The sequence below is a fragment of the Corvus cornix genome, chromosome 3, assembly GCF_000738735.6.
Source record: "Corvus cornix cornix isolate S_Up_H32 chromosome 3, ASM73873v5, whole genome shotgun sequence".
Lineage (NCBI taxonomy): Eukaryota > Metazoa > Chordata > Aves > Passeriformes > Corvidae > Corvus > Corvus cornix.
The window spans coordinates 71,068,894-71,207,633 of record NC_047056.1 but is presented as its reverse complement, the minus strand read 5'-3'; the positions used below and the strand labels follow the sequence as shown (position 1 = coordinate 71,207,633).

At 39.5% G+C, this 138,740-nt stretch overlaps 1 protein-coding gene across 1 annotated transcript; it reads right to left on the bottom strand.

Annotated features, from left to right (window-relative positions):
• Positions 1 to 24,604: 24,604 nt before the first annotated feature.
• On the bottom strand, positions 24,605 to 116,848 carry LOC104694168 (prolyl endopeptidase). The gene is made up of 15 exons (XM_039569022.1): positions 116,614 to 116,848; positions 115,244 to 115,318; positions 108,864 to 108,997; positions 104,533 to 104,663; positions 100,479 to 100,688; positions 99,128 to 99,249; positions 89,612 to 89,717; positions 73,548 to 73,739; positions 64,199 to 64,396; positions 60,514 to 60,617; positions 40,422 to 40,558; positions 34,733 to 34,827; positions 31,502 to 31,633; positions 27,033 to 27,189; positions 24,605 to 26,244 (listed from the first exon to the last, which is right to left on the bottom strand). Exons 1-15 carry the CDS (start codon positions 116,839 to 116,841, stop codon positions 25,950 to 25,952), a joined length of 2,316 nt encoding a protein of 771 aa, XP_039424956.1. The 5' UTR covers positions 116,842 to 116,848; the 3' UTR covers positions 24,605 to 25,949.
• Between the last annotated feature and the right edge of the window lie 21,892 nt (positions 116,849 to 138,740).

The following is a 138,740-nucleotide window of genomic DNA, read 5'->3' as shown; positions in this document are numbered from 1 at the left end:
CATTATATTTACTCTTCACTGGAATGATAACAAAGGGATGAGGAAATACATAATAAAAGAAGAATGCTAAATCTACTGAGATTACATTATTCCAATAAACCACTGTTCCTCCTAATCATCATAAAATAAGAAAGAAAATATTGGTGGCATATCTGTAAGATATCTCCACTTTTTGAGTTGTACTTGGTTGGAAGCAATGTCCGTCATAATCCTCCACATATATATAGAACCAAGGAACAGAACCACTACTATATTATTGATTTTAAATCCACATCAATATTATCTAGTGCTCTAAGACTGAGACTATAAATGACCTTCTCAATCTAGCCTTGGAAATAAAACCTGGATGAGAGACCCAAGGGAGGCAGTAATAAGATGGCAAAGCCACCATGTGGTACAGACTAGCTCTGCCCAGTGTGCTTTGAACCAACCACTTGAGTCATCAGATTACTCTGATATTTTTTAAACTGCTTGTTGTACTTACATAAAAAGTCCATTTCTAAAAGGTCAGATAATCTAGTAAATGTAAAGCCAAATTATAACCAATACTATTTTTTGCAACGGTATGGCAAGATATAAAGGTCATACTTAAAGGTAGATTTACAAGGGAGCCTGTGGTAAGACTCAGAAATCCAATATCGGACTCGAGAAGCTGTAGGAGACTTTGTGGCCTTGGATCAAGAGAGAGGCTCAGCTGTGGCAAATGCTCTGCACAGAGGGTGGGAAGGCAGCTGGCCAAGGGGCCTCAAGGGCCAGCTGGGAACACGTAGCAGAAAGGGCAAGATTAGTTCCAGCTGGGCTGGACAGGACCCTGAACACTTGAGCAGGCATCTTTGGGCCAGTCCCACTGCTTAGCCATGAAACTGGGCATCATGAGCTTCTGACTGCTTGTAAACAGCTCTCTTCTCACACCTGCTATTGGAGTTATGGGAGTGCCTTAGACACACCTATACCTGGACATGATTCATTCTATGAGAAGCCTGGCAGCTCTGTAAAACATGCAGAAAGCCTTGCTGTTGGCTTCTCCACTGCCCTGTCTCCAGATGCCTCTTGTATTGTTGCTGCAGCCAAGGCAGGGTTACCCAAGCAGGCATGCAAAAGTGCCCCCTTAGAGCTGGCACCAGACCTTCCCTTGGCTGTGCTGGCAATTTCCCCCAGAGGTTTATGATTTCACTGTCTAGAAAAGAGCCCCATCTCTTTCCTCAGCAGCTGCTTAGGGAGGGACTGACAGCATCAGATGGCTGCCTTCTGCATTATCTTCGAAGTTAACTAATAGTGTTCCCTGCATCGTGCTGTCCTCTAAGAGGAGAAGTTATCAATAACTGTTTAATGGGAAGATTTTTTCTATTTTCTTAGACTTTTTAAGTGTTTAATATATCTCTACTGCATTTTTCTTTCCCTGCATTGTCCTTGGCCAATAAAAATAAGTTATGAAGCAAGGGGACATGGTAGCAGGTGGCATGATGAATTACCTCTTTAAGAAGCGATGTTCTTTTCCACCATGGATGTAATGTTCTTCCCAGGTAGTTGTACGAGGGCTCTTCCGTAGGAGCTCTTAGACATTTTGGAATGGGAATCAAACTCTCTGTGTACTTTGAGAAGCTTTCAGCAGATTTATGTATAGTTGAGTTCTAATGAAGCTCCTTTGCCCTTTATTTGCAAGTAATGAAGTAAACAGAATCAGGTTTGCATTTCTGTAATGAACTAGTTTTTATTGCTATCACTTACAAGCAAGGCATCAACCAAGTTGTGTCATAACACAATGTAATACTGTAATTCAGATCATATCCAGCCTGCAGAACTGAGCAAAATTCAAACTGGAAACCTTTTTTAAAATGTCATTCAACTAACAGTGTTCCCTGCCAGGTGCAGATAAAATAGTTTTAATTTATAGTTTAAATTTAGGGAAAAGGCTTTTTTTTTTTTTTTTTTTTTTTTTTTTGCACATCAGTAAAATAAAATGCTAAATAGTACATTTAAATTTTTATCTTTCCACATGTAAAGGTTCTCAGATAATAGACTTGGAATTGAGTATCTCCATACCCTCAGCTGGAGTTAAGGTGGGAGAGCCTTAGCTGCTTCTTCACTCAGATTTCCATAAGGAAGGATGTGGGAGACAGCTCCCTGACCAAGTGGCCTCACACCTTGAAGCAGCCTGACCACAGAGATTTCTCCTTCTGGAAACTGCCTCTTCCCATCCTGAGCTCATTTCAAACACTATCATCTGGAAGAGGTGGAAGAAGTACCCAGTGTAGGATTTAGCTGTAACAAAAATACACAAATCCCAGTCAGTGGCTGCTGCTGGAGGAGATGTTTAAATTCACTTAAGTGAGTGCTTTTCTGGGTTTAGGTTTGTAAAGGGCCCTCTGTGGTTTCTGCATGTGGCCAGAGTCACTCTGCTCAGGGCACTTTCCACAGCCCTTGCTGGGCTGGACCACAGCAGAACCAGGGTCAGGCTCAGAGCCTGCTTCTCTCACCCTGAAAAAGCATAGCCCTGCAAAAATTTCATCTGTTGTCAAATGCAGGAACAAGAGAAGGCTCTAAGAATCCTATGGGGCAAAAAGAAGGGTGCAAAAACCAGGTGTGTGTTGAAAGTGCAGTGTTCAGAGTACTCAGTGTGGAAGAGGAAAGATCTGCGTTTTTTCAAGATTGTTTCCACTTTGCAGCTGATGTAGTTTAGTGCCAAGTTACAGAATCAAATCTGCAAGCCAGCACTAAAGCTGGACTGTGTGCCAAAGCCACTGCCCCATGGCATTGCTGCCTCATTCTGGTACATCCCACAGACGCTGAGTATGTCCAGGTTAGGGTTAGGGTGTTCAGAAGCTGGCAAAGAGAGCACAGTCAGTGCTGGTATGGCGAAAAAGGGATTTAGATTTGAATTGTTCTAGATCTCCAGCTGTGTGGATGGGTGCTTTAACCATGAGTCTGTTGGGGATGTGGCTGAATCATGGCTCTGGGAGACAAGCTGCTTCACTGGGCTGATGTTTGTTGGCATCGCTGCAGAGCTGTAGTTTAGTTCATCCCCCGAGTAAGGTGTCTGTTCAGGAGTGAGAATGTAAAGTTAAAAATACAGAGTGTAAACCTAAAAGCTGTTCAAAGCATTATGTAACTGTGGAAGGTATCAACTGTGGAAGTGAAAAAGTTATGTTATTGTCAGGCAAATAAAGCAGATACTTTCCATCACAAATGTCTAAAGACTTCAGGAATGGAGATTATTTCTGTTAGCAGAATCTGATACTCTCTCTTGCTGAAGTTCTGAGCTGTCATCAGCCACCTACAAGATGTTTCTGGAATAAGGAAAGAAACCTTTAATTCCCAGCCTAAGCTTGCATGTCAGATATTTCAGTAGTTACATAAAGTTTTCAATAGCTGTTAGATATACACTTCTTATTTTTAACTCTACACTCTCACTGCTCATTTTGCTTTTTCACCTTCTCCCAGCTCTCACCCTTCATCTATTCCCAGAAGCCTTCTGCCTCAGTCCTTACCAATCAAGCTACTTTCACAAGCACCGTCATTAACAATAGATAAAGATCTTTTAAATAAATTATTATCTTTACTCCAAAAGATCCAGATGACCAGATGTGCTAATGCAAGAGATCTCTTTGCCTGGGGGAGCCTGTGTTCTGGTTAAAACCAAGTTTGGACTAGCTTAGAGTCGCACCAATTTCAGCTGACACACATACAACGCCATTTACCTCTTGTTTCATCCACTGTAGCACTGTGTTATGAAGATGCATCTACAACAATGCATTAGGTTAATTGCAGGTGGAAACTCCGGGTAACATAAGTCACTGAGCCCTAGCAGTGAACAGAACCAAGGTGAGCCCTAGTGGGCAGGCTTGTCATGAAAGCTTATGAAGTTTAAGAAATGCTACTCAAATATTTATCAAAAAAGCCTCCTCTTCAAACCAAACTTTATATCTTGAAGTATTCAAAGAGAGAAAAATCATGTAGCATGCCAAGATCCATGTAGGTATAGGAGAGTGGCATGGCACGTGGAGAATCCTGTCCATATTCTGGACCCATTGAAGTATAGCTGGATTATGGAAAAATCATTGCAAACATCTGTTCTTGCATGTGGTTGCACTAGTTTAGTTCTAGACATACCTGTGTTATCAGTAATACTGAGATATGAGGCTGAATTCCACCACACATTCCATATTTCTGATCTGCATGGTTTGACTTGATAATCTTAAAGGTCTTTTCCAACCTAAATATTTCTAGGATTCTATGAATTGTGGTCATCAATACAAAGAGGACTCCAACCCTGTAAACAGGTTCCCCTGTTATTAACTATCTCCGTCATGATCACTGTTCTTACATTCTGCTTCAAACAGAAAGCTTTGCAGAGAGCCACAGACAGCAAGGATGCGATTATATTTAATTCAAAGGTATAAAAATAGGAAGTGAGCATTCACTTTATTATGTTGCTAATGAATTATAAAATGTATATCATCAAAATAAATATTCTTGAAATTACTTCCTAATGAATCAGTTACACAATGTGCCTACTCAGTTGTGTCAATGATTAATTATATTCTTGCCTCCTTCCTGGAATACAAATGCTTTTATTAAAGCAATCCAATGACAGTAAGACAACAGACTCATTCTTATGGTCATTCATTTGGCTGTGGATTGATAGAGTATTCCTTTCAGCGTCTTTAGAGTGCATCTGAACAGCTGCAAGTGGCTGTGACATAAATGAAAGTTCATGTCACCTTAAGCAGAATGAGATGAAAGACAGTCTATTCATCCAGTTTCAGCTTATCAGTGCACAGTCATTAAATACTAATATTATCTGGAGCACTGTGATAAATACAGAGCACACCGTGCCAGCTGCAGGCATCATCAGATGGGAGCCTTTTTACAACATTCTGATGCACAGAGGTGAATTATTCCAGAATATTAAACATTTCATTAGCTCTCAGCTTCAAGATACAGCTTTAGAAGCAGCCAGTCTCATGGAAAAAATTCTTATCACCAAATGCAAAACTTACAAATTGGTATTTATGAAGTTCAGTGACTGCCACCATGAAAGAGCCTCTGAAACCTTTGTGTAGGTGAGTGACATCGTTCTGCAAGGCTGAAAAGCAGTTGCTTATTTGCATAATGGCATTCACCTCATTGTTGAAAGATTAGGATTCATTTAATGAAAGTGGTCATGGGTGGAGAAAAATGCTTTTGTAACTGAATGAAAATAAGGCAATCCTGCGCTTAGGTATTCCTCTTTGGCTGCCTAGCATAAGACACATGGAAAACCTTGACTGCAAGCTATCCTTGGCACTGATGGGCTTCATGTCAGTGAAGATAATTAATAATGTTGCTTCTTATACCCAGCTGCTTAGATGTCAGTAAGCAGGTTACTTTAATCTAGTAAGTGAACATCTGCAATTACATGGAAAGAAAGAAGCACTGGAGAATTCATTTAGTACGGTCTGTGCTGCATAATGCAAAGAGACCAATTTACGATGATAGGAAATGAGGGTGGTAGTAACTAGGAGTATACCACATGCAGCTGTAGGATGCAATTCTTTCACAGTATATGGTTTAGCTAAAATTGATGAAAGTTAAAAGAAAAACCGAAATACAATTAAGCCATTATGAAGAATATCCAGACATAAAGAATCAATCTTTTATGTGCTCTCTGTATTAAAAATGTTTGATTCAAGTGAAATTTTAGTAAAAAAAATGCTCAGAGTTACCTCGTACATAGGCTGCAGCAAAACAAAATGGTAACTTACAGAAGAAGAAAGTAAAGTTTTTTAAAATGTGAGTATTTTGTAAATGTTTCGGATGACAAAGAAAAGGCGGAGTGCCTGAACCACAGCTGACTGCACTTGATAGTGCTCTTTTTCTTAAAGTGCAACAATTACATGTAGGGAAAATGACATTTAAAAAAAAACACAGCAAAGAAGAACACAGTTTCCTTTGCCTATTAAAATTCCTCTTTCTTGGTTCAATCCTGACTTTGTTTTTGCACGTGCATCTCACTGAATTTAGTCAGTAGCCCTCTGGATGACCCCTCTCCAAATCCATCTCAGAAAAGGAGACCCTTGCTGAGTTGAGGGGAGCTTAGGGGTAGCTCAGGATGAGGAAGGATTTGGGGTAGGTTCTACTGTTGAAAGTCACATGGGGTAGAACCTACATCGTGTTTGCACTGACTCTGTCCCTTTCAGCAGTGAAGTCCTGTGGCCTGGCCAGCCTGGACAAGGCAGGCTCTGACCATGGGTGGCAGGATGATGGGTGCCTCCCAGGCCTGTGCATGGTGGGAAGCAAGTCCTGCAGGATGGGTGGAAGGGAGGGAGGGAAAAGCCAAGTAAAGGCTCTGTCCTTGTAGTCTGCTGGCGTTATCCCGCCTGGGCAGAGCTGTGGCTGGTGCCTCTGTACGGCGTATGGAGCCATGCGAGGGAGGGCAGAGGTGCTGAATGCAGGGCAGCAGCCTTCTCTCCTGGTCCAGGCCCTGACTTGGCACCATCTCTCTAGTTTGCTCAGGCAGAGAAGCCCTTGCAAGAGCTACTCGGACATTCCTGGCAAAATCTGTTTTTCCCTGATACTGCCAGGAAGCGCCTGGCTAGCTGGGCTCATTAGCCTGAAGTAGCATCTGTGACCAGCTTCCTCCTGACACATGAATTTGCTTGTTCCTTCCTCATTCATTGATGTACAGATGAAAAAAGATACAAGCATTGGGGAGCTAGCCCATTGTCTGTGTGGTGTGGCATCAGGACAGCCGCCGTTTCCTCAGAAAAACTCTCCTGGGGCTTCCATGGCACCAGAGAGCATCTGGCTCCTGGACCATTCCCACAGATCCCTCCCTCCTCCTCACCTCCAGATGCTCGCCCAGACTCTGCCCATATGCAGGACCAGACCGACCATGGGAAACAGCCAGAGAAGAAGCAATTACTGGGTTAATGATCTCCTTTGTGACTACAGAAGCAGATTTCTGTGCTGTGGAAATCAGCAGGAAGGTGCAAGCACAACAGAATATGAAAATTAGTGAGTACTGGTACGTCAGGGCTCAGGGACTTCTTTTCCCCAAACAGGAATGTGCTGTTGTCACTGAGCAGCATGTATGTGAAGCACCTCTCCTGCCTGTGTATTAGCTGTACAAATATATTACTGGCACAGCCCAGTGGGGGGGAAACGGATACATTAAGGGAGGATGGAGCTCAGAATATATATACTCATAGCAGGCACACATACACAAGCTTAGATAAGAAAATGGATAACAATTGAAATTCAATTTAGGGACTTCATGGCTTATTTTTTCTGGAAAGTGTCATCCACTTCAACATATTCCTTTATCTTGTTCTCCCTTAATAAGGATATTGTCTTTCGATTGAGTTAACTCTCCTTGTTGCTTAATTACTTTAAAAGAGGATTTCAATTACTCTTTTTATAATCTGTTGTCAGACATGCTTGCCTGCACTTTTTTATAGCAACGGAGAAATTTTTTTCTTTAGTCTTTCCTGGCATTATCTTTGCAATTTGCAGTGTATGCTTTGGCTAAACACATTCAGCCAAAAGAATAACACAGACAGATCTAATTGCAGACATACAGGCTAAAACGTACCTTCAGTGGGATTGATCTCAAGAAGTATTTATGAAAGTGGCAACTGAATTGTGTTCCTGGAGGCTGGAAATTTGGGAAGGTCATTCTGCTTACTAATGTGGATTGCCTGCCACAATGCCAACAGGCTGTGTATCACTGCACACATAAAATTAATAGATGCTACTAAAAACTGCACTGCTTTTGCAGTTATTACATGCACAGAAAATTGTATCTGTATGGATGACATGCTCAAATACTATAGTGAATGGCTGCATATGGAAATCAAAGGGGAATAAATAAAAAATACCATGCTATTATTTTTTATTTCTGCTTCAGAGCTTTACTTTCTGGAGCAAACGTGTGGACAGATATGTACCAGAGATTTATCCAAGTTAATTTTCAAACCACAGCCCTCTGAGCAGGCTAATTTACTGTGCTACGGCATTTCTGTGCAACAGCTGTAAAGTAGACATACCTGGTTGAGTGCAAAGCTAACTCAGAGCTGTCTGTGCTTGCTTAGTCCTGCAGGCACATAAATGCACTAGAAATCATGTCCAGAAGTTTTCAAGAAGCAAGGTGGAACCTAGAGGCTTTAATATTTTACTTTTTTTGGTTACTATTTGCACTGGTTACTAAGCATTACACAGGAAAAAATAAGAAGTGGAAACACAATTTACTATACTACATTTTACCAAATGGTCTGTGCAGTAAAGCAACAACAAACTAAAAAACAACCTCGAGAGAGTGATATGCCTGCAAAGCTCCAAAGTATTTCCCAATGTGCTGATCAGCTCATGTTTATCATTAAACAATACTGTAGCACTAGCTAGAATACAATGAATAACACAAGATCCAACTTGAACAGTGTGAGAATCTCATCCTGCTGCAAATTGCTGGGAAGGGAAGAGAAAGGAAGGGAAGAGCAAACTAATGTGAAAAACGTGCAAAGCACAAACATTAGGCTGGATTTAGAGAGCTGCAAGTTATTTTACAAGCGTTATAAATGGGATGTTTTTTCATTTAAATTAAGATTTTGAGATCTCATCTAGCTTACACTATAACCCAAGCATCAGCATTAAAATGAATATCAATAAGGGGTTGAAAACATTTGCAGACAATCTAGTCTCAGTCTTTACCCTCATGTGCAGGCCAAGCAAGCAGTGCTGCAGCCTGGTGATTAGCAGGAAGCAATTCCTGTGTTTGGCTCCACAGCCTGATGCTCCATGCCTGGGGAGCAGCTGATTCTCCTGCTAATGCACCCTGCAAGCTCTGTGCTCCTTTTTGTCAGATGAGGCTCAAAGGAAGGAGTATCCAGAAATAACAGGATCACCTACTATGTTAGAGTTCATCCTGATCTTTTATATTGAGATAATAATTTAATCCCTCCTTCATTAGTTTTGATATCCCTTCCTACACTAGTGGAAAACAAGCAGAAGATCTTCAATTGTGGTTGCCAAACCTTCTTTGGAATCTTGCTGACTTCTAGATGTGGGTGATTTCCTCTGGAAATAAGTGCTGGATAATAAGTCATATGGAAAATCATCTGTTTCCTCAGTGATAGATTCCCTGCATTGTCATTTCACCAAGGAAATTTTCTAGTAACAGCAATCCCTTTTGTTAGAGAATAATTGTTATAGCTTTTATAGATGAACATCACCTTCTCAGACCTTCACTTCTTTAAAAATGTCAACAATAATTGAATATGAAAAAGCTGGCTGTGCTGTCTACTGTAATTTCCAAAAAGCTTTCAGCAAGGTCCTTCACCAGAAGCTTTTAAGGAAGCAAAGCAGCTGTGCGGCAACGGAAAGTTCATGTGTGGATAAATAATTTATTAAAAGAAAGAAACCAAAGGGTGAAAGAAAATGGTCATTCTTCATGTGGAAGTGAGATTTTAAGGGGAGTCCTGCACAAAATTCTTACTGACGCTTGTGCTTTTCAACACTGTCGTACAGGATATGGAAGCAGGGTGAGGAGAGGGGTTTGCTGATAATATGAGGTTAATAATTTATTCTGGATAGGAAAGATGATTATGCAGACTTGCAGAAGGAGCCTTCTAGATTGAGTGGGCAATAAAATGACAGATGAAATTTGATGTAGACAAATAAGAAGGTGGGGGAAAACCAATCCTGTTTTCATATATAAAAAGATGGGTTGATGGGTTCCCTCAACAGCAAAAGCTCTGGGGTATGACAGATAGTGCCATGAAAACTATTCATGTTGTTATCAGTATGCAAGCTTAGGAAAAGCAAGTATGAACTATTGCCAGGAAAGAAAGAAAGAGAAAACTGGACATCATCATCATGCCACTTCATATGTCCATGATTTCTCATTTCTTCTGCATGCATTTCTGGTCTTTCTTCCTCGAAAAGGTGTAGAGATGCTGAAAATGTTTCAGAAAAGGGCTATAAGGATGACCAAAATTATGAAACTGCTTTGGTATGAGGAACAACAAGACAAGGGAGCAAAACAATCTGAAAAAGAGTCAATGAAATAGCAGGGAAGGGAGCCAGCACAGAAGGTAATGAAGTCATGAAAGGCATTGAAAGAGAGGATCAACAGCACACTCCTGGTAGAGGAATGTGGCACTGGCAGATGGAAGTAATAGGAAACAGGTTCAGCTGACAGCACCGGAGGTTGTTCCACCCTCAGGGCGTCCCTGGGCTGTCAGCTCCTGCTCACAGGCATGGATGTCCAAAGTTTGTGTGTACTTAAGGGGCACGTGACAAACTCATGGAAAAGAGCTTTGCTGAGGACTGCAGGATGCTGTGAGTCACCTTCAGTCACTGCTGGACACAAGGCACCACCTTAAGAACCTTTCTGGTTTTACGTTGCAATCAGCAGCTTTAAATATTGAAAAAAAAGACGAAAAGCAGAACTTTTTTTTTTTGGCCTATGATAAGTGATTCCTGATCTGAAATTTGGAAACAGAAACCTACAGTGAAAAGACAAATGCAGTTTGACCCTTTACATTTGAGCCTGGTGTTTCACCCTTCCAACTTACTTTCCTTCCTTGTCTGTACCAGCTGGGAGCACTCATGGGGAACCCCTTGTTTGAGTAAAAGCTGTGTTTGTGGCCAGTGTGGTCCCCAAACTTGTTTCCACCACTCTACTGTAGTACAATGCAATGTTATTAAAAGCATTTGGTTTTTCAATAAAGGTGGGACTCCTTTGGCCAAAACCACATTAAACGTGACACTGAATCAGCTTTCAAAATGAGCTATCAAAATGTCCCGATCATTTTTTTCACTCCTACCAAGCTCAGCTCACAGTGCTACCTACCCTTAAGAAATTATCAAAGAAAACACAATTGTGTAAAAACTACTGAGCATGATTTCAAGCTGTGCAGGGAAACAGATAACGCTATGAACTGGAGTATAGCCACGCTTTTACTTAGAACTAAAAGCAACCTAAGGCTAACCATGAGTTGCTCAGACTAAGTGCTAGGCTGTGTTTAACATCGTGTTTCAGCTGCCATTTGTTAGCCCACTACATTTCCTTTGTGAAGGAGAAGCTTCAGTCTGATCAATTCCGTTGCTGCTAACGATGGGCGGGGGATTTTAGAAAGCATCCCCAGGGAACAGAGAGCGCTGCTGGGCTGTTTGCCTTCCTCCCAGAGTTTTCCTGCGGAAGGCTACAATATAATTCTTTGGTTTTAGCGTTAATTTACATCTGTTGCTCTCTCTCATCTGTTATTCCTACTCCCTATGCCTGAGACTGTCATACTTTGTCCTTGGCATAATGATTTTCAATGAGTGTGTATGATGTAATGAAGAGGATTATTAGTTTCTAAATTATGATAAGTGAGAGCAAATGAAGACTTAAAGTAAAGATATCAGTTCTCTGAGAAAAAGACTAGAATGAAATTAAATCAGAGAAGAAATTACAGAAATCTGGAATAGGAGACATAGGCAAAATTGTTCATAATTAGCTCATTGGGTCTTTTCTGTATAGACTACATACTCCTTGCACTATTTGTTAAATAGACTAATGACTCCTCTGTGAAACAATCTCTTTGAAAACAGTCAGAAAGCCTTCTTTGGGATCACTGTTGTATATACCATGCTGCCAAGCCCGGCATGTGGCTGGGAAGCTGCCTTCACCCATGTTACACCTGGGACGGGGCAGGTGTGTGCTCTGGTACCACGTCTCAGGTGTGTTTTCATGCAAGGGTTTGAGTGTCTGGCTTGTAAGACACAGAAGTTGAGGTATGGGCTAAACTCAAAACATGCATTTGCATGTCCAAAAGATGACACTTAAGAAATTTGTGCATTTAAATCTAGATGCTTGTATGACAGAATTGGAAATAATCCAAGTAAACATTTCCGGTCTGTCTAAGCATTGCACTTCGGGGGTCTGCAGAGACAAAGCTTGGTGCCCAAATGCCTTTTGTGGCTCTCTGGGGCACATCAGAGCAGGTGTGGAGTGAGTACATGAGACTTTTAGACAGGTGTAGGATGAGATCTCTATTTCTGATCCAGTGAAAAATATTTTCTTTATTCAACAGATGAATGCAAAAAACATGAGTTCAAAAACTCAAGCCATTTATCATTTGGAAGCCAATACACAGCACCTTCAATTTTCAGGTCTTCAATGAATTCATGGTTGGTTTGTATTGAAAAATGGGCATATGAAATAAACTCTGACAGCAGAGAAGAATAGTTGAACAAAGCTGCCAGTCTTTGAAGTAACTCCTAAACCACCACAAAGTCCATACTCACACCAGTAACCAGAAAGCTTTGCACTACAAAGCTTCAGGTGCTGAGACAAACTCATGGAAAAATGTTTGAAAAGAGTTAAGTTGGTATCCCACTATAATTCGTTGTCATCTCAGGAGAAAAACCATTTGAAAACAACAAAATGCCACCTGACAAGGACTGTATTCATATTTGTAGTTGCTGGACAGTTTCTATTTTTGAAGCCAAGTGAGTGAGTCGAGTATAAATTCTGTATTTGTGGCAGGACAGTAGTACCAAAACATATTTAAACACTTGGATTGTAAAGTTATGAGTAATCTCTTCAGAACAGGGGTATTGGTGTCAGAGATGTGACCGGGCATCCACTTTCAAGCCCTGCTCTGGCAGACAAGGTAAAAATAACTAAGTATTTTTTTGGAGGGTGGCTAATTCTTGGGTGACTCTAGGCTTTCCTTCAGAAGTGTTTCAGCCTTACTGTCCATGTTGTGGACATAGAGTGCACTTACATGAGCTTAGATAAGGCTCCCATTATGGCCCAGATGTAAGAAGGTTGTTCAGTTTGAGATGCCCAAGGGTTGTCCGTGATGTCTCTGCAGGGCTGGAACACACCTCCCAAAGCCTGGGAAACGTGCACCCTTTGGGAGAGCCCCTCGAGGCTGAGGCAGTGCTCAAGAGCATCTCAAGTGTCACCAGATGTGTGAGCAACTGAACTGCTCCCCTAGTGACACACCATTGATCAGGCACTTCTTAGCAATCACACATAAGCTTATCTGACACAAGGGCTATGAGATACTTAACAGGTTACTTTTATAAAGATCTTTTAAAAATGTGACTTTGGGGGTTTTTTTTGTTGTTTTCTCTCTTTTTTTTTTTATTTTTTTTTGTGCAACACAGATCTATAAAGCACACATACTAGCTAGCTGAATTACATTTTAACAGGACGCCCTAGCAGTCTTCATGCACTCTCCATTCTCTGATTTGTTTATCCATAATCCCACCTTTTACTATTCCCATTTCCCCTGCTCTGTTTATGAAAGAGACTGTGCTGAAAGCAGTCTGGAGAAGTGTAAATCATTGTAGCTTGCTTGAATGTAATGGAGTTAGAAGAATTTATATTAGGGAAGGATTTTGCTGTTTCATTTTCAGTTGTCATGGGTTTCTCCAGCTATCTTTGCTGTAAAACCCGAGGGGTGCAAACCTCAATGATGAAACAGATTTGTGTCATTTATTCAGATGGTTATGATTTATCTGTTCATTATAAATGACAGATTTCTGTTCAGAATTCATTAGGTTTAAAGATTTTGAGAAACAAAATTTTCTTTGTGATATTTTGATTAATTCTGATGTGATATGAAAGTCATCATGTGTCTTCCACAGAACACTCCTGTATTAGACAAAACAAAGACTTGGAGGGCAGTAATGGATGTCTGGTCTAAGAGTAAATGTACTGATGTGGAAAAATATTCTTTGTGTAACAGAGGCATCACAGCCTTTAAGACATCATTTTTTTGGGTACATAAAACAGAAGAAAAATTTCTCCTTTCAGCATAATGGAACCTTGTCAGGAATTATGAAGCACAATTTTTCAGGTTTTAACACATTGCTAAAGAAATGGAATTTTTTGCTTTTGACAGAGACAATAGCTAATAATTCACTGTGCATGAAAATAATACCAAGATTGGACAAATCTGCAAAAGACATTGTTAACAGAGGTGACAACAGCCGTTAATATTAACATTTTTTTTTTGCAGCTGGCAAACTAAAAGGTATTTTCCATTTCCCTCTGAAGATGTGTCTATGAGATTCATTGTAGCACTATGGTAAGAGGGCAAGAATGAACTAAAAAATGGGATGTGTAATCGGAATTGTCTGAAGAAGAAAGAGAAACCTTCCAGTAGGCTCCTCATAACTTTGTCTTGAGCATCTTTAAACTGAGCTCAGTGCACACGTGCCTCCCAGTAAAGTTACTGGGAAACACAGCATGGGGGTAACAGCATCCCATTGCCCATTTTACTACTGGAATTGCTCCTGCCTTTCCTTGCATGTTCACAGCACCTGCAGCATCACCAGTGCTCCTGACAGGAAAGGCAGCCCTTGCTTGATGAGGTAGGGTGGCTACTATTGGCAAGTGAAAGTGAGGTACCCAGGCCCTGGAGGATGCCTGGGCACTGCAGGGCTCAGCAGCTGTGGGGAGACCACAGAGCCCTGGTGGCTCCTGCGCCGCTGCTGCTGTGTCACTGCGAGTCAGGCTTTGTTCCCTGAAAGATGGAAATGATGAAGGAGGCTGAAACCCACAATTTCTCCCTACTGTTTCAGACTTGTCCTCGAGGATCAGAGTCTTCCCTGCTGCCTCTGCCTGAGACTGTAAGAGAATGGGAAACCAAAGCACGCAGAAAGAGGTAAAGAAAAAAGCCCATCCACTGGGCAGAAGCTTTTGAAGACGACACTGACAACAGGGCAAAATCTCACAGCCAAATATGAATTTAGGAATACTAAAATGTTACTGCTACAAATCCAATGGAGGACACATGGGGAAGTCTCTCAATCCAGCAGAACTGCCACTGCAGTTAAAATAATAAGCAAGAGGTCACTGATTATGAACGGAGGCTGAGAAATAATCCCCCAAGTGCTGTTTTGAACTGGCAAGAATTTGGCAGGAGGCACTGATTAATGCTATTGTGCTCTAGCTCCTGTTGAGAGCTTACAAGTTTTTAGCAGCAATCTGGCAGAAAAAAACAGAGGAGCAGCAGCAGACCTGCTGTTCTTTGAAGAAACCTTATAAAGGTAAAGGTGGAACCACACCAAAAATCTCTCACAGGCTTAGAAGAAGCATGGGAGTCTTACGATTATGTAGGAGCATGAAGGACAGTGAACAACAGTATGCTCAAACAGGACTCCATATTTTAGGACCACACAGTGATGAGTTCATGACACAGTGAATTCTTGGAAAAGAGTCTCACAAAATATTGGCAAAATCAAGTAATTTTATTTTCAAATTGCCTCCATTTTGTGATGGATGTACTTTTTTTTTTGTTGTTCCTGGACAAATGACAAATTTTCTGCAATTAAATATGAATTTTAGGACATGTGTTTCAGTGAGGAAAAAAAAACCAAGCACCAGACATTGAACCCATTATATATAAATTTGACCAGAAAACTGAAAACCACATTTTGCACCAATAGCAGAGGTGGAAAATGGAAGTGGAAAGGCAGAGACCATTGGCATCAATGTCAGCATCTACAGGGCAGTCAGTTAAGTTAGAAGAGAGAAAAAAAAAAAAAGAAAGGAAATCAGGTTAATTATCAGTTGTTGAGCCAGCTTATAATTGTGTGAGTAGAGCAAAGGATGTGTAGGTATTTAAAGGCATTTCTAGTAACGAGCTGGCACCAGCAGCTTAGGTTTGTTTTGATCAGAAAGCAAAGAGCTCGGGAAACTCCTTGATAACCCTTGCATGAATGGAAGTAGTAAGGGAGCAGTAATGCACAGGTACATACGTGGTCCTTTGCATAAAACCATCTCTGAGCATTTCACCCATTTCTCTCTTACAAAACACTGTGCTGCTCAACCTTCCCTCAGGCCAGCCAAGTCACCTCAGATCATCACAGGCGATGAAGACACACAAGGAATGAACACAGAAGTGCATTCCCTTGGTTGAAAAATCCCAGCAGTGGTCGGGTGTCACATTCAGAGAACATGTGATCTTAGTCTTTATAACTTTATTCCTTTTTATATCTTAAATGGCTTCAGACTGACAGAGCTGGAAAGTGTTTAAGAATGAAGGAAAATGTTTTCTTTTTACAACCACTTCGTCACTTTTCTCCCACCATCTCTCTAGCGTGAACAATCTTCAGGATGTGTCATGGAGACTTGAGAACCATCATGTTTGTTTTTTTTTTTTCCTTCTATTTACAATTTACAACAGTAAATTGTACAAAAAAGTGATTTGCTCCAGCTCAGAGGGGATTGTCCACACTTTTGTGGTAAGGTTCAGACTTCCCAGGACTTGAAGTGGGCAGGTGCAGGAGGGTCTCAGGCTGCCACTTCTCTGATGCCAAGCCTCCCCCGGGGGCAGGGCTGAGAGGGAGATGTTAGGAAAGCCTGCAGTGCTCCCTGGGGTGAGCTGCTGGCATGGAGGCAGGTGGGTAGCTTCCTGGGGATAGGGCACAGCTCCCTGGCCTCTTCCCTTTGCTGGCCATTCCCTGTGTTCTCATCTGCCCCATCACTGAGGGTGGCTGTGATAATTAATGACCTGCAGTTCCCAAATTGTTCAAGGACTCAGTTAAATATAGGCACAAAATTAGCAGTGACAGAACTACCCTAGTGAGGTACACTGAAATATCTCGACAGGTATTTGAGGGCTCTTTTGTACCATCTATGCTGCAACTTCACAGTTACACTAGTGTGAAAATCTCCCTGCTGTTTTTGGGTCTGATCTGAAAGTCCATTGCCAAAACGGGAAGATTCACACGGATTGTTGTGCTTTGGATGAGGACTGCCTTCTGATGCCAGTGATTTTTCAGCTTCCAGTACTGAAAACCTTGTGTTGGGAGGATGGTGTTTCACTTTGAGGAATCCCCAAACTCCTCCGTTCTGTTGGATTTAGTTTGATTTAGACCTTGCTGGCTGTGTTTTCCTGAAATGAGAATAGGGAAGTGCAGTGCCAGACATGGTATTTGTGTATCTGCAGGAGATGCTGTAATGAAAACAGCATGGAGTGTGCAGGAGGAGAAGCCCACATTGCCTTGGGGGGCCTGTGTCTCTGAGACAATTACAGGGACAAGTGGCTGCTGTAGAGGCAGAATCACCATCAGGGCTGAAAGCTCTGCGAGCTGCCCATCTTCCAGCGTGGAAAGCACAGCCAGGCAATGTCTTTTCATTACCAATTTCAAGGAATGAGACGGAAGAGATGCACAAGAGGTGTCAGCAGTCTGTGGGGACAGCTTGCCCTGGTGAAATAATGAGGGAAAGGAAGAAACAACAGAAGCTAAACCACAGCTAGTTCCAGCTAGAGGAGCTAATTAAACAGACCAGGAGGAAGTTCAGAGCAGCAGTATGTCTTGGGCATTACTTGTTTGTTAACTGAGGACATCCAATTCTCACAGAAGCAACTGGAGAGAAGGTTTTTCAGAGCCATGAACGTTCCGGAAGTGTTTCTTTAAAAGCCAACAGCTGGAGTTTGCAACAGATGGTGAAAGCACAGTGAAAGCAGGGACTACAACCAGAGGGCAAAATGGGAATTGTAATGCTAGTACTGAACATTCCTGACGCGTGAGATCTAGTCATCTATGGATAATAAGCATGCTGTCACAGTCCCTCTTGCATCCCAGAACTAAGATTTGAGTGAAACAGTCCTTAGGAGGGCCACGTATGTGGGAACCATATGTCACCCAAGGAGAACAGCTAGTCTTCAGAAACTGGCTCAAGGGATTTCTGAATTTCTAGTAAGTGATCTGCAAGAAAGCAGAGAGAAAATGAAGCAAAACCCCAAGGAAAGGTCTCTCTCTGCATGTGTGTGTGTGTGTGTGTTAGCCTGCAGTTTGCTTGTTTTGCCATCAGCTTTGTAGTCATTCCCATATGCTGAAGCTCCAGGTAATTCCAAGAGTAAACAAAGTTAAAAAGCAAGACAGTCAAAGAATGAAAAATGATCAGGTGTAATGTGACTAGGAAAGATGAGAACACCTTTTGGAGCTAAAAGGTAAGGAAAATTAGGTATTCCTGTAACATGTAATACATTGTAGAGATTGGGATGGGAGAATGAGAAGGATGAAGCTGCTGCTCTAAGATATGGGCTCAGAGTCAATAGGGGGATCTAAGTCAGAAAGGCTTTAGGTTTGTAAGGCTGAAGCTGTCATTCAGAAACCCCTGTCAATTCACTGCTTCCCTCCAAAAATACATGAAGGCCAGAAATCTCCCTTGGTAGCTGGAGGTCTCTGCTGTGCCAAAGGCCTGACCAGAGCAGGACTTCTCCTCTGCACTGAATGACAAGCCAGGCTTAGTTTCCTGCCAGCCTCATGCTTTACAGGACAGCAGACAGCTGAAAAAAATGAGCCAGTGGTAGAATTTTGGCAAGCCCTGGAGAGATTGGGGACCCCCAGCTCTCCTTGCCTTGGCTGCTGTTGCAAGGGGTCTCCATGCTCCTGGTATCTCCCTTATCTATAGGTCTATGTGGATCCTGGAAAAGCCACGGAGATCAGCTCCACGCTTCTGTTGCAAGGAGGAAGACCCCTGGGAAGCTGGCTTCTAAGTTAAACTGGTATTTTCATTGAAATATGTGCTGGAGATAAAGATAACATCTTCTCCCAAAAGGCTTGCACAGCCTTCTAGGGCTTGACAGAAGAGTAATTAGCTTCCCTAGATGTCTGCTGTCATCCCGAACAGTGGAGAAAACCCACAAATGAGATGAGCAGGCTAATAAACTTGAAAACAAAAATAGCTTTGAGTGCAGATGTTTAAAGGAAGAGAAAGGTAGCCTCTGTAATTTGGCAGCATTCACGCCTCTGCTGATGCAGGGCAGGTGGTCCTAGAGACCTCAAATTCCAAATTTATTTCCCTGAGTTTCCCCAAGTGTAAGCCCATTTTTCTCCACAGCCAAGACCCATGTCACACAATCAAGCACCCAGAAGTACTTATGTTGGAAAAGACTTCTAACCTTTGACCGATCACCACCTTGTCAACTACACCATAACATTGAGTCCAGCTGTTTCTTGAACACCTCCAGGGATGGTGACTCCAACACTTCCCTGGGCAGTCCGTTCCAATGCTTAACAACCCTTTCTGTGAAGAAATTCTTCCTGATGTCCAGTTCGAACCTCCACTGGCACAGCTTGAGGTGAGAACCTCTGAATTTTACCATGGCAGCCAGGCAAATATGATTAATACCAGACTTCTTTCTTGTACCTTAATTCAGGAGAGGCATCTCCCACTAATCAGATCCTAACAGGGAACAAGTATCAAAAATAATGAAAGCAGTCCAAAATCTCCAATGAAATGTTTTCAATAACTGTCTAACTCATTAGCTGTGGATACAATATTGCTGCTAGACAGAATTTTTCTTGCTTCTTTCTAAGCCCGTGAGATACTTTTCTCTCTCACCAAGATATTTGCAGAGTTCTGTAAACTATGAACACCTTCGACCTTGTAGAACTATGTTTATGGTATAGTAGAAAATATTTTGACAATGGATGTTTTAGGATTTTAGCCAATCACCCCAGGGGGTGCCTGATCCTTTGTCCAATTAGACTGTAAAGAAAAAAGTCTATAAAAGAGTTTGTAAAATAATTAAATCAATCAATCTTGCTGCACAATTCCTGCCTGCTGGATCTTCTCTCCTCACCTCCCTAGGGCTGTGGGATATAGTAATAATTAGCTGGAAGCAATTTTGTAACTTTGATACCCCTCCCCCTCATTTGACTTCCTCTGGCAATCACAGTGGCCCTGGAAGGCTCCGCCAGGCAGGAAGAATGGGCAGCAGGCCCATGGCAGCAAACTATTTAATGACTGGGTTGTTGTGTGAGTGACTGTCATCTGTGAGAGGAGGATGTTTTCCAGTTTGTCCTTGGCAGCTGAAGCTTTGCTAAAGGATAACCACATTGCAAAGACAAGGAATTTCAAGAACTGCTTTTGCTTTTAGGCACTTTGAGTGATGTGTGCTCTTATGAAGTTCAGATTTGGATCTGTACTTCCTTGAAGCTCAAGGAGGGCTGAGCATCCCTAATTAGGAAAAGTAATCCCTTTAATTTCAAAATACAGCTGGAGGCTTATTTACATACAGTCAACCATAGAGGTTTCTCAAGCTCTTCAATTTATAGGCAGTGATCATCTATGGTTATTTCACTTTTTTACTGTAATGGGAAGTTCTTCTAGTTCAGTCTGGAAAAAAGGTGGCCTTGGGCTGACCTAATTGTGGCCTTTCAGTACCCTACAGGTAGGAAGTCTACAAGAGAGATGGAGAGAGACTATTTACAAGGGCGTGTAGTGACAGGACAAGGGGGAATGGCTTCAAACCAAAAGAGGGCAGGTTTAGATTAAGACATAAGGAATAAACTCTTCACTATGAGGATGGTGAGGCACTGGAACAGGTCGTCCAGAAAAGTTGTGGATGCCCCATTCCTTAAGTGTTCAAGACCATGTTGTTCAAGACCATGTCCTGAGCACCCTGGTCTAGTAGAAGGTGTCCCTGCCCAGAGCAGGGTAGCGGGAACTAGATGATCTTTAAGGTCCCTTCCAATCAAAACCATTCTATGATTCTACCTGTGTGCACCCAGTGAAACACAAAATGAAAGGTAAATCCTTCAGGAGCTGAAGCTTGGGTCTCCTATCAATGGTCTTAAACGTCTAGAGCTTTATGCCATTTATGATGAAAACATGGTTTTAATGCTGAGAAGCTTTAAGCTAAACCAAAAAGCAGTTTCAGCAGTAGAATGCTAATAATTTACACCAAATACATGAAGTAGGAAGTATTTAACAGCTTGGCCCAGCTACTGAAAGAGATACCTGCACCTACCTACATTACAAAGCTTGTTCTACTACACCAGAGCTTTCTCTGAAATAGCAGTACTACCAGAAAACAACATATTTTGCTGAGAAATGACACTGTTTCATGTGAAACAATCAGAAGACAATAAGTATTGTTTATCTGCTTCTGTTACTGTTCCAAAGGATTCTGAATAGTGAAATGCCCAAGCCCTTTATTCAGTTTCTTCCTCAGGAAGGAAACAACAGTCCATTTTACAGCATTTTGTCACTTGCTGTCATGATGACATGCTGTTGTTGCACACCAGAAATGGCCTAAAAGAACAAATCAGCATGGGTAAGAGTTTTTCACCAGCTAAGCACTCTCCAAACTTCTAAAAAATTGCATTAACTGGTGTAAAACTAACTAATGAATACGCTCCTCTGTTATTTAGTATGTTCATGGCTGTCCAGTAACTGCTAGGTGGCAAACATTTTTTTTTCTGCTGCTCTTGTCTTCTGACACTTTCAATGTCCCACAGCAGAATATATTTGATGGCATCACTGAAATGCAATATATCTTCATGTTCATCTGTTCTTCTACTGAGGAGATGTCAGAGGTTAAGTACAGCTCTTCACAGGGAAAGAGAAGCAGCATGAAAGCCATGGTGCTAAGAACTAAATGAAATTACCACCTCCTATTAGTTCAGGTGCTACTGCTGAACTTCTGCTTTTCTTCTGATTTATTTCCCCAATACTTTAAGAGTGAGACTAAGATAAAAATTATAGACAATAGTTTGGGCCTAGTGATGCCCTGTACAGGTTATAGAGAAGTACCAAATTTAATGCTTAGTCAGCATTACCAAATACCTACCTAGTACACATCTTGCCTAAACCACCATGTTTTTCCCCCCACCTTAGGGGCTTCAAGAATGGTATCTCCTTCTTTTTTGCACACAGAAGGCCCGAGAGGCATTGAAAGCAGTGCACAAGCACAATTTACAGTTTTCTGAGCAGCACGTGGCCAGCTGGTAATGTCACATTTGCAGGGCCGTCATCCATACACTGACTCCAGCTGTCATGCTGCATCTGCTGTGGGAACTGGAAACGTCTAGTGAAGTCACCACACACTGACTCTTGTTACTCAGACTTTCAGCATTAAACTTCTACTGCGATGGGCAAGGGCATGAGCACCAAGTTTGCTCCTTGCCTCTGTTACTCCTGGTAACAAGGCAGAGGGATGTCTACAGAAAAGAGAGTCTCACTAATAGGTTATTGCTTAGCTTTGGTTTTGAATGTTGAATTTTCAGTTATTCTTATGGAAAATTAGGAAAAACAGCCAGATCACAGTCCTCCTAGTCCAGAATCTCAGTTAATTTCTGCTCCAGTAGCTAGTCCAGCTTCCACTGAGGAACTCCGTCACTAGGATTGCCCTGCCATGAATAAACTGAAGACATGAGCTTATTCAGAATTTTCTATTCATGAATGTTATCTTGAGGACACACTATAGTTATCTTCAGGGACATGAGCATCGGAAGGCTACCCCACCTCACTCTTCTGTAAGAGCAAGCTAAAAAAAGCCCAAGGAATGCTATTTTTTTCCCCTGGCAAGCCATATATGAAGGCAGAATTAACACAAGGAGAAATGAACAAAGTTGCCAAACCTGGCTGTTCAAACCAGCATGACCTATCTAAATTCTGAGAGGTCTGGACAAAGACATAATTGCACAAAAGTGGTCTACTACAGATTTTCAAAGTAGAAGAGCTTGGCAGAAAAATGTGTGGCTGTTTATTAGCCTGGCTTTCAAGTCCCTCCCATGGCCTTCCCCCTAAATCCTACTCAGCTTGGAAAACCCCTTTCCCAGGAGAGACTGTCAGGAAGTCTATAAGCAGATCTTTAGGCAATCCTGAGGGGCAACCTCGGGCTAAAAATAAATAAATGAGCTGGCAACACTGATCTTTGAAAGCTGCTGCTTGATGCATTAAATCCAAGAGTACTGCTGCTCATGTTTCTGCCTTCCTACAGACAGATGGCAAAGTAGAACCAAGTCAAGAAAATACCGGTCAAGAAGCCCTAGGTGCCAGGGACAGGTATCTCCAAACTCTGTCTCGAGTGCTGTTTATTCTTACATACCCACAGGCCAGCTGCCCTCTTTCACCCTTGGACTATGGAGCGCAGCTCCCAGCTGAAATCAGTACATACATACATACAGATTTTTTTTCGTTGCAGATACCAAGACGTAAATTAACTCTAATGCAAAGGAATTCAAATATCTCTCTCTGTAAAGAATATGAAGACTCTCAGCTCTTAAAAATACTTCTGACCTTTTTCACATAAATCAACTCTAATGCAAAGGTACACTCACGGGAGGAAAGACAACTAAGATACCTTGATATCAGTTGTGAAGAGTATTAGAAGGAGAAATATGTAAAAAGTTCATTTATTTCCACATAAAACCAGGTTTTTCTTCATGTAGCATAAGCCTCTTACAGGACTTTTTTGGGGAGCTGGATTTTGGCACAAAACATTAGTATCTATTTTTCTAACGTCGTTTTGAAAAAGCAGATAGTTGTGAGGTTACCTTGCCCAGCTTGTGAATTTTGCTTCACATACTGGAAACAGAAGCCACAAAACACAAGAGTATTTTCATAAAATAACATTTCCGCTATAGAGAAAAGAACTTAACCTTGAAACTAGACTAACAGAAATTTCATTATGTTTTATACAGCAGGAATGGTTTGGCTCCAGGTCTATTTAATCAAAACCCCGAAGGTTTAAATCCCACTATATTACAAGAGCATTACTTGCTCAGACTTAATTACAGATTCCAGTTGGATATGACCCTGTCTGCCTCAAAAGCAGCAACTCAGATAACAGGACAGCTTTGCAACATCATTTTTTTGGCACCTGAATCCTGAACTTGGCACAGCTGATTAAGATCAAATAAATGTTGACGTGATGACCCCGCTACAGAAACAAAATGCCTTCCCAGTACTGACACTAGCATTCTACAAGTGATACTCTGGAACACTTACTTTGTGAGTAGTGTCTCCAGCAAGCAGCTCCATCTTCAGCACTACTGATTGGTGCTCAAAGAGAAATGTTTGTTTCTGAACTCCCCAGATTATGGGTCATCTGTCACGACACTGAGTCATTCAGGGAACTCAGCTTCAACAGAAGGCTTCAGAAGGAAAAGGAGTTACTTTTAACCTGTTCCAGAAGTTTTGCGCTTGAGCAACTGGAGAATAAGGAAAATCATCTTTAGGAACAGACCTAGAGGTGACTGAGGTGGCTGTACCCAAGCATTTGCAATTCAATGCACTGACACAGTTCAGCTCTATTTCTCGAATGTCTGAGGACTGTGTTTCCACACACCCTATCCTGCAAAGCTCTGCATCAGAGGTGAAGCTCTGATATCTTGACAGTAACTATAAATTCAATAGAAGGCCACATGCCACAACTATGAATATTACAAGTGGAGATGGCAGAGCTTTATGTGCTTTGTTTCTGCCACGTGGGGAAGCTGTTGAAAATTTCCAATGATCAAAGAAAGCAGTTCATATACCTCTGGGAAAAGGGGGGTGCTAAACCTGCACCCTGTTTTCACAGCCTGGAAGGAAAAAACCAATCCTCCCTCAACTCCCTATTCTGGTTGTTTATTCAATGCTGTGATCAGAATGCAAGTCTACAGAGTGTCTCATAAACAACTGTAATGCCTGTGGATCCCAAATAAACCCCCAATCACATATGAGTTTTAGGTGTGGTATTTCATATGAAAGCAGAAATAATTTTTTATTTTCTCCTAAAATCAAATTAGCCATACATAATAAAGGCCTGGAGAGAATGATCATTCCTGGACTCCAGAGGGAATCAAAAGAAGTCCAGATCATAAGGGAAACACAGAGTGACTCTGGTACAAATTTATTTTTATTTTTGCCCTCTCTTTTAAATACCACTCCCTCCTCTTCCTGCACCGAGACACTATTTGCTTAGAGATAAAACTACTGAGCCCAGAGTTAAAATACAGTCCTTAGGGTCTAAGTATGAATGTAATGACAAGCACGATTCTGTAAGATAAGATCAGTTCATCCAAAACTGAGAAACAGTGATGTTTTCTGGAGGGGCAACAAGACTAATAATAGTTGATAGAATACTTTTTTCTCTGCAAAATCGAACTTTAATTGCTGCAGCGCATGAGAGATTAGACAGTAGGCAAATACTCACATCTACTTTATAGCTCTTCAGCTTAGATGGGAAAAATGGCAGTTCAAATAATGTGCCTGTGTCAAATCATTAGGGAGTCTGACTACAAGCTCTTGTTTTGCAGCCAAAACTAGGTTGTATGTGCATGTTCAGATTTTCCCTTGTTAGAGAACATCCTGTCAGAAGCATCAGAAAAAAATTGAACCTGAACAATCTGGACAAAGCTGTGGCTTTCGGTTGGGGTGGATTTTTTTGTTTTGTTTTTTTTTGTTAGCTTATTTTTTGTTCATTTATTTAAATCAGTGCCTGGTCTACTCTTCAGAAACAGTTAAAGAAATAACTTCACACAGGTTGTTGGAGAGTATCTGTATAGCTTGACTGAGATTACAGTGAGAATCTAAGACTTCTTCAAGTTTTTCAGCCTCCAGTTTTCTGTGCAGAAATAAATGGCAGAAAACTGGTGACATTTTGAAGACTCTTTGGAAAGAAAGAACAATTTAGCAACATCATTATTACAGATTGTAACACGATTATGAACAGAATGTAATATAAGCTTTTTAATAATATTTGATGTAACTGTATTAGTGTCTCTTCAGTTTTTCATGGTTATCACTGAACACCTTCAATTTACATTCTTAAATTACTGTGTAAATAAAATATGCTCAGAGTTCTTCTATGTGAACAGTACTTACATTTAATTACAAATGATCTGGACATGTTTATAGATGAAATACATTAAAATTGTTTACAGGAAATAACCTCAACTAGCACTAATTTTGAAATCTAAATTTTCACAACAGTACTGAGAGTAGCTCAGCTATTTTTTTGAACATGCTTTTCAAAATGGAATTTGGAATGCAGTAGAAAAAAAACCCAAAGAAATGCCAAAAAGAGGGAAGCACAGAAGATCAAAACTCCATAGCAGGTTGGATCAATAAAATATTAAACTGTAGTTCTTAAATGTAAGTACTACACCAAGTAGTAGTGTGGCTGTTCTTAAATGTTAAAGCCCTTGTTTTCTAAAGGAGACAGTAATAAGCATTTTGCCTATTCAATCCACTCAAGATTTAGACATCGTGCTATAAAAGCAAACATATCCGACACTTCTTCTATAACTTTAGCAGTTGGCTTTCCTGCTCCATGCCCAGCCTTAGTGTCAACATGGATGAGAAGCGGATTGGTTTGTTTGCTGCTTCGGCCCACAGTGTACTGCAGGGTAGCGATAAACTTCAGTGAATGCAGAGGGACCACACGGTCATCATGGTCCGCTGTGAGAAGCAGTGTGGAGGGGTACTGGACACCATCTTCTTCTGGTAGTTTGACATTGTGAAGTGGAGAGTACCTGAGAAAAACACACAAATGTTTCTGTATCTTTTTCTTCAAGACCCAACAAGAAGGTCCTTTCCTATTGCAATCGTCACAGTCGCATTTGTTAGCACTCAGAAAAAACAGTTCTCAGTTACTTTAATCAGAATTGCACTAATGGCAACTGACACGCAGTAGTGGCCACAGATCTCTGGCTCTTAAACGTGAAGCAAGTGCATTTCTTTAGTTTCAGAGAGACATATGTGTACATCTCACAGAAATGTCCAAAATATCACGAGTAGCCAGCAGGGTAACTGCAGCAAAACCTGTCAAGTCCATAGCAGGATCTACCCTGCTGGAAACAGGGAAATTGAGACTCTCAACAGAAGCTAAGAAATTAATTAAGATCCTAATATGGTCTAGTGCCACTCAATTCCTACAAATAAATCCCACCCACATTGTATAATACAATTCACAATGGTGACTGTCCCTTCCTCATGGTAAAAAATACAATTTTTGTAGGGGTTCACTTGAGAATACTCTGTTCTAATAGCCCAAAAGAGTCATTATTCAGAAAGAAAACTTCACGACTGTTAAAAGCTGCTAGGAGAAAAAGGTCTTTGAAAATATGACCACTTGATTCAACTGGGCTTTGAAGACAGTCTTTTATTCAAAACTGACTTTTGGAAGGAAATGCTGAACTCCCCAAATTCAGTGTGGGAAAGGATGAAGTAATCATCAGAATAGGTATTGATCATGACAACCGGAAACTGTTGAGCAGACTACATGTTTTAACAACCACAGAAAGTATTTAAAGGCACTTACTTGCACAGCCATTCAAACTGCTCTTTACAGTCGGAGCAACCATAGTCAGTGGTCCAAGCATGGCCGATGGTGTACTTGTGGAATTTGAGCATGTCCATCACTCCCACTTGGGCAATAGCACAACCAAATAGGTCAGGGCGCTGATTAGCACAGGCAGCTTCAACAGGAAAACAATTCCATTAGCATTCAGATCTTAAAGAATTAAGCTCAGCAGTAAAACGTTCACTACCAAGTCGCAGAAGAGAGAAGGCTGTCAGTGAATATGAAGTCAAATAAGACTTTCAAGCAAAACTGTAAGCAAATACAAAAATGAATAAAAAATACAACTCTGAAAGATGTTGTGTTCAAAAGAACTTAAGAGCCATTTCTGTGCTCTTCAGACATCAAACATGTTGCTCTATGAAAACTGCCTTTCAAACCACCAAATTGGGTCTGAAGGAGAAATGAACTTTTAAAGCATGCGACATTTTGAACTGCGGAACTGAAGGTACCTAAACCAGTCGCTGTTTAAACTTTTAATATTAGTATCAAGAAAGAAAAGGGCATTCAGGATCAAAAGCCCTCCATTTACTGATGAAAGTTGTCTTCCATAATTACTATGTAAACGCATATGAAAAGAGTTTTGATAAAGGCAGACTGATACAAAATCAGTGGAATAACCTCAAATTAACAAAGGGAATTACTGCTGTTAAAATTTTCTTGTTTTACGGTTTTTATCTTCCTACAACTGGGAGGGACAATTTCTTTAAGAATAATACTTGCTTATGTACTTTAAAAATAACCGCAGTAGGCCCATCAAGCTCAGTGTTCAATTTATAAGAGTGGCAACTGGCAGATAACTCTGGGAAAAGGTGTTGAACAAATACTGGGAGATCTCTCCTTTTAATTATCATGTGATGAACTCTAAGTTTTCTCTGAGTTGGAGTTATCTCCAGCCATCCTATTAAACAGCCATCAAAACACACTTCCCCTGTAAATACAACTATTCCCTCTCTTAATGTTTATTCATCCAGTGTTCATCATATCCTGTGGCACTAAGTTCTTCAATTCCAATTCCTGTTTCTTGATCTAAACCTTTTGCCTGCTGATTTTACAAGTTCCCCTGCTTTTTTTGAATTTTAAGAAATAAGAGCACCGAAATTTTCACATAACTACTACAATGGGTCCCAGAATCCCTTAATTAATTCAGAACTATTCCCTGTGCATCAAGATGTAGGTATAATCTTTCCTAAATTCTTCTTATCTCCTCATTTTTGTCCATTGTGAAAATGGATTGATTATTGCCACTCTTTGCACCCTGCTAACCATGATACTGCTATGACATGACTTTGCTTCCAGCTCAGCAAGGACTTTCTTTCAAAGCCTTATGTGAGGAAGCTTTTGAAAATCCAAGAATAACTCCTCCCCTAGATCACCATTACAAGCCCCATATGCAGCCCGACTCCTTCAGATAGCTCTAATACATTTGAAAGCTGTAGCTTCAGCCTGCAGAATTCTTATCTGTCAGCTATTATTTATTGGTTTCAACTAGCTTGCCCATTAGAGAAGTCAGATTTACTCATCTGCAGTTTGTGTATCACCATGAACCATTTAAAACTTGGCATTACACTTGCCCCCTTCTGTTCCTCAGATATTCAGGCTTAGTAGCCTGCAATTTCATATCAGAGTTCACTTAGGATCCTGCATGTGCACCATCTGGTCCTGGCAACATACTGCTTTTCATTGGATTGATTCATTCCAGAACCTCTTCTGCTGATGCTTCAACTGGAGTCAGCTCCCCAGAATACTCCCCATGAAGACAGACTGGTGCAGGGAACTCCCCACACTCCACAGGAGGGAACATCAATACAAACAGACCATTTAGTTGTTCTGCTTTGCCATTATTTTTCTTGAATGCTCCTTTTACATCTCACTAACCTGCAAGTCCCACGGATCGTCTGGCCAGCTTCCTGCCTCTGATGTGCACAGAAAAATGTCATTGCTAATCTTAATATTGGAAGCAATTTGCTCATCAGTCTCCTGTGGTCTGTCAGTCCCTGCGAAGAGTTGACACTTTACCCTATTTTCTTAATTTAAACATGATTTTTACTTTCTGAAAGATGAAACTTTACTCCTGGTCATCTCTGATATGTAACTATGCTAACTCTTCCTTATTTATGAGTCGTTTCGATAAAGTATATATAGACCCCTAAAGAGATCTATGTAAAAGATCTTTAGGTTTTAACTGAAGCTTTTGATCAGATCCCCCCCTTTTAAGCTATTTTCTTTTATGAACATAAATTGCATTCTGGTAGGAAGAAAAAGCCAAAACAACTACCATAACATTTCATTGTAATAGTCTTTATTTCAGAGTATCTCTTGGAGCACTGTCTGTTGCTCAGGATTTTGTAAGAAATTGGTCCTTGCTAGTTCCTTAAGTAGTTACTTCAGTAAGAGATCATCCATGGAGACAATCATCCATGCACACTGCACCTTTTTAATTAGCCATAATACTTAATTATATTAATTAATGAAGTACAATGTGGAACAACAATTTATTTGTGAATTTTATCCCTCTATACATAACTTTGAGCTTTAAAATTCAGTATGAAAATACGCCTTCAAAACGTCGGAACTGGTTTTGTCTAGCAAACATGAGAGGTCAAACACTGCGTTTGCAGGAGGGTTTTCAGCTCACAGCTGTGCCACTCTGCTCAGCTTGGGGATCACACTGCAGGACAAGGAAGTCTTGTTTTGTGGTTGAATGAGGCAACAGCTCAGGGCTCTGCAGTCCTCAGAGTCACCTCCTGTTAGTCTGACTGAAAGGAAACAGTATTTTGGAAGAGTGTCAATACTCTTCCTTGTCAGCTTTTTCTTCAATAAATAAGAACGGACAAAATCTGGCAGTGAGTCATTAAACCTAAAGGATGAGTTATGATCTCTAATGTTGCATCAACAACTATTGCAAAATTCATTCTTGCTTTAATGAAAAAGACCTTACATGAATTTCCTAAATTCACCTAATTCTACCCAGTCAAGGAAAATCCCTATCTGGTTCATCAAGAGCATGGAAATCCTGCTTGATAGTAATCTACCAGTAAATGCAAGGGGAGGATTCTAACAAGATTTTTTAGACCAGGGAAGTCTAGATTCCTAACACCTGTCTCCTATCAGAATGATGTATTCCCTGCAGATGTCACTTGCTTCCCCTTACTGAGGAGCCCAACTGAATAGTTCAGCCAGTAAACCAGGGGGTTTTATTACTGAAGCTGGGTAGGATGCACCTCATCCTGACTGAAACTGAAGTCCACGTAAGCACAGACCAGTATTTTCAGGCACTATGTAATATGTTCTAAGTTTAACTGCTTTTCCAAACACATATTTAGGCTCACATAAAATTGACTTGCGCAATGCCCACATTCCCAAATGGAATGCAAATGCTTTAATCCTTAACCATATTCACCCATTTCTATTTTCAATGCACAAACACCTCCTGACACTTGTTACTGAGAAGCATATAAGCAGAAACCAAAACACAACTTTACAAGTACTTGTTACTTGATCTTTAAAACAACTGCTTTTTAAAAATAATAATGCAGGTCTAGCCAAGATGGCTTAGACCAAAGATCTGTACAATTCCAAATCCTGTTTCTTATGCTGGATGCTAATTCACTGAAAAATCGAATAAAACCAATAGAGTCAGTATACAGCAGCAGATAAATACAAAAAGAAGACCAAGCAGAGTGGGCCTGGTAAAATTGCTGGTTTTCTATAATTCAGTTGTTTGTGAACTTGAGGTGCATTTTCTAACCCCTTCTCACACAAGTAGCTCAAATCTTTCATACTGTCACTTTTCCTGTTGCTGACCCTGAAATTACTGCTTTGTGTCTCCTTTTCCTTTCAAAATTGCACAAAAAAATCACCTTCTTTTTCTTCTGCTACTTTCAGACACTTTCAGATAGGGATCTTACCAGAAATAAATTTTGTAGCTCTTAGACTGCACAGAACATGAGATCTTTCTGTGACAAGACTTCTGCTTAAGAGGAGGCTATTAATTTCCTTGAATTTAAGAACACAGCAGTGAAATTTGAGTGAACAAGATGCATTTGTAACAGACCACACACAGTTTCCCAATGCTACATGACAAATTAATAGTTCAGTAGTTATTTTGTAATGGTTAATCTTAAGAAAGAAAAAAAAAACCCCAAATGTTTTTTAAACCATTCTTACTTTCTGTGTGATTCTACCACAGGGCTAGCTCTTACCACACATGACTGTGTGGCTTTTAACAGTCAGCCTTTGCCAGAGACTGCAGAATCCCAAAGTCCTATGCAAACAGCAAATGAAGTACGACTGTACCTATTTAACACCTGGTATACATTAACGCATTGACAATCCGGCAACTTTTGACAGGCAGATCTCATCAAATTTTGTCTGGTTACTTTAGAAAACCCAGCACCAAACCTGGGAAATAGACAAGCAGTGCTTACCAACTAAAAGGCCCCCATTTGAGCCTCCATTAATAGTCAGCTTCTTTGGGGATGTGTAGCCTTCCTTGATGAGGTATTTAGCAGCACACTGAAAGTCATCAAAGCAATTTTGTTTGTTGGCCAAGATACCACCTAGCATGGAAACAAAACAAATCAGTTGATACCATCAAATCCTTTTAATACCATCTCTTCAGAAAAACATGTGTGCAAAAATACCTGGGAACTATTCCAGTTTCATGAACATTTTAATAATTGATGCAGCTCGGAAAGACAGCAAAAATGAAAGATTCTGTCAACACAAAGAGGCTATAAGACGGTTGTGTCAATAACTCTGATGCTTTCAGAAACTCTGAATAATACATACCTATATTGTGGAGTGAGTGCCAGGTAATGTTCCTTACTAGTGAAAGGAAAGCTAAAAGCTTTGCACAGCAAAATATAAACAAAATGACCACATACAATCCACTTGAGGTTTGAGCTAATGGGACTTCGACATCATTAAACTCAGTGACAGTTTCTTAAGGCAATAAAGATTCAGCTTATAAAATAAGCCGTATAAAATAGGCACTTCTAATTTCCTGGGTATATAATATGTGGCTGGTAATTTACTTTTTTTTCTTTCATCTGTTTTCAAACCAGATGATATATAGCTACGGTCAAAAAGGGACTTCAGAGTTGCATCTTGCTTTGCAATTTTATTCATTAACTTTCAATATGTAAATGCTTAAGATAATGCCATCATGTTGAATGAAATTCCAAATGTCATCAGCTGTAAGAAGGAATAAATAATGACAGAAAATGCAGGTCGTGATAAATGTAAGTCTTAATTGATAAGACTCCCAAGTCTGAAAACAAAAAAATTTGCAGGGTGGGATAGGGAAGGAAAAGGATGGTTTTCCCTACAATCTTTCAATTATTTCAGTAGAAGAGTATCCACTTAGAGAGCTCACAGTTGTCCAAATCTTGCCTGTTAGGCAAGGGACTAAAACTAGCTCCTTCTCAAAGGTTATCCTACCTAAAGACCATGGTAATCTCAGGCAATTAAATGCTAGGAAGAAATGGGAACTAGGAAGAAAATCCTTGCGTTCCTGTAGCAAAGGCCGTGGCCCACACAGGCAAGCGGGGCTTAAAGGATGCAGAAATGGAAGCCCAGTTTTTTCTGCTTTCTTTGAAAGCTGGATGTTTATTCCAAGCTGATTGCCTAAGGTTCCCCTTATGGTCCAGGAACCTCCAGGAAAATTAACTTTACACTAAAATAAGTGAGATGATCTACAGTCTGGAAACGTCTCTTTATCTCCATTGTCCATCAAGTGATCCTAGACAACCAGTTTAGAATGGTTGCTTCATTTCTATGTTGCAGAAGTTTAGCAAGTCTGACATTTAATCATAAAGATCTTGTAGAACTGAAACCAGTACATTTTAATTTTTTTGTCTTTTTTTTTTAACAAATACACATCATTCTCGTATTAACAAGACCATTGAAGAGAGACATACTGTGACAACAAAAAGGTCTTCAAATATAGGGCAATAAAGGAGAAATAAATCTTACTCTTTACTCAAAGTACCAGGCTGGTGTAAGGTCAGAATCTTATCTATACAATTAAACCTAAGCAAAAAAAACTTCTGTAATTGCTTCTGGAACTAACAAAGAACACATACATATTTTATTTGAAACTGCAATAAAAGACTTTGGGTCAAAATCAAGCAGGAAATAGGTGGATCAAAGAAGCATTATCATATTAAGATAAATTTTATTAAAATCTATTACAAATCAACCAGCAAATTAAGATTAAAAAAGGATACTTCATCTTTAGCAATAATATCCTGTATCTGCAAGCACATACCGTTTCTATTTATGAAACTATTACATAATTAACTCAATTGTGAGGAAATGACCCAGACAAATAGTTACCACAGATGAAACAGTAAAATCAAGATGCAATGATCTGGAAATACCATTTTGCCAGATAAAAAGATATTATGGATTACTGCCATGGCAAATTGCTACATCACAAGCACCACTGCTTTGGTACATTTGGCTTGCTGACAACTTATCTACCAGATTCTTGGAATATGAGTAAAGCATCACCATTAAATAGTGATGGGTATGTTACAGAGATAAGAAGGACTTTTCAAGCTTTTTCCCCTCGTAGAGGAATGTGGACAGTTGTCAACAATAAGGCAAGTGGACAAAGACAATTGAATGATTAAGACAAAGACTTGATGGGAAAAACATGGACAGAAATACATCAAAAGTGTTAAGAAAAGGGGAAAAGAGATTGACAGAGCTTTGCAGTGTTTGACTTCGTTTTTCTGTGGCATAAAAGTCTACTTAAAAAACCCTAAAAGGTCAAATGGTTGCCTACAAGTTGGATCCCCCAAGAGTGTGAAGGAGATGATGTCAATGCACTTCTGGAGCTGTTGCTTTCATGTGAACTTCAATCACAGAATCACAGAACCATTTAGGTTGGAGAAGACCTGTAAGATCATCAAATTCAACCATTAACTCAGCACTGCCATGTCCCTAAGACACACCTATGTGTCTTTTAAATACCTCCAGGGATGGTGACTCAACCACTTCCCTGGGCAGCCTGTTCCAGTGCTTGAAAACCCTTTTGGTGAAGAAATTTTTCCAGTCACAGTCATCAAACATTAAAAAAAAAAAGTCTATTCATAAATTATGCAAAAACAATATGGAAGAATTATATTCTGAACTCAAGAGTTCACACCTTCTGTAAAATTCTGCAAATGATTTTTTTTGAGTGTGCGTGATACCAAGAGAGTCTAAATAGTCAGTGTTGCTGTCTTGGGGATTTAGAATTGCGCACCTGCAATAACAAAAGAGGTATGTGAAAGCAAGACAGGTCTTTTGCAATACAGACAGACATTTTTTCTAAGATCATTTCAAGATAAATAGCTGCTTTTTACAGTGTTTAAGTCTAGGGAACTTGATCTTGCTTAAAAAACCACAATTATTTTCTTGGAAAATATTGTCTTTGTACAAAACTGTTTTTAATTAGGGGGCAAAAATTAAAAGAATCTAATGAAAACCATCAGATTAACACTGGACAACGTACAGCTCCAACATGTAAGTAAGGAAAAAAATCTACTTTTTTTCAGAGTAAGTAAAATGCAAAAGGAGATGTGAGCATGGAAGAGGGAGTGAAAAGAAAATGTTGCAATTTTCATTGCTAAGCCTGCAGTTTTGTTCCTCTGCTTTGACTGACTTACCTTTGTGCCAGGTCTCCCCATATTCACCACCGCCCCTGATGTTCGCCACTGCTAGAACACCTCCCAGGTGTCGCACAAAAATAAGTCTTGACACACTGAAAAAGGAAACAGATAGAGGATTACTTTTATTTTCCAATTTTTAGACACTTACCACTTCTGCAGAAATACTTTGAGGGAAAGATCTCTCCCAAAATCAATGATGAAATTGTGAATGAAGTCCCTCTCGATGGCGGACCTGAGTAGTCAGGCTTTTTACAATGGTTATCCATGGAAATGAAACTCCCAGCAGCTTTGGGAGAGGAAGGAACCAGTGCTGGTCCACTCTTCCTCCCTCAGTTCTGCTCTTCGAAGGAGAATGGCCAGTGGTTTGGCCTGACAGATGGCCACTCAGGACATGTCACAATCTTAAAAAATTATCTTCAAGGTCATTAGTGTGCAGATTAGAGTTATGCAGTACCACTGGGCCTCCATAGCTTTCTGAACTGTTCCTTTTTCATGGGATCTCCACTTCTTCAGAGAGGAAAGCAAGACTTAGGAAGAAAGCAAAGAATTAAAACTTAAGATCAGCACTTGATCTTTGTTTATGAGCAGCTATTTTCAACATAACCTCTGCTTAATATATTTCTTCTGGACCTTTGTAATACTGTGTTTGCAAAGAAAAATTCTGTATCTACCACTCTTTTGTGCCATGGTCAGCAGTAAAGTGCTGGCCAATCCCATTCTTATTCATTTTCCTCTTGCACTGCTAAATACAAAACAAATAGTATAACATAAAATTACAGGTTCTGCCTCCCCTACTATCTCCTGAACCAGTCTGAAAGCCAAAACAGCATATTTTTTTAAAATGCCAAACTGCAAAATGATCAAAAATATTACTATCTTTTTTTTTTCAAATGGACTGAAGTAATTTAAATTATATTTAACAATTAGAACAATTTAATTGTTGATCTGTTGAGGCAGTAGCTTAACATAGCAGAAGCTGCAGAAGGCCAACCACACATATGCCAAGGAGACAAGTAAAATATTAAAATTTAACCTCAACAAGTCTTTTTTCCCCCTCTAGTAGGTTTAAATTTCTTATTTACTTGAATTCTTTGCTCATCCAGAAACCACTGTCTGCAGAAATTAAATTTGTTCAACCACAAGGGCAAGGATTGGGTCTTTTTTAAGTCCCACTACTGCTTATTAGAAATGGCTTGAAAGATGGTAGTCCTTCCGTGTGTCTCATGTGGATGTAGTATCACAACAGGTAGAATTTTCATACCTCCAAAAACAATTATCTCCATACTGGCACATGTTCTTGAGAGTATATACCAAGAAGTAAGGAAATAAAAAGCACAAGGATAACTGGTAAGAGATTTCTGCATTTTCATGACCATCAAAGGAAAACTTTTCCACCTAGGCTGGTTATGTGGCCATCAGATGGCTCAGGAGGCATGAATAATCTCAGCTTCTGTAAAATCAATTCTCAAGACCATCACTGTCAATTGCATTTTCCTTAGATTGCTGTGACATGCTGATCAAACGCAAGACTGATATTCTGTAAGCACATTGCCCAAAGGCCAGAGAGCATTACACTGGCAAACTCCAGGACTCCTAATTTCAACAGGTTGCTACACAGCTAATGTGGAGTAGCCTGACAGTAGATTGCCTCATTAGAGTGTGGCTTCTTAATTTTTGGTATGTAGAGTCACAAAACCTTCCAAAATATTCTCCACTTCTTTTCCCTGTCTGTCTCAAACGTTGGACCTCTTGGTCCAAAGTTACTTGATTCCCTAATAATCAGAAGTAGTAAGAATTGCAGGTAAGGTAAGAGCTTGCTTCCCAAATATATTGCCTGAGAATACTGAAAAAATAAAATACTCCACAACAGAGTCCATCCTCTTCCACCTGCTGAAAGAAACTGTGCCTGTCTCAGGGATCATGGTGAGTCAGGACCGTAACTTGATCAATACTTTGAGACACATGCCTTGAGCTTGTAACAAACTTTCTCAAAAGTACTTTTAAGTTCAAGGAACCAGGTTTTATAAGCATAGAATCTGAACTTACTACTTTTTTAAAAAGTGAAACTTCCAGGTAATCAGACAGCACAAAGCTCAAGTTTCACACACAACCCTACTACTGCCTCCTGTGTTTTTCCAGGAGGATTCTTGCTTACAAATTTGATTTCAAGTCACCTTTGTGGCCGAGTCACAGCAAACTGCCCAGTCAACCTGGATGGCTACAAAATATCTCATTCTGCAAAAGAAAGTCTGGGTCCCTGCTCTTTCTAACAGTCCCTGCAGCCTTTTGCTCATTACACCTGTTTTTCTTTCTCTCCTGGAAGCAGGATAAAGGAAAGGGCAACAGGTTCAGGATGGAGTCAGTGGAGGGATTAGAAAATAGTTACCGCCCTGGAGAACTCCTTCCAGACCCTCTCATCACTCTTAAGGAGCATAACACAAAAAATAATAAATCAGGTATTGTTTTTTACAGTAGAGAACAATGTGAGGATCTATGCTTCACAGAGCAAGAACACTTTCCCAGAATTACTAATCTGATTTCAGGTATTAGAGCTGACAGAAAAATGGAGGCTAGCACACAGGTGATGGAGAAGAAGTCCTGAGTCACTGGACTTGGTTGCTTTCTCAGTTTTTGTGGAGCTGAAGGGAGCAGTAACAGAATAAGCAAAAGGAGTAATCCTCCACTCTGCACTGAGGGCTGCTCTGTTGCTTGACCTTTCTCCAGGCTCACAGTCTCTCTTCCCTGCACCTCTTTGCTTAAAGGCTGGGAACAACCTGGCAGTGAAATGCAATTTCACAGTCTGCTGCACAACCAGCTGTATTCCAGGATGAGTTAGAAATTGCTTCTCCTGTACCCACGCAGGCACACACAGAACAGTGAAGGGAAACATGTTGGTTCCTACAGCGTGGTTAGCCAAATCTGAGGCATTAGTAGTGGGTTTGTGATGGCATCTCCCCAGCAGCTCTGCCAAGCCACTGGTATCAATTCCATCAGCCTTCATTTGCACTTGCTATGTGGGCTGTATAATTAATGACAGTACTCTCTCTAGCAAGCACCATCTCAAAATGCCACCAAATGCAGCTCTCCAGTCCAGAGAAGCATATGAAAGATGCATGCTTGCACTCAAAAATAAACCACTACTGTAACTGACTTAATGACTTTGGCCTGTCATTCTTGCAGTTATTTCTGGATCCTGTAACCTGTTGGTTTGTTTCTATTGCTTTCAGTGAAGAAGATTTTTTCATTTTTGATGTGAAAAGGAATGCTAGTTTCTGAATTAAGCAGAAATAAGCTACCCAAAGCAGAGAGCTGGCTCACACTAATGGGTGTGAAATACCAGTAAGAAAATACTGTACTGGCTGGAAGACATACAGGACAGAATTGAACCATTGGAAAGGAGAAGATGGAGTGCTTTGTGGAAAGTTCTAAGAGCCTTAAGTTTAAATAAAACAACCCAGGAGTGTTTAGCTAGGAATATTTTTTTTGGTTTTTTAAAGGTAAGCTGGCTACTACCTGGTTACATTTCCATAGCTACATCTCAGCCTTGGCCATCCTGTGGCTGCTTTCTAGCACTTGTGCCTGCTGCCATCAAAAAAAAAAAAAAAAAAAAAAGACCAAATAGTGGTGCTGGGCTGTGGCTGGAACAGCACTTGGACTTGGGAACTCCTTGTGGAGTGCTGTAGTATACAGTAACAGGGATGGAGTAAAACATTAGTGGAATCTGCCAGGTAAAGGGTGAACTGGACATCCTGCCTTTCTGTCATAAATTCTCTCTCACAATTTCCTTTCCCTGATTTTGCCTGCCTACTTTTGGAACACATTCCCTCATCAAATACCCAATTTTCAAGTTATTAGCCATAAACATGTATTTGAAGGCTTTGGCTTTTTTTTCTTTTAGAAAGAGACAGCTGAGAAATCGTATCTTGATATTACAGTGAGAGAATAAGGAGGGAGGTGTAGCCAATCATGTTTTATTTACATGGTCAGTGGGATAAAATATTTAAATCTGAAGGTCACTGATTGTTCTCTGTGCATTTACTTTTAAGCAACTGTTACAAACTCATATTCTTAATTTATGAACTGTATAATGAAGGTTTCATAGGGTTCAGGAAAATATAGGTCACTGCTCCTACCTCCCATCTTCCTCTCTTCTAAATGTCAGCTGCACCCTCTTGCTGCTGTTTGCTGGACTCCTACGGGAATCAATTTTTAGCTTGCCAAAATGGCAGAAAACCACCCACTCTGTTTTGCTGGGATAGTTTTCTGTCATTCTTGTGAGGTAAATCAGCTTAGCAAAGGCTCCAGCAAGCACCAGGGCCAATGGATGGGAGATGGAAGTAGGCAATGTGAAATACCTTCTCCTTTTGCCAGCAACCAGCTTGTGTCAGCTCTGCAGTATGTGAAATTTTACCTTAAATCAATAGATATGTAATATTTATTTTATGTTCTTTAAAAAAGAAAGCATGGTAAGTTTTATCACAGTTTTCAGCATTTACAATAAACTGTAATAAATCAGTGGTTGAACCTAACTAAGAAGGAATTTAAAAACTATGCTAGTTATATAATTGTGTCTCTCAAGAACCACAGGAAATTAAAAGTATAGCTTTATGAGGCAGATAAAAAGCTTACAAATAATCACAGAACACAAGATGGGAGGTCCATTGTTAGACAAGGTATTTGCTAAAAAGGATGAGAAACTGTAAATGCTATTCAGAAATACAATCACAGCAAACAAGAAAGGCAAGCACTAAAAAGGATTTCTTGAAATGTACTAACTCTAAAGCAAGACTGGTAGCACCTAAACTTAATAGGATTGTTTCGTAACAGATTGTTTTTCTGTGGTGAGTTGCTCTTCTGCTACCTGAAAAACTGTTCTCTATTCAGCCCTTTCCATTTTTTTCCTCTGCCTCACCCAGGAGCATTTCTTAAGTATTCAAACACTGCCTCTTAGCAAGTCTATTCAAAATGCTTTGCTTAAGAAATAAGTCTTTTCTTTAAAGAGATCATCTATGCAATAAAGCTTATGGCTTTTGAGAGCTACAAAGCCTGTTCTGCACACAGCATTTTTGGTTTAAGTGTTGCTTTGCATTTGTGGAGACAGTATCATTTGCGTCTCAAGACACAATCCTCTTTCCTCTTTCTTGATCGTATGGGACACAGAAGGATTTTGCTTCTGACATAATCTCAAAAATGTAATATGAAAACACAGCCAAATTTTAATTATTTACATTAATTTAGCCAAACATTTGATTTTCTATACTATCTAGACATAGGTAATTGCTTAACTTGAAAAAAGAAAACTTCCTATGTTATTAGTTCAGCAAAGGGCTCAAATATTTCCTTAATATATATGTCCATGATTTTCTGTTGAACTCAGTGACAGAGCAGGAAGAGGTTAAAGTGTAAGCCTAAAGGCTGGGTGACTGTTGTAAACCTCGAGAGCAGAGCACTTCTCTGCTCTGGCAAAATTTCTTCTGTGAGCCCAGGCAAAACCCTTGAATTCAGAACTAACAAAGCCTAACAAATGATGCCTGGGCACTGATGTGCAGGCAGCCCTTATGGCGCCCATCTTGCTCCTCAGGGACCTGAAATGCATCCTGTCAAATTCATTGTCCACTCTGCCCACAGTCTGTGACAGTTGTTAACACCAGATACTTCAGAAGAAAGTGGGAATCACCCTGCTTACCTGTAGCTTGGTGTAATTGATATGTTGAAGCCTCCATATCCATACAAGAAGGCAGGATGAGAACCATCTAATTTAATTCCTTTCTTGTGAATAATAAACATTGGGATCTTAGTGCCATCTTTGCTAGGGTAGAAAACCTAAGACAAGAGAAAAAGAAATACAAAATGCTCTTAGTGCTGTAACTCTCCACAAGTGCTGCTAACAAGAATCAGAGGTGATCGTTTCTGTTGTGCCTGATGGGTAAAACCTTCTGAGCAACTTGCACCAATTGCCCAGGTCAGGTTCAGTAATGGGCACCACCAGTTTGGTTTCTTAATAGCTCTGGAAAATGTATCAAAATGAGACAATACAAATTATGGTATGATGATATCATGTTTAGGTGTCTTTTCTATCAATTCTACACACAAGAGGGTTTAAGAAAATGTTGCCAAAAGAATACAGTTCTCTGCAAGGGAAGACTGTGAAAACACAAGGGCTACATGGTCCATCACATGTGAAAGGAGCAAAGACTGAGCTGGCACAGAGAACAGAACTAAAACCAGATGACCTGCACAGATGAATTCACCAGGGCAAGTCTGTGTCCAGCAAAAGTGGACTAAGCCCAGTCTTTCAAGGCTGTCTCAGAGACGCTTCACCTCATCAGGATGGAAACACAAGCCACGACAGAAACTTTTGTAGCACTTGGTGCATTTTCAGACATTGTGTAGCAACTAGAACCAGGAGAAGTTGCAGAATCCCCAGTCCATTATGTAAGACAACTGAACTGCCCACTGGCTTTCAGGAAACCAGCTCCCAAAACATCAAGTATCCACATAGCACATGCTTTCATATGTCTTTCTATTGCTTGCTGCCACAGCAGTGTGTGAAGTTAAAAGCTGAACTCCATGTACACAAACACAGACTGTAATTGCTTAACACAGTTCCCACATCTTCTTGTTTTGATGCATGTCTCTGCCTGCATACTCTAATTTGGGATCCTCTGTGTCATATTTTGCCAGTCAAGCAAAACACGTGGCTGTGAATGCAGTTTATTGCTTGTCCTAAAATTCTGGCCGATTCCTTTTCACTGCCTCGCTTTAACATCATTGCAGCTTCTACTCTAATTAGAACAAAAATGTAGTAAATGAAAAATGACACATTCTTATAATTTAGTTGCCTGTTTACAATCTCTGCTTTTAAAGGAAATAGTCCTACTGTGATTTATAACGCACATGATCAACAGGTTCTATTTTTACAAGACATGAACCTCACAAGTAATATGAACCTATGCAACACATTTATTCTGAGCATTGCCTGTAATGTGAAACATGTAAATCCACATGGCATGCTGAAAACAAAGTAATCACATTTAATTTTAGTTCAATCATTGCTAAGGAAATGTGAGAAATTTCAAATGAAATCACATCTACCTCCAAAGGCTTTACCAAAACCTCTAGACATATTACAGATAAAAATTCAGTATTTCACAGTGCCCAGTAGATGGAAAAAAAACCAAAAAACAAAAGTCTAAGGGCATTTTTACACAGATGAAATCACTGTTTCCAACTGCAGCCATAACTGTATCTTAACTGACAAAGTGCTTCTCAGAACGGTAGAATATAAAGAATTTTCACTTTAAATAGTTACTTGAACACTATAAACAAACAAAATAACTGATGAACAGGAGAACTGCTGAGGATGATGATGAGGAGTCCCAGAGACTCTTCCATAAAACACCATCCATCAACTCCAGCTGGTGCTGGCAATTCTCGGGAAGCGAGCACCTGGCCTTTCTACATTTCCAGAAACTTACTGCTGTTGGCCAGTCCTTTCCTGATGATTAAAATATGCCATGAATTTTAATGCTGGTTTCTGAATGAGGACTTTATTTTTTTACAACTCCCTAAAAACTGACTTCTGTAGGGCTTTTATTGTCATCAGTTAAGATAAAACATACCCTTAAATGAAATCTCAACAGAAAAAAAAGATGCACGTCAAGCTGACACTTGCAATTTAAGGGTTTTCAGTCCTATCTTTGCTAAAATAATGATTATTTCTCCCTGCAAGATGAACACACGAGAGAGGGGTGGAAATCAATTCAGCGAGACGCTAAGATATGTGAAGCTATTTAAGCATCTCCAGATAGACTATTTTCAACAACTGATTCAATCTCACCTTTAAATTAGCTGTTATCTCTGAAGCAAGTCCAATGGTTTATTCATGTAACCAATAAAGGGACGTGCTTCTATCTCAAAGATTAAGGTAAACTGCAAAGGGCAAGCCCTAAAAAGGATTCCCAAGATGGTGTTTCATGCCTAATTTTAGATGCTGTCAGCTTTTACAATGGTAAATGCTCATAAAAGGGTACTACATTTTTCTGCTTTATCACAGACAGGAGTGATCCACTTGTGCCAGCCACATTATATTACTCATTGTTCATATATTGTCCAATAAGGTCTCATGTCACTAAGCATATGTAAGAAGAGGACAAGTTAGAAAAATTTATTTGAAGGGAAAAGGATGGAGAAAAATACTTCAGAAGTACTATTATGAACGCTGAAACTCACCATTCAAGGAGGGACCTGCTAAAAATAAGTATCTTCAGCCTTTAGGAATGCAACAGCAATGCTGTGTGGTAGACAGGGCACTCCTGCTGTGTGCAACCCTTGGTGCTATTCTAGGACCATAGTGCTGGAGCAGTACAGCAGCCCTGGAATAGCTGTAGCTTTGTCTCCCTCTAATATCCCTGTGTCACATGGCAGTGGGGTCTCAGTGCCAGAACCACTTTCAATTCAGATGGTAGAACCTGAGGCATACATTTATAGCCTCTAGTCTACTTATTGTGATGCAAGGAAAAAGCAACACTATTTGCTATAAATTACATGAAAATTAAGCTGTATAAGCTACACAAAGCCCAGTCTTTATCATTCTTCTATAGTGCATACATATATATTTAGAGAGTGGTGTGTTGTTTTGTTTTGGTTTTTAAACTTAGCATTTGAAAGCAATTTACACTCCATCTTCACCTGAAAAAGTCAGTGGAAGTTTATGTCAGAGACAGTTTACAGAATAAGTTTTACAAACAAATACAGTTAACAGCTCTGTGATTGGGCTTGTAAATTTACTTAGGGGTTGAACAGGATAAAAATGTTCTATACATTCATTCCTGGGGAGCTCTCTGTCCTCCTAATTATTATCTTTAAATGTGCAGTATTTATGTTAGGTGAATGTTCACTTAGGGAAGAGGGGAAATATCAGCTTGCACTGTAGACACAGACACTAATTCAGAAAGACTCTATATTTATCCACCTCTGCGTCTGCTATGACAAGAAGCATCCTCTCCATCTCAAGTCACCAGGAGGCAAAACTAAGTCTTTTAGAAAAGTAAAAAGATTTGAAAAACAGACGCTGCAAATGAAGTTTTTCTTTCATTTATCTACAGAGATAACACAGACAGACATTGATACTTACACACAGAATTAAAAATAATTTTGGCAATCATCCGACATGCACTTCTCTTACGAGCAAATATGAAATCAGTATTTTGAATATTAAAGAAAGTGACACAATAATCCCCACAAATAAGTAAAACTCATGCACTCATATTGTGCCACATAACTAAAAATACCTAAAATTACTGACATTGAATAGAAACTTCAATTTTTAAAAATTAAAAACCTCAACAACTTCTGAGGTTTTATTTTCACTTTTACTCCCTTTCAGAACTATTTTTTCTGTTTATATAATGGAGATATTAAAAGATGTTGGGGTAAGAAAAGTGCACCTGAAATCATCTTGCTTTTACAAAACCTAAAATCCTTCTACACAAAAAACCAACTGCAAACCCGTACACATTTAAAATTAACCTTCTAAGGTATTCAACACAGGTTTTGAAATACTGCTGTAAAACACACATCCAAAATAATCTTGTCCATATGGGTCTAATGTATATATGTTTTGAACTGTGAACAATATCTGAATGTTCAGAAATCTTTTGTCATTTGCCTGACTCGCTCATGAATGGCAAAGCATTAAAATCCAGTTAAAAAGTGATCAGTTTGTCTTGTCAAAAAGAATTATTTCCTGTAGGTAAAACATGAATTTTATACCTGAAAAGAAACTTTGATTTCTGAGACTTGAAAACACTCCTTATGTCACAGTAGGCTAATTATTCTTAGGAAGCCAGTAGTTATTCTAATAATGTCTCTCTCAAACTCTCTTTCAAGATTAGGTATTACATACCAGAAATAGCAGATGTTTCCATGTCTATGTGTGCTTGATCAAAACCAGGTAAGAATTACACTTGTCATTAGATTGACATCCATTGTGTGAAATGCCAAAAAATTTTACAAAGAGCAATTAAAACAGCATATAAATCAAGCTGGAATGCTCCTTATTAAAAATTCATGTTCAATAATTTAGGTTTATTAACACCACAACAATGCCTTTAAAACAATTTTTTCCAATGTCTCCTATATAATTTTTCTGAGATAATTCCTTTTCACTTGAAACAAACACAGGATTTAGCAGTTTTCTGAAATTTAGTCATTGTTTTCTGCTTCTAGGTAAGAGCAGCTGCCCTCACACACTGCTGCAGTCACCACAAAGTTACAGACAGCACTGGGGAGGCAAAACATTCTGTTCAGTCCCAGCAACCCCAGGCACAGGGGCTATAGGGAATGACTACTTCGGGTTTTTTACTTCTTGGAACTGAGTTTCAAACATCCAGTTTCACATAAAGTATTTCCCTTGTTAAGTGAAGATTTCTCATAACACACCAACATTTGAGATTTGTGGAAGAAAAGCATAAGGAATTCATACTAAATCATATAACGTTGCCCATGTTTTCCGAAATGTCAATTCCCAAATGCCAATTCCCAAATGCTTTGTTAAAAGGCTCACTGTTTTAAAAATCCCACACTAGTATCTTTGAAAGGTGACCAGGACAGTAAACTTAAAGGAGTAGCCCCTGGAGAAAGTTTTCCCGCACAGATGGAACATCAAGGTTTTCAAACCTATATTTAGGTACCGAGATAACAGTGCCTGAGGCTGAACAATGCCACATAGGAACACGTCCCACCGACAAGCCCCAACACTTGGTGCTTCAGGAAGGCAAGTCACAAAGACCCTGCTCTCACACCAGCAAGTCTGAACACTTCTGCTGAACTGGCAGGCAAGGAGAAATCCTCTCAAGATGCCAGGGCAGAAAACTCACTGATTCAACCAGAATCATGTGCTGCCTTCCACAGCACCTGTCCATAGCCCATTCCATCCCTCATCACCTCTGACCTTACAAAAAACCTGACACTAGTCTGGGGCTAAAGACTATATAGCTCATCAGAAGCAAAACTCCCTATTTATTGCAGCAGTGGCATGGACCCAAGGATAAGATCAGCAGTGGCCCCTTAGGCAGCTCTGGCAGCCAGCCAATGGCCACCCGTAAGAGCAGCTCTTACTAACCACCAGTTCTTGTATTCTTATATAGAGCATGAATCAGAAGTCAGGAAAAATAACAGAGAACTGTCACCACTACAGAGTAAATCCACAGGATCTGAGGTTTCCTTTCTTCAGAGGGGAATCCTCATCCATCTTCTTTAAGCCTCTTAAATTAGCTTCAAAGCAGTTCTGTGTGGGTTGCAAAGCTTGCTTAACACAGAGCTGGAGAGGGGCCAAAGTAACTCAGTACAGTAAAAATTCATGCAGGTAAAACCCAGAAAGAAGAACACCCACCACAGACGTTTGCAAAAGCACTATGAAAATAATCAAGAATCCGCTCAGAAGAAATTGTTTCACCACCCACCCACCGGCACAAAAAGCAGACTCATGCTGACAGAGGCAAAGTGCCAGGAGATGGTCTTTTAGAAGAAATGTCTCCTTGCTACTAGGTTCAGCTGCCTAGCTGCAATTGACTGCAGGGAGGTCTCTCACAGGGTGGTGGGAGGATGTAGGGGAAGACAAGAGAAAAATACAGGTGAAAGATCACAAATCCTGCAAGACTGGCATGGCAGAAATTTAAATCACTCTTTGCTAGATAAGCTAAAAGGTATCATCCCATTTATATAAAGCCTTAGTGGTAAATGGGATCCAGTGAGACCCCTACACACACTCTACTTCTGCAACCAGAGAGGCTTCGTGCCTCTTCTGTTTATCCTTTGCCCCTTTCAGTGCAATCTCAGAGCTTCCTGCAGCAGAATAATTAGAATCTGTCAGGTACAGTTACTCCTTTCATCAATTTGCCTTGAAGATGACTTAGTATACAGTGTAGAGACAGACAGATATGAGAGATAAATTTACCTTTTCATTTAAATATACATTGTAGTCATATTAAACAGCAAAATGTCCCAGGGGCCTTTGTAAGTTACAGTCTCTTTTCTGAATTGCCTCTGTGCTTAGGCATTCAGGAAATGTACTACTATGAAGTAGTATAGCATGAGACAAGCAAAGGAATGTCTCGATGGAAGCAGCACACCATTATGAATAAAACCATAAATAACAGCTGCTAGCTAGTCCATTTTCTGTCATTAAATCATGCTTTACTTCACTGAATAAACTGCTCTGACGAGGCAACTCACTGCAATAGTGTGTAGGCATTAGAAAGTAAACACTACTCATTTTTACCATGCTGGAAATCAGTTCAAGCTGTGATGAGAAACATGATAAGAACAAAAATGTAGAGGCAACTTTCTATGGGTAAACAAGAGGGAGAACTCACTTTTTGCAAGCTACTTCACAATAACTACTCTTATTTATGGTTTTATGATGTGGTAGGTGCACACACCTAATCCAATGTGCTGAGAAAGAGATACATTCACTCAAACTAGCTAGTAACTAGCTAATTTACCTTTTCTTTCTTTGACTCCATCTTGCTTCAAACTTGCTTGGTCATCTCAACATAGCCTCATTGCTGAGTGTTTACAAGCTTCAGGAGGATGACACAACTACTGTTGGATTTTCTCCATAACATAGGGGCAGCTACACAGTTCAGGGTGCTCAATTTTCACTTGCAAACCCATACCCAAAAATTCTTGCACAGAGAAAATTCAATCTTGACAATGGGGATGTCAAGTGCCAGCTTGTGCCAAAGCCTTGAGAGGATCCATGCGTTTTTTACATGGCCAAGAAGCTTTGTTCATGACTTTCAAACGCCAGGCAATTTCAGAAGGCTCTGCTCTCTCTTCCTTAGAGAATCATACCATGTTTATAGATGCCAAGTTGGCTACCCGAATGCAGAAGTGCTATAAATCACTAAACACCTACAAAAATTCTGCATGTGGCTAGTACAATATTAAAAAGCCATTCATGCTTTTTGGTTTGAAAGAAAACAGAGATCATCTACACCAGACAGTGCATATTTCAAAATCAGTTCCAAATCACTTTTCCTGTGAATATTTATTCTGAAGTACTTACTGAAATGAATAGGTCATTAAAAATATTGTGAAGCAATTCCGTGTGCATTTTCTCACTCAAATTATAGCTACATATAATTCACTTTCTGAGATAAACTTGAATTTAAAGTTACTCATTTGTGCCCCTACATGATTAAAAAACCACCAAAATGGTAGCAGAAGAAGAAAAAAATCCCTTGAGAATGGTTGAGGAAAAACTTAAGTCCTGGAAAATATCTGGGGCGCTATCTTAGAAAAAATAATTCTAAGGTTCAGATGCTATTGATTTTGAAAATTTGCTGTGGAGAGACTACTATTGTTTTCAGATTTGCAGTAGCCATTTGTACAATGAAGAAAAATCACTCACTGAGTAGCAAGAAGCAGAAGAGAATTATCAGTTTTCATTCACTGTTGTAACAATACTTAGGGAAAAAATTAAACCAAATCTGGTATAAAGCAACCCAGCAAAAATTTCAACTGCTGCTGTAGTTTCCAGACAGATGTCAAAACCAAGACTTTGAAGGTACTTCATACCAGGCACACCAAGGAGTGTGCTGAAGCACCCTTGTAATACTCTTGGAACAGCGCAGAGAAAAATGAATAAAAAAGAGGAATGCTTTTTTTTTAAGAAGCTCTAACACTAAGGACAGTCTGCAGCAATCTTTCCTTTCTTAGGCAAAAGATGAACAAGACAGTAAAAGCCAATAAACTTGTATCAGACATTAGGTAATCCACAACTAATAATCAACTATCAATAAATACATGTATCAAATGTCTAATGATGCCAGATCAACTAGAATGAGTGCTATCAGTTCAAAAACCATCAGTAAGCAGAAAGAAAAAGTCAGGGATGTTCCTACTAGTAAAAGACTCCCTGATTTCAGGCATTCTACCATTACGCTTTGAAGCTTTTTCTGCATCCAGACTATTTTTAGCTGCTAGCAGGGATCTCTGTACACTGCTACTTTCAAAAATAATTGACAAATTGGATGAAAAGCAAGCAGTTCAGGCAGCTGTCAGGGAGAATTTATGTAGCAATTTTTCCCTGTCTATGAGAACAGAAGCTGGAACTAAGGAAATCATCTATTTCTTTATATCATTCATCTACACAGCTGAAACACTGGTTACTGTGAATAAAAATGATAGTTTTTAGAGGCTTTCCTTGTCCCATAAATCTCCTGGGAGATGTCTCAAGGACAGAGCAGAAATAATTAATCTAAGGAAAGATAATATTTTATCAGTACCTCTGAGCAGTGTTGATAAAATCAAATCAACTGCTAAATGAAGATGCAAACTAGATTACCATTAATAAAATTGCACACTGATGAATTTCTGCTGCATCATAAGCAGACAAAAGCCCAGAGAAAATTAGTGACTGAACTGTTCCTGGGTAGGAAGTGAACTGAAAAGGAACTATCCTTCTTTCTTTTCCCTCAAAAAAATGTTCTTTCAGATTGCCCCAAGATTTTGTGATTTGTAAGTTTTTACTACTTCAGTTTTTATACTGAGGGCAAGTAAGAGAGGTCTGCAGAATGATTCTACTCATACATGTTCCACTTACACAAGTTCACCACTCTGCATCTCTGGATACTTATCAAAGCACTTTGTGTTCAGCTTGCCCCCTCTCTTCAGCAATGAACCCAATTTAAGAAAAAACAACCCACCAAATCTGTTGACAAAGCTATTGACTAAGCTTTTTAAGCTCTGTCTTTTTTTTTCTGTGTTTAGTATAAATGGAGACTATACCCTTCAAAGTGGCCAGCAACACCAACATATATATGCTAAGAGGTATGATTGTGCCATCATAAACTGGTAAGAGAGATTCTCCAATACCTCCTCTCTACTATTTAGCAAAAATTATTTGCTCAGTATAAACTGAACTGCTCACAACTATTATATGATCATCTTTGTTACCATGCATCCTTTTCTAAGATAATCATGTTCACAGTGAATGCAAGAGTTATAACTTTAGGTTACAATACATGTTATAATTTGCTTCCCTTTTTCCCTTTCAATAGCAGAGTCTGCTCCAAGTAGTGGCCACACACACTCATTTACTTCGCAGAGGTTCTCATTTTCCATATGTCTATGTAAGATCCCACCAACATTTGAAACTGTTGTTTTCCACTCTCAGCTCTAGTACTCTGCTTTCCACCATGATGATGAATGTTAATTAACAGCAACAACAAAAACAACAACAAAACCCCTAATCCACCAAGCAGTTTGGACCCTGGATGAAGACAGCAAGTATAATTTTACTGGGCTGCGGTGATTATGTGTGTGTATATATACATATCTCAAGAATTTATCTGCATTTTTTACCAGTTCTAATTTGGTTTTGTCTCCTTTAGGTAGTTAATGCACAGCCATCATTATTAATCTTCCAAATGTAATTTATTTCTCTCTTCTGATTCAAGCTGTGGTTGGAAAGGGCCCTGTGTTGGTCTGCATTTCCATGCTATCCAGCACACTGCTGATTGTGGTCCATGATTAAGACTCTTAAGTCCTGCAATAACCAAGTAAATGAAAGAGCAACAACCTTCTAATTTGTTGTCTGCAGGCTGCCCTACCTCCTTAAACCTCTTTGTAACAGTTGTATGCCAAGCCTAATAAATAACTGCATAAACTAGTTATGAACTTGTATGTGCCTGGAGGCCTGCAACTCCAAAACACAAACCTCCCAGCTCTGCCAGAGCCACGTCTATTCTGGAAACACTCCAGTCCCCTGGTTGCCTACAGGGACACTATTCAGAATGAGAGATGTATCCACTGTGAAGTATTTAAATGGGAGTATGGAGCTGTGGTGAAGCTTAATTGCTGACAGGAAACACTGAGACACTGAAGAAAAGAGGTGACAAGGGAGTGCTGCTTGGAAGGAGTAACAAACAAAAGGCAAAACTAGCTGAAACAGTAAAATGCAATCCAGCAAGGTCAGAAATACAACCTACTACAACCTGACAGATGCAATCACATAAAGAATAGTGAACAGCTCACTAAAAAGTAGTTTAGAAAAGTATCTTAGAGTTGTAGACATGCCAAACTGAACTTGAACAATGAATTGTTAGGGAAAAGGCAAACCCTACATGAGGACATAAACCAAAGTCTCTCCCACAAGATATTATCAAGTAACCCCTCCTGTTGCATTCACATTTGCAAAGCCTCAGCTGGAGTGCTGTGTTCAGTTGAAACCATGACACACCATATGCTGAGCATCTAAATAGATTCCAGGAAGAAAAAGCAGAGTGATAGGAGGCCCACGAAATACAATCCACTAGAAAAACTGAACAGAGCACAGATTTTTCTTTTGTTTTGATTGTTTTTAGTCTAAAGGAAAATAAAACTGAGGGAGACACAGTGACAATCTCTAAACATGCAGAAGTTGGCTGCAACTAGAAGAGAACTAACTGTCTTCCATGTCAGTGAGGGACACAAAGCAACACATTTCAAACTCAAGAAGGGAATTCAGGTGAGGCCTTTAGGTGGTGTATCCCCTATTCACTGCAAAAGCTTTTTAACAGTAAACTCGGTGAGAACCTGGGACAGATTTCCTAGGGAGTGAAGGCTTTTAAACATAAGGCAGACGGAAACCAGTCAGGAATAGTACAGGCAGAAGTGACCTGCCACAGTGCCCAGGACAGATCAGTGTGCTCTAGCCACAATGGCCAGTTTTGGGACATGGGTACATGCTCACATCACCACCATGTCCACATTCAGGAATTGTAGTTTCTTCCTCTTCCCAGTCTTTTTGCTCCTTGTTTATTATGGCAGGTTTTTCTGTTCACAGCTGCAGCCACCTGTTGGGCAGTAGGAGCTGGTTCCTCTCTTCCTGCAGGAAAAGCCAGTGTCCTACCTCCTGGGTCTCCAGTGGGTTAGATGAGCTTCTGAGATTGTTCTTATACAGATTTTATATGATTTTAAGAAGAGAAGCCTCAAAAGCAGAAGTGGAAAAGACAGACTCCTAAAACAGAACTATCGCCTCCCTTCTCACTCCCTTTTGCCTTTCATAAAACTAGGATTGAGAAATGTGAAGGCCATCCAGGGAGTTCACATATGTAACAAAATCTACAGGAACAGCTGGTGAACAGAGACATATTGAAAAATCCACCACTTGCATTATGGATCTGTATTAGTTAAACTTGAGAAAATGGTTTAAAAATTTAAATATTAAATATTTACATGTTAAAACCAAAGAAAACATTTTTAAAACTTGCCCATATGTATACTACAGATGTGCAAACACCTATTAACAGAGCGACCAACATTTCATTTTCAAGTAATATGAGCTTCACTATCAAATAAATGACTATAATTGCTACTGTTCTGGAAATCTGTTTGAATTTAAACACTGTCCTGTGGCACAGACAGATATATATCTGTGTATATAACTCTTACTAAAAGTAAATCCTCTTCCTCGGAAACCTAATGACTATTAAATGGACTTACATGACACTGCTAGCTCAGTACTGAAAAATACAACCAGGAAAGTCTGGTTATCTTGGGGGCCTAGTAAAGGAAGTCAATGTGTCTCTCCCTGCTGGGTCAGTGGCTCGAATGCTGGCCCACACCAACGATGACTGACAACTGCAATCATCTAATGATCTTTTGCCAGCTGTGTGAATAAAACTCATGATTGTGGTCCCAGAGCAATCTGTCCTCAATGCAGCATTATCATCACAATTAAACCCCACCTCCCCGGCCAGGCTACATGAGGCAAAGTGATGGGTGGGCAGATGAATAGAAATATTCCCACTCAGCAGAGGAGCACTCTCATTCTGAACAATGCTGGCGTGCCAAAGTTTGACATTTATCCTCTTAGTGAGAAAAGAAAAGGGGCAGCTATCACTTTTTTCTTTCAGCAGAGGACTGTGCTGAAATTTCCCATTTTTATGACTACTTGGTTTAAGCAAGAATTAAACAGCTATAAAGAGGCTAAGAGGCTTTAGAGCATTTTTTTTGTGGAAGCATTCTGTGTTTGACCTTCCACCATGGATGGTATCGGCCATTCAATCTGCACTATACAAGACACACAGACACCATAATGATCAAAAGACTGCATGTTGTCCGCCTTTATTACTATTAGACATATTGAGAAGGGGCTTTTTATTGATGCTGAAGTTCTCTGAAATGCTATTTGTGTAAGATTTTAATAACTGTCTTGATGAAGTTTTCAATCCACATCTGAAAACTCAACTCTGAGGATCAGCAAACCACTGCCATTAGAACAGCAAACCGTATCCCCAGAGCAACACCTCATCAATGTAGAGCCACAGACAAATTTCATTCTGAATGTTTCTGTTCCTGTAGAATGAAGTTAATAATATTCACTACCTTTGAGAAATAACATGGATAAGCCTGTACAAATGGGAGAAGAAAAGTTGGAGGTAGATTCCCACTGAGGAACATTAAATAGAATTCATACTTGTGAGTAAGAGTTAATTAAAATAGCAATGTGTTTATGCTTAATTACTGGAGGTGAGTTCAATCAGAGGAGTGAATATGGAAGTTGGAGGAAAAATAGAAGGGAAGAAGTTTTCAATGACTTGTTTAGAAAGAAGACAAATCCCAAGTATTTTCACTACAATATTATAATTTTAATATCTCTTTATAAGCAAAGAACCTACCTACTGAGGTTCCTGAAGACTTTAACACACGTGCTCATTTAAGGCGTCTGACTGAATGACTTTTTAAATATTTTTGATGGCAAAAGGTATTTTCCCATTTACCGTAAAAATCAAAACTATTTTTTATTTACAACCAACAATGCAATCATTTAAGACATGTGAGGCAATCCTTTAAGCTCCACTACAATTGCTTAAGCTCTTGTTTAAAACTCCTGTGTGTAAAAAGGAATTCACTACACTATGTTCAATGGTTACGGGTCTGTTTTAGTCCATGCTATTTTGCCTTGTGTTTTAAGGAATTCTGAGAAAGAAATGGAGCGTGGAATGCATCTTGGGATTAAGTAAGCCAACTAACACCTCCCTTCACTAGAAAAGTGGAAAACAAACCACTGCAAGTTCAAACAAAAGTTCTACTGAGTAAGGCATAAGAATAATATTTCATAATGAGCTTTAGTTAGACTACTAAGCAATCACTTCTCTTGTAGGCTTAAAACAAATGAGCATTTTTATAAAGTCTAGAGGTTCTACAGACATTTCCATCTTAAAAAGCTCTCCAACTCCCTGCATACTCAGCAGAAAAAATAAACAATTTACTATTAAAAGCTTGGAACTAGTGAATCACAAAGCCTATATGACAATCCAAATGAACACAGAGAGTATTATTTTAATATTTTAGTATTATTCCCCACATTGTGTGGTCTGGTAGTGTGCTAATTCTTTCTAAGAGCAGTTTTGCACTCCCCTCCATCCTAAACCACATTTCCATTGTTCTGCATTCTGCTGAACAAAAGCTCCCAACACAAACTGTGCATCAGTCCCCTGTGGTATATAAGGGGATAGAGCAAATCCAGACATTTAGACCTTAAAACAGGACTTGAACTGGATTGGTGAAGAAAGCAATGCAAAGTCTATTGCTCATCCTCTTACTTAGAATAGAGAGATCTGGTTCCTACTCCAGATACCTAAGGAATCTCTGAACTGCATTGGATGGGACTACTTAAATATAATGGATGTAGAGCCAACTGCTACTCTGCTACTCTGGCATATGGTTTTCAAAGTTCAAGAGCATTTAAGGTCATCATAGGAAATCCATCTCTTGATACTCTATCTAGATGTAAAGTCCTTGATTCTGACAATTTCCTCCTTTAAAAAGGAGTGTAATGTGGCTGCAAATATGTAACATATTTAATATACAATCTCTTGGCTTTCAAGAACTGCAAGGGCCTTTAAACTAGAGCGTTACATTTTCAGTTAGTGTTTCTTCATTGACCTCCAATTAGAAGAGGTAATGGCAGACAAATGTGGTGTTTGTAACAACCACATGCCAGGGCCATAAGACACTACATTCACACAGGCAAACCGCCAATGCTGTCACAGTTGTCACTGTAATTTTGTTGATGTCCTCCAGAGTGAGACTGGTGCCTTGGTGCCAAAACACTAGGTGAGATCAGAGCCAAAGCCCTCAACCTCCTTCCTGGGAGCTCTGAAAGAAGTGGTTCAAAGCTTATTTCCCCCCTGCAAGAGAGCAGGTGTCTGCCATAATGTGGCAAGCACTAAAACTGTGGTGTTTGTCACATTCCTTCTCCCCGCAGTATTTCACAGAATCACTGACTATGCCAAGTTGGAAGGGACCCACAAGGATCATCCCAAGAGTCACACTATGTGTCCGAAAGTATTGTCCAAACACTTCTTGAACTCATTTTCTTCCTTACTGCAATACAAAACCTCAAGGAAATAAAAAGAATAAAATAGAAACAAACAACAATAAGCAACTTGTTTTCCCCAAGCATTAATTCTATCCTCCCATCCCATGAGATCACAGCAGGATTCAAACGCCAAATACTGTGAGAAGAAAGAAAGTCCAGCTCTTCAAAAATCAACCCCATTTTGGTTGTGATGGATTCTTAGGAAAGGGATGAAAATGATGCCAAAATTACTTACTCCTCTGTAGAAATGGGGAGCATTATTTGTCTCTGCCTAGAATCAGCGTAAAGTACATGCCTTTAGCTCTCTGGTGTAAAAGTGCTTTGTCTCAGCAGATAAGATTCAAAGCTACTGAACTTTTCTCCAACTTACAATTGATCTATTCATATAGAAAGTTGCACTCAAGAGTTTTGGTCAATGGGGTTCGCATTTGGGCCGGTGCTGCACAACATCTTTGTCAGCAACATGGACAGTGGGATTGAGAGTAGTATCCTGAGCAAGTTTGCTGACACCAAGTTGTGCAGTGCAGTGGATACGCTGGGGGAAGGGATGTCATCCAGAGGGACCTTGGCAGGCTTGAGAGGTGGGACTGTGTGAACCTCATGAAGTTCCACAAGGCCAAGTGCAAACTCCTGCACTTGGATCGGGACAATCCCAAGCACAAATACAGGCTAGGTGGAAATGGATTGAGAGCAGTCCTGAGGAGAAGGACCTGGGGGTGTTGGTTGACCAGACACTCAATGTGTCCCAGCAATGTGCACTCACAGCTCAGAAAGCCAACTGTGTCCAAGGCTGCATCCAAGGAAGCATGGCCAGCAAGTCACCACTCTGGTGAGGCCCCACCTGGAGCACTGTATCCGGCTCTGGAGTGGCCAACATATGCAGGACACCAACCTGTTAGAGCAGGTCCAGAAGGGGCACACAAAGATGATCAGAGGGCTGGAGCAGCTCTCCTATGAAGACAGGCTGAGAGAGTTGAGGTTGTTCAGCCTGGAGAAGAGAAGGCTCTGGGGTAGCCTAATTGTGGCCTTCCGGTCCCTAACAGGGGCCTGTAAAGGAGCTGGAGAAGGACTTTTTACAAGGCCATATTGCAATAGAACAAGGGGAAATGAGTTTAAACTGCAAGAGAGAAGGTCTAGATGAGATATTAGAAATAAAGTCTTTACTGTGAGGATGGTGAGGCACAGGAACAGGTTGCCCAGAGAAACTGTGGATGCATGATCCCTGGAAGGGTTCATGGCCAGGATGGACGGGACTTTGAGCAACCTGATCTAGTGGAAGATGTCTCCGTGCATGGCAGTGGGGTTGGAACTAGATGATCTTTGAAATCCCTCCCAACTCAAACCATTCTTTGATTTTATGATATATATTTGGATAAGGGGGAGAAACAACATTAAGACCACTTTATAACTACACTGAAAAAAACAGAGCTAATTATAGTATCAGCTCTTGCACTGCTTTGCAGGTTGAGCTTACTACAGTTTTCAGAGGACACTGCTTTCCTCTCTTATTTTTATATTAATGAGGGAACCTAATGCTCATGGAATGATACCACCAGCAACAGCAAGATCCAGGAATAGCATGGGCAGGTGCTGTACACAAGTTTCTCTGCCAATCAACCTCAAGCCTGACTCATCTTCTCTGAGTGTTTTATTTCCCTGAAGCAGAGCTTAATCACTGTGCCAAACTGTATGGTGTAAAGTTCCACTTGGAATGACAATGACTGTAGACAAATTTTCCCTATCAATGCCTCATAACTTGAAATCAGTACTGCAGGGGCTTCGTGATGGGAGTGAAAGACTGAGCAAGAAAAGAAAAAAATTCTCATGAAAATTACTTCACCTGCAAAAGTAATTTCTGCAAAAGAAAGGAGGAAATTCATTCCGGCCTGAAGAGAAATATCCTTTTTAAGACTTGAGCTTCTTGCATCTGTGCAGCAATATCTAAACAGAAGCTGCTTTTTTAATCAAACTAAGTTGTAAAACCAAGTTGTTCTATGAATTTCACCTTCTGCAAGAGCTAATCCAAAATGCATCTCTCAATAGCTGCATCTACTTTTGGTTCATCTCAAAGTATTTTAAATACTGGAGGGTATTCAAAGAATGGCGAAAGGAGCCAAGCAATATTTTTATTGTTGCAATTTTAACACTTAAAAGCCTACACATCAGCCTAAAAGTAGGTGAGCTGTGAACCACACCAGAAGACTGTTTATCCATGATAAAGTGTCACTGTGAGGTGCTAACATGGGGAGGTATATAAGAACGTAGTTGGCAACTCTACAAAGATAAAATAAAGGCTGCAACTTTACAAAGACAAAATAAAGGCTTTTTATTTAAACCAACAGTTGAGTTATTAGCACAGCAAACATCTTAGGGCAAGTGCTGTTTTTAAGTTCCTGAAAAAGTGTTTTTTCCTTCTGTAAAGCCCACCACAGGCCATTTCCTGAAAAAGTCTGCCATTGCGATAGATGGAAGTACGCAGGGAAACAAAACCAAATTTCAAGAAGTGCTTGGCAGAGTAATTAATGCAACCTAATGTATCATTTAACAAAAGTAGCTAGGATAAATTTTTGATGCGTGGCAAGCATTTTAAACAGTTTGACTTTTTCATGGAGGTCACAGAGTCTTTCAAGGTAAGGGCATAAGCACAAGCTACAGCACAATAAATCAGACTATGTACTTGCAGGGTGTCCCATGGAGCCGATAACTTACAAACATGCTCTTACCCTGGTGCAAAAGTCAGGTATGTTGAAACAGCTCTCCCTTCAGTGCAAGCTGGCTAATTTGTTCTTAGTTTGGGCTGTCAGAGTGTAAGATCTTAACCCTAAGTACAAAAAATGCAGCAGCTCTACCACAACTTTTCCTAGTGTAGTAAATTTATCACTGGTCCACCCTTGCACTTTACAACTTCTACCAAATACTGTAGACTGGATTTGAAAGACCAAAAAACAGGCACTGTGGCAATTTTCCAATTGCCATTAATTCAGGTTTCATATACACGACACCTTACATTTCAGTTCAAATCTTGACCCAGTTACATTGAAAGACTGTTAAAGAACAACTCATTACAGTTTCATATATGCTACACAGCGAAACTGGGAAGATTGCTAGTATTAGTAGGTATTTCTTCAGGTATATAAGAATGAAGAAAGAACCTCGGCAGGAGACCTGCCTTTCATTAAGGACATGTATTAGGACAGAGTCAGCAACATTATCCTTTACCACTTAGTAATTCTCATGGAAATTAAAATTATTAAATAGATTCTGCAGCATTGTTCATTCTTCTACAGTAATCAGGTTTTGCTTACTTTCAGTATATTTCTTGCATTCTTGTTCTTGATTTTTTTTCACAAATCCCTGCAATGTTGCCCGAGTTTTGAAATGGCTATGCATTCATCTAGGTTGATAGCCATTTATACCCTGCTTTGATACCCTTCCATCCCCTTTCCCTCCTCCAAGCAGAAGCACCACCAAGGCTCTAAGCGAGACCACACAAATGGAAATGAAGACTGGAGTCCATCTGACCTGTGCAGCACTGACAGGCTCAGTTACTACAAACCTGAGCAGGCAGTCCCAGCCCTGGCCCTGACAAACAGCCTTTTTCACAGCTCAGCTGAGACTTCACCATGGATCTGAATGAAAGACACCAAAAACTAATTTCCAAGATGTTGGTGTACTGAGATCATTTGTTGGTAGAAGGCAAAACTGGATGACCAGTGAGCCAGGAGTGATCTTTATAAGCACTGATCCCACTGTAACTACACAGGTCACATTTTCCTAGAGCTAGAACTGAGCAGGAGCCAAGAAAGGAAAAAACCAGAAACAGTGATACTGACTTCCACCACACTACAGCCTAGCAGTGAATCTCTGCCAGTGCTTCAGACAGTGCATGTTTCCAAGGGCATAGCAACAGCATGCTTCCTCCTTTACTCCTCCTGAAATTATTTATATTGCTGTTCTACTTTTACTTGATTTAGTGTAATTGATTCAAGTGTAAAACGAGATTTTTTTTTTCCAGACATTTATTTTATAAAATTTGATTTACTAGAAAAATACATTATTTCTAATTTATAGCAACCTCTCCTATACCCTTTCAAATTACATGTCTATTTGTGTTTCATTATTATCCTTCTGGGTTAGATGGCAGCATTGTAATTGTACCAAGTTCTTTCCTAAAGAGAACGTTTTCTTTCTCTTACCCAGCTCACTCTGCCCTAAAGTTATCCTGCGGAAGTCCCTTAATGAATTTGAGTGAAGCAACAAAAACGTATTCTCTGTGAGAACACTTACAGCAAATTGTCCTCTACCACACTCTTATTTCTGTCTGGAGATGCAGAGACAAACAGTTGGGGCTATTTACAACCACCTCATGCATACATACTACTGTCTTGATGTTTTTAGAGAATCTGCCTTGTGCATATGTCAGAGGCAAAATTAAAAACAAGATATTAAGAGAAGTATCTAATCTCTTTTCAAAGACTCCAAGCCATGCTGTCACACTGTTGCTTATCTTCTACATAATTTCACCTTTTTCGAGGCTAAGCTTATTAAAATTCCACTTTTGGCACTAGACATTGTTATGCCTTTGCCTATAGAAAGAAAAAGCCTCAATTCCATTCTTACTCTTACACCAGAAGATGAAAAAATCCTACATATAAAATAATGAATCCATCCTCCAGTATTTATTCTATAAATTGCAAGTCTTAAATATGCTAAGAATCCCAATATAATGACTGTTTTTCTAGACCCCTAATGATTTTACTTGTGTCACCATCCCTGCAGGCTTTTAAAAGACAAGTAGATAATGGCACTTAGGGACACGTTTAGTGGGACTTGGCAATATTACGTTTATGGTCGGATTTGATCTTAAAAGGTCTTTCCAACCTAAATGATTCTATGGTTTCAACAAATTTCCATGAACTCCCTCTAGAAGTTCCATACCTGTCTTAAAAGTCGTGACCAGGGCATAGTATTTTATCAGGGTCTTACCAAAGCTGTGTTTAGTGGAAAGATCACTTACTACTTAAAATGTATATTTCGTATAATCTTTTTACTCACAATACCTGTTATGAGGTCAAAGCAGTTGTCTGTGAAGAACACTGTATTTTCCTGAACCTGTTCCATATAATCTGTAGCTTACACTGTTTTCCATTGAAGTAATTTCTCTTAATGTTATGAACCTTAAATTTAGCTAATTCTTATACACTTTCACTATGTGTAATAGGCATCTCCAAAGGAGTCTTCACGCTACTACACTGAGTTACTTCTCTGAACCTACAATAGTATTTCAGTTCAAAACCAAAGTACGGTTCTAAAGCAAGTCTCCTCACCAAGAGCCAAGTCCAATTGTCTTGAGCTCTGCCATAGGTGATTAGAGCAAGACAGCAGGGTTCAAGTTTATTACCTGAATTGTCTGGTAAACCGAAGGATCAAATCCTTTAACAGTCACTTCTCGGAAAACTCTTGGCTCCAGTTCCTCTTTGGTCAGATCACAGTGATATATAATACCTAAAATACAGAATACAGTGCAAGTTTGACAGCTTAATACATAGCTATCATTAAAAAGACGCCAGTTTAGGCACTGTGATGGAGTAATGAATGGTAAAGGTAACTCAGCAGGGTGAAAAACAGTACTTCTGGACGCATTTTTTCATTTATTACATAATTTAACACTTACATACATGCACTTCATCTAGGGAGGGTGCAAAGGCTTTCTGTACAGAAAGAGTAATTCTCACCACTCACACAAAGCCAGGGGGCTTAAGCAAAATAGGGCAAAAAAAGTGTTTTCATGAAGTTAGAAAGCACTTATTGAGAATGATAATGCTGGAAGAAAGAAATATAAAGCCAATTTTAAAACACTCCTTTAGATCCACCAGACTGAGAATAAATATATCAAGAATTTCACTCAGGTGAACATTTTTCTCCTTGTGATAAAATATTTGAAATTAGAATTCAAATGGACTCCAGGTAACAGTAAGAGCTAAACATCCACTTGAAATTGTGGCAGACTAGCACAGGTTACCTATGGAACTGAACAAAATACAGTCTTCTGTAATTTCTTTTACATCCTGATCCTGCAGGTTTGAAGACAACTTCACTTGAGTTGTATATATGATTTCCAAAGGGCTGTGCACATGACAAAACTCGTATCTATAAACAGTATAAAACTTCTAGGTTTCAGCAGAGACTGAGTCACAGGGACTGCAGCTATCTAGACACTACACAGATGTGTAATTAGCCACTAATAAATTTGCATTTAAATGATAAAACGTATTTCCTGTCATTCAACCCTAATAACATTTAAGTATGTGTCATACAACATGACTGTGGTGTTTGCACACTGGTTAATATACTAAAAAATCCTAATATTCATGCCTGTACTACGGATACATGTGATACATAAACTAACTTGAGTGTTAATTATCCTGTCTTTTTCTCCTTTACAACAAGGTGGTCCTTGCAAAATTTAAAACATATATTAGGGAAAAGAACACTAAAAGGTATGGCAGTAAGCACTTTACTGGGATCCTCAACGTAATAAAGTTAACCAAGGTGGACATGACTTGACTGAAATACTGCTGTATTTTGTGTATTACAGATACATTCAGGAAACAGAAGTAATTATTACAGAAGTTATAACTATAAAAGTTCATACTGACTAAAACACGAAATAATGAGGAAACTTATCTGATACCAGGGAATTGTCTCTTTAAGTCACTTTTGTAGACTAGAAAATCAGGAAGATAGAGATTGATAAAAAAATGCAGATGTAAACTAACATTTCTAGCAACCAATAAAACCTTTTGCCATAACAGGGCATTAACAGGGGACTAAAAGGACTCTCCTAATCTGCTGGAATTTTTTTTTCATTTATCACAAAATGACTAGCAAGCGTAATCAGGTGCAAAGAAGCATTAAGGCAGCATTATCCTTAAAGATTAGGATCCAGAAAATGATGCAAAACTGCAGTGTAAGGCACTCCAGGCAGTAACAGGCAGAGCAGCTGTTTGACACACAGGCAGCTGCCTAGGCTGGGTAATGTATTGGCAAACGCTGCACACAGAGCAGGCAGAATTGCCACGTCTTAGCAAACCACATGAGGAAGGGTAAGCACAGTCACAGACTGCATTTCCAGAGCAAATCAACCTAATGTTATAGTAACATGCAATTCAACCCCTGCTACTGCATCTCTTGTTCTATTTTTAGTGCCACAGAAGTTAATATCAAAAAGCATTGTAATATTTCTAACTGTTTTGCTGGGTGCTAAATAAATGCAAAACGACAGAGTGGTCACCTAAGCATCTGACTAGAGTGGACAGCGGGGATAACCATATTTTTCAGGGAATAACAAAAATTATTTCATGGTGTCAACATATATGGGTTTAGAACTGCTTTATTCATTATTTCATATATATGTTTACTATTACTTTTGTTGTAGGTATTAAACACAAGTATGTTAATTTATTTCTCATTAGAAAAAAACCCAGTAATCCAATTTAATACAAGTGCAAATTATATTGATTTCCAATAGTAAAGTAGGAATATCTGGTTAACCAAGGATCAGCCCCATACCGTTTGTATGATTATTCCACTGATGAGGTGAATGAAGGTTTCACACAAACTAAGGAGGATCCATAAATCTACCTAAAAATTACCTCTCTGCTTTCCTCATTCTTTCCTTATCCCCATACAGTCTACTTACATTTCTTACCTTCCCTTTTTCTTCCAGATTCCAGGTCACTCTGCCCCAGTTAGCAGAGCTATGACATAGTGAATTTTTTGTAGATGCTAAGCAAATGAATGAAAAGGAGAAAAACAATCTGCCTAAGCAGCCAGCAGGCAGTGAGAGAAGCCATTACTGGCCAGCTGGAAAGCCACAGGCTAAAACAGATCTGTGCACTTCCCCTACACAGCTGCAGAGACTCTGCTGGCTCAGCTGAGATGAATAGTGCAGGCCTGTAAAACTGGCAACTTCTGGCCCATGATGTGGGCAAGTGAACTACGAACCATCAAGGTGGATGAAGTTAAGAGATAAATGCAAGAGTGTCCTCAAGCTACTCTCGAGCTGCAATACCTACAACAATCTGAATGTTGTTTAAAAGAGGAACTGAAAACAATACATCATAGTTCTGTTTATGTAAAGAGTAACATAATAGGAAATTCATCACACTTCTTATCTGCCAAGTTTGAAACCTAATTTTGATAATTTGACATATTCCTTTCTAGCAAAACCAGCAAACTTATCAAAACTATTATACAGCCATTTTGCAACATAATGTTGCTGTGTTCTAACTGAAACAGAGCAAAAACATAGGTCAGATGCTATAAGAACATTTTTTATCCCCTTACAATACACATCCTTGGAAGAAGATAAAGATCCTGAAGCCTATCTGCTCCTCCATATTTGAATCCTGTCTTGTATTAGGTATTGATTGTTTGGGCCATAAAGAAAGAAGAAGAAAAGAAGAGTGAACAGTAAATACATTTTCTTGTCATATACTAGATTGACAACTGTGTAGAAACTCCCTTCCAATGCAAAATGCTAGAATATTTACTGTTTTGCCACACCTGTATTATGTAATGCTTTGGACAGCTCCAGCTTTGCAGGACTGTACAAAGAAGATTCCTACAGCAATCCAACACTGTAAGGACAGATAGTAAGGATGCTCATATAAGGCTATGCATAAATGGATCATAAAACTGTCAGAGAACAATTTCTGTGACTTCTATTAATGTTCCTTAAACTTGTGAAAAAAATCACATCAAACACATTAACAATTATCTTTTACTGAGTTTTTCACCTTCTATCCTGCTGTATGAAGCAAGAACTGTGAAAATGCTACAATTTTATCTCCAGTACAAGTTAGTCTTGAGTCTTAATGCAGGTGTCTCAAATACTAGTAGGCGCATTATTTAGCCTTGATGGATCAAGGACTGATACATTTTGATGTGTACAACCACTGCTAACGTGGGTGGAAGCAGTTTTATCTGCATCTTAGACATACCAAATAACTACTAAACTACAGAAAATGAGGAAGACACTGTTCTCGGGAAAACAAACAATAACTTCAGACAAAAAATCTTACCTGGAGATAAAAAGGAAGTAAACTGGTAGAATATTTCAGTGTCCTTCTTTTGGCCACTATATCCCACAATACTGCCAACCTCTAGGGGAAAAGTCTTGAGATGTGCACCAGTGGCTAGGTCATGAAGCTGCAGGACATTCTTCACGTCATGCAGGTAGCACAAAACCAGGAGATTGGACCTCACACAAGCAACCCATTCTGCACAGAATGGAAAACAAAAACAAAGCCACAGAAAATACAATTAAAAAACGTAAGAAAGAAAGCAATCAGATAAACTCTGATCCTAAAATTCTTTAGCATACCTAAATGCATGCAGCAAAATCTCTGACACGCACTGCCTTTAACTCTTAAATCTTTGTAAATGAACCCAAAATAAAGTCTCGCATTCTCTGGAAATGCATTAACCATGCTGCTTAAAGTTAATTTATGCAGACACAGGAATAAAGAATTGCTTAATCAATATGCTTATGCATTTGGGATATTTATAGATCAAAACTGCTCTTAAATATCACATATTTCAATGCATAACCCAAGCAAAACATTTATCTTTGCCTGCAATACTTACGGAAAGTCATGAAAATCAAAGCACTCATTATGATTTATACAAACTAAACTCATAAGGAAAGAAGACGTGATCCCATATTGCACACTGAGGTGTAGAACCTAGACGTTACTATTAGTCTTGGTTCTATTGTTTAAGTAATCAGGAGACTATTCTTCTAAGCAAGCCCTACTGGGTCTAAGAAAAGGGCTCTTCTGGGGTGAGACTCTCATCATGCCATTAAAAACCCCCCACGTACTTTTTCAAGATGCTAATGTTGTTAAACAGCATTCTTGAGACTGGAAGGTAATAGGAGCAGGATGCAGCCCAGTGAACTCAATCCAGCAAAAGGACCCAGGAACAAATCACCCTCCAGAGGTTCATTGCCTTTATGCCTCTCCTGGCAGTCCTAGTCCTAGTCCCACCTTGTCTGTGCAGCTATGCAGGAATGAGAGCTTCTGCTCCACAGAACTTTTCCCATCCTGAGTTTGTTCCTTGGAATAATTACTAGAAATATATGAATCTTTTTTTCATGGCATGCTAATTTTTCAACTGGACTTTAGAATATTAAAACCAATTAAAATAAAATACCTGGGCTGGCAATTTCTAAAAATCTCAGTGGTTCTACCAACTATCTCATTTCAATCTCCATCTCTATAGCCTGTAAAGTGTAGAAACTCTTTGGAGCTCCAGTTCACCCACGATATATAATGTAACACACTGTCTCCTGTGCCATTGGCTTTAGATCTCTAGTGACAAGTCTATTTATTTACTCCTACAGACAGGAGAAAGGTTGAAACGCCTTAATCTTGCTCAGTATTTGTGTCATTTAAGAAATTAATTTGCAACAAAAGTATTTTAACTTCTCTTTAATTCACAAATTGGATACAAGCAAGACAAAATACAAGCAAGGTGAAAAATTAAAGAAAGTATCCTGAAGGAGGTAATGTGGAACATTTTTATTTGTCTGTAAGACTAGGTGAGGAGGTAATTCTTATCCTCTTCCAAATACATATGCACAACTTCTTCTCTGACAAGTCAAACTGGATATCTAAATCATGGGCAAGGTACCAGTGTTGGACAATGGCTTTTTTTTATCTGCTGGAAGCAAAGAATGAGGAGATGCAACCAAATGAGCAAGAAAACTGAGGAAGGACTGACAGGGGGGCACACGGTAATGCCAAAGCAGCACTGTCAGATGGAGAGTTTAATGTGACAACACCGGAGGAAAAAATATTAGAACATAAGCATGTAAAAATTGACAGAATTTCAGTTTTATGATACTTTATGTTATTCACATCTTAACAGCTCTTTCCAGTTTCCTCAAAGTCCTATAAAACCAAATAATTTGAATTCACAGAGCTGTAAAGAAGACAGTCTTACAAATGCATCTTTGCATATTCAGGTTCCAGAATAAAAGTTCTGAGTTGTATCATGTGCCCCTTCCATTAAGGTAAGAAGTTTTTTCTGAGTTGAAGGTCAAAACCCATTATTCTGAAAGCATACCATATGCTTTCATACTATATGCTTTCAGGTCTGTCATGACCCCCTAGAGCTCAAAGACCTTAAAATAATTTTAGCTTGTTTCTGAAGGACCAGTGAAATGTAATACTTGTCTTTCCAGACACATGAAGTCACGTTTCATAAACACCTAAATAAAGCTTTACTACTCCCCTCTTCCCAAACACCATCACATTTTCATATGGTTCATATTTTTTTATCCTCAAACTTTCTAACTCCCTCATGAGCTTCTAGTCTAAATTTGGGAATTTTCTAACCAAAGCCCCAGAGGATGCTAACTGAAATTTCGGCCATGATCTGAAATAATAAGATAGAGCATAACATAACGTTGTTTATAAATTAGTAATTGATGTGTAATTTTAGCTCTAGGGTGGCTAAAATTTCTTAAGTGAGTCTGGAGAACATAATAAACTTTTTAAGTTAATAGTTCTATTCAATTATGTATTTTGAAAGACAAAATCATTCTTGACTGTATAAACAAGGAGAGCATGTAGTAATTTAAAATATTTTTTACACTGTCACTGCACAGATTTGCCAACATTTTAAAGTGGTTTATTAACACAAAATATGAATTAAAAAGTTAGCATCCCAGCAGTAACACACCTTTTTTGCATGCAGAATTAATGGCTCTGCAATGAGTATAAGATCCCATGAACTCCACTGGTATTCTCAGCAACATCTATAATTAAAATGTCCAGTTTTACTCCAAAATTTCTTGAAAAAAGTTTCACAAAATGGATTATAGACACTCTCAGATCAACTTCAAATGTATATATATAGCTTTACCTCAACAAAAAAAATTAAGGAATTTTTATTTTAAAATTGTATTGTGGTGATGCTTTATTTCCTCGCTAATAATTTGATTAAGCAGTTCAGTTTAATGGATTTTTTCATTAAGAGCTGAAGTACATTATTACTTTGACTTATTATTATTCATATATTTATGAAGAGATATTACTCTTTTTATTAAAAAGGTTCAATTGCCCAGGAGTAAGGCTGCTGTCTTATGTGGGGATTCCTGCTACTAAGGAACTTGCCTAGGAAGCAGCAATATTAACTCTCCATCACCTCTTCAGTTTACAAATTAGATGCTCTCAGCAAGGTGAAAATAACAGATGAGAAGACAATGCAAAACGTTTTTAAAACATTCCATGAGATTTAGGAACACAGCTTCTGTGTACAGTACCTGTATTATAACTGGTTTTGATGCATTGCTAACTGCCTCCAAAACTTACAGTAATGGAAGCTACAAAGAAATATAAAAATCAAAATAGAGGAAAACACTGAAGCAGACTTGAAAGACCAGAAGAAAAAGAAGACACTAAGAACCAATGCTTATATACACAGCAAGCTAAAACAATGCTGAATTATTAACAAGAGCTAGTTTTTGACTGCAGGCTTTAAGCTGAGCCTCTGCTATTCCCATGCTCAGCACTGACAACCACAGATACTGTCGGGTGTGTTGCATTAGCAGTCAACCTTTTGGTTTTGCTTGTGCAGTACAGGATGCATCCTGCATGCCTCTATTTCATAGAAACTTTTAAGACTGTATGCTTTCAAATCTCCTGTCTAAGCCTGACATCACTGCTGTAGGCACCCTTTATAGACAATGGGGAGAAATAAACCATTGAACCATTTATTTTGGATACTCTGTTCTGGGATACTGTGAATTACTTGCTGAGCAGTGTCACTCACACAAGTGGTGTTTTTTAAAAAGCTAACTATCCAAAACCTCTCCAGTGTTGACACTGAACCGTGCCGTAAATCAAGTCCCTCCAGTAAAAGTCCTTGCAAGGTGTTTCAAAGATAAACTGAGACTTTTCCTTGAGTTTCAATGCCTCCAAATAGTTGCTTATTAAGTCTTATCAGAGGAACAGAGCCATTAGCGTGACCCAGGTACAGCATAGAGCACAGAAAAGCAGGAGTGAAGCCTCTCTGTCAAGATTTACACAGCCTTTTAAAGATATTTTAACCAATAGTTACTAAAAAAGTACATTATTTTCACTTTCCTACCAATTATTCAGTAACATGACTAGGAACTGAGGAATTTTCTATCCAATCATTCCAAACTACTTTTACTGTAGAACATGGAGTAGTAGAAGGAGAAGAAGGTTTAGAGAACAACAACAATCCTCCATTTTGGTATTTTTTACTCTTACCTATTTACTACAAAGAGAAGCCCAAAACCTCTAAATTTTTCACCCTGTGACAATCTTACATAGTAGTCTATCACCTAATTCACACCACTGTATTTTCTAGTTCTTGTCTGACCGTTGGTAATTTTTTCCAAGGTTGGAGGCTAAAACAGTGTTGTTCCGGGGGGTAAGAATCCTTAAAAACAGGCAGAGAAATATTCTCGGCACTCTGGGTTCCTACAAGTGTATAGGTCAGTTTATTTTCAGTTAAAACAGAGCAGTTACTCTCCTGGTTACACCTAAATTTGTCGACCTACCTACTACCAACATCCATCAGGCACAGGATTTATATTCCTATACAATAAACACAAAGAGGTTGCCTTCTCCAACCTGAGCATCTTGCTTCAGGCATCAGAGAGAGACAAACACACTTGGAGGCAGTCCTAAGTAATGAAAGCAGGTGTGAAGAATTATCCTTGGTACTGGCCAGTTCTCTCTGAATATTACAGTGACCACTTGGATGACTACAATAGGTTACACACAATTCTTCAATAGCTAAATTTGGGCTAGAGGACATACACTTCTTAACAAAGCCTAGAAAACTGAGCTCAACCATGTCTAGAACTTTTAGTTCAATCTTTCAGAAATTCATATACTGCTACTTTCCAAAAACTTTTTTTTTTATCTTGACAGCTGTCATTAGTCACAAAGCCATTAACTTGGCACCTGCAATGTTGCTATGAACAAATTTTTGAAATAGTTTCAGGAGAAAAAAGGGTTGAATCCTCACACTGAATATCTGTGCCACTAACCTTAATGACTTAAAACAGTTTTGACCTTTCCCTTCTGCAACAGTAGCTACAGCATGTTAAGTGTCCGAATGTACAAACATGCTTTGACAGATGCAGGCTGAAATGCTGATGGAGAACACACCACACTAGAAGAGCCAGACAGCACAGAGCTTCAGCAAGAATTGCTGAGTTACTTGCTGTACACTGTGCTTATGCATCCACTCAAAGCATGTCTTGTTGAGTGAGAATAATTAATGTATTTCAATGGACTGTCAAAGCTGTAGCTGCAAGACAGACCTGGAAGGTCATGGTGGTTTTTTTGGGCATCACAGACAGAGACCATAAACTTCACCGTCTCTGCACATTAACAGGTACCAATGCTGATCTCAACTAAAATGACCGGTAACCACCACTCAAGTCTACTTTTGAGTAGACTTGCAAGTAAAGCATGAGCAATTTACAGAATAAAACGTGAATAATTTACATGTAAGTAAATGTTGTCAAGCCCTCACAACATAAAGCATGTGTCTTCTCACTGAGACCCCATCCTCAGTGGCAGCCTGCCATGTTAAAGTTAATGGGAAAGCTTCAACCAATTTCAACAAATCAAGGATTTGGCACTCCTTTCAGACTTTAAGCATTTATGAATTAGTTAGCAGGTTAAGGTATAAAGAAAAATACTATTTTTCACTTGGGAGTGGCACATTGTAGCTGAGGGAACAGAAGCATTTTACATGCACTGAGTTTAGGTGTGCAGGTGTGTACAAGGTACAGGGAACACTGCTAGCTTTGCCTGTGCTTGTTAAATGGCCAACTGAGATTCAAGGAACTGTTCAAGATCCCTCTCCACATCTACAACACATTCAGGAATACGTCTTATTTCTCAACCCTCCTTGCTCAGGAGATCTGCTTTTCGTTGTCACAAGGAAAGGGCTGGATACTAACTGCTGCTCTCCACTCACCCCACTCTACCAGTATTGAGCACTTTGGGTGCACTGGGGGTTCTCACAGTTCTTAAAAGGAATAATTTAAGCTTCTAAACCCAGCAGGTTTATCCTGTGCCTTAGAACTAGGGTTGCAGTGTCTGTTATGGTCAGTCTGCATTTATGGTTTCATAGCTGCTCTTCAATTCAGCATGCTTCTTGCAGCTATGTGGTCACTTAAAGCACAAGTTCAATGTCAGATGTGAATCTCTCCTGTGGTTTTATTTCAGACTCCCTGAAAATTAAAACCAACACTTTATAAACAAACTCCAAAGGGAAGGAAATGAGTCTCATCACACTACAATATGCTCTGAGGCACCCTCTTCAATTTCATTTTAAAATAGCTGTCATTTATTGCTTCCCCTCAGCTCACAGAGTAGAGATCTAAATTTACCTCATCTCTGTGTGAAATCCCTGCTGACAGTTGTAAAATGAAGTGTGTGTACAACCTCACTGCAGGAATATGCTTGATTTTTCCCTTTATTTCCCAATTATCTCATTTATAAACAGTTATTGAAAAAGAAAGGGTCAAAGCCAAAAGAAAAGTCTATCTTAAAGAATATGTTGAGGGAACCAAATGACATTCACACCATCACGAAGGCATGTGTGTTTATTTCTTGGTTAGACTGTATTAGCTGTAGCGTCTTTCTAAGAATACAATGATACTTTGTGGAACATCTCTTTATGCCAGTGATGGACACTGGCAGATATTCTTAATTCAATCCTGAATTTATTACTTGTAAATAAACCTATTTCTGTAACTACAGCTTTTATGAAATTGAATCTAAGTTAAGACACAGAAATGAACAGGCTATGGCTTCCAGGCAGGTCACTCAGAGCAGGATCCACATAGCCCAATAAAACACGTTTGTGACATAGGGTATCACTAACTATAATGCTTATAAAGAAATACTAATACAGCTAAACTACATCACTCCCACACATAAGTAAAATTGGACAAGCAGCAATACCCATTTACTCTCTGAATCATTAATGTCTTAGCTTTTGCAGAAGGAGCTTCATTACATTGTCATCTCTTTATCACACAAATCAAATTCACTTGACTGCAACATTTTCAAGAATGAATTATTAACAGTCATTTCTATAATTACATCTTCCTTAACAAAGCTTGGAATGACTAAAAAAGCCTGACATGGAGACTGGCTTGCTTGCTGGCTACATCAAGTGATGGAGTAAGGCTTTTTATTTATTCAGGACTGCAACTTCCTGAACATGATAAAACTCCCTTATCTTGGTGCTAAGGACACAACACTAATCTGCAAGTGTCTGTCACAAAGAAGCAACTGAACAATTTAAATTTACTTTACTGTAAGATCTACTATAGATTTATTAAGTTCTACTTAAAACTCATCTTCTTAGGGAGACTCTTTCATTTGTTAGTTTAATCCAATTTCTTTACATACTGTTCCAAAAAAGCTAGAGAGAGAAGTAGACATATGACTGCCTATTCTGGCTTCACATTCAAATACAGTAAAAGATTAATGACACACAACATATTCCTGGAAGTCACCCTGATGGTTTGATACGACAGATTATGTTTGCTTTCAAGTGTTTAAGAGCTGAATGCCTGTTGGGTTTACAGTCTAAAGGCCAGTGTCCTCAGCAAACCCGTTCATCTGAGCTTTCAGGTTTTTAAGCGCAGTTCTTGTTAAGTCTGTACAGTAAAGGCTGTCATGTATAAGTCATTAAATGAGTGTTTTCATGCATGCATGAATTTTTTTTGTTTGTGCATGAACATGAACTCATCATGACTTTGCCCTTAGCATGAAAGCAAAATGGAGTAGAGCTAAATACCACAGTGTAGTGAAGAGCAGATCTGGCATTTATCTTACTGGGAAGGAATAGATAGTCAGCGCTACAGAGCCACTGGTCAAAGCTCCTTTGGCTGCCTAGACCACTTTTCAGGTAAATCCACACATGGTAACCACATTTCATGTCAGTCACACCTTTCTGTCCCATTCTGTTTAGACACTCACCACATCCAAGTCAATCCTTCAATTTGGTCCCACTTTATAAACTGCTGCTCCTTATAACTTAAGCATAGCTTAACAGACTGTCAGTGAATTTGCACATGACCAAAATTAAGACTTGAAAGCAATTTTTCACTTACATCTATTATTAATTCTCTGCTTAGGACTTGAAACATACTTCATTTAAGATGCAGGTTGTTCCTGATTCAAATAGTTCACAATCTTAAAAAAAGAATTGTGCCTCACCAAGGTCTAATTTGCTATATTTCCATTTGCTAAAATTGTCTCAATATTCTAGACCCCAGTCATTTGCAACATCACTACAATTCTGGATATGTTCAGAATCAACATTTATGTCACACTGGTACATCTAGGTTGTGGCAGAAATCACACAGGACACATTGTGAACTGCAGACAGAAATTAAGACTTTTGTTTATAAGTGACAAAAGCCTTAAGATGGCTTTGAAATAGTAGTAAAATAGGTTTGTCTTAGTGAGGAAAGACATAAGTTACTGTATATGCACATACCACATCATATACACAAAGAGAGCTCTACTTATTCTACAAAGCAGCTCTTGACTGGAAAAGTAGCACACATGAAGGAATTTGCATAAAAATTTATTAATAAAAAATTCAAAATATTTTTGAGTAACTAATTATGCCAGTCAGATAAATCATAATTGTATCTTGTACTGTATGGAGAGCAAACTACATAAATGTACACTAAGCATCTGGGAAAAACAGCTCAGAGGAGGTTTTTCTGTATTATCTGAAACTAATTCTAAGCTTTCATAGAACCTTCTGCAAAATGATGGGATTAAAAAATATACCTTTATTTTAATTATATCAAAACCAAAGATTTATGTTTTGAGCTTGCTTTTCTATTTTAACAATTCCATGCTCTTCAACTTTCCTGAGGCTTTTTTTTTCAAGTATTGTTTACTCCTCTTATTCCAGGAACAAAAGAAAATCCTGTCCCAGATTCTCACCAATTCTGCTCAAAGCATGCTGCAGTACAGCCAGATTTGCTCTTTCCCTTCTTTCTGCTTACAAAGTCCCTCTTGTTGTAATCCCTGGCTGTCTAGTAAATATTTATTACACTGACATGAAGCAGGAAAATACTTTCCCTCATTTCCTACAAACACAGAATTAAAACAAGGACAGATGAAGCAACTTCAGTAGGGCCACACAGGATGTTGGAGAGAGAGAGAAAGAGATATTCTGAATCATTTGGATCTCAGCAAGTCTTTTAATTGCAAATCCTAAACAAAGTTTAAACACAGGAAAAAAGCAAGGAGGTCTGTAAAAGATCATTCAACAGACTAATTACTGAATTAATTTGGAAAAAGCAGAACAGAAGGTCTTTAACTTGACATGAATTCTTACCTAGAACATCTTTTTCATGTTCAGGGACGAGAACTTTCCATTTGGATTCCTCTGGATCACTGAAGTCAATGTTGATTAACCGATAATTTGGAGAATGGCGGTTTGTCTTGAAAGTGAACACTGTTCCTTCATTGGTGACATACTCATACTCGGCCTCAAAGTTATCTATCAGCTTCACCCATTGAAGAATTCCTGCAAGATCAGACATAGAATGTCAAGTCTTCCTCTCCTCAAACAAAACCTTTCAACACCTGAGGGCAAGGCCTTCCTGACAATTGCTGTAGGCGCTTTCTCAAACAATGGCGGTGACCAGAAGTAGTACAGCTATGGAAAAGCCAAAATGCATACCAAGTGGAAAAATGCCAGTTCACAGACATGTTAACATGACTGGTTTTGAGGAATTTTTAGCAAAATACACGCAACATACTTTCAGAATTCTGGCTAGTATTTCACCAGCTTTCCTAAGGAGCTGCTGGAGAGCTCAAATGTTTGCTACAGAAATGCTTCTACCACAGTGGCTGCTGAGAAGCCAATGCCATCGAGCACATCAGGTTCTCATCAAGGGAGTTCACAAGTGCCCCCTCCTACAGACTTTGAATGAAGGGCTGCAGCTGAGTTGAAAGACTGCACTAAGCTTTCAAGCTCAATTTTATTTTTAACAGCTTTTCTGAAATTATTATTTAATTATAAAGAAATGTTTGGGGATTTTAGTTCCTGCAAAAAATTTTACTTTGAATGGAAAGTTTTCCATTCTTCTTAAAAGCCCAGAACTTCTCCAGAAGAGAAATGATGCTATTGGAATGAGTACAATAAACTTCAACATAAGGAATTTCCCTTTCAACTCAGAAACAACATTCCTGAAATGCTGTTCTGCAGAAGCTTGTCACCACCAAAGGACTACTACAGTTAGCTAAAACATCTGGGTTTGAGAAGAATGAAATTGCTTTTTCCCTATCAAACTCCTAGAGTATCACAGTAAAAGAAGAGGACTTTTCTCAAACATGAATTACCTCAGTTTCAGACGGTGGTACAGAGTGGGTAGTACTGACTCAACCTGGAAATGGGATTTTAAGACTCCACTGCTTTTTATTCACATTTTCCTGTTTTTCAATAGGTTGAGAGGTTAGTAGAAAGAAAAAGCATCAAGGCTAGATAAGGTATGCAATATACTTGTTATATCTACAACCCAACCTATCATCCAAACTTGCTATTTTAAGTATCATACTTTAGCTGTGCTGAAAAATCAGAATCCATATTGATATGTGAAACTAAAGCTCTTGTATCTTAAAATAACATTTAGTGTACTGTCTGCCCTTTTCCTAAAGCTACAGGTTGGGTCTTTGCTTTTAAGTATAAAGAAATAATCTGTTCATAAATCTGTTTGTGAAACTCTATAATGCAATGTTTGCATCAATATAAAAGCATTTCAGCTTATTTTATAGTATTAAAAGCTGAGCAGAATAATGCAAGTAGATCATAGCTGAGCTGTAATTACTGTAAATTAAAAAAAAGAAAAGAATAATTGAGGAAGCAATAAGATGACTAAGGTCATTTAAAACCCATTAGATGTAATAACAGAGTATAGTTCAGCCTGATACATTCATAAAGTTTGTATTTCTTAATTGCCATTTTGGTTTAAGGAAAACTTCCCTGTCTCTTTATGCAAAGTGATAGATAAGCCAAAAATTCTACTTTGCATACTGTTGTAATACAAACTTTCCAGATAATCCAGTCAACTTAGTATCCTGAGTGAATACATTGCCCAAATTTTGATTTTTGCTGAGATCCAAAGTTTTGCTCTTCTCAAGAGATTTCATGGTGAAGAAAAATCCTGCTAAGTCATTTCAGCTGCTGTGAGTTCTACAAAGAAAACCTGCTTTGATGCCCAGTAAAAGCAAATCCAGCCTACAGTGAACCCTGATAAACACCAGTGAAACCATTTCAAGATCCCAAGTCACATGCACAGGCATTTCAGTAAATAAAAACTTTAACTGCAGAGTAACACCATAACAATACTGGTATCTGACAGAATGAAACCATTAAACTGAAGAGCAAGATTTCATAAAAAGAAATTGCCAGACTGTTGAAAACCCCACTTTTTTAATGGCAAATGTGCACAATAGTTGTAGTCTCCATGAGTGCAACAGAACTTGGATTCCATGAAGAAAAAGGACAATAATGTGACATTAGGGATTTGTATCGCTTCCTTGCAACTCATTCATCCACTCCCAAATGAACAGCTAGTAAAAAAGTGAGAAGGTTGATGTTCTACAGGGGTACACTTACTTGTTAGTATACAAAAACAAGAGCATCCATCTTACTAAAGTGGCTTTTATGTAGTCCTTAGAAGACAAATACTGCAGATGAAATACTTCTAAACCACTGTCTCACTGAAGTGGTTAAATACGCCAACATCTAATCCAGGATCAGAGGCGGTAACGAGGCAACTACAAGCAGCCCTTACATCAGACACATTATTACTGCACAGGGTATGTGCTGTAGTTTCTCCAGGGAGAGGAGGAAACCCTTTGCCATGACACAGATATCAGACATAAGAGGATGCTTCTTTATGGCTGGTTGCAGGTGACCTAGTTGTGGCTGTGACCGAAAGGATGTTCTAGCATTGCCTCAGATCCTCCTGCTTAGGTTTCTCCTTTGGGCTAGGAAAAACAACCTGGTGACAAACACAGGAAGTTCACTGGGCAGTAATATGGCTGAAAAGTGATGGGGACAGACACCATTTCTCCCCAGGTCATGCCAGTGGCAACACAAGGAAGGAACAGGCCCACAGAGCTCACTAGCATGGCACTGCCCCCCTGTCAAGCACTCTGGCCTTGCTTCTCAGTAACAAAAAGAACAGTAAGTCTGTAAGTTATGACTTCAAAAAGTACTTGAAAAACAAGGTGAAGCATGGACATTCAGTCCATTCTTCATAAAAAGACAGGAGGAGAGGGAGGAGTTGAAGAACTGGATCTTGATAAGACACAGGTTTCACCAGCAGCCCTCTGAGAACATGTCTTTGAGGAGAGTCACTGAGAAGTGGCATTTGTATAGTCTAAGGCTACTCTTAACACCTGTACCACTGAAGACTTCAGTTTAATCCACATAAGCATACAATGAGACAGATTTATTACATATAGGAAAAGCATGACAGTTTCCTGTATACTGCTGCTATACCCTAATCCTCTCCCCTGCCAGTCCTCCTATTAAAATACATTGCTGAAAAGATACAGATGGTTTTGCCTATATCCTTTGTACCAGTCAGTTATTCATCATCACATAACTGTATTACAATAGGAACTGCAGGTAGAATTCAGTGGACAGTAAAGCCATGCCACACAACAGAAAATCACAATCCTACAGAGCTAGGCTTCTGCAAAGGACAAAACAACATTCAGTGTACAGACAGAATTTTTAAACAAAGTTTTTGGACCCATAGAAGATCAAAAGAGAAATTGTATCAGTAAGCATGACAGAATAAGCCCTAAATCATGTACTGGCCTCTGAACATAGTAAAACATTCCTTGGTCTGCTGAGAGCTCTGTTTGATGAAGCAGGTCTGTAACTGAATGATGACAACTACAGGAGAAGGAAAAGCTAATCTGAACAAATTGATAACAGCATAAATTACCACAAGGTCTTGTTACCAACGCCCTTAGACAGAAAAGACAGAGTTGCTGACAGTCACTGTTAATCACTTCACAAAATGTTCTCAATACTTCCATATTTCATGTTTCATGGAAAGGCCAAACAATCAATTCATGGCAAATAACCTCTTGTCTGTGCCTGCTGGAGCGACAGGGTTTAATGGTAGGGTTATCTGACGCTGTGAAAAAAAGTTTTCAAAAGGCAAACACTTGCATTTGGCTTTTTTCATGTGCTCTAGCAATCAAAATTATCAGATGAAGATGTAAATGTTCATCTCCATAAATTCCATTGTGTCTTGACATTTTTTCTAGACAGTTTTTCTAGAAATGGGACAGTGCTGAGAAAGCTCAGGAAATGAACCAGGAACTTTGGCTCATAACAATAGGACAGGTTTTCTAACCCAAAGAATGATGCCACATTTTACTGTGGTACACACATTAAGTAAATAAACTTCTACTCAAGGAAAGATCATGATTTTTTAACTCCTCGATTTTCATAGAATTACAGAATATTTGGGTTGGAAAGGATCTTAAAAGCCATTTAGTTCCAACTACTTTGCCATGGATAGGGTCACCTTCCACTAGACCAGGTGCTCAAAGCCCTGTCCAACCTGGATTTGAACACCTCCAGGGATGGGGCAGCCACAAACTCTCTGACAACTGTTGTTTCACAGTACTAATCCACACTAGGTTTAATGCTCAGTAGAAGACAGATAATCTCATGGTACACAGCATAGATCAGATTGGAACAGACTGCTTCAGGGCCCGTGTGACACATTCATAACGTATTCTGGGAACTGAACAGCAGAGTCCTTCACTCAGACATCTACTTCCACATCAGAATCTAATTTCTTTTTGAATCATGCAATACTCAGCTTGCTCTCAAGCTCTTGTTCTGAGCCAGGCAGCTAGTGAAAAGAACTCAGGGCTTTTTTCCTCTTTTTTCTTTAAAGCCACAAATATTTAATTGTCTCACTCCGGTCTCCAAAGGCAAGAGAGATTTCCAAACAATTTGGACTCTCTTTAAAAGCAAGATCTCTCTATGTCTTGGGACCTGACTTCACTTATAAACATCTGAGAGAGGGAATACTGGAAAGGTGATATTAGGATGTTCCTGAAAGGAATGAAACTTTTGTGTTTGTATTGAGAGGGTACCACTCATTTTGCAGATGATGGATGACAGCTACTCAATGATCATGGAAAGTTAATGTATTTGCCATCTAAAATATAAATAAATGGAAGGAAGCAATATTCATTCCTTTGAGTTAAAAAGTTCAGACATGTCAAGATATAATCAAAGATTAATTCAGAAGAAAGAAATCAAGCACTTTTATGAGCAGACATTTCTCAATCAGTTTCAAGGCTCCAGTTTTACTTCCACTGGGATAATCACTCAAAAGGCAGAAGAAGAGAATAAATATGATTAATTTTGAAGGAGTTATGCCCTCAGACAGCAGAACATAGCAACAGAAAAGCAGGCATCAAAGGTAATCTCTCTCCCCCACACTACACTTTCTCTAAAATAAACGAATAAAAGCACGAATACCTCATCTAAAAAATAACTTCATTATGAATACTATTTACCCTGGGGGTGTTCAAAGCCAAGTTGAATAAGGCCTTGAGTGTAACCTGGTCTAATGGGAGGTGCCCCTGCCCATGGCAGGTAGGGTTGGGACTGGATGATCTTTAAGGTCCATTCCAACCCCTCAACAGTCTATGATTTTGTGATTTATATATGTAATGTCCAGTCAAACAGTAACAGCACGAAGATGTCCTTGCTCAAATTAACAGCAAGCTATTTAATTTCATAGAATAGTTTGTGTTTGAAAGGATCTTTAAAGGCCTATGCCAACCCCCTTGCAATGAGCAGAGACATCTTCAACTAGATCCAGTTGCTCAAAGCGCCATCCCACCTGAATTTAAACGTTTTCAGGAATGGGGCATCCATCACCTCTCTGGGGAACCTGTTCAAACGTTTTAACACACTCATTGTAAAAATCTTCTTCCTTATATCTAATCTAAAGCTACCCTTTTCTTGGTTTAAAACCACTACCACTTTTTGTATGGCAACAGGCCCTGCTAAAAAGTTTGTCCCCATCTTTCTTACAGACTCCCTTAAAGTTGAGAGGCAGCAGCAAGGTCTCCCTAAAGCCTTCTCTTCTCCACGCTGAACAACCACAGCTCTTTCAGCCTTTCCTCATAGGAGAGGTGATCCAGGCTTCTGATCTTCATCATGGCCCTCCTCTGGACCCACTCCACCAGGTCAATGTCCTCACTGTGCTGAGGATCCCAGAGCTGGATGCAGTGTTTCAGGTGGGGTCTCATGAGAGCATGGCAGAGGCACAGAATCCCCTCCTGCACCCTGCTAGCCATGCTGCTTTGGATGCAGCCTACAATTGGCTATCTGGGCTGTGAGTACACATTGTCGGGTCCTGTCCAGCTTGTCATCCACCAGCACCAAGTCCTTCTCAGCCCCAGCAGGGCTGCTCTCAATCCCTTCATCCTGCAGCTTGCATTGATAAAGGGGGTTACTCCAACACAGGTGCAGCACCTTGCACTTGACCCTAAGGAACTTCATGAGGTTCCCAAGGGTCCATTCCTTCAGCTTCTCCAGGTCCATCTATATGGTATCCCATCCTTCAGGTGTGAAGCATCACTTGGCTTGATGATGTCTGCAGACTTGCTGAAGGTGCACTCAATCCCACTGTCTATATAGCATCTCTTCCAGTACGGGACCCCCGAGTTCATATGGCCCCATCAGACCATAGACACTTGTCACCAGTGTCCATTGGGACACTGGGCTGTTGACCACTACCCTCTGGATGCGATCACCCATCCAATTCCTTATCCACCCAACAAGTCCACCCACCAAATTCGTATCTCTCCAATTTAGAGAGAAGGAAATTGTAGGGGATCACAAACGCCTTACAGAAATCCAAACAGATGACACTCTGTAGTGCTTTTATTGTTGCTAATTTTATTTGTTTTTATTGCTAATAATTTGCCTCAAAAAAACCCCATATAAAATATGTATTTTTACTTATATTTATGTATACATACAATTAAAAAATACAGTGACAAAACTCTGAAACTGACATTTAAGGGATATGAAACATTTTTATTAAACACTCTATTGTTGATCCTTCCACATATTTTTCAAGACAACTAATTTTTTTTCTCCCCATTTGTTAGGATACAATAGGCTTGTTTTGATATTCATTTCTGAAACTTTTTTTTAAAGTTACTTCTATCACAGAAAAGTTTTTCAGAAGATGGAAGAGTATTCTCCCTCCCACCACATTCCACTTTATAGCTGATGTCTGCTGTTGCCTCACCATCTCTTGTTCATTTTCATTACAAAGGTTTTGATCCACTTTTTCAGGCTACACAGCACATACTGACTCATCCCTTTGATGTGACTGTATATAGCACTGGTCATTGCTTATTTATTTATTTAGAGAGCCTGATAAATTGCAAGACTAAACTAAAACACAAAAGGTCAAACAATCCTATTTTCAACACTGAAGTGGACAAACATTACCTTTTTCCACCTGCCCTCAAGCCACATACATGCTTTCCTCAGTGTGGGGAAAAAAAGAACAACCTTCTAAACAAAAAAACAAAAACCTTCTGACAGATAGCCTTGCTCTTACATTCTTTCTTGCAATCTTTCTCTGCCAGTCTGGTACAAAGCAGTTCCAGCTGACAATGACTAAGCAACCAGCAAGCTGTGAACTTCTGTGTTTGCTCAATTTTTATCACAACTTTTCAAGCCAGTGGTTCTCAAGTATTTTTCACTAGCTCCTATTCCCCTACATATGTCCTCCCACCACCTCACACTGTTCCCACCAGACACAAACTACCAACCTCCAAGCAGCCCAGTACCCAAGCATAAGAGCCCCTACCAGTGTTCTCTCTCTGGAAAGCCTTGTACCTCCTACTTTAAACAAACCTGTCTCTAGCTTCCCTTTCCAATCCAATAATTCAGGTGTGCTTTCCCATTAGCCAACTCGGTCAGCTTTTTGCATTCCAGAAATCACTGCAGCCTTTCATTAAGGCTATGCTTCTATGTGCCCAGAGGTTATAAGAAGAGCCACCTCTTCTGCTCCCCATGCTGGTTTATATCCTTTCTTTTTTCCCTCTGTTCTCATGCTTCAGGTCCCCCCAGGAAAAGCAAAGTGGGGCTCTGCCCAGAACTCTGAGTCAGTAACTCACAAAACAGTGCTACAGCACTCACAAGAGGATCCTGATTTTTTTATTTCCTAGCTGCTACCACAATACAAAATAAAGAAAAAGGTCAATATTAAGGACAACTTCAACAAGACCAATAGGCAATGTCATGCTGGTTTAAGTTCATAGCCAAGGGTGATTAAATAGCTTTCATTTATTTCTTCTTGCACACCCAACAGACTGGTGCTAAATTCCTTTTCCACTGCACCAAATCACATATTCAAAAGAGTAAACAGTCAAGGCTGACAATCTAATCAAAAAGAGACAATCTCATTTCTCAAGAAAAAGGAAAAAACAAAATTACTACCAGGCACAGAAGCATGAAGAGACATGCTACAAAAAAAACCCCACTGTTTTTGCAGTTTGGTTGGGGTTTTTTTTGGTTTGGTGTTTGTTTTTTTTGGTTGGTTGGCTTTTTTTTTTGTTTTGTTTTGGGGTTTTTTTGGTAAGGTGTACAAAAAGGTTTGCTAATATATAATAGCTTGATTACTGTGTATCCAGCTGTTTGGCTACTATGAGGCATTTTCAGTATACTAAGAACAGTTAAGCAAGGTGATTAATGAGAGTTTTCTTGTTTGACGGGTTCAACAAACAAGCAAACCTGAGTGCTGTATGTACTATGGAAGACAAGTGTGATAAAATAGCTACTAAAAATTGTGCCTTACAGTGCTCAGCTGCTGGGTAAATACATGTGTTTTTTAAGAAATACTTAGCATTAGATCACTTTTAAATGTTTGTAACAGGAGTCAAGAGTTGAAAAGCCTACTAGCAGCTTAGCAAGATAAGTAGGGAAATCTGGAGTCTTGAATGAGGGATAACCTGGACATGAACCCACAGTGCTGTTCTTCCTGACCCAACAGGCACTGCACTCCTGCTACTGATTCATAAAGCAAAATTATACCATACCAGCTGGCTATGGTCAGTACCATATCAGTTGGCTGACAGAGTGGTCAAATCCAGACAAGAATCCCATTATTTTGTCCCTGATCTTTCAAATCCTCACCCCATAAGGAAGTAAAGAGGCAAGCACAAAGGGAAGAGCTCCCATATCCACAGTTACTTGAAACAGAGTACAGCAAGGGAATTACCCCAAAAGCTTAAAGAGCAGCCAGCTGTCTTCTCCCAGTGGGGTCTTCTCCCAGCATTGTCTTGCCACAATACTGTGAATTATGACAGGTCTTGAGAAAAGCAGTACTTGTAAAACACTGATATGAGCTAATAAAAACTTTTTTAGAAAGTGTGTTTGGTTAGTTAGTTGTAAACATAAAATTCCCATCAGTAAACCTGGCCATTTCTAACAAAGAGTTTTGTCACAAAAACTGTGCCACAAACTGGGTTAACCTGGTGGAATTCACAAGAGGCCTGTGATAGTAGGGGAGGAGGGAAAACAATACCTCCCCAAATCTCTTATCTTTTCAGACTAATTTAAAATCCCCATTAAAATGAAGCTATTATGTACTTGTCACAGGTTACTTACCACAGTGATTTTCTATTCTAAAAAGGAGCATTCTTGGCACAAGTAGCTCACAATGGCCCACTTAAAAACCCAGCAAACAACCTGAACATTTGAAGAGGAAAATGACTCAGTCTGTATACAGTAGAAACCCTGTGAAGAGGGGAAGGGAAGCATGAAGAACATTTTAGCTAATCTGGGAGGCAGAAAAGATGCTCAGATGCTCCCTGTACAGTTCATGGAAAGAAACAGAAACACTGCAGTGTAGATTATCTTCTGGGGAAAACAATCTGACAAGGATTATCACAGGAGACTGCACTGCAAATTTGATTAATCTACAGCTGTTGACAAAAATATGACATACAGTAAAGGGGGAAGACCTATTGACACACCTAAATTTTCAGATGTAGAAACAGACAAGTTAAATCCTTTTAAGTTTCCTAAATATTTAGAAATACACTTCTCTCATTTATTAGATGTGATCTCCATTCAGAGACAAGATGATTTCCCACTCAACACAGGGCAAATTAACTTCCACTGAGCCACAGCCTGAGAAATACATGAAGAATCAATGAATGCACAGGACACAACTTTCTTCAGTACAACAGAACTAATAAAGTGTCATGCTTCCAGAGGGTCTTTGATGACATCATTATCACCTCACTTATTATTTAAAGGGAGTATATGCAAAAAGAAGCAACAACTCATGCTGTGCAGGAATGAAATGCATTAACTCAAGATTACTAAAGCAATAATTAAGTGGCAAATATTGGACAAACCACGTTTCATAAAAAGTTAACTTGTGAGAAAGTTAAACCAGAGGTTTCCAATTCATCAAAGCAATTTACTTTGGATTGTTAGCAGAACCATTCTGTTCCGTTTCTTCGTGATTCTTGTGGAACAATCTGAGTCTTCCCTTTCAGCGTCTGATTGAAAAGGTGCAAATTTACTTTTTTATTTGTATTGTCTAGACAGACAGCAAAAATGGGATAGGCATGTAATTGAGCATAAATATGGAAGAATTTCACAATTTAAGAAGGCAAAAGAGGGTTTTACAGTTTTGTTTTTTTGATTGAATGTGCTTATCTGCTTAGATGAATCTATTCAAAACAGCCACAAACTGTTCAATTTATTTGACATTTAAAAAGAAAATATTTTCTTGCAATAAAAACATGCCGTATATCAATAAGAGCAAAAACGGAAGACTAAACATTCCTTTCACCTACTAGGGAAAGAAATATTTGAGCTCCTGTAAGCTTGTTATGGGCTATATTGTGTTCCTTGATGATTCCCACAGTAGCTGACTCATCCCTGAATTCGCTGCCATCTTCCAAGTTCTATCAGGCAGATATTTATTAAGCATTTTCTATTTCCACACATGAAACATACTGTTTAATTCTGCACTCCTGTTTCTTCTCTCTTTTCCCAAGACAGATCCCCCCTTTATCACCCTGCTTCTCCACTCTACCCTGCAAATTTAAGTAAAATAATTCAACCAGCTACTGTGCTCTTTGAGGGAAAAGGACTTTTTTTGTCTCTCAGACAGACAAAATAAAACTTTATTCTGAGCAAGTAGGTCTCTTAACATATAGGTAAAAATATTTTTTAAAAATTGTGCCATGTTTCTAATCTACAGTAAGTTAGAAACAAAGCCCACAAATGAGCTACCCAGCCTTAATTCTAACAACCCTTAAGTACAGCACATTTACTCTTTCTAAATGATGACTTTACAATACAAATAATTTCAGAACTATGAGAAATTTGTTGACACCAGACTTGAAATGTTTAATGAGTATTTAATTTCCCATATGTTCAGCTGTGTGCTAAAGTAGACTACTAGTTCAGGTAAATCAAACAAGTCCCCCAAAATTAAAACAATAATGAAAAACTACATCAATAAAGTCTATACATGAAAGAGACGGCTTAAACTTTTATTTAATCATATGAAATCTGCCACCTCCCAACCTCTCCATATCCAGTGCAATATTGCCAGATTGCCAGTTTTCCAAATTTTTAAGTCCTCAGTGAAATGAGAAAAATTATAAAAACAATCACTTCTTCTAAATAACCTGTACAACATACCATCAAAGGGATCTAAACTATGAATCATTTCATGGAAACACAAATGGCTTTCACTGAATGCAAGGGCCTCAACCTAGAAACCACAATATTGCTATTCAGTACAAGAAGAGTTAGTAACAGGTAACTAGCCTATGAAATGTCTATGACAGGAATAGTTTATTATTGTGATCCCTTCATAGTTGAGGGAAGTGCTAACCTTTGTTTTGCTCCATCCAGACAAGAGAAGTCAGGTCTGCCTATTCATCCTTGCTGCTACAGCCAGGATGCTGCTGCAGAATGACAGTCAGTACATTGAGCACCAGAGCCTCTACAACCATAGTGTGGCTTTAGTCCATAAATACACACATGTGCATTTATCTTGACCTGCTGCTCAAACAGGACTTAAAATCTGAAGTATCTCAAAGTTAAACAGTGTAAAGGACACTTCTATAACCAGCCTCTGTGGGATTTTAAAGGACAGGTCCAAACACTGGAAGTGATATAAGGAACATAGATGTAAGAGGTCTATTACAGAAGGAGGAAAAAAAAACAGTAAGAAGGGAACAGAACAACCTAAGTACAAAATTACTACAAGATTGTAATACCAGTTGTGTCCCTTCAGTTCTGAGGTACATTCCATATATTAGGTCCTTTTGCCTTGATTACTAGCTCTTACTTTTTTTCTCTTCATTACAAAACCATAGTCCTGTCTCTTGACAGAAGCTTTCCTTGGTCAATCAGTTTCAACAATCTAGGTAACAGTTTAGTCAATATCACCTTAATAAGGTGTTAAAAATGTAAGTAACTAAGAATTCAATGGTCATTTTCAGCTTTCAGTTGCAAATTCAGACTTACTTGCACCTCTGTCTTCAGCAAGCGCCTCTCAGATATAAAAGCATTTTGACTGAAATAATCAGAGCCTCTCCAATGTTATTTCACCTCTTTATGGTCACTAAGTTGGAGTTTCACTGTCACATCACTGTCCTTAAAACAGCATCTCTATCAGATAAGTTACCTGCTAGATCCCAGGCTACCTATAATATCATCCATTTTCTTTCATTTTTCAATTTCCCTCATTCCCTTTTTGCCAGTCAGTACAATTTCTGAAATAACTAATATTCACTCAAATAGTCCTGCAACTAGATCTCTTTTTTTTCTGACATCTTCACAAACATCTGTGTCTTAATCAGATCATTTTCTCTCTCCCTTCAACTTTGTACTTTTTTTCAGATGCCACAGGAGAAATGTTGCCGCTTTAATTTTTTCAAGTTTCTTTCAGTTCCGTGGTATTTCCCTTTTCCTTTTTCTCCCTTTAATGTTAGAAGCATGTGAACTACAAGCCATGGGCACCTTTTGCAATCAGCACAGGGGTCCAAATCTGTCCAGAGAAATACTTGTATTTCACATGGACTGAATCATCCTGAAGGAGCACAGGAGAGCAGAAGCCTCAGCTAATGGTCTAAACAGGTACATTCAGTCCATCATCTTATCCCATCTACAGTCCAGAGGTGATTCTCTCTTTATCTCCAACACAGAATTTGGCAGTGACCAAAGTCCTTCATTAGAGCAGAAGGTAAGAAAATTCATTAATCATCTCATCCACTTTGGGTCTCAAAGCAGTCAATGATGTAACAGCTGTTGGATGAACATGTGGCTTAGAGCAACTTTGCCTTGTTGTCACATACCCAACTCAGCTAATAGCCCATTCAAGGAAACAGGTTTACAAATTTAAAACCAAACAGCATTACCCCATTTGTCCACCCCATAGGTCCTTTAAATTATACACCTCCCTATCAGCCAGTATTACTTGCCTGTGATAATCCAGTGCATTTTCCCAGTTATAGCTGTTAAACTTTATTTCATCTCTGAGAACACACTTGTCTAACACACTATGAATTGATCTATGACTTACAGCTGTCACTTCTGGGAAAAATCAGAATAGAAAAGAGGTTGTTTAAGGAGCTCTCTAGAAATGTAACTGTGCTTATAACTGCTCCTTCTAATCCACAGGTGGGTTCTGAAATTTCATCATCTCAGGTCACCGCAACCTCCCAGTGATGACAAAGCCCTGCTGAACACCATAATGATCCAATTAAACAGATGCACAGGAAGGGTGAATCTTAAAACTCTTCTTAAGAGAGTACAACACATAAACAGAGTCTTGTATGCAATGAAGAGACGTAAGTCTCTGAACTCTGGAAATAGTGGAACCTAGTGGTGCATGGCTTTGTATAAAGTCATTTGACACTCTAACTCAATTTATATTGTGATTCAACATAAACAGAGTGTCATCCAAGAATTCACACAGGAGAGAGATGTTACGAATATCAAAGTTGGAAGACAAATCTTCATTGACTTTCATACCTCTGATAATCCACAGGGGAGAGAACTTTGACTGAAAGTGGCTTAAGTCTAGGATGATAAAAATTTCTTCTGAAGCCTTCTCCACATCTCAGGTATCCATAAGGGTGCTCATTTGAGTGAATTTTCAGGGTATAACAAGATTAAATTTATGCCACAAGCTTATGTTCTCACCTCTGGCTGGCCAACTGACCTCCCACACACCCTTGTGAGAGTTGGACCACTGGGACTCCTGCATTATTCCATTACCACTGATTGCATTTGGGAGCCAATACCTCAAGAAGCAATGTGGGATTAAGCATCTCTTATTTCTGTAGAAAGCAGGCTGCAATTAAGGAACAGGAGACATTCATCCATACACATCCAAGAGAAAAACCAATGATTCAGCAGCAATTCTAGGTTATCCCATTCTGTACTATTACTGCACTGTTGTTCACCTGATTACGCAAGGCAAAAATACCCTTGCAGGTTAGACAACCCAGTAAACAGAGCTTTAAACCACAAAAACAGGAGAAAGAGATTTCTCAACAAGGAAGATGTGGATGGGGTAGGCAAGCCAAGGGCCCGGGTGACAAGAATAAAAGAGACACAGCAATCAACGAAACAGAGCTGAAGTGGAATTTCTCCAAGCATAGGCATGTAAAGAAGGAAGTGCCTGCAGAACAGCCTCATGGAGAAGCCTCTCAAGCCTGTACTGAGGAATCAGCATGCCTGGGTGCCTGCTTGAACTGCCTCTACACTGATGCACACAACGTGAGAACAAACAGGAGGAGTTAGAAGTCTGTGTGCAGTTTCTGGACCATGACCTCATTGGGATCATGGAGACATGGTGGGATAGCTCACAGGACTGCCATGCTACAATGGATGGATAAAGGTTGTTTAGTAAGGACAGGTTGGCAAAGTAAGGAGGTGAGTTGTCTTTTATGTGAAAGAACAGCTGGAATTTGTGGAGTTCTGCCTTGGGACAGTTCAGGAGATGGTCAATAGCTCATAGGTTAAGATTAAAAGGCAGACCAGCACGGGTACTACTGTAGTGGTATATGCTGTACAGCACGTAGTAGTAGTCTACTGTATGCAGTAGCATATGCTATAAACTTCCTAATCAGGAAGAAGCAGATGATGCCTTCTTCAGACAACTGGAAGAAGACTCATGTTGACAGACCATTCTCCTTATGGTGGGAATTCTAGCCACTGTAATGTCTTCTGTGTGGAAGGACAACACAAGCAATCCAGAATTCTACAGTGCCTTGATGATAACTTCCCAAGGTGATCATGAAACCAAAGAAATAAAGGTGCCCTGCCTGACCTGATATGTACAAACAAGGAAGAATTGGATGTGCATGTGGAACGTGTTCGCAGCCTTGGCTTAAGTTTGGTTGTAGACAAGTCAGTAGTATTGTACTCTCTTTAGCCTGAAATATTCTTTCAACAAACAAGAGAACAAGTTTCTTCAGATCCAATATTCAACAAAGAGCTATTGCTGTATTTATTCTGTTTCCAAAGTTTCTGAAGAGAGAAGCTGCAAGAATCAAAAAAGCTAAGTTGTGTTCTATACAAAACACATACTGAGGAATACCTTTCAGTAATCCAATACTCTGGAAATACAAAAACCACCAATCAATAAACCAGCTAACTATGCCAACCTTCAACAACAGCCATATGGAGTAAAGTGCCATACTTTCAGCTCATACCATTGCGGCTACAAAGCCCAATACACAAAACCAAAGGCTACTCCAACTAGAAGGCAAGGAAGGAGCATTTCATGAAAGCACATTTGAAATACAAGTTGACACTTCCACTGTAACAACAGTGATGCTACCAAATAACCCTGGAGGACTTTTGTGTATTTCCTAGTACTAGACACAGAAGAGAAATGTTATCTATAAGCCAGTTAGCATTTTTTTGCAAAAAGTATCAGCACTTGAAGGGACATATGTGAAATTTTTAAAATATGAAAAAAAGTTTAAACATGGAAAAGTATTACTGGTGTAGAATGAAATAGAACATACACTGGTACGGCTGCTTATACTATTCCAATTTTTCCTTGTGACCTTTTAAATAAACTACAGAACTAAGAATGGAGTTTTTCATCTACTCATACATAACATACATACATACTCATACATACATAACAGAAAATGGAATGATAGTAGTGTTTATTTCATCCATAAATTATTATTTTATCCTTAATTTCTCCATTAAGGTAGCTAAGCAATAGACATATTTAAATATATATATATTCATTCAAACATAAAGTATTTCTAATTTCATTTTGTCTTAAAAGGAAGCAAAACTTAAAAAGCAACACATACCTGATATACCCTGAGACTCTTTCTGTAGATCACAGTACCACAGTCTATTCACTGGATCACAGCCTTCTCTGATAGACAGCAAGACATATCGACCATCATCTGACACCTGTAAGAAGTTACAGAAAAATCAAAGACAATTCACTCTCTAAAAAAAATACCGACTTCAAAAAGTGAGTTCACACACGCAGAAAAATGTAGTGCCTACAACCACATTATCAATTATCTGAGGAAGCTTCTTGGTTCGCTTTTGCACATGCATGCATACACACACCCCAGAATTTCTGAAATTGTGTCTGCTAGCACAGAAAGTCATCAATTAATCCTTCTTGCTACTCAGGCTTTGCAAACATACCCCATTTCTTGACAAAGCTTTTGCAAGTCCAACAAGGAAAGGCAGGAAGTAACAAGAAGTCATCAACTTAAAGTCTCCCTCTCCTGACTGAGCTGTTTTGAGCATATTCCAAAATTACTGTATCTTGATGTTTTATCAACAGAGCTGATAGAGAAGGCTGTTTCCTGTCCACATTGTTATGACCATATCTAATGGAAATTTAAGCCCCCAGTCACAAAATAGGAATCTGGCTTCTGGAAATTTTCCACTTGGCACTATACACATCTTCAAAACAATTCTTACACATATACTGTAATTACTTCTTAGATATATTTCAGTTTACATTTGCAACACTAGTTATGCAAAATATCTGTAGAATGAGTTACCCAAAATAAATTTCGTAAGAATTAGGTTCTAATTATACTGCTATTTCAACAGATCCACAAGAATGGGACCTAGCAGAACAGAAACAAATCTCAGTGTATGAAAGTTAAAAAAACTCCAACAATCACACACTCCTTGAAACAAAAACAATCCTCAAATGAGTGTTTCCAAATCGTATTTTTACAGGCATTTTGTTAAGAGTTAATTATACCATGAATAAAGTCCATACAGTCAAAAGCTCACAAGACAAACAGAAAAGAACACCTAAGATTCCTACTGTAGCCAAAAACCACCCCATTATATGAAATGGCAAAGACATCTTTAACAGTGCAGCCTGAAAAATTGAGATATTTTGCCTCCTTCCTTGAAACAGGTATATCTGGAAATGGAAACCAAGATTGGGTGATCTTTCTTGAAAGATGCATCTTCAGTGGTTTTAGATAAGCAATAATTGCAGGTGTCAATTTTAACTAAGAAAATGACTGCAATATGCTGCTTAAGCATCTGTCTGTACTCGTGAAAGCACCAAGTTTCCTTCACTTCCTCACCAACGGAAAAACCATACAAATTAATTTTAAGTTTTATATAAAAGTACAAATTTCAGTTAACCTCAAGAGTAAATTCTTTTACTCATGGTCAGAACCCACATAAATTTATTCTTTGATTCTGTGAGTAAAACAGTTAGAGAAGACTGATAACTTTACTCAAGAAAGAACAGAGATTTGCAAATTTCTGATGTTTTTGCAAGGGCAATTCAGAACCTCTGATGACAGCAAATCTGAGTACATCTAATTTTTCCTTCCATATTCCCAGCTGGACTAGTTAAGAGTTGATAGCAGTTTATGTTTAATTTGAAGTAAGAATTCCCGAAGTATCTTGCTGGTGGGATACCAATTACGTCTGTCTCTATCACTAAAGCTATTCTTATACCAGTGAGTTCTACAACCCAAAGGAATTTGACAGAAACAGGACAAGACAGTTGACTGCAGCAAGCTAAAATGTTCAGTATTATACTGCAGATTTAGACATCCACATTGCAAAGTTACAGTTTGATGAGCAATCTTGGCAGCAGCATCATCTTATGCAGTCTCCACCTCTAGCTCTTCCTACTGCTATAGTTGCTTGTGTCCATGCAAGTTCATTCCCCATGTCGTGCCAGTACAAGCATCCACCATTTGTGAAGTAAACCAGTTTGGGGAACTGATCTAACTGAAAAAATGGGATGTTAAAGCAAATTATAAAACCCCCAAAAAACAGAAAAGAAAAAAGAGTCCAGAGGAAAAAAAACACCCAAACAAACAAAACAAACAATCCAGGAGGGGAAGGAGAAAGAAAAAGGAAAAACCCCCAAACAATCCACAATAAAAAAAGAAGACTAAAAGAAGCCCCTCTGCCAGATTAGTATCTCAATCAGTTCACTGTTCAGTTGCACAAATGGCCAAGCTAACACACAGCGTCCAACAGCTGGAAACATGAATAATGGGGGCAGAGATTGCTAAAGGCAGCTCATATTGCAGCATTGAGGAATGTGTAATCACAGCCCAAATGCCACTGACCCTACACTGTAAACAGACAAGAGCCTGGGTTTCAGGATGGCAAAAGGAAATAGGATTTACCAACTATCATTTGGATTGTTCTTATACTGCTACATCATCTTCATGAGCTGAGCTGCAATCCTTGCTCTTGGCTCACAAATTTATGAACTGAAATTTTATACTAGTACCTCATTCAAATCTCAGAATTCATTCATGGTTCAGCATAAGGGGGACAGCTGCAATGTCAGACCTGTTTCCCACATTTAAGATGAAAAGGAAACATAGCTCAAGAATTTCAGAGAGAAATCTGGAATGCCAGTCAGTGCACATTTCTCTCATTAAAATAATTATTATAATTTCAAACAACACCCACTGGTAAAAGGTAAGCAGGTTATAAAGCAATTGCAATTCTTAAAACAACATTAAGTATGTGTCAAAACAGGACAGAAGAAATCCTGTAGCCTTTCAACTGGAGCTTTTAAAAACCTGCAGCATAACAATGATTTTACTGGCATAACACAGCACTAATCCCTAACTCAGCACTAGTAAAGGAAGGATTATTTCAAGAGCTGATGTTGGTATGTAGCTTTTAGTTTCACTACAACTGTCATTCAGTGAGTTGGCAATTTTGAGTTGTTAGATCTATTATTTCTTAAATATTTGTTGTGACCATATTACACCACACCAACATACACAACAGTATCACTAAGCTAGCTGTACTCCCAAGTACTATTTTATTTGGTCTTTCAAGCATCAAAATCTTTAAATCCTCCTTTATAGAAGAGTTTTGGTTTATAGTAGGGGCTTTTTTTGTGGGTTATTTTTTTACCTAGTAATTTTGTTTCAATGTTACCTGTTCTCTCCATTTTGATGAAAAGTAACCACTGCTTAGCCAAACATTAAGAGTAATTTACACGTCACTTCAATATGGCAATGAGCACCAAAATAAGAAAAATTAATTAAAGACTAATTAGTAAAAACAATCTTCTAACCACTCAAATATTTTCTTTTGTTACAAAATACAACTAAGTCATTATACAAGCCATATAAGGAACCCCAAAGGGTTATGAGGATCCACAGCAAAAGAAAAGTTAAATATTTTGTCTAACAGCAGCAGCACATTTCAGACCAAAAATTCGTACATAATTAAACAAACAACAAAAGAATGAACAGGAGAAAGCTGTCAGGTTTTTAGACTTCCTGACTCTATGTATCACTCTAAAATGTCAATATGAAAAATATTAGAGTGCTCTACTTTCAAGTCATGTGCATCCCAACAGTGAATATTAATGCAAGTTCTGTGAACACTACGTGGGGCAGTCACCACTGCCAGTCTCAGGATAAGGAAGAGCTCTCTATATTTAGTTCACAAATAGGGGCCCTTAGAGTGCATCATATTATATTAAGGCAGCTATATACACAAATCATTCCTTTATAGACAATAAATTAAAAGTTTTACTACCTTTGCCCTTTTTTATTATCAAGGTGGAAAAAACCTAATAACTGTGTAATTTGTTTCTGTGTAAAAAGGTACTAAAAATAAAACAAAAAAAAATTCAGTTATTAGATCCTATGCCCGTGTTGAGAAAAAGATAAACCCTCCTCCTAACTGCAGCCATTAACACTGTGGTAATCTACAACCTGATCTGCATCTGCAGTTATTTCACAAACTACTGCTCTTCATGCACTGGTGCCCTTTGCATATGAGACAGCACTGGCATTGCTATCCAATGCACTTCCAATGAAGCACAGCAAATGAATTATGTTAAAAAAAAAAAAAATCGAAGTTCACAAAAAATCAACAGACAGAATCAAAGCCTTCCAACAGAGCTAAAAGGTCAAATTACTAACTGAACACCATGTATCCAGCCAAGAAAGATCAAATAATCCAGAAAAAGAAAGATGTGTGGCAATAAAGATGCAGCCATGCAATGCATTAACAACTAGGAACTAAAAACTCATTGCATCAATAAGCTGCATTTTAACACTGCTACAATTTTCACTATATGCTATGGATGTAACAGCTTAAAACCACCCAGAGCGAACTAGACTAGACTAGATTTTTTAAAAAATACTTATTTAGGACTGCACCCAGTCACCACAATAAAACACACTCATGACAGCAGTTACCTCCTCAACTTTAGATATATGCTGCACAAAGATTTTGCATAACACCACTGACCCTGGATATAACTCGACTAAAAATAATTCACAGGCAAGAAACTTTTCACTTGCTGAAGAAATTACCTCTTTTCTTATTTATGAGTATTTTAAAGCTTTCTATCAGATGAACAAAGGAAAATATTAAGCACAAAAATCCAAAAAGTACGTGGCTTCTACAGAGAAAAAAAAATACTGTAAACATTTGGCAAGTAAAGAGCAATTACAGTCTGAACAGCCTCAAGTGTTCTAATACCACAGATGTGCACATGCACCTGTGCCACAAAGATCTGCCTGCATGATGACAAAGAACCCCCACAGTAGTCTCCCAGCCTTTCAAATTCCACTTTTATTATCTCAGTTTTTAATAGAAAAATCGAAGTTATTTTCTTTCCTAGAATAGGAAACAGTGTTTTCATTAAATGATTGTAAAGGGTTGTGGGGTTTTGTGGGTTTTTTTTATGGGAGTTGAGGGGTGTGGTACTGGTTTGTTGTTTTTTTAATGAAGAGAACATAAAGCTGTGTTCTGATACTATCTTTGCAGTGGTGCCAGAAAGTCACTGAAGCTTGCAAATAGCTCCTATCACATTTTATGTTTCCGCACTCTTTTGAGACGTTGAGGATTGGGGCATGAACTTCCTCTCACAAAGCAACCTCTTGGGACTGTCTGCACAAACCAAGCCACCTGAAGCTGCTACTCTCAGGCTGTAAAGGCTTTGTTTTGTTTTCTGTTTGCAGAGTACTGGTCAGAATCAACTAGATTTCAGAAGCCCTAGTGATGGGTGATCACAGGAATGCATAATTTCAGGATGAGGTCCAACAGAATCCCCTTCCTACATTCTGAGGCACTGACACACTTTATGCAGGACATGGACATGGTTATATGTAAACAACATTCTGATGTATTCTATCCACCCACTCCCCAGGTTAGAAAATTTGCTCTGGGCATTAATTCAAATTTCTTATTCCAGCTGGGTTTTTATTCTTGGATTTTAGATATGATGTCCAGTATAAAGAACACTTCTATTCTGAACATATCCTTTTGAGCGTCTGCTAAGTTTGGGGTTAAAGGAGCACTACCAAAGCCAGAGAACTGGGATTTTGAACCTAGATCATTGTGCTTATGACTATTTCAATTCCAACAAGACACCAGGCAGCCTTGTTCAGAAGAGGAACACAGCAACCATGTACACACATATTTACATGCATTCTCTTTCCTAAGCCTAGCACAGAATAAAATCAGTAGCCTTCTGAGGTGACAAACATCACACACAATTTTTACTGTGGCTTTCAGCTTGTTTTTGAGCAATGAAAGCACCAAAGCATCTGGAACCTAACTATGTAGGAGATTATCATATACCACAGTCCCATGTGCAGCCACGATTACCTGCCTCTTTCTTAATAGCAAAACTCCCCAGGCCTACTGCCAGGGCTGTAGGAAGATTCTCATACTAGGCTTCTATTCCAGATTCAGCCTTGACTAAGACAGTGTAAGGCTTTAGAAAAATTCCCACAACCCTGTTTTACCCAGCAGTGTGTCTCACTCGAGCAAACTGACAATGTTTTCAGCCTTTCCCCTCCATGCTGCTCACTCTTTCCCTGTGGATGCTTCAATGTTGCTGCAGTGAAAACACCACAGCCAGCACACATCTGGCACAGCTTACTCCTCTGTGCTCTGAATTTAATTTGCGAGATCACCTCCCTGGTTTAGAACCACTGATGTTAACTGACAGCTCTAAATATAAAATAAAAAAATTTTTAAAAAGTAATAGCCAATTCAGAGACAGTGCACCGTGTTTGTTAGAAAACATGAAAAACTGTATTTATTTTACTGCTGGCAGAATTGGGATCAGAGTTGACCCCAGAACTGAAGGTTCCCTTCACCCACTCCGTTCTGTTCTGTTTACTTTCCTGCTGGTACCATAGGGACTTCTCACACTACCAACTGTGAAGGAGTGTTATATAACTTATTGTTTAACTTTAAGAATAACAGTCTGTCTGTGAAAGAGAGATATGCTCAGTCAGTCTGGAGATGAAGCAAGAACATGCCACTTAAACAGAGAAGCATGGGAAGCTCCTGTTTTCCCAGAGTACCTATGACATTGCCAAGGTTTTAAAAACCTTCATACCAGACTGCCCTCTGCTGGGGTGTTATTCAATTAAACTCTATCCCTGCTCTTCACAACTCTCCCACCATTCTACATCTGTACTAGAAATACATACGCTTTTTAGACTAAATGAAAAGGTTTCATAGCCTCTTTTTCAAAACTTACATATCTGACTAACAACAAACAGACTTTTTCCTCACAAACAATCCATTCAAGTAAAGAGCTAGAAATGCATCCATATTTCTCTGCCAACACCATTTTCAGCACCACAGATTTTAAATCAAGCACGCTTGGGGCTGGTGTTGAATGTATAGTGAGGAAAAAAACCCTGAAGCTATTTTCTTGCATATTATCTTGTAAATATATTACACTGACAAAATTTTATACAACCCTCTTTTGTCCTTATGAATGACCTAGTTTCCCATCTCCATTGAGAATACACACCACTGACTCCCTACAGTGCACCTGAGATTGTTTTTCTGAAGCATCATGGCAACATTATTAATTTTGCAGTATCTGAAGGATCTCCTTGTCAGGTGCTTTTCACCTGCAAGCAAAGTATTTCTCTTCCTTGACCTTGGCTGCAAGACCATAATCCAACTGTCTTCACTGAAGCTTGTGTAAAACATAATGTCTCTACCTAGTGGGACTAGCAAAGCTGGTAAAATAAAAACATTTTTTAATCTGACAGTAGCACATGAAAGCATACATTTTATAACATGTTGAGCTGTGCAAAGTAGTATTTTAAAATCTATAGCAGCATCTTAGAACCAAGGAAGCATATTCAGGACAGCACCAATAAGCCATATAATTTGATTTTCACTAATGATATTTTAATTTTTCCCCCATTACTTTGTGGTCTTCTACTTTCTCAAACACTTAGAAAAACTGACCAGAAAAGTCATTGGAATGGCCTGAAAAGAAGATTTTTAACCCACTGCACAAGGATGAAACCACATTTTGCAACTGCACTGCTTTGGTTTGCTTTTTGTTGTGGGTTTTTTTTTTTTTTTCAATTGCAGAGTATTTTTCTCCTGACCATTAAACCCATTTTTTTCACTAGTATCAGTACAACAGAGCCATGTTTTACAGCTGGAGCCCACAGCACAACCCCAGAATATCAGCTGTTTTAAAGTATTCTCACTCAGAAAAGTTAATGATTATTTACAGAGGTGGATCTCTGCTTTTCCACTCCTCCTTAAAACAGCATTTATTCTTAAATACCAACATCTCTGGAAGTTTATGGCTCCTAGAGGTCAGGAAAACCACCATAAGCAGCCATACCATCCCTATGACATAACTTTATTAAACAAGAGCCCACAATAGGGAGGTGTTTCTCTATGCACTGTCCTCCCCACTTTCACAACAGTTATGGGGCTCTTCCAACTCCAGTGGTTTCAAGAACTCATAGCTGTGCTACATTCCTTTACCTCCCTGTTCTGCAGCAAAAGTCTAATTAATCAGACTGCAACAGTCCTTCCCCATGGAAGATGAATTTGCCTTCACAACAACACGTGTAGTTCAGCTCATGATACTGGAAAGGAATAATAATAATAATAATATGCATCACTCATGTGAATCAGGGGAAACATCATTACAAGACATCTGTCAACAACAGAAAGCCCATTTATTTATGGAACTAGAGGAAAAATAAGGATAATGATGTCCAAATTCCATTTTATTGCCAGTTAAACGCAGAAGTGACTAGTTTTTGAACAGTTAAAAAAAAAATCCCAAGTCCCGTTTGTAAGCTTCCATTGATACTCAGGTCAGTTGTTAAAGATATGTTTCATGAATACATGAGATTGTGTAAAAAAGGTTGTGGCTATCTGCAGAACCTACAGATGAGTCTGATTTGTTAGAGAAAGCTCAGGGTCATCACCTTGTTGGGAAGCCCTTCACATTTTCGCTCACTGTCTCATTTCAAATCCCACTGTTCAAATTCTTTGAAAGAACCTTTGTTTTCTGGCAGCCTACAGAAAAGACACCCCGAACATTTTCACAGGTTAAAGTGTTGAAAAGTGACACAAACTGATGATCACATTTTTCAAAAGAGGTACTCGCAGAGAAAAGTATTTCTAAAAACTGAATACCCCAAACCAGGCTAAAAACACTTCATGTTCCTCAAAAGTCTCAGATCAAAAAGGACCAATATAGAAACCAAATGTACTGTACAGAGTATTACAAGTATTCATCCACAGGAAAAACATCAGTTCCCTGAAAAATGGAATGACCATCACTACATTCCAGCAGGGCTTCGAAACAGTGCACTCAATTGCACATCACTAAATCTAATATGGAGAATAAAAACCAGATTAATTACAAAGGTTTACTGGGAGTTTGCACTATATAGCAGCAGTTCAACAAAATAAGCTTAAGAAAGCAATTCCAGCAGCAATCACTGCTTTCACTTCCAGTAACACAGTCTGTACCATATGTGTGCTGATAAAACTTTTTGTAGAGAAACTTAGAATTCTTCAATTGTACACACAGTATTAACAAATTTTGACTTGTGTATCTCCATTCCTCAAATAAGCAGAACAGATATATTTGTTTTTCAGGGAAGACATTGCAAAAATAAATATAACCCAATAAATACATGGCAGGGAATATCCAGACATGCTGACTAATAGAGTAAGCTTTTTGTGCAGGAAGTAGAAGCTGGGGCTAAACACTGACCAAGAAGAAACAAGAACAGTGACATGTTGTCTCTCAAATGATCTTCTCTGTCTTGGAATGTCTATCAGGCAGAAGGACCTCAGTGAAGAAAAAGAGTATATGATTGTGTCATTGCAGGCTGGAGAAGTGATTTAAAGCAAACTAAGTAGTCTTATTTTCAGGAATTCTTAATCAATGATTCTTAGTTCAACTGTCAACTCTAAAACACTAATAAAAAGTGTTCTTTTAACAAAATATTTTCAAATTAATATCCACTATCAGTTGTTAGAATCTGAAAAACGGAACATGATAATGATAAGGTGCAGGACATTTACCATACCTCAGCTCCACCCATCCATTTTGGTTCATCAGGAAATTCAGCACATAGGATATCTTCTGACTGGTTTGTTCCTAATACGTGGTAATGCAGCTTTTGATGCAGATTAGTGGAGGTCTCAGTGCCTAGTGAAATGCAGATATTTAAACCACTAAGTTCTCAAAGAAATCCAACAATCATACGAAATCCCTAGAAACTTCTGTATCCCTCTGTATATAAAAGAGAAATTCAGAAGAGAGAACTAGGAATGGCTCCACACTACAACCATTCTGCTCCAAACAAACACCCTCCTAAAAAACCAGATAAAACTTCACGCTGGAAACCTGTTCAAACAGTATCCCTTTCCTTTTACTGTTGATAATACCTTCTTCAAATTTGAAGATTTATCATTTCAAGCTTTGCTTTCTAGAAATACAAGCAAGCAAAGTGATGAAAACCAAGAATCCCTGCCACCCTCTAATGATGTTTTCATTTCCTTTTCACCCAGGGCAACTAAGAGGAGATTTATTGCTAATTAACATTCCTAGAAACCTTCATACTTCCATTTGCTGAAAATATAAAAGTGATGTATAGGGTGCCACTTTTATTTATTTTTTTAAAAATTTCATTCTTGCAACGTTTTCCAACACTTTAGCTTTTGAACTACAAACAGGAAGTAAAAAAACCCTCAACAAAACAAGGTCGGTATCTATCTTGCAAGTCTGGCAAAATTATAGGTTTCAAAAGCAAATACAGAGGTAAAATTCAGGTTCTCTCCAGTTTAACGAAGAGAACATCTCCAGAAGAAACTTTTCAGTAGTTCTGCCTTATCATAAAAGCTGCTAAATTCCTTCCCCACTGATGCTCCACTGCAATTCATTCCACTTTGTGTGGTGCTACTTGAATTTAGCTAGCATAAACATTTTGTTTTGCTTTGCTGTGAACCACAGATGAATTAATCTGGTTGAACAACAAAAACCTTATGCCCCACATTGCTATTCATCAGGTCAATATCTCAGAGCAATTCATCTATGCCCACACAAATGGGTAAGGGGAAAGATCTAAGTAAGCTGTCACCAGACATCAAATCGTAGCCAACAACACCAACAATATGGAACCTGAGTAAATCATCCCAAAGAAAAAGAAAAGGAGCAGCAAAGTTTTATGAGAAAATGAGGGGCAGGAATACAAGAAGGGACTCACACTAATTGAGCATAGGCTTTTGCCATAAAAGACACAATTTGATCTCTAATTGCATAACCAATACAGCTACTTATCTCAGCATAAATTTGTAGAGCTAATTATTTGTTGCACCAATTTACTGCAAAAGTGATTTTGCTTCCACATGGTACACAATTAGTACAGTCATACCTACCATCACTCTTCCCATCTTGTTTTGGGTAGCAGTTATAGAACATGCCTTTTCCATCATGGGTCCATGCCATGCAACTGAATTTAACTCTCTCCAGTGTATCTGGGAGATCCTCAGGACCTTCTACTTTCATAAACTTGATAGTAACCCAATCAGAGCCACTAGAACTCAGGCCATAGGCAAAGTATTCACCGTCTTCGCTGAATGCATAACCTAGGAAATCGGAAACAAACAAAATGAAGAGAGATTAAATTGGGATGCTGGTTAAAGGAAGTGTTCATCAAACATTGAGAGAAGGTTTATTTTCTAAAAAACAGTGCAAGCAACTACATCTGCTATCACATGAGATTCACAGCACTTTTCCAGTCTCTGAGTGTACTTCTCAGTTAGTTCACAGATCCAAGTTTAGGCACGGATACTCAGTAAGTATCCATGTTCAGTGGCATAACTTATACCCAACATCTGAATTATGGTTTGAATCATATTTCTTCTACTTCCCTGAGTTTGGCAGGAGGAGCTGGAAAATGAAAATGCACAGGTACGGAACTTGTGTAAAATTTTAAGAGAGAAACAGTACCAAAGAAGCTAACAGAGATGCATGCTATGTATCCTGAAATAGTGTAAACACCACCTAAAAGATGGAGTCACTGAAAACTAGACCCTTTTAAACCCTGAAAACTGAAGTAACTGGGAAACTTTGCCACTAGCATGCAAGTGGTTAATTACCCGTATTCTCAGCTAAGAGCTCTGATATATATTTCACTTTATCCAAACTGTGAGGAATAAAGAGCTTCTATCATAGTTGATAAGGATCAAATTCATGCTTGCAAATCAAGTCAGGTGAAGAGACTGAATTATCACAGGCCTGTACAGACCTGAAAGTATCTACCAAAAAACGACCTAAGAAAAAATAGCCAGAGATCTGCCGGGATGAACCACGCTTCTCATAGCGATATGATGGAACTCCGTTCATTCTAGTGTCAGACCCATAGTTATACCCTAATTCCCCAAGCACGCGTAAGCAAGCTCCATACTATTGGGTTACAGCTACTGTTCACACGGCCTTTAATAGCAAGCAATTGGTTACAGATTGGTTACAGATTAATATGCACATAACTAACATAAGGCTTTCTCTTTCTATGGTCAGCATCGCCCTCCGCAACATCCTGTCGGCTTGCCACATCAGCATTGCTCGTCTCTTTTTTTCCCTAGTCAAGGACAGTTCACTAATGTAGCTTGGATTGTGCACGTATACATGTCCCTGTTCACTCAGCCATTTCTCTACAAGAAAATGTTGCATTTCATAGATACGGTAGTTTTGAGAGGCACCACTGTGCCACACCAATATATTCTCCCCCATAAGAACATAAGAGTGGCCATTCTGATTCAGAACACAATTCCACCTAGCTGTCCTCAGGAGTAACCACAATGTGGTGCCTACACAACTAAGAACAACCATATAATCATTGTATCAACCATATGGAACCATATGGAACAACCATATAACCATTGGGTTGGAATGGATCTTAAAGATCATTTAGTTCCTACCCTCCTGCTGTAGACAGGAACACCTTCTGCTAGACAAAGGGTGCTCAAAGCTCTGTCCATCCTGGCCTCCAGTGATGGGGTATCCACAACTTCTTTGGGCAACCTGTTCCAGAACCTCACTACCTTCACAGTAAAGAAGTTTTTTGTAACAGCTAATCTAAACCTATTCTCTTTCAGTTTAAAGCCATTCCCCCTTGTCCTACCACTTCATGCCCTTGTAAAAAGTCCCTCTCCAGCTTTCTTGTAGGTGCCCTTTAGGTACAGGAAAGCTACTATAGGGTCATCCCACAGCTTTCGCTTTTCCAGGCTGAATAATCTCAACTCTCTCAGCTCTTCATCATAGAAGAGGTGCTCCAGCCCTCTAATCTTCTTCATGGCCCTCCTCTGGACTCCCTCCAACAGGGCCCAGATTTGGATGCAGTACTCCAGGGAGAGTCTCACATGAGCCCAGTAGAGGGGCAGAATCCCCTCCCTCATCCTGCTGGCCATGCTGCTTTGGATGCAGCCCAGGATTAAATTGGCTTTCTGGGCTGCAAGCACACACTGCTGGTTTGTGTCCAGCCTCTCATCCACCAGCACCCCCGAGTCCTTGTTAGCAAGGATGCTCTCAGTCTCTTCATTCCCCAGCCTGTGTTGATACCGCACAATGCAAGCACAATAAGAACAAAATACAGGAATAAATGCGAGAACAATGCAAGCACATGTAATATTTCCCTCAAATATTCTTACCACCTCCAACCATTTTTAGTTTAGCAGACTTTTCCATGCAGTAGTTGGCTAATACTCCTCAATGCTTCCCTTCTCCTTGATTATGTCCAGCTTGCCTTTTTCCACCACCACCATCCATTGCTAAGGGATTCTACAGATCTACTTCTTGCAGCATAAACAATCACCTTCTTCTGTTTGCTTTGGGCCTGACTCCCACTGCTTTCATTTGATATTCCCTCATTCTTCTAACAGAAAAAATGACTAATTAGCCCTTATTCCTTCTCTCCATCCTATTGCATGCCACAAATGATTCTGCAGACCTCTAATATCTTTGCTAAATTGTCGCTTTTCCAAGCTGATTAATCCAGGCACACTCCGTTTCTTCCCTTGATTGTTCCTACTGCCCTCCTCCAAACTGCATTTCAGAGCCCCTTTTGAGCTGAGGAGACTGGGACTTGATTTAGTATTCAATGGCACAGTATAAACTCCTGGGTTGCTAATCTAACAGTGTCTCCTGTTTTGTTCTTTATTTCATGGAATCATAAAGGTTGGAAAAGAGCTTCAAGATCATAGACTTCAACCTTTGACCAACCACCACCTTGTCAACTAAATCACAGCATTGAGTGCCACACTGAGTTGTTTCTTGAACACTTCCGGGGAGAAATTTCTTCCTTATAAATAAATTGATATTTGGTGTGCTTGTTTTGCTTCTACCAAGAACCAAGTTGACATTTTCATGTATTACACTCCAAGCATTGTTCCCAAGAGGTTATGGTGAGCTCAAGAGTTTGCTCCATCCATTCCTCCATAAATGAGGTTAGGATTGTTTGTCCCCTGTGCATCACTTAATTTATCTGCACAGAGACTTTTACCCGTTAATTTATTGCCCACTTATTATTATTAAGGTCTTCCTGCAGCTCTTCAGTCATTCTTCAGCCTGGAGTAACTTTGTATTGTCACCAAGCTCTGCTACCTCACTACTCACTCCTTTTTCCAGTATGTAGCAGCATACTGAACACTGCAAGTCCTAGCATAGTCCCTGACAAGGCTTTTCTGGTGATTTCCATTTGACAGCCCATCAGTTCTTCCTTTCCTTGCCCTTAAATCAATTATTTATCAATACCAGGAGTTCTCCCTCTTGTTACACAGCTGTTGGTTTTCTAAGTGCATTTGGAAGGAAACTATGCCATAAGTCTTCTAGAAATACATAGATTATATGAATCCAATATCCACAGATTAAGGCAGGACTTCTCAATAAAAAAAGCCATATTGATTCTTTTCAACTAGGTCACTCTTAGAGAAACATTCACTAATTCTGTCCTCTGTTTTTATTAACTGTCCTTGAACAGACTTAGAGGACTTTTAGGTCCCAGAGTCTGCTTCTACAAATCAGCAACTAGGGAGTGTGAAAATGGACAGCTAAGAGAAGTTACAGTCCTAGTGAACACCAACAATTTTGTGATCATAAAAGTTAATGCCATGTTCCTTCACAGTCTCTAACTTGCTGGCTTGTGTTAAAGATGCAAAATACAACTTCAAGGGAACTAATCAATATAAATACATAAACTTTTTGTCCTTGCTATGGACAGCTTCAAGAGCTGCTCATATTCCATCGGAAACCTGTTGTGAAAAAAAGCACTGGGAAACTGAACCAAGTTAATTGTGGATACAATGTAGATTTAGAAGTGTTCTTCTAAAACACCATACAAACCCACACACAGCTATTGTGATGACTTTGATTAAATTTTCAACTTCTGCTGAAGACTGAGACTTACTCAGCAGGAACTGCTGTCTCACTAACCTCGTAAGGCCACAGTGCCATCATCAGAAAGCTTATTTGGATCGAGAAAAACTTTGGCATCAGCATCCAAGGAGTCTTGTACATATAAAACTCGCTGATTCTGGAGCCCTGTATTGTAGAAGTGAAAATACCTAAAAGAACACAAGAGGGAAAAATTAAGTAGGAAGAACTCTGATTCTCAGTTAGGCAAGCACAAAAATTTGTATGAGATTGTCATGAAGTGAATAAAAGACAGATGAATATGTTAGGGAAACACAAGTTTCACATCAGAGTAGGAATCATGGCTAGGATGCATCCAAAATATCCTTTAAAAATAAAAGCTGCATTTGCCACAGTGCATTTCAAAGAATTCTAAGTATACTATAAACTCCACATAACTGTCTATGTTAAACATTTCTGGCAGCTGCAGCATTTCTCTGTTACAAGTACTGGCACAGGTTCCCATCCCTTATGTTCTCAGGTTTGTCATTCATATAGCTGCTTTCAACCCATAGTGAGTGACAGACTTATGTTCAAATGAAACAGAATGAAAACTGTTTCATTTGTATTTACCAATGCCCCTAAAGATGTGTTTGAAAAAGTTGCAGAACAGACAACTACAGAGTTGCCTTTAGTGAGTGATACTCTTCCCATCCTAAGACACTACAGATCTCAAAGAAATTAACACCCATATTCTATGCAAGTCAGAGGTACTACATTTTTCTTCCTTCATAGAACTTTACTACACAAACATGTGACTTAACAAACCAGACAGCAGCTTCACCTGGGGGAACAGGGGAATTTATGAAGCAATGTTCAAACCTCAAAATCAGTACATATATTCCCTAAGACTGACCAGTACTTGGGTACAAACATGGTGTCATAGGTTAGCAAGCATAGTCCCGGAAGGGATGTCCTTGCTAAGGGGTGCTTACAGTTTCCTCTGGGAACTGATAGAACCTATCAGCTGGCCAGTTTGAATATGGACAATTCTCTAAGCCACTTAAAGTTGTGACCACCTCTGTGATGCACACTTAAGAATAGACAAACTCCCCCCCAGGCTCTCTCGTTTCCAGTGCTGGCACAGGTGGCTGCAGGCCCCGTGTGGGGGGCCAGTGGGCCCGGCCAGGCCCTGCTTGGGCCAGGCCAGGCCGGGCCACGGCCATCCTGGAGCCGATGGACCTGTTCCAGCCGTGGAACCCCCCCCACTGCCGTGTCTTGGGCAGCCGGAGTGGCTTGGCTCTCCCCCCTCTCCACTTCGATAAGAAAAATTCAACATTCCAGCTGCAAAGCTGCAAGGCCGAGGTGAGATTAACCCTTTTATTGCTGTGAAGAGCTGAAAACCTGAGGGAAGAGAGAGAGGAGATGCTTAAAGCTGAAATTCTGTTGTGAAGCTATGATATATCAGAGTATCCCGTTGTAATTCCATGAAGGTATGGGGGGTGGAGTGGTCAACTCGTGCTTGTTAGCAAAAGCACCTGCACTGAGATAGGCAGATGTTGATGCAGCTGTAATTTCATGAGAAGTTTGGACAGGGAGAGATGAACCAGATGAGGACTTTTGCTCCAAATGGGAAAGGAGAAACCTCAGTCCCTAGAGATGCTCCCAGAGATAGTCCTAACGATGAAGATGAGGAAGACCCTTTGCTCCCAGGGAAGGAGAAGGGCCTCTGTTTTTGTTTCTGAACGGCTCTACCTTAGAATTGTACCCCAAAAACCTTCAAGAGTGGACTCTCGAAAGCAGTTGAGGGAAAAGCTTCAAGTTGGGGGAAGGGACTCACATGCGAGCAGAGAGACTCCTCTTCCTAAATGGACTGAACAATATTTGGAAGTGGGCGGCTGTCTCGTTGTGATAATGTTTTCATAGCATGAGCAAGAAGAGACTTCTCTTTCTAAATGGACTGAACAAGGTTATTATGGCAGTGGTAAACAGACTGAACATCTTAAGGGTTGTCTTTTCACATTGTCAGTGGGAGAAGGGAGGAAGGTGGGGGGAGGAGGAGAGTTCTGAAGGTGGTATAATTTTTTTTCTTCTTTTAGGTCTGTTAATAAACTTCTTTATATTCTTTCAAGTTTGGTGCCTGCTTTGCATTTCTCCTAATTCTTATCTCACAGAAGATAAACAGTAATGAGTATTTTGGACCAAGCCACTACACATGGTAAAGCCATAAGGGGAAAATACACTCACAAAGGCCTTGTTAACAATATCAGTAATACATTACTATTACAATATATTTTTATATATATATATTTAAAACATTTTATATATATTATGTACAATAACAATATAGTAGTACCTTAAAAGTAATAACAAAAATGTTCAGCAAGTGCTAAACTGAAAGATTTAAAAAAATAGAAGAAAAAGAAAAGTAATTTTCCATTTGACCATGCATTTTCTTGCCAATTTCACCTCTGCAATGCTGGGCAACAAGCTGGGAAGCAAAGGTCAAACAATGAGACAAACACAGCACCTCCCTGGGCACCCTCCCTTTCTGCAGCCTCTACAGAACAACTCTTCACACACTGTCCTTTAGCAGCTGTTCTTCATCCAGAAACCAGAGTAGTTAAATTTAAGAATTTTTAAGTGTCATGGGAAGTTTAGAAAATTCTTGAAATAGAATAGTTCCTTCCCCCACACCTTACTTAGTGTTACTTAACTTGGTAGAGACCTCTTGATCACCTCAAACACCACAATATAGGGCTTTTCTGTATTATTTTTGAACTGCTCTGATTTAAGTCCAGGACATGCCAAGAAGGAATATCACTCAGAAAGACTAAAGAGACATCTATTAAAATCAATGTAAAGTGTCATAAATTACAAGCACATTAAGCTCCTGGCAGGACAGTCAGCTGCATAAAATTAAGAACTTGTATCTCTTAGCAGAGACTGTATTTATCACTGCCATGAGCACTTCTGCAACATTAAGCCTTAATAGCACTGAAGGTACTGACACCCAGGCATGTTTGCAGTGCGCAGGGAGAATGGGTCAGAGAATCCAGAGCAGTCACTGACCAGACCTGGTCACCTGCTACATCTGCAGGAGCATCACATACAAACTAACAAGCTTTGCCTGACTCACTCAATAAGGCATACATCCCCAGATGCAGCACTGTCCTAAACAGCTCCACTGCTTCTGAGCTTAAACCTCACACCTCTATACACTGACATGCTGTGCCACATCCATGACAATTTAAATCCACATTAAATCCACAAACAGTTTGGGTTCACTCCCTGCCATATAGCTTCACAAAATCCCATACAGTACAGAATTTCCCTCCCATAGTAACAAGTATCTGTGCCTTCCTCACAGCACAGATCACTAAACAAATCACTAAAACAAATCCCTCTCAATATCTGTGTAGAAATCTTAAGGCAACAAGATATCCTCTGCTCTTTCTCATCATCTGTGGATGATGGTGAACACACAGCTGGCATATCTGGGTGCCCACTCAACACGGATCAAACAAATTGAAAATATTGAAAAAGATTCTCTGTGTTTCCTGCGACTAAGAGTGGCTGGTTGCGTGCACTACCCCTTTTTCAATTGCTAAAACAATCTCTAGATGTTATTAAGTTAATAAGCAGTTTCACCCCTTTACTTCCTTTCTCTAGAAGCTTTCTGGTGTTTCTAAAAGAGATCACATAAAATTCAGTAGCAGCTGCAGTCTCCAGACCTTGAGTAAGACACAGAAACACCACATCTTGACCTAGCCACAGATTAAAACAGGGATGTAAGTAGGCTAGGCACTGGAATATAGCAGGATTTCTTTATTTCTACAAAGACAGATCTTTTTGCATCAGTTGCTTTAAGTCCTTCAAATGATTTTTCCCTTATCCCCTGCAGCTACAGGAACAGTTTTTCACAAGGGAATTCCTACTGCTTTTCACTGGCTATGACTAGACAAAAAAAGCCCACTAGCTGCTCAAAGAATGACCAACATAAGAGCAGTGTTCTAGCAAATATGTGGAACAAAATGCACATGAGGGGTTATGCTGTTTTCAGATGATGTGCCTATAACTATACTAACAGTGACCAAGCTTTTCTGAAAGGAACTCCTCAAAGCTTTACCTTCATAACAATTATTCTACAAAATCTGAGTTCTGATAAGCTCACAAATTATTATTCTTCCTATAGAAAGAAAAGACAACAAAAGAAGATAATATGACTGGAAACTGGAGAGAGACAAGCACCTTGGGCTCTCCATCATGCAATCACACGTTAACATTGGCTTAGTTTTCCTACTTCCCAACTATAAAGAAATAAATACAATTTATAACTTGTTTTCCTAATTAGAAGTTGCCTCTGACTTGCTTCACATTCATCACAACCTAAAAAGACATTCCTCACATACCTTTTTCCTTTCTTGAAGTGGCAGCTGTACTTGGGATAATCATAGAGCTCAGTCATTCGTTCCTTGAACAGTCCTCTGACAGGACACTGCTCAAGAAAGGGTACTGTGAGCTTGTTCTGAGCCTCCACAAATGCCTGAAAGAAAACAATCAAAAAAATTTGAATTCAAGCAGAAATGCGTATTTTCTACAGAAAACATTTTCAGAAGAATGCATCACAGTCATCTTTCCCCCATATAGATTATGCAGTGTCACACATGAAGCATCCTACGTGCTTATTTGCATTATGCTACAGTTCTTTAATAAGACTCAACTTATATATTCAATAATGACTCTCCAGGGCATACACTGGGGTAACCAGACAAGGACAAGACCTTCCTGCCTTTCCCCTTAAAATACCCCAAAAACCCAAAACAAAACCACAACAACCAAAGAAACCCTAAGCAAACAAACAAAAACCCCCAAAACCCGAAGTAACAACCCCAAAAAGAACACCATGCTTTTAAAAATCTCTCCCCATATTTGCCTAAATGACAAATATTGCCCACAGACTGCACTATTATTTCAGGAGCTGGGAAAGGTTTTAAGATGGCACAAAATGTCATGTGCGTGATCTGTTCATATTATTAACATAACACACACAATTACTCCCAGCGAATATTTCATGAGAAGCCCGAAGTACTGTTCACAGATCAGTTCTTAGGAAAAAAATACCTAATCTCTGAAAACTTTGGGAAGTCTGTTTTCTTTAAAACACTCCAGCTCCCTGTCACAAACACTTAAGGACAGGGATCAAAACCATTACCACTCCAGCTGTTCATTGCATGCATGGAAAACCTGGTGCTCTGTTGGTGTTTCATCATCCCTATTTATAGCATGGTACATTAACATAAAATTAATACCTAAGCATCTTAGGGTGAATCACAGCTGCTAACAAGCAGATGGGCAGGCTTTTCTGTCTCTAACATGAAGCAGGTAGGACAGGACACTGTGTATGGCTGTAACTCACAGCCAAATGCCACAGTGGCAGCTGCAGTGTCACCCTTGGACTCCAGCCACTCACCTTCAGCACGAAATCCCGTCCACTCATCTCTTGCTTACACAGGGCTCTTTCCCAGAAGAGGGTTTGAAAGAGCCTATTGTTTCTACCTGTCCTGAACCTGTCACACAGCAATCAGATCAATGCATTTTAACATCTGAGTTACACTTCATTGCAGGGCATGACCCACAGGAATAGCAGGGCTACAATCCACATTGCACAACTTCTGCTTCACAGACCTTCAGAAAAGCCAGCTGCTGTACAGACAGAGTACCTGGCACACACTTACCAGCTGCTATCAGTGTTTTGTCACATATTAATTCTTCAGGAGAAGAATTAATATGTGCATAGCACATCCCAGAGGTAAGCCAAGCAGCCACCACATTCTACTGCTATAACCGTCCCCCCATCAGATGGTGAAAGAACTTAATCAAATCTCCCCAAGAATTATGTGTATCTGAATTGGTTTTCTCTAAATGGAAACACATGAATTTCAAAGACCACATACACAAAAATCTGGACAGTGGATCCCACACAAATAAACTAACTTGTCCCAGTGCTGTGACACCTACAGGAAAACGATGGCTTATAAAAACATGTGTAAGACCATCACCATCCAGTGTACTGAACGGGCAAAAGCACTTTCCAGTTGCATGTCGTGAACAGAAACTGGCACACATCTTAGTTTCATCCATCAATAACAGGACCAAAATGGCAACATTGCTGCAAGGGTATACTGGAACTGTTTGTTACTCACTTTTAACTGCACAGACACATCTTACCACATCTGCTTTCATTAGTGATATTCAAAGAAGAAACACAGACTTTTCCTTACAAGCATTTGTTGCACAAGAGCATGCTTACATACTAGCTATTACACTCACAACTGTATCACTAGTAATTTTGCTTTCAGGAGCTTAATAGATTTTTCTCATTTCCAATTACTATACACTAAAGGTTCCAAAATTAATTGTAAAAGGAATGCCAGTGCAGTATGAAAAAGGAGGAAGGAATTACAGATTTTTCAAAGAGTTTTACAAAGAATACAGTCCAGTCTGGAAACTTTCTGTTTCCACACTTCTGGGCATAAGGTTGCACTCATGTTTAAAAAGCAATACATAATTGAAATGTTGCTCCAGGTAAAGTACAGGAACATATGTCAGCAGAAACTCTCACAGTAAACAACTTCATCTACCACACTGAGCTAAACAGATGCCACCCAGGCTACAGGGCTAACAGTAACCATACACCTTCATGAACCGAGAGAGAAAGATTTTTATTGTACCTATAGATACCTCCATCTGACAATGTATCATAAGCCTTGAACCAGGACAACCCACCCAAGACTTTGCTAACAGAAGAAAGGACAGAATAAGCGTTCAAGTAAGGCAACTCCTTATGGCTATTTTGGAAAATAAGGTAATTTGAAAAACAAAACAATTTCTGAAGCATTGTACTAAGAGTAGAGATGACCTACTTGAGGCTGAAGTGTCTGGCCATTACTTACATAGGCCAGTTGTTATTTTAAACAAATTGTTTAACTAAATTTCATCTAAGAAACACACCACAAATTCTTTTTAACCATGCTTTTTTACAACCTATCAGCTTTCCACATTCTACTAAGCTACTCTGTCAAGATAACTATTCCACTGACAGTATGACAGTACACTTTCCAAGAAAGTCTCAGAATAGAAACTGTTTCAACATTACCAGTTTTTATTATTAGTCTGAAAAGTATTTACAGTTTATATATATATATTCAGTCAAGCATAGTTCAGTGCAACTCTTGTAAGAGAGCACATACCTAAGTATTACAAAATACAAAATAAAATTAATCAAACTTCTTGTGACTTGCCCCTTAGCATTTACTCTTTTAGTGTTTAACAAATAAATATTCAAAGTACAATCGGAAAACTTATCAAAACATGAACAAAACACTACTCTATTATAACTCCAAATCCATTTAATTGTAGATTTGAGAGTTTCAGTTCTAGTCCTAATTCAAATATACACATGTTCAGAACAGTACAACCCAACCCCACACGATCCCTGCTTTTTCATCACTTGTCCATCCCTCATGTCTGGAACAAGCTCAGCATTACTGCCTACACTGTCAGTGAGTTAAGGTACTGTATATGACTGACATAGCAGCAAAAGACTTTGCTGTTGTCTAAAAAAGAGCTTATTTCCTACAAAGCGTTAAAACAAACCAAGAAGCTGAAAGTCCAAAGCCAAGACAACAGTGAAAGTGTGGTTTTGCAGTTTGTGGTTTATGTCATTACCAGAAGTGTTTCACCTGTGTAGCACATTTCAGCTATGCTGGGGATGTTTCCTCAATTGGTTTTAGAAGTCAATGGCCAAACGGCAGCAGAGCATGAACTCACATTCTGCACTTCCCTTCCCCAAAGTGAGACAGGAACTTCCCCATCTGAACAGGGGTTCATTTTAATTTACATATCTGGAGAAGGGAGTTTGTTTGCTTATAGCTGCCCTTGACTGCTCCAACCAAGCACACACGGGAAAAAAAAAGGTGATACAGTAAAGCACATAGATTGTGAATATGGAAGTGCACACTTCTTGAACAACAGCTTTTCCACAAGATATTGAAGATGTGACTTCATGAGTGGCTTTATTAGCTCTGAGACTGTGCATTGGATCTGCTTAGCCATCTGCAGATTTCAATAACCTTTTTTGTAGAAGATACATGCACTGCATACATAAGACCATCGTTGTGACCCGGCTGAAAAATTTCTAAATTTGACTTTCACCTAATTAAAAGTAGACTGTGGGTGGCTAGAAAAGGAAAGATCCCATTCTTGGACCATCTTAGATCCAACTATCATGTGGCCTTTGGGTGACCTAGATTAAGCACATATGTCAATAGAAAACTAATCCACAAACATGTTCGCTGCCAGAACATCACCTTGTGATGGTTATACCCACGCAAGGGAGGGACGGAAGCATTCGTATCAGTGCAAGAAGGGGAGGGAAGGCAGAGAAAAACCACACAACCACTTAACTTAATGGAAACCTGCAAATTATACTGGGTCAGGTACAGCACCATCTTGCACTCTACTCTCACTGCAAAAAAACCTGATTAAGCCAATTACAAAAAAAAATTCCACCCTTCTATGTTCACTGTTTGTAAACTGCTAGCTATCAAGAGTCCACATAATCATTTGGACTAGTCACAGAAAATAAATATAATTTTTTATACTCATAGCTGTTGTGGGCAATTTCCTTCATCTCAGTCCCTTTAGCTCTACAGTGGATATCAGGTGAAAGCACCATGGACGTTTCAGAGTTAAAACCAATCTCACACACCTTTGCTTCTTTCTCCATGCTTCGGGGAATAGCAAACTTTATGCTCTGCTGACTCAATACAGAAACTAAGTGAAGCCTACTCATTTATTTTCTGTGAGAGCACCAATGTTTGACATGTCTATTCCTTCTACACCTAGAAAAGCAGAATCCCAACATATTTGTGTATCTATTTGACAGCATTTTTTCTGACCTCTTCTACGAAAGAGGTAAACCAGCAAAATACTTTAATTCCCTTTGTCCAATAACTCCTGAAACTTTGGAATAAAATTAAATACTTGCATACTTACTTACACAGGAACTCTTTCCACTCCTTTTGTCATACTACTACTGCACAGCAAAATTCTGCCAAGGTGTGTGGTTTTTCCAGTGTAGGCAAGTAAGATATAACAAGACCTTCATTCCACCAATATGACAACTTGTGTCTGGGCTGCTGCATTTTTGAGAGGATGTTGTAATTCCCTATTCCTTATTCTGCCTCCTGTATAAACTACAAGCTCTGGAGAATGTGATTCACTGTCCTCCAACTGTTCTCACCCAACCTGTTCACAGTATGTGGCTATAGTATTGAATACAGGGACACAAGAAATCAGGTCTTTGTATCTTCTCAATCCCTAATCTTTTACAGGATCCCAAAAAACACTTTAGTAAAGTGTCTGCAGGGCATCTCGAAAAGGAAGACATAACCACACATACATCCAATCTCAATTTGGCACAAAATTATCCTGTGTTTACTGTTTCTTAAAGATATCAGAATTAAAAAATCAGTATTCTCCCAGCTTTCTAAATATCTCATTTTCAATATTAATGTCCATGGCAGAGTTTTTCATTAAAACCTGATCCCAAATCAATCTTTTTAATCCACATGAGTATTTATATATGCTGACAGATTTGCAAGTAGGGAAACAGTTCCTAACTGTACGCATTTTATCTTGCTCTTGTCAGTTACCGTAAGTTCTATTTGACCAGCCTCAGGCTCATGAAAATGTATAAGGTAAGCACATACGCAGAAGAAGCTAGAAGGAATCTCACTAATGGAAAGCCACACTGTTGGATATTTTTGAAAGGAGATCCTGCCCTTCATCAACTTCCTGACACAATCATGCATGCTGGGTAGATGCCAGTGTTTCAGATCTGGAGCTACAATTGTCACTAAGTCAGTAGCCATTGCAGAGGAAACCCCCTCCACACTGTCACCTACCACTTTCTGGCCATCATCCCTCCAACCCCCCATGCCATGAATATCAAAGCAACTGGCTCACAGACATTATTTAACATGATTCTCTCTCAGTGAAAGACTGGTTCCAGCAGCACATTCTCACTATACCACACTGCAGGCTGAAAACACTGCAACACCTGCACTCTGTAATAACATACACTAACAAAGCCTAACTTCAGGAGGAAAATATTTTTGGTTTTGCCTTTAAAAATGAGTTTTAAAAAATGCACTCACACACTTTGTCAGTTTTTGAAGAAAGCAAGCCAAAGAAGCTTTCCTTCTACCCTTTCCTAACTATTTTATTATGGCAATTTTAGATTTTAGATGTACTTAAGACAGTGGACAAAGCACCCTAAAATTTAAGTGTTTCTCTTCAGTATGACACCACCACCTTGAACATTCAAACCGGCCAAGAAAAATGGGTTCAAGATAAACAAGGGTTTAGTTTTGCAAATTCTGTGATCTAAGTTATACAAAGTGTTCCGGACTTTCACAGAACCATGGAATGGTCTGGGTAGGAAAGGACCTTGAAGATCATTTAGTTCAACGCCCCTGCCATGGGCTGGGACATTTGCCAGTACACCAGGGTGCTCAAAGCCCCATCCAACCTTTCTCCCATTAAAACATAGGGACAAAATAATGGCATTGCTGGTGTAATGGGATATCACATGATGTACACCTTCATTCACTATGTAAGTTTCCAAAAAAATATTGGCAGGTTCTTCAAAAGCAGAGTACCAATGCACCTGGTCTATAGAAGAGAACCATGTGAAAACAGCCATTCCCATGCAAAGAAAGGTTACCTTTGTCTGTTCGCTATCGGGATCTTCAAGCCAGCAGTATGGATCACTGATTTTACATCCATGGTAATCCGACACCTGAATTTATAAAAGACAATAATTTTAAAAAAGACATGCACACAAGCAAACTCTATCTATCAAGCAATGACAGTCAGCATGATGAAGGGCATTTGGAATTTCACAAAACCATACAGTGCTAAGGAGCAAAGAAAGAGAGAACCAACACACTGCTCTCAGGTGAGTTACTAATATTACCATTCTTTGCTGAAGGCATCACAGCAGCAGAGTAGTCCTCAGAGAAAAGCACAGAGCACCAGAAAAATGGTGAAATGCACATAAATTCCTTCCACGGGATAGATTAGTAGGCAAAAACGAAACCCCACCAACCAAACCAAGATCCCTAAGGTTTTCAAGCCAAATTATAAAACCTCATTATGGGGTGTACCCAAAATATGGTTCCTGGTTACACAAACGGTCTCTGGTTTAGCCCTCCCCACTACTCTTGCCCACAAATATGTGCATAATGTGTATAGATATAAATAGTAATTTTTTAAAAAAAATCAAAAGCCCACCCCCCCAAAACAACAAACAAAACAAACAAGCCACAAAAGATTAACCCACGTGGTTGAATTTACCTTCTTTCTTCCTCCAATACACAAAAAAGGATTAGATATCTGCTGCTAGGGCTTGCACAGGTCAGCCTTTCAGTCAACTACGAAAGTAAATGCTTCAGGATTTTTTCCAGCTGTGGCTCATATCGGCAAACATTTTCGTTTAAATGCAATGTAAATACTTCCCCGGCCGGTGTCCAGTGCACAGAGGAAGGGAAAGAAAATCGAACCCATTTTAACCAAACCTACACCGTAATCCCGTGTGCATCCAGGTACGGCGGGAACACAGGGAGATGGGACTATGTTACAGACGTGCCATCCTATACAAATAGACTATTTGTTCCTTTGCTGACGCTGCTGCAGCCCGGGCGGAGGCCTGGGTTTCCCTGACACAAGCCGCGGTACCGAAGCTCCGGGATGCGCCGTGCGGCCGCTGCTCCTGCACCCCCGGTGCCGCCGCCCGCCCCAGACGGGCTCCCGGCCCCGCACACGCGGGACGTGCCCGGAAGCACCGGCGCCAGGGCCCGAATCCCGCCCTAACAAGCGCCCGGCAGCTGCCGCGGCCCGCGGGCGTGACAAACCCCAGAGCCTCTGCACGGAGCACGCCGGGCGTTCAGCGGCCGCAGCCGAACAAAGCCCCGAGAGCCGAGGCAGCAGCCCCCGCCCCGAGGCGGCCCCGCGGGGATTGCGAGCCGGGTGCCCCGCGCCCGGGCCCGGCGGCCGCCGCACACCGGGGGCTGTCCCAGTCAGCGCCGTACTCACAGCGGTCTCGTCGCGGTACACCTCGGGGTACTGGAAGGCCTGCATGGCGGGCTGCGGCGGAGAGCGGTGGGAAGCAGAGGAGGAGGAGGAGCAGGCGGAGGAGAAAGAGGAGGAGGAGGCGAGGCGCGGAGGCGGCCGCGGGGCTGGGGCTGGGGCCGAGTTTCGGGCCGTGGCGGCAGCAGCCGGCAGCAGGCGCGCAGCGCGGCACAGGCGGAGCGCCGGCGCCATACGGCCGCCCTCTGCCGGCACCGCGCCTCCAGCACAGCGCCGCCGCGCAGCGCCCCCTGCAGGCCCCCGCCGGGTAGACGGCAGCGGGGGCGGGGCGCGATGGCGGCGGCTGCGGGAGCGGCGGCTGAGGGGTGAGTCTTGCCGCCCCGCCGCCCTTGGTCTCTGCTCCCCCTCCTGGTCACCCTCCTCTAGCGGAGTTGTGTACCTGGCACCACCCGGATTCCATCCTACTTATAGTAAACGTTTGCAAAAAATTAAAATCGCAGGTTTTTATTATTTTTCCTCTCGGCTCCCCAGCCTTGGCACACGGTGAAGGAAGAGGCTCGGGTCTGGCTCGCAGAGTTCCACTCCATGTTGACCGGAAAACAGAGCTGCTTCCTGGGTGGGGTTGATTCTTTGATTCTGATTCTGTGGCTCAGGCAGCTCGAAGCCAGGTCTCAGAATCACAGAATCGATTAGGCTGGAAAAGACCTCTGAGATCATCAACCTGCGACAGAACACCACCTTGTCAACTAAGCCGTGGCACTAAGTGCCACATCCAGTCTTTCCTTAAACACTTCCAGGGATGGTGACTCCACCACCTCCCTGGGCAGCCCATTCCAATGTCTAATCACCTCCTTCTGTGAAGAAACTCCTCCTGATGTCCATATTAAACCTCCCTTAGCACAGCTTAAGACTATGTCCACTCGTTCTGTCTCTGGTTGCCTGGGAGAAGAGACTGACCCTCACCTGGACAGAACCTTCTTTCAGGGAATTGTAAAGACTGGTAAGGTCACCCCTGAACCTTCTCTTCTCCAGGCTAAACCCGGCTTGGGCCACTCAAACCTTTAGTGCACTTCCATCGAACATGTCTCTGCAAGTTTCCAGAGACGCCCCTTCACCCTAAAAGCAAAGGACAAGTTGGCCACCTGGTCCCAGTGAAGATGGCCACTCCAGAACACCAGCCCGGCTGGCTGGTGCTTGTGCCTCTCACCCCCAGTGTCAGGGCGTGTAGTCCCGCGCCAGCCCCGACTCTGGCCTGTGCAGCCAGTCTGCATGAAAGGGCACCCAGTAAAGGAGTTTCAAGTGGATGACTTCAGGGTCACCCATGGGGTGTTTATTTTACAATAGGATTTCCTGGGTCGGAAAACTTGCAAACATTTTTCCTCCAGGGAGAGACCAGGTGTACTCCTCCTGCACAGTGGAAGCATGAAGGGGACAGGAGGTGCTTTGGCAACATGGCTGAACTGCTTTTCTTCCAAATGAAGCTGCTTCCCACAGCTTTTGCCAAGCTGTCCTGTCAGCCTGGGGGACTTCACTGCAGCTCTTCTTCCAGAGTAAACTCGTGTGTATGTGTGGTTAATGGCACCAGCTGGAGACACAGAGGTTTGTGTGTGGTCTTTAAAGGTCTGGTCAGCCCAAAGAGTACTTATGGTTATTAATAAAGTAACCACCTGGAATGACAATGACCTTAAACATTTTAGAAATGGCATCAGACCTTTATGATTATGAGCTCAGAACTGTGTCTTGATTGCCTTCACTTAATGGAAAGAGTTACCATCTCTAATTGGACATCCTGTGGAGGCTGAGGGTTGTGTACACATGAAATATTCCAGGCCCGTAGTGGTCACTAAGTGACATAACCATGTTCATCATCTTTGCTTACATCCTAAACAACACCTATGCAGCTTCTTTTCTCTCATCCCTTCTCTTCTGGTCATTTTTCCTTCTTACCATGTTTCTTTGTTAATCTTCTCCCTTTGCAAGGCAGCAGGGCAGTTGCTGATTACAACTACACGTTTTCTTCTGGAGCTCAAGAACATGCCACCAGCAAGGAGGTTAATGGCAATGCCTTGACATGCCCGATGCTGATAAAAGCTTGCTAATTGTCTGAGCAACTTGCTTAGGTAGATACTGGCAAGCCAAGGCTATTTCTGTCTAAAGCTTCCCAGACGGAATTGTATGTGCACACAAATTTGCATCACAGGGAGAATTATTATCTCAATACCTCTGTCAAGCATTTGGCTTGCCAGTGTGCAACACAAGCTGTATGTGCACAGTTTGTCTGGGAGTTTTGGGCAGCCGACTGCAAATTCATTTCATAGACAGCAGCGGCCGTGCATCTCATTCAGAGCTGCAGTTTGCTTCATGAAAATGTCTTTTTCAGCCTGATGGTGTTGTCTGGGATGAATGCATTTATGTTTGTCCAGAATGACTAAATGTTTAGCAGCTCGAGCAAGGCTTGAGAATACCTCTGACTGAGCAGCCGAACATCCCAATATCCTGGGCATTACCACAACGTCTCCGAAGATCGCTTCATGCTGTAAAAGCAGCCAGTGTGAGGTGTAGTGAAAGTTTTGGGCAGCTGCGCTTCCTCCGCACAGCTGGAGCTCCCCGAGCTGGCAGGAGAGGGCGGCCTGACCACACGGGTGCTCCGCAGCTCCACATGGCAGCGCCTGTGGTTCCTCAGGCTCCAGCAGCCCTCTCAGAGCAGGGCAGGGTAATGCCTGTAGGGGCTGGCAAGCATCCAGTAAGCACAGCAATTATCCGTCACAATACCTTTCAATTCTTCCTAGACACAGAGAAGGTGGGAATATACAAAAAAACCAAAGTACAAAGTTGTCCAAGATAAGATCTTTGGACCTGTAATTTTACAAGCAGTCATTTTCTTTCAAAGATGAGCACTAGGGACAGAAAGTGAATTTTCTCTGTACTGTAAATTTCTCCCTTGTTTGTTGGGGGTAGTGGGGGGGAGAAGGAAGTGAACAACAGCAGAAGGAGTAAATCTACACTCTCAGATCTTTTCTTATCAGAAAAGCAGTTAATACAGGTTTACATAGTGTCTAAAACACTGCCCAAAACATGTCTTTCTTATCTGACACCATGCACCCCCTGTAGAAATGAGAGTTGCGGGAGCTTTGGGGTGGGTCGGACGGTCGGGACGTGGATGGACGGTGACGAGAGATCTCTGAAGTCAGATCTTGGAACATGTGGTTTATTGCAAAGGCCGTGGGTACAGGGGCACTGCTTAGAAGTGCCAGACTCAGCTCGGAGCAGGCCCAGGAGAGCAAGAGAGTAAGCGGGTAAGTAAAGAGAAAGAGAGAGCGAGAGAGGAATGAGAGTGAAGAAGTAGAAGTGAGAGTGTAGTAAGAGTGTCTGAAGTCCTGGTTACAATACAATAAATCATCTTCTGTACTGAATATTCTAATTGTCACTAACCAATCTAATACAATATACAAATCCTATAGTATTTACATACAGCCTATAAGAGTTCTTATATTACCATAGAGTGTTACATCTTAACTTCTAAAAACTACTCTTTGGACCCCTTCTGCTGAGCTAGTAGGGTCTGCTCTGACCCTTGGACCTGCCTGCAAGCAGAGGGTATTGTTCCATCAAGAGGGGATTACCTTCAGTCGGCCATACCATTGTTTTCCAGTTGTTCAGTAACTAAGACTTGGTAATTCAAAGGTGGCTTTCATTTCGATGTCGCTTATAGTTTTCATATTCCCAAAATCTTTTGTCAGGCAATCATATTTATAAGGCTTTCCTGTTTCATCTTCCCCAACAGAGAGTGAAGTGTGCAGTCTGCTAACAGAAATCCTTATAATGAAAGGTGTAGCAATCTTCTCTCTTTTTCAGTGTGTTTGCTTAGCAAGAAATTAAAAGTGATTCACATTAGGACAGTACTGTGACTGAAAATTTGAAGCCTCTTAATTGTATAGTGTTGTTGCAGTAAGCAAATTTCTACTAAAATGTTACCTTTTCTTAGGCCTAACCAACACCAGCAGAGTTCAGCTTTGATATTTGCTGTGTTTTGAGGATAAATTGCTGAGTAAGCAAAAATTTATCTTCCTCTATTTAAAACAGAAAGTTTAAAAAACTCTCAGTAGTCTTTGTCATCTTATCACACTCCCATGTTAGCATGATTCTGATCATTTGCAAAACAGATACTGGTCTCTGCTGATATTAATTATAATTCTGCTGATCATCCAGTCATTAGCAAATCTCTTTCAGCTTAGTCAGCATCTCCACAATTACTCACTGCAAGTAGTATATTGACTCAGTAGGAAGTGAACTCATCATCTTGGTCAGGGAAGATCTGACAAAAAATCTAGCAGCAAATATTTTTTTTACCTTCCCTTGTCGCCCTTTCCCCAGCCTCACTCACATTATGACTTACCAATAACTGGAAACTTTTCTGTTATAGAAAGAAGACATGTTTGTACCTTTACTCCTGGTTTTTTATACATGTTTTTTTTATTTCATTTACTTAATTGTGGGACATCAGTTCTGCTGTTCAGACGTTTATCAACAGGTGTCAGCAGAACCTCAGTCTTGTGCTACAATGAGCGTGTGCTGAGGTGTACAAATAACTCCAGTTTTGGAGGAATGTGACTTTCAAATTGTCTACCCTGATGGGTTTCTATTTTGGAAGCACTGACTCAAGAGCCTAAGTCCTGTTGATTTTCAGTGATTCTTTGATTCCTAAATGTTCATCTACTCTACACATTAATTATGGTCATTGTATATTGTTTATAGATAATTAAAGGATTTTTTAAATTATTTTTGAGCTGAATTATGAAGTGGCTTACATAATAAAATATGGTTTTATTATCTCAGTCACAGAAACTTCTACATGACACAGGTCTGGTCAATACTTGAATGTGCAATCAAGCACAACAATATTTAATTGTGGAAAATTTCTCAGTACGCCATGGGACCGGATGGGTGCGTTGAAGTCAGTGTCACGCTGCAGAATCATCCTCTAGGCTGCCCTGGGCTTGTGCATTGGTGTGCTTATGTGTGCTTACGCTGCTGGTACTGTGAAGCCAGTTTGGTGATGTAGTGATGTCCATGAAGCATTAGTATGGCGTTGCAATTACGAAGTAGTATTAAAAGGTGTTTTATCAGGTGGGCAATCTAAACCAACATATCTAAACCGACATATCTAAACTGATGTAGGAGAATGAACACACAGATCATAGCATAACTACATCCAATCCAAAATAACTTTTCTTTGAAGGAACTTTTTCAGATAGATGAAAGTTAAGGTGTTTTAGGTTCGCCTTTTCCTTGTGCAAAGGAAAGCTGAGGCAAAGAATGAACAAAATTCTAATCATAGACAAGACTGATGATGATTTTTTTTAATTGATTCTTTTTTATTGTTATTAAATTTTAACATATAATTTGCCATTAAAAGAAGGATTTGCCCAAAACCAGAGATCACATAGTAAAAACTGTGCACTTGTGTCCCTGGATAGATAGTCAATACTCAGGTCTCACTGCATGTGGTGTGCTTGGGTCATTTAATAAGTTTTCACAGACACCTTCAGTGCTTGCAAGGTTTGTAGGTCTGGTCCCTACTTATGCACCCAATCACCGTGTTCCTGACACCTAGATTTTACTTACTTCAGCATTTCTGGAAATTAGTCCTAATCTTATACAATTCAACTGGGACTCATGGCTCAAGTATTTTGCTAAATTCTTCTTAAGAAGGCTCTTGCAGAAGAAAAGTTAGGAGTTGAACTTTTCTTGCTACACAGTATTTAACAGGGGAGAAAGGTGTGACATAAAGTCCAACAAAGTCAATAGAAGTTTTCATGTCTACTTTTGTCCCACACCTATTTCACTGAATCTTGAATCACCGCTTCCTCCACCTTTTCCCACCAAACATCACTCTGGAAAAAGAGCTATCTTTATAAATATCACTTTCTATATAAAGAAATTATATTAATTCTTTGGTGTGGAAATGTAGCAAATCCATATTAGTAAAATTTAAATAGAAGTGTTAATTTTCAGTGTTTGCTTTTGCCTTTCCAAAGTATCTTTTGTTGTTGTTGTTGTTATTGTATGCAAAAATACTTTATATGCTAACTCCTGCCTTCAGCATCAAAAGCAACTAAGATAATCTTCATACAGAAAAGGATGACAGTATAAATAATTCTTACATGGCAGTATCTGAAAATGGAGATAAGTATGAATTGGAAGAAGGCTTTTCATTCTTTTCTGTTCTGAAAATGTAAGGATAAAAATTTTCTTCCTTTGGATGAAATCTTCTGCCTATTAAAATCAAAGGAAGTTTTGTCACTGATTTCAAAAGCATAGGAATGTCACCCCTAGTCTTGGCAGTGAGCAAACCAGTAGGCAGCTTCCTGTTAACAGATTATGACATGTTGACACAATTTGAAATACACTAAACATAGGGAATCTGATACATTTTTCTTGGAAAGGAAAACAGTTTTAGCTCCTTTTAAAAGACTCCACATCTAGAAATATCTTCCTCTGCAGTCATCATCTAGCCATGTTTAATACATTTTGAATGCATGTGTTCAAATGGCTTAGAAATAAAACTTTCTGTTATGCCTCAGAAAACATTTGGTTTGGGTTATAAAAATATAGAAACTATAGATCCCTGCAGAAAGAATAAACTTTGGAGTCAGAGCACTAGAAAATGTGCTTCCAAGAGAGACTTGCATGTGCCTTTGAGAAGAACCTCTCAATACTTGGGAAAGAGAGAGAAAGAAGCCATATGCAATTCAGTGACCACTGAATCTGACATTCAAACTAAATTTGACACTGTGCAAGGTTATCACACACAGTGGGTGCTCTAGCCCCCCTCTATAATAATTCATTTAAAATATTGCTACTACGATTCCATAATGAAGGCAAAAATAAGAAGAATGAAAAAAAATTAAATTCCAGAAGTGCCTGTTCCGAAAGGCATTGGATTTCAGTAGATGCTAAATAATTATAATTCATTTTTTTAACATTTAGGGATAACTTTAGCCTCTTCTCTAAATGTGAGTCAAATCTAGTCCTGAAACTGAATAACACATTCCAATGATCCTGGATATTAAACCTCTGTATTTCTAGTGCTGCAGACTCTATGTAATTCAGATGTGGACCAGGGCTTCACTCTGCCATTTTCCACATGTGGCCAGGTGGTAGAGATGCTCCATGCATTTATGATCTACTGCTTTCAATCAAAGTGGGGAACACAAAACCACAGGTAGCTTATATTCAGAGACGTGGAGGAAAATCGTATGATGTTACAGGTCATTGTGCATGTAACACTTGCAGCATGCCCACAATCTGGTGTTTTGCAGCCTGTGAGAAAGGAAAGCTCCTGGGGAAAGGTTGAAGGTGTATAATGGAAAAGTTATGTATGTTTTTACAGCTTCACCTTGTTTTAGAGCTTCACCTTGACTGGCAAAGCAATGTAAAAAGAGGACATGGCTGATGTGAAAGTTTCCCAAGTGCGTGATGACAGTTGGTGCCATGGGTTGTCCAAGATGGCAACATGGCTGCAATTTGCATGGAGGAGAATTATGTTGTGCTTGATGTCAGGGGAATGGATGGGAACACGAGAGGAGAGGGGAAACCTGCTTGCAGCTGTGGGCATGGATGAACAAGCAGGAAATGGGCTCTGTCAAAATCAGGGAGAAGCATCTTGTGGTGAAAGGATGAAAGCTGGACTGGTAATTTTAGCTGTGTGGAAGTATGAGGAAGGTCAAAGCTTTGAAGTTTTGTGCATCAAAATTTACAGAGAGCCTTGAGAGTCCTAGACTGAAGGTACTGGACAAGCTCAAGGCCCAAGCAACAGAGCAGCCAGTGATGTTAACCACAGTGACTGCAAAAAGCAGTATCAAGGAGAGCTTAGAAGACAGATTAAGAGCTATGGTGAGCCATACTGAGCTTGAGCCGATGGCGAGACATTCAGAAAGAAGCAGGCTGGGCTTTGGGCTTGGACAGAAGGGAGCAGACAGGTGGATTTGAGTCATCAGTGTGAGCAGTTGGGCTTGTGTTTATAGCTGACCTCCCCAGAGATGAAGTGCCCTCTCCAGTGGGAGGAGGGAAGCCGACCAAGGACAGAGCCCTTTGGAGCTCACAGAAAGCTGGAGAAAAATGAGGACATGTTATTCTCCTGTTCCAATATGTGATTTGTTGATAAGGAAAGCTTTTAATAACTAATTTTAAACCCTACAACCAAAACTTTTCAAGAGATACATTCTAATGTAGTGTGGAGCTGGTACAGAAGCCCTATGTGGTTTACTCAGTAAATAGTCACTTTTTTAGAAGAATTTGGAGTTTGTCAAGTTACAACAATATTACTGAAAATGAATGTCTTTCATGAATTTTGTTATTTCCTTCTCTTGGAGAATTGTGCAGGAATTTCAAGGATCCAGTACCTACTAGAACAAGTTAAACATTTTTCTTCACCTGGAAATTTTAATTAAATTTTTGCGAAGTTTTTTTTTTTTCAGGTTTTCTGTTCCTGTGGTTTCAAATTCTGATAGAAAATGTGGAGAAGGAGAAATTAAGACAAATTTCATGGAAATAAATTCCTCTTCTGAATATTTTTATTAGATGTTCTCCCTTTGCATTCAGTCTAGACAGAGGAGATATTTTGCAGTGCCTGGAACAGGTTCCTGAGTACAGCCAGAAAACATGGAGCAAGTCAGAGAAATTGCAGAAGTAAGTATGACACATTTGGGAAGAAAAAAAATCCCTCTAATTCACTGCATCTAGTTGATCTAATTTATTTTTGCCTCTTGGCATGTCTTCTGCTCTAAACTCTGCACATGCCTGAGAGTCATCAAAATGCACAGGACAGGGCCAAGGTAAAACAAGGCCTGTGCTCTGTAATTTCATAGACCAACTATTCCAAAGCACTGCTGAAATTACTCAGGTCAGAAGAACCCTTTATGAATCTTGAGAAAAAAAATTAAACGAGCATTTGTGCTAAATAACAGTGATGTTATTTAGCTCCACTTTGCCCCATTCCTCTCATACGTAGTGGGATGTGAAGTCAATATTCTTCAGCCATTTCTGATGTTTGGCTTCTGTAGAACCAACAGACAGCCACTGCAGGTTATTTGATCCTTTACAAAAATTATTTAATTATCCACAGTTAAATATTCTAGAGGAAATAAAAGTACTTTGGAAAGAAACCTAAATGAGAGAAAAGTAAGAATTAAAGACTAGGACACCACATCTTCTGCAAGAAGGGTCTTGCTTGCCTGGTAGACTTTCTTTGATCTCTAATTATGTTAGATGTTATGTTGTTGATGTTAGTGCTGTAAATAATCCCTCTCTGAATTCACTAATTAAATCTTTTAATATTATTCATTCCCTCATACCAAAACTTACTTTAGTAATTAAAAATGTCATGGTAATTTATGCTGGCCGTATGACTATTTTGTCAGTTATTTATTTAAATAATTTTATTTTATTACAACCTCACAAAAATTCATCCTCATCATTTAATTAGAGATGTATGTGAAAAGCCAAGAGGTATTTGGAGTTAGGCTGTGTTTGTTCACTTTATTTATGTGCTTACTCTTGCAAACTTCAGGGTATTTACAAAGGTATAAAGGGTAACAGTTGTTACCACACCAAGTAAAACTTGCAAAATATCTCCATTTGCTTCATGATAAGCGTGTTATCTAGATCTTGTAAGCACTAAAGAGATCAGAGAAAGAAATGTACCTTTCTCTTGTGTAATGCTACCTGGATTTTCTTTTTGTCTTGTGGGAGACTGGCAAGTTGCTGTAAACCAGCTTTCTTAATCACTTGTGCACTCACTGCCCTTTTCCTGATACCACTCACATGAAGAAAGAGACATTTCTACACAGCACTTAGGATTTCTCTTTTACCAGAGCTAACTGAAGGCGGCTGCCGACATAAGATCTTTCCTCATGCTGGCAGCTCTGAGCTGGGGTGTTTCAGCTAAAGACACATTGGGGCATCAGTCAGACTTTCTCCAGGACTCAAACCTTCGGAAAAAGCACAGTAAATTTAGTAACCATGCCCCTACACCTACTAAAGAAACGGAATTTGTCTTCTAGTTTCAGGATAATAAACCTAACAGCCTCATTTCCTGGAGGGCGCTGAAAATAAATTTAGCCAGACCCCTTGTTCCAGGGAGTGGAAAAGTTGGCAAGTAGTGTTCTCCAAGGGAAGTCAAACAGAACAAATCCCTTGGTTGGAAACACAGGGCAGCCTTCCTTTTTCTCTTTGCAGAGCACAGAGCTGAAATCATGGTTGTCTGAGTTAACAACCCTTTTTATTCCCTGGAGGCTGTCTGATATGCAAAATAGACATTGTGCCAAGCACCAGGCTGGAGCAGGTGGCTTGCCTGCTGAGCCATCCACTTCCTACAGACCACCATAGCCAGGGGAGATCAACTCCCCCTGATTTACTCCTCATAACTTCTCCTTTTAAGGAGGATTTGCTCATCAGTGGGGAGAGGCACTCAGTGATCAGACAGAGCACTACACCTGAGCCTGACGCTTCACAAGTCACATAAAAAAAAGAGATTTATCTATGTCTTCCCCACTGCCATTCAACCCCTCCAATCCCCCTTATAATCTGTCCCTGAATGGGCAAGATCCGGTTTGGAATGACAGCAAGGAAATGAGGAAAGCCTTAATTCCCCAGCTCCCTGGGAGTTTGCCTTAGAAACCACTCAACAAGCCCATGGCTCATGGCTACACTAATCAAATTGTTGAGCTCATGTTCATAAGCAGGTCTTCTTTGGAACCTCATGGTTCTGTCCCTCCACCAGGTCCTCACCTTTCCTCAAGTACATTGGAGGACGTCTTCACCATATGTGAGCAGAAATCTTATGTTACCTTATGCTGTGTTGATTGAACTACTTGAAGATCTTTCTGCAGTGACTCGGGGAGGACCCCACCTGGTCTAGAGAAACAGGGAATTCTGGAATAGCACCACTGGAGGACCATCAGCAGGTCTGTTGTCCAGCTTGAACCTACAAAGCAGGTGATGAGTAACTAACACATAACCAAGTTTCCAGCCCATGTACCTAAACCTTTCTGCTAACATCCAACTTAACTCTGCAGTGAAGAGATCCTGCACTGTTTTGCTGCAAATCTTGCAGAATCCAATGCTGCCCAAAAGCATGCTCTGAAAGCTCATTTGCCAGTACATACTATGCTGTCTGGTATGGTAAAAAATGCCCAGTCCCATGAACTCAGGTCTCCTCCTCCTTTCCCCTGCCCTTGCATACCTGCACACTCAGCACTTCCCTCGCATAAAGCATGGTCTGCCTCTAGGTTTGCTTATCACAGTCTCAAGAGTAAGTACTATGCAAAGTTAAAATCTGTTGAGCTCAAGGGCATTTGACCCTGACCACAACCTGCTGTTCCTTTAACAAACAATTAAGACATTCCATGTGTGACTAAATTTGAAAGCAAACCCAAGAATTAACCAGCTTGTTTTAAATAGGGATATAAATAAGAACCAGCCCAGCCATTGCCTAAGAGATAAGCCAAAACTTTGGGTCTCAATAAAAGTTCAGTCACTTCCGAAGGCTGGATATTTATTTAAGGAACAGGGTCATAATTTAGGGAAAAGGTCTTTATTTAGGGATTTTAGGGAACACAATGTCCCCCTGAATCTCATTTCTATTTGAGTAAGTTTTCTCTGAGTATGGATGATGCTAAAGGAAAATAACAAAGCCAAATCCATTCTTGCCTAGCACAAAAAGTACTTCTGTGGGACTTCTAGTCCTAGTGTGAAGTAGCAACAAACAAAATAGTTACAAAGGTATCTGCATAACTTTGCACTGTGTATCTATCTCATGGCTTGTGAGAAGAGAATGCAGTAAAAAAAAAATCTGCATTTAAATCAGGTTTGACATAAAAACTTGGCTGGCCTAATAGAGATTAGCTTTTAAAAAGATGCTAACAAAAAATATTCAAATTTTGAAGTTAGTGGCACCTTGCTTGATCAATTTCATTAAAATGGCAAATATAGTTTCTTATATGAAATGGTGTATTAGATCCTTGAATAAGAAAATTAAAATACATCTTCTAGAGGTTCATATAATTATGTGTTACAGTTCTGGATCATATAACTTAGGAAAACCTAAAATAGTTTTAATGCTCTATCTAGGTAAAAAATGCTATGATAAAACTGCATGTATCAGGAGAATTTGAAAGTAGCTTTTTAGCATGAAAATTTTCTCTGTGGCAGAAAAATAGATGGAAGGAGAACTTTGGTTCTGCTTAGTAGTGTGAAGTTAACAAAACCGGTAATTAAGTTATGAGATCATGGAAAGTGACTATACCCACACATTTTTCGAGGTGATACGGAGTGCAGAGAGTTCGTTTTTCAGGGTTTGTAGATTGAAGATTACACATTAACCACTAACCTAACTGATAACTCTATGGACAGAGTCCATTCTTCCATGTAACATGGCCTCACTTGTCCCATGCATGATGTTTTATGAGAGCTCTAAAACTTATGCTTGCACTGTTTTCTTGCAAATTATTTTCCATGTAGGTAAATAGAGCCTTTCCTAAAGGATTCAGCAAAATATCTGAGGATTTTCATGCAGATAAAATGAAACCTTACATGAAAACTACTACAAGGAGGAGTTTTATTTCAGAATACGAAGTGATCAATTATTCCTATTACTTTTGAATTGAATTTGGAAGAGCGCTGCTGTTTGCCTAAGAATTTCACACTACAGCCTATCACTGCTGTGTAAAGCTTAAAGACTTGAAAGTATTTAAGTACCCAACAAGTATAGTGATTTCAAAGAGACTGGGTACATGAGCATATTTGAAATCTTAGTGCCCTCTACATAAAATCAAGGGCAGTAGCAAGGTCAAGGGGTTTTTGTGATGTTTCTGACACTTCTCCTTTTTGTGAGAGATTTTCTTTGACTGGCAGAGAAATTGCTAATATGTCTGAAGTTGCTGGTTTAATATTGTGTTTTAACAGCAGAGGAAGGTAAGCACATTGTTACAGCAATTAGTACAATGGTAAGATTTGTTTTGAAAAGAAGTTTTCATGCAATATTTTAAATAGATGTTTCATGGCAGTATGAGGGGTCAGATGAAAGTCAGAAGATCCATTTGTTCTGTAAAACACGGGAAAAAATACAAGCACACAATGGTGTTATTATCTTTGTAATTAAAATCTTTAGTGTCTCATGCTACAAGTGAACTAAAATTGTGTAGCCATTATAGTAAGTTAACACTCAGATATAACACAGGGATATCAATATTGAATTCTATCGCCGTGTAGATCCCTTGTGATAGCTTTTTCTTGAAACCTTATGTAAATAAAGGGAACACATAGCATTCATTAACTAGTACATAATTTTCTGTATGCATTTATAGCATTAACAAAACATTCATTTTCAACCACATAATTTTTTCTGTCTCTTTTTCCACAGATGTGCTACAAAAGTGTTTCAATCACCATGATGCTGAGGTTTTTTCTTACTGGTAAAAAGAAATTATAGGTCTTTTGTTGAAATCAAAAGGATTCAGAGCACTTCAATGTCCGTATTCGCAAAATAAAAGTCATATCAGTATGACTTTTTTCACCCATTTGTTCTCACTTCACCATCCTAATCCATTTTCATTACATGGCATATTTTATTAAACATACATTTATATGTGCCTACTATTTCAAATCTACTAACTAATACTGATATTTCAGCAGGATTTTCAAAAAAACCACCCCCAAAAATTTGATTGCTTTCCCCCAAATTTCTGCTTTTCCAAGAAATTTCAAATTAACAGCTTTTCCACAATAAAAACTGAATATCAAAATGTGGAAAAAAAATTGTGCTAAAAAAAGTTTTATTTTATAACTAGCAACGGTAATTTTCATTTGGAGTCATCTAAAAACTGCATTTCTTCTCTGTAACGTACAACAAGTAAATTAAGTTTTCACTTAGCTGTGGCAATAGTTACATTTTTGAAAGGTTTCAAACCCAAAAATATTTCAAATGTTTTAATTAACTTCAGAGAAATCATATATTTTTGCTTTCCTGAAAACTCACTTTAAAAGGCAGATAGGACCTTCTTGTTTGATTTTTGCCTCTTTTGAGGAGCTTCTTAAAGATCAGAAAGTTTAGAGGTCAACGAGATGATCTGACCCTTAGTAAGTGAACCCCTAATTATTCCAAAAGACTGAGGCACTGAGGATCTGGGATCTTCATTATTCTCCGAAATGCGGTGTTTCCACTGAGCTCTGTTGAGAGATCCCTTTCCTCAATCAGCTCCTTGCCTGCCCAGCAATTCTATACTTTACATTCTTGTTTTGCAGATAACACAAAATCTGTCAAATGAAATATATACTTGATCTTTCTTATCATATCATTTTACCACAAATGATGCTGTGCATGGTATACAATTTTAAAATAGTGCTAGAAACTATTATATCCTGCTTCCAAAAGTGAGGCTGTCTGAAGTCCACAGATGCTGGCAATGTCTTTTGAAAACCTTCAGAAGCTTGATCCAAAACCAGCTCAAGCTAATGAGACATTTTCCACTGACTTAAAAATGTGATTCCTCAGAGTGCAATACATGTTGTGTGTTACAAAGAAATAGGTGCATTTTACTTTCAGGCTTTTTAGAGTGTTGCGGTGTGGAGTTTTTTTAAACAATCAGTTTAAAGGCTAGCTCCAAAGTCCACTGGTCTCAGAAGGCTGAATCAAGCTGAAAATTCTGTTCTGTGAGTATTAAATATTTTGCTAAGGCAAAACTCAGCTCACAAATACACCCATCACTTTACCCAGCTGACTAGATCCTTCCTCATCCTGCTTTGCCCATCTATTGAATATAAGATGACTGGTGCCCATGTTTGCAAAGAAGGACCCTTGTACTGAGGCAATTTGTTTATAGCTAGATTTAAGGACTGTGACCTGTGCTCCTAAGCTGTAATGATTAATGATACAATAATGCAAAGGTTTCAGGCGCTAGACCCCCTTTTCTTTGGGTCTGATATTAACAAAATGTCTAAGTATTTTCTGACCCATACTCTGAGAGATGCCCATTTTTTAAAGGTATTTTATCAACACACACATGCCCAGTTAAAAATAAGTAAGAACTGGGGAATTTATTCAGTAAAAATAGTGACTGACCAGGAGTGAGCTCCAGTTAGGAGTTCTGCATGAGCTAAATATGATATTTTACTTCTTCACTGCTATCCACCTCAGTGAAATGGGCTAGTCTTATTATAAAGAAACAGCCAGATTTTTGTCTTTCACCTATTTTTTGTTGCAGGTTCCTGTCATTTAACTTTGATTTGTATAGCTGCACTGTCTGCTGTGTGCTGGTGTCCCCACAGGACCCTTTGTTTCCTACCTTTGAAAACATTCAAAACAAACAAGACCCTTTCTCTTCCCATAGACAGTACACATAATATTAATGGTTATCTACCTGTGATAAGCAGAGCAGTATCATTTTACATGACTTGAAAGGGTCATCCATATCGTCAAGCACAATTAACTTGTCTTACTCTCACAAAATGGGCTGGGGGAAGTAACTAAGAGGCCATACTTCTTCACACACCTGGAAAACAGTTCCAGGACAAGAAGACACCTAAAAGACAAAAAAAGCTTCTAAACAACAAGCACAACAGGCTTTCTATTGAGAAAAGAAGCTGTACTGCACCTTCTTGATGTGATACTCTCTGTGGTGCCTGTGTCTGTATTTACTGAGATGATCAGTTGCATACAAGCTTGAACAAGTTGAGCTTCAGGATTTTAACTTCCTGCTAACCCACTTTTAAAGAAAGCACGCTCTCTGAAATATTTCTGGGAAACAGAGTGAAAGTTGTTTTTAGGATATACCCAGACTTCACTAAAAAGTGTTCTGAAATGTCACAGAACATGCACTGTTTCTATACGCAGGTTTTGTTTCGCAGCCTGCCTAGATCAGAAGAGCAAACTAAGAATGAGTGGTAACTCCAGTTCTCTGAAGGAGGCTTTCACACCCTACGTACATTTCAGTTCTCAAAACTAGTAAGCGAAGCGAAGATTCTGCTTAGATGAAAAAAGGTCGAAGTAACCACTGTGTGGAGAGCAGTGTTTGTAATGTAGCATGTGAGCATACCCCCTCTGAGTCAGCACTGAATCAGTGTCCAGCTGATGTTTAGTGGAGTGCCATACTGTTTCATTAGGAAGAAATGAAGTTGACCACTTGGCTGTGGAGAATGGCATAGCAGTTGTCACAATAACACAGCTATTAAATGCGTGACGTGAGCGAATGCCTTATCAAAGTACTTCTCTAGCCACATACATTATTCCTGCAATTAAATTAAATATATTTCACTTCCTGTCTTAAATAACTGTGTAGTACTGCTGCCAACAAGGTGCTGACTTTCAACAGAAGAGTGATTGACTGTCAACAGCACATCCTTTAGAGTTTTTTCCTGAAATGCTTTAGGATCCTTTAGGAGAAAGTGACCTGGTTAATGTAAATTTTTTTCTTTATTAATAAAATTACAAGTTTGAATCTGTCATATTCTTTTTACTACTAATGAAAAAATCTTTACAATGCCAATCATGCTGTGTCTTTTCCCAGGTTAATATACCTATATAGGGAGAGATGGCTGGAAGAAAGTTAGCCTTTCTTGCTCAGATAAAGTTTAAAATAGCGAAGTAATTGAACAATGTCTATTTTCTGTATTTTTACAAAAAAAAAAAAAACAAAACAAAAAAACCCCCAAAAAACCACAAAACCAAACCACACCAAAACAGTAGGTTTATTTTCTTCAGCAGAAAAAAATGTCTTGAGAAGAAAGCAAAAGTATTTCCAGATAATTTCTGTCAATTACAAATTATTCTGTGATTCTGTGAACAATTTCTATGTTTGTTTTCACCTTGATAAGGAAAAGGAAATTGGAAATGCTTCAGACATCCATTTTTATTTCTTTGACAATGACTAAAGCTAAACTGCTATGTTTTGGTAAAGAAATCAAAACGTCCTTTCCTCCTCTTATCCTATAGTGTCAAATTTTTTGCCAGCTCTACGCTGAGCGAACGCACCCTGCATGAAAACCGGGAGGTTCACAGGGGTTTAGAACAGGCTGTAGAGGGCGAGTATTTTCCCGCAGGGAGTCCCCGCGATGCAGCGAGGGGCTGAGGACGGACCGGCTCTGTCGGTGCTCACAGCCCACGGCTGCTGTAACATGAAGCTCGGGAAACGTCAGCGGCCGCGCTCTGTAGCCTGCTCTCTGCCTATCTGTGCTATCTCTTGAAATAACAGCGACTTCCAGGACTCCTTCACCTTCTTCCCTCTCCGGCCCCGGCATCCCTTCCCTCCCCTGGCCTTCTCTGGCACACATCCTTCAGCGCCACTCTCTTTTCTTCCTTGAGCTTTTCCTGTTGTCATCACAAAGACCTCTATGTCCTTTATTGTACTGTGTCCTCTCGTTGCCTGGCTCAAAGGCTATCTCTGGCTCTGGAGATAAAGTCTCCACTAAGAAAAGGAAAAAAAACCACCATAAAGGGTTAAGAAAAAGAAACATGCTGGTGACCTGTTTTGGGAACAAATCCACTCTCTCTGTTTTTTAGTCACATAGGTAAGTTCAGAAATTGCTCTTAATTATCTACTCTCTCCTTATCATAGCCAAACTTTGTGAATTTCCTGAAAAATCTATTTATGATCTGTACCCTTGAAACTTGGAAGCAGTTCTTTTGAGAGAAGCTTCCATATTACTCTGCCAAGAGGATTACCAAAATAGACCTCCATTGTTATTTTTGAGTATTCGTGACCCTTCATTCGTTTGTTTGTTTAAAAGGGATATTTTTGATTGAAGCTGTTCTGCCTTGGTGACAATGAAAGTTGAAAAGGGTGTTTTAAGCAGTAAAAAAGTAATTGTTTAAGTTTGAAGTGCAAATTATTTCAGAGTGGTTTGTGTATTTGAAAGAATGAGACTGCTTCTGTAACATGCTATATTTTATGGTAGATCAGGTACTAAAAACTTCACTAACCTGGAACTGGAACCTTGGGTAGAAAAGTAATTTCTTATGTACTTTTAGGGTATAAAGTCTTGATTAAATTTTCTTCTGAAATGAAGAAACCATCCTTGCTGCAAGAGATCTGCTTGGGGCTGCAGGGCCACCTGTGGTTCCTTTTCCCACGTGTTTCTCACAGATGTGCCAGCAGTGGGTCTTTTGATGCTGGGAGTGTTTGTCACTAGCAGGGCATCCTTGGCACCTGCTCAGGTGGGGCACCAGCCTGGTAACTGGCAGGGGAGGGGGAGACAGGCTTTGCTGTTCACAGACACCAGTGCTGTGCAAATTAAAGAGCTGACTGCAGAGGGATACTTTGGTGAGTACCTGAGTCTCTTCTCTCAGCAGTACAGGTAGCAGAGGAAGTACCCTGTGCACTGTCACACCGCAACACTGATGGCATTGAGGAGTAACAGCAGCCTCTTCTCCTCCTTGCATTGCTGAATTGTTTTGCTGCAATACACATTTCACATTTGAAAAAAGGCAAGTAAGCAAGCAAACCAAGTGAAGATTCTTAACCTAATAGAAATACGATGAGCAGTGCACAGAGTTTAACACATTTTGTCATTAACTGTTCCCCAGTGCCTGCTGAAATATTTGACCAGACTCTCCAAGGAAATTCAGTTATAATTAAGTAAAAAAGACAGTAGGGCCTATTTAAAAGGGATGTATTTGTGGTAAAATACCTTGAAAATGTTCCTAGGACTGAGAGATAATTTCTAAAAACTTCCGTGCGCTTTGCCACAATGCTGTTCCTGGTTTCAAAAAGACATCTCAGCTTGTACCGACAGAGGAATCAGAATAAACTCTGATTGCTGAAGCTACATTACAATTTAGGAGCATCCTTATACCCTCACTACTGAAGATAACAAATGTCTTCTTCAGCCCCAAGTACCTGCAGCCTATTTCAGGATGGAGCATTGAGGTCGTGCTCTGACCACATATATAAACATATTCGTAAATTATAGTGTACACATACATGTTGCCTTCTCAAACATCATGGTACCTATTAATCAGTGGTTCATTTGCATTGCTTGTTCTTGGATTTACTTTTGAAGCTCCTAACACCCAAGGTGGATCTGAGCTCAAGAATTACAGACATGGTGTGTCCTTGCTGAAAGTTTCACTGGGAGACTTCTGAAAGGAAATTGTCAGTTTTCACACAGAGAACAAGTATTCCTTGCCCTTAACAAATGCAGAGACATCTGACTATACCATTGTCAAATGCCATTAGATAAATGCCCATCTTGTAAATCTGGTGGAATTATATGCCATTTACAAGAACATCTACTGAAAAGTAATACTTTAGATCCAGAAAAAAATACTTTATCAAATGGTAATTCCTTAAAATTATGGATTATTCCATAACTCCAGTGAAAGACATACTTACAGAAATATCTGTGCATTTTTGTTCCCCAAACCCTGTGTTTTTCTTCTAAAAATTATGACCAAGGTGTTGTCTCCATTAAGATAAGTGGTAGGATTTCAGGTCAATAAATTAAACTGAAATCTCACTGGAGGAAGTCCTAATCTTTACATCTCTTCCAACTTTCTTTTACACTATCACTACCAGAATAGCCCCTTTATTTGACAGGTAATATTACAGTAAAGAGTGATTGATTTGAAATAAAGTTATGACAGAAATTGTGTGAGTGAATGGTAGAAAGTATTTAATGGTTTTGTAGCCATAGTGAATAACTCTTGGCTTTGATAGGTTGATTTAGACTGCAATCTAGAAATATTGTTTTAAGTCCTGCTCATCCAGTTACAACAATCCTACATGGCATCACAGCTCCCACTTTTCTGTCATCTCTTTCCAGAGAAGAGTTTCCATCTAATCTCAGTGGATGGTGACCTAGCTTTGCTTATTTATGTCCTTTTGCTGGGATACAGCAATGTGATGTATGCTGGCTTTTGAAGCTGAAGAAACATCAAATGGCACAGGACACTACAGCATAGAAATTATCTAAAGCTTGTGAAAAACTTTTCTTTTTCAGCTTCTACAAACCATTACGTGCGCAAATAAAGAGATTCCCATGCCACTTGAAGATCATGGGCAGCAAAAGCCTTCCTCTGCTCTAATGAAACTAAGTGTAATAAGGATGATGATCTTTGAGGAAGACAAATGATCAGATAAATGAATGAACTCCTGTCTAAAGAATACCATTAATTTCATCAACTTCCCTTCCACAGGCCTGGCACCTTGGGGCCCATTTCTTGGACTTGCTTACCTTACATAATTATATTTAGAACAGAAATTAGAACACATTTTTCAACCATTGAAACAACGGGTTCTGAAATAGCTGCCAGAGTTGATGGAGAAATAATACAAAATTACTTCTAAGATAAATTTATGAATGGGATTAAATAGCAAGATATGATGATGATGATCTCCAAGCATGGACATTAATATTTAAGTCATCAAGCTTTGTTAGTTTCAAGTGTGAGCCTTCTGATCAGCACTAAAATAAATGTGATCTCAGTTCATGAGATGAATTGTGTCACATTAAGGAAAGGCTTCGCTTTTCTGCTGGCCACTAGCAGAGACCAAAGATTTTTTTTTCCTCTTGACATTAAACTCGACTCCAAATTTGTTTTGTGTTTGAAGACAATTTCTTCCTCCTCCCTTCTGCAGCAATAAACTGCCTACAGTAAGAAAAAGAATATCACATAGGATGTGCTGGGGCTCCTGTCTGCTCTCTTGGGTGCATAAAGTAACCACCAGATACGGGATCAGGAACATGTTTTCCCTCACGCCCAATTGGTGAGGCCCATAGGTGTCTGCAAGACAGTGAGGACTTCTCTACAGAGGCACAAATAAATCAATTCCTGCAGCCCTGTGAGCAAACCAAACAGCAAACATAAACAGGGCATTGCCAGTGATCTTGATTTCTCTTGCTCTCTTCTTGTGGCACTACACAGTCTTGCAAGAATCTTCACAAATCTTTTTTCTGTGGTATGCTGGGAATTATATGGCTTGTGGTAGATGGAGACATGTGGAATACATGTGCTCAGCATCCTTTTAGGCCTTTTGTCTGGGCCCCAGTCTGTGTCATAGTCTTTGATTCCACAGTATATTAAAAAGAAAAAAAAAAGAATGTAAGGTAAGAAAAGTCCTGGAATCTGTACCAAATCCAAACAATGCACTGCGTGCCTCTCCTCTTGGGAAGAGGACAAGAAAACAAACATTTTATGCATATATGATGGATGCTATCTGTGCTACTTAATGCATTAATAACAATTACTTGCTAACTTCTGGTCATTGATCTCTAAGACTCTAAAGCATAGACTGGAATAAAGTATGGGAAAGTAACATGGACGAGCAGAGATTTCACTGTATAACACCATAAGTATTTTTAGCATGCTAAGCATGAATTTCCTTCAATTACATAGATAGAGGAACTCAAAGGTAAATGTAATTGTTAATACTCCCAGCATGTGTATCTAAAATATGTTATTTATTGACCATTTGTACTATGAATAAGTGTACTTAAAGACACTTTAGTGTAAAGTGTTACTGTCTGCTAAAGATCTCTTCACTAAATGTTTGTAGAGTCCTGAGTAGTTTGCAAGTCAATTAAACCACTGATGGAACAGAGATAAACACTTCCTATTGAGAAATGTCACATCAGTCTTTCTGCTTCATTGCATTGTGTCATTTAATGCACTGAACAGCATTCAAGTGACACAGCACCAGCTATGATATCATGGCATGGGCTATATAACATGCTGAGCCACATGCAGATGGATAAACAGTATTGTAGTTGTACCAACTGGCACAGAGAGCAGAGACAAGCTGTCATGTATTTATTTTCAGGGCACACTAACCTGCAACTGGAGTCTTGATAAATGGATTTTCTCCCATGCATTACTCTCTAAGGAGCAGCATGCAGGCATGGGCAATTTAACACCTGCCAGCTCTCCCTTCCTTGAAAATTAAGAAGTGTGGCAACCAGTGTTGTCAGGATCTTTTTTGGATTAGGTTTCCTCTTGCTTTCTACAAATGGGAATGGCAGCAAACACTGTCACTCTGTTCTACTTGATACATTACTCACACTGTTCAGGGTAATGGGAAAGGCACTGGAGTTTCAGTAGTGCTAACGAGTTGCAGTTCAGGTAGTGCTTGCAATTTTTC

Coding starts and splice junctions, on each gene's coding strand:
- LOC104694168 (XM_039569022.1), bottom strand. CDS start 116,841: ATGGCGCCGGCGCTCCGCCTGTGCCGCGCTGCGCGCCTGCTGCCGGCT. Junction 60,618..64,198: donor TACTTCCTTTTTATCTCCAG/GTAAGATTTTTT, acceptor TCTGTATTTTAG/GTATTATATATCACTGTGAT. Junction 31,634..34,732: donor TGGGGAGACCTGGCACAAAG/GTAAGTCAGTCA, acceptor TTTCCATGCTAG/GTGGTATCTTGGCCAACAAA.